The sequence below is a fragment of the Jaculus jaculus genome, chromosome 6 (genome assembly GCF_020740685.1).
Source record: "Jaculus jaculus isolate mJacJac1 chromosome 6, mJacJac1.mat.Y.cur, whole genome shotgun sequence".
NCBI lineage: Eukaryota > Metazoa > Chordata > Mammalia > Rodentia > Dipodidae > Jaculus > Jaculus jaculus.
This window is the reverse complement of record NC_059107.1, coordinates 97,592,488-97,703,899: the sequence shown is the minus strand read 5'-3', so window position 1 is coordinate 97,703,899 and position 111,412 is coordinate 97,592,488. Positions and strand designations below refer to the sequence as shown.

General features: G+C 43.9%; 2 protein-coding genes and 1 non-coding gene across 3 annotated transcripts; 1 reads left to right on the top strand and 2 right to left on the bottom strand.

Moving 5' to 3' along the window:
- Window positions 1-4,772: 4,772 nt before the first annotated feature.
- Window positions 4,773-78,038, bottom strand: Nckap1l (NCK associated protein 1 like). Its single transcript, XM_004649931.2, has 31 exons — window positions 77,900-78,038; window positions 76,752-76,862; window positions 74,772-74,864; window positions 61,032-61,088; window positions 58,534-58,676; window positions 57,656-57,746; window positions 57,429-57,566; window positions 54,913-54,961; window positions 54,666-54,822; window positions 45,782-45,838; window positions 45,432-45,528; window positions 44,593-44,702; window positions 44,301-44,433; window positions 43,894-43,975; window positions 43,654-43,712; window positions 43,124-43,269; window positions 40,485-40,617; window positions 40,121-40,240; window positions 37,222-37,367; window positions 36,821-36,952; window positions 30,199-30,417; window positions 26,333-26,463; window positions 22,252-22,349; window positions 22,050-22,143; window positions 21,863-21,945; window positions 20,677-20,757; window positions 16,692-16,785; window positions 13,580-13,696; window positions 13,158-13,267; window positions 10,764-10,853; window positions 4,773-6,182 (listed from the first exon to the last, which is right to left on the bottom strand). Exons 1-31 carry the CDS (start codon window positions 77,999-78,001, stop codon window positions 6,051-6,053), a joined length of 3,405 nt encoding a protein of 1,134 aa, XP_004649988.2. The 5' UTR covers window positions 78,002-78,038; the 3' UTR covers window positions 4,773-6,050.
- On the bottom strand, window positions 28,168-28,304 carry LOC123461995. Its single transcript, XR_006638033.1, has one exon. It is a non-coding gene; the product is annotated as a small nucleolar RNA U109 (small nucleolar RNA).
- Window positions 78,039-89,803: 11,765 nt separating the features above from the next.
- LOC101596955 (gametocyte-specific factor 1-like) lies at window positions 89,804-92,909 on the top strand. Its single transcript, XM_012948314.2, has 5 exons — window positions 89,804-89,896; window positions 90,296-90,416; window positions 90,552-90,653; window positions 92,057-92,123; window positions 92,807-92,909. Exons 1-5 carry the CDS (start codon window positions 89,804-89,806, stop codon window positions 92,907-92,909), a joined length of 486 nt encoding a protein of 161 aa, XP_012803768.2.
- Window positions 92,910-111,412: the final 18,503 nt, after the last annotated feature.

Sequence of the window (111,412 nt, the reverse complement as noted above, 5' to 3'; positions counted from 1 at the left end):
GTGTCCGCGCAGAGGTTTCTTGTGGGCACGTGTGCGTGTCAGGGGGCACACCGGGGGCGAGAGGCGGGTGTAGGGGGGCGCCCATTTCTCTTCCCTGGGGCATCGGGACCTAGCGTCAGAACCTAGCCAGACCGGACCTCGCCGGCGCTTCTGTCTTTGAAGGAAAAGTTCTGGCCGCTCTGAGCTGTGCTGGCGTCCCCCAGATCCGCTCAGTTCCCCGGGTCGGTCCTCACCCGCCCTGCGGGTCCACCTGTGAAGATCTTTCCCGAGTGTAAAGCTCTGCAGAGCAAGCAGCCCCGCATTTCCCTGGGTGCCCAGTAACTGCACACAGCCAGGACATCATGCCTGATAGCTCGCCTCAGCCGGTCCTGCAGCAGTTCCAGCTCATTTCATCTCATTCTGCCTTCAGAGAAAGAAATGGAAGGGCTGAAGGCCCAGTGCAAAACGGGCTCTCGCTCGCTGGCACGCGCTCGCGCTCTCTCTCTCTCTGTCCCCTTCATAGTCATTTGAGAAATGAGGGAATGGAATTTGAACTCAAGACCATGTTATGGGGCAAAACATCTTCCAGTCCAACAGTGTCCTGGACTCTTGCAGGAGCCAAGTCTAATTCTTTGTTCACCCTAAATGAACACCTGATTTGGCACTGGGGGAACTCCCTTGCAATTAGAAAATGAAGATATGTTCTCTACCTGCCTGATCTGATTTAAAACAGGTCACTAATCCAGGACCCCAGAATGTAATTTTTAATTTTGGAGACTGGAAGGAGGGGTGATTAGGAGAAGGTATATATTCTAATTATCAGATAAAGGCTCCTCTGTTCCCAGGCTAGGAGAAAAGAACAGAAAGGAAGTGGCAGTCTAAAGAAAAGGATGGACTGTCACAGCTGAGACCCTTAGTGCCAAAGAACTGCCAGGTCGTGTCAAGGCTTCTGACAGGCAGAGGTTGCAGCAGAAGCAGCAAGCAGGGAAGAATGCAAAAACAGATAGGAAGGGTAGAGTCTGGGATAGAGCAAAGAGTGACACGAATGGACGTTCACCTCTGTTTGCCCTGTTCACCAGAGGAACAGTCCCAGCCAAGGAATAGCATCAGAGAATTTACTCCTACACAACGCAGTTCTCGGATTTTAGGAGCAGTCCTGTTCTTCAAATGAAGAAGAAATGGGCTGGAGAGATGGCTTAGCAGTTAAGGAACTTGTCTGCGAAGCCTAAGGACCCAGGTTCAAGTTCCAGTACCCATGAAGCCAGATGCACAAGGTAACACATATGTCTGGAGTTCGTTTGCACTGGCTAGAGGCCCTGGCATGCTCGCTTGCACGCTGTCTCTCCCCCCCCCTTTCTTTTTCTCAAATTAATGAATAAGTTTAAAAAAGAAAAGAAAGAAAGAAAAAGAAAAAATGTAAAAGAATTGTAAATAGGGATTTGAGCTAAGGAGCTCTAATTTAAAAATTAAGATTAAAGCTAACACGTTTCCCAAAATACACAAGTATTTAAACTTGAAGAGATGAAGAAGAGGAGATACACTTTCAGAGGGACATCTCAACATTTCTTGTCACCTCCAGTGGCACTTTCAGCTTCCTCTGGCCTTTAACTTCTTTTTTTAAAAATTTACTTTTATTTATTTATTTATTTGAGAGAGAGAGAGAGAATGGATACACCAGGGCCTCCAGCCACTGAAAATAAACTCCAGATGCCTGTGCCCCTTGTGCATCTGGCCTATGTGGGTCCTGGGGAGTCAAGCCTGGGTCCTTTGGCTTTTCAGGCAAGCACCTTAATGGCTAAGCCATCTCTCCAGCCCATGTCCTTTAACTTCTAACTCATCTTAAGAGAAAGATCATTTGTCAAATCCATCTAGCCTTACCCTCCCCCCATGCAATAAGTGAGAAAAATATACCCAGAAAAAATATGTATATAGTCCTGGGCTGGAGAGATGGCTTAGCAGTTAAACGCTTGCCTGTGAAGCCTAAGGACCCCGGTTCAAAGCTTGATTCCCCAGGTCCCACGTTAGCCATATGCACAATGTGGCACATGCATCTAGAGTTCACCCTGGCGCACCCATTCTCTCTCTCTCCCTCTCTCTGCCTCTCTCTCTCTGTCTGTTGCTCTCAAATAAATAAAAAATAAACAAAAAAATTAAATACACACACATACACACACACACACACACACATATATACACACACACACATATAATAGTCCCACAGGGAGTTAGTCTCAAAGTTAGAGCCAAATCTCCCAACCATCTAGTGCCCTCCACTCTGGAGCTCTCACTTTCTTTAGAGTCCTAGTGTTCAGCCACAGCCTCCCTCCTGCACCCTCCTGTTGCAATGCAATCACATTTCTGCTTTGAGGAACTTCTAAAGAGATAAGAATAGTATAGTATACTTCTCCCATTCAGTCAAAAGGCAGCTATTCTTCCCTGTCACCCTGTTTTCTCCCCCACCCTCACCTTTCCCTGGCTTTTTCTGCCCAACCTCATTACCCTCAAGTTCAGCTTCTGAAAGTCCCCTGCCCCTTGCAAAGCCTGCCTCCTTGCTAGCCCCACAAACCCTTCCAAAAAACTCAGAGTTTGATCGAGACCAAAAATGATGCTTTGGCAGCAGGTGACGGATGGATGTGATCTGCCTCCTACAGGAATGCTATTTTAAGGGGCTGCCCCACAATCCTCTCCTTCCAAAGTGACAAGGGAAAAGCCTGCTCCTCAGTCTCTCCCATGCTGCAAACTCAGCTCAAGTTAACTTCTCATCTGCCCAACCTGCAACCTGGCCTGCTGCTCCCGCTTCCTATTCAGGTGGGAGGGAGAGTACTTGACAACTCACCGAGGTGTGGGGGCTGTGGGGGGGGGGCTCATCTTAATCTCCCTGGATGACAGGTACTCCGGAGAAACAGGAGGCCCTGTGGGGAGGAGGACTGAAAGAACATTCTTCCCCCAACAACGTGAGCACACTGCAGCCGCGTGCCTGCTTCGTCTCAAACTTTGTTGGAGAATTGATCCAGGCACAAAGATCCAAAGCTAAGAAAGCCTGTCCCTAGCTGGGGTGACCCTTCTGTCCCCCAGATCCTAGTGCTCCCACCATACACATTCCCTTCTTATAAGGCAAAGGCCCAGAGAGCAAGCCCCCCCCCCCCCCGCTGCCCCGTTGGCTAGGCCTCAGACAGCTGTATCTCAGGCTGCCCTCCCACCTGCCCCCAGATGGAGCACCATACCGGAGAGGTGGCCTCTCGACTGCCCAAAGAAAAGCATCTCCTCCAAACCCCACCCCTAGGCCCGGTGGGAGAGATAATTCCATCTCTCTTCTGTAAGCGAGTTAATGGAGACTTTAATGAAAACACTGCACTAATGAAAATGCTGAGGCTAGAACTGACTCTGCCTGCAAGGCAAGTGAGGTCAGACCTCCTTCTGGTAGTCATGCCTCAGTTCTTTGGAGGCCTTCATAAAGCAAGCTGGGGGTCTAAGAGCAAAAGCAGCCGAAGGTTGTGTCCCAGGGTGTAGGAAACCAGAGACCCTCCAGGTCAAGGGAACAAATCATCTGAAATGCTGAGAGGTCTTTATCTGTCCCTTCCATTCTGCGTTTCACCTTTGTTTCCTGATAAAGGCTGCTGTGCTATCGCCTTTGTCCCTTCAAGGGTCTCTGGACATGTTAAGTCTTCCCTTAAGAGAAGAGGCAGTCTGGTCAGGAGAAAATGTAGGACTGAATATCAGGCTTGGCTCCCAGTGCTAGTTCTACACGTGACCTTCATTAAGTCATTTAATGCTGCTTAATGCGTTTCCTGACCTGAAATAGGAAGTCTTCCCTGGATTCTTGCAGAATTGCTATGAGGAAAGAAAGTGCTTTGAGAAGGTATAGTTCAGTAGGTAAATGTGTGGGTATAATTATAAGTTTATGAAAAGATGTGGTCAGGTCACAGAATTTTTAGAAGAGGCAAACAAAGCTGTGTTGCCAGGGATTGGGGTGGTGGAAGGGGTTGCAGGAGGAAGGTGGGTATGGTTATAAAAAGTTACATGAAGGGTCCCTGTGGTGATGGAACTGCTCCGGGCTTTGACTGCGGTGACAGGTACATGAGCCTACACGTGATCAGGCTGAACATGTGAATGAGATCAGCGGAGCATGTCAATGCCAATATCCTGGTTGTGACAGCGCACTAGAGGCTTGTGAGGTGTTGCCATTGAGGCCTCTCTCTGTGTTGTTTCTCCCAAGTGCTGGTAGGTCAGTTATCTCAGTCAGTTTGCCAATGAACAAAGAATATCATGTCTACCCTCCATCCACCTGCAGCAACCTCCCTTGCTGTCCTGTGAAAGGGTCCTCAAAAAAGGTTCTCCATGCAGATGGAGAAAGAGTCTCTACCTCCTCAAGCAATAAAACCAACCATAGATAGGTCCATGGGTATGGGGTAAGCAGGGTGTGGTGGCATGCATCTGTAATCCCAGTACTTGGGAGGAGGCTGAGGCAAGGGGATGGTAAATTCGAGGCCAGCCTGGACTACATAACAAAACTGTGTCTCAAGGTAAACAAAAAGGAGTGGAATGTGGTCATTGATCAGACTCTCTCAGCCTTTTCTTCCTGATTAACTGAGCTCTCAGCAGGCAAAACCATGTCCTTCTCATAGCAAGGAAGGGTGATTGGCTGAGGCATGAAGCAGGCGTCTCTGTTGCTCCTATCCAAAGGACAGACAGTTGTTACCAAGAAAAACATGTGTTGATTATGGGTGCCAAGTTAAGAAAGTGTTGACTAAGCCCAGGTCTGGAAAAATAAAAAGCAAACACACACACATATAGTCCCAAAACAGCTTTCAAATTGGTTTAATGAGGCCGGATGGTTTTGCTAAAAGCTAGCAATTGCTTCCTTTTCATCGTAGAAGTATGGACATGACCCTAATTAATCAGCTGGCTAATTGTATTTGCTCATCCCAACCATCCCGGACTTGTGACAACATGATCTGTGGCTCCATCCTCCCTGGTAGTGGTCGCGTAGAGTGATGGATGGGGCCACTGCTTCCTGCCACAGAGTTAACTGAACCCAGTTTAGTGCTATCTTGAATGCCCCAGGCTCTGTGACACTTGAAATTCTAATTAGTGCAGAGAAGGGCTAAGTTGAAACAGCCTGTATTCCCCCAAGGATCCCCAGTCTCAGGGCCCTACAACCTAATGAGGTCTATGAAATTTAAGATGTACAAGAGAAATCCCTGCCTGGAGCAACAGCTGTACCCAGGCTGACAAGGGGATTTGGGGTTAAAATGGTCCCACCTAATAGAAGAAAGTACCCCCAAATGGCATGGGAAGGGAAAACCACATAAGTCTGGTCCACTTAACTATCATGTGACCTAAGATTGACCTAAACTGTCCCTCTGCTCTGGGTTGTGGAGATGCCCAAGAAAAAGCGGGTAGGTTAGAGCCGAGGAGACACACTCATTACCACAATGGATGGCAGAACAGACGGTGGGCAAATCTCTGAAGGGCAGTTCTTCTCTGTCCCAGTGGAGAAGACAGTGAGGCCGGGGGAGAAGAGCCCTGTTGGTGGGAGGGGGTCCCTGTACTGCTCTGCTGTAGGATCAGGCTGGATGTTTGCTGAACACATTTGGAAAAGGAAGAGAAGAGATAATCGTCCTAATGAATGTGCAGGAGACAATAGCAGCTCCAGCGGGAGGATTATAAGCTCATTATGGTTTAATACGATGATTGATCATCTCTGCCCGCCAGCATTATCCTGGAATAGTGATGAAGGTCGGAGGGACACGTGCCTGTCGGAGCTCAAGCTGGAGTCGTCAGAAGATATGAAATATGCTTGTAGGTCACTCGTTTGTTGGTTGTTTGTTTTTTTCCATGTTAAAAATTTACACATGTGGCCCAAGGCCTGTAGCTTTGTCCATAGACATTGTCCGTGGCCCCACTTTCTCTGCGATGTTTCAGCCCTGGACTGTTCCTCCTTTTTCTAGGTCATGAGCGCTGGGACCTGACCCTCTGTCTCCCTGGAGAGCCTCCCACCCCCTCCCCCTTTGAGAAAACAGCTGTAGCTTCCGCTCTGGCTCCGCCGTCCTTAGGTCCAAATGGCCCCTTCAGTAGGTAGCAGCCGGCAGCCGGTTCAAGTAGAAGGCCCGCGAAACCTCCCGATAGGCATTTCGAAGCAGAACATAAGGAAAACAGGACTCCAGCATGTCCAGGGTCAAGAAGGGCGATTCCTCCACCACCTGGAACACATCGGCCAAGAAATAAGAACCCCCCCAGTGGACAAACTTTGTAGCCCTCTTCCTCATCATGCAGGTCCTGGGTGCTGGGTAGCCCTGAGGGTGATAGATGACAAGTTCCAAATCACTCCTCCCTTGGCTCCCAGAAGGCAATGTGGCCTCCTGAGCTCTATTTCAATGGTCCCTGCCCCCTCCATCAGGACTAATGTGGGGGACACCAAAGCAGAAAGCAAAAAGAAAAGAAAACAGACACTTTCCTGGTGGCAGAACTATGCCATTCTCTCTTGTTCTGAGCGCTAAACCACAAGTGGGAGGGCAGCACAAGCCCAGAGAAAGACGGATGGAAGTACTCATCACAGAGCTTTCAGCAAGAGGAGCAGGAGGGGCCTGGAGCCATGCCGGTCCTCTTGTGATGGGCCCCGGATTCCTCACTCTCCCAGTACAGCGCTTGGGGAGCAGTAAGGATGCTACATAAAGGAGTAGGCATGATTAATTAGTTTAATTAGAAAGCTGCGAGCTGAGGCAGTCCCAGCAGTCCCCATAACCAAGTAGGAAGATAGATCAGGATGTCTGGATATGACAAAGGGGTGTAGGGAATGGGTGGAGGGGAGCCCGGCCCCCAAACTAGCACAACCCAAGGTTGGGCTAGAGAGTCTCCATTCCTATGGTAGAAGCAAGTATACTTCCTTAGTAATCATCTCGCCCAAGAGATCATGGGACTAAGCCTACGCTCTGGAGAAGAGCACCGTGTCCTCTGACACTCTCCACAGTGGGCCCTCCCCAGTATGTCTGGTATTGCAAGTTCTGAGAATTCTCTAAGGAAAGAGAATCTACCATAGCTGCTCTAACATGTTTCTGTCTCTGTCTGAAGTCCCTTCAAGTTGTACATCAGTCAGATTGTGCTATGCTCAAACACATGCACATCCAGTACACCCAACAGTCTCAAAAGAGCAGCACCAAAGCAAAAGGAAAGGCAATTTCATGGTGAAGCTGCAGCCCCAACCAGGCATGGTGGCTCACGCCTATAATCTCAGCACTCAGGAGCCTAGGACAGGAGGATTGCCATAAATTCAAGTCTAGCCAATGAAGCCAAAGCAAGACTCTGTGTCAAAAAAAAAAAAAAAAGGCCAGGTGTGGTGGCACACGCCTTTAATCCCAGCACTCAGAAGGCAGAGGTAGGAGGACCACCATGAGTTCAAGGCCACCCTGAGACTACATAGAGAAGGGGGGGGGAAGTCTGCAGCCCCAAGGCAAAGTCTGGTAATAGAATTCCTTGCTCAGTGAGACTTCAAATGTAAGCCAAGAAACAGGAAAGCTTTTGCTCACAGAGACATGGGAGGGGGCTTGTCTTTAAGAAGAAACCACTGGACCTTTCTTCACCAAGCACAAGAGAATAACAGGAGTCTATGGTATGGAAAACAGCCCCACAGTGGAGGCCAACAAACTTGGGTTCTAGTCTCAAACCAGCCCACATATTTTAGTTGGGGCAGGGTGGGGGGACCTTGAATCTTATTTTCTCTTCCTTGGTTTTCTCACCTACAAGATGTAAGTACTGGATAACTGCCAGGATCTAGTCTGGTTCTAACATCAGAGTCCATGATTCTCTGATAGAGCCGTCTCTTTTCCCAGGAAAGTCATGCCAGGAACAGGATGGCAAGCCACACTGGACAGTAAGAACAAGAAGACCTCAGAGAGAGAAGTGCTAGCCAGAAAACCAGGCATAGTGGCACATGCCTTTAACTCCAGCACCAAAGTAGGAAAATCACCATTAATTTGAGACCAGCCTAGGCTACATAGTAAGTTCCAGGTCATCCTGGACTAGAGTGAGACCCTGCTTCAAAAACAGAAAAAAGAAAGAAAGAAAGGGCTAGAGAGATGGCTTAGCAATTAAGGCACTTGCCTGCAAATCCAAAGGACTGAGGTTCGATTCCCCAGGACCCACATAAGCCAGATGCACAAGGTGATATATGCATCTGGAGTTTGTTTGCAATGGCTAGAGGCCCTGGTGTCCCCATTCTTAAAATCTCTCTCTCCCTCTCTCTCTCCCTCTCTCCCTCCCCCCCCTCCAATAAATAAATACAAATATTTAATAAACAAAAGAAGTGCCAGCCAGAATTTTGGGTGGCACGGCCAGCCTCTTAACTCAGAATACAGTGCCTTCCAGTCATTTCCAATTTCTCTGTGGAAACATTTGCATTTAAATTGCTTTGCACCGAGTAGTCCCTCCAATCAACAAAAAGTGCTTAATCCTAGCTCTGTCCCTACCCTTCTTGCTAGGAGGCTACCGGTGGCAGGGCCCTTCCCACCTCTAGAGAGCAGGAATTGGGATGGGGGTCACAGCAGAGGAGGTGGGACTGAATACAATTCACAATTTCCTCATACCTCACACAGGAAATAAAGAGGTGTGCTTCAGTCATCCAGAAACGAAAATGAACAGCAGGCATGGGAAACTGCATTTGTTAAGTGCCTACTGCCTACAGGGCATTTTCACATGTTATCTCATGAGTTCCAACCACTCTGCCATAAGGATTATTAACTACTTACAGAATCATGCTGCTGGTAGGCATGATGATGCACACCTGTAATCCCAGCACTTGAAGGTGGAGGCAGGAGCATTGTGAGTTTAAGGTCAGCTTGGGCTATATCCTGTCTCAAAAAGCTGGGTGGGGCTGTGGGTATAGAATGCCTGCCTAGCCTGAATAAAGCCTTGGGTTCATCCCTAGCAACCTCAGCACTCAAAATCAGGCGGTGGAAGCAGGAGGATCAGAAGTTCAAAGTCCTCAGCTACATAGCAAGTATGCACTACTTTCACAAGATACCTTTGTAATTCCACTTAAGTTAAGCATTTTGGGGGGTTGAGAAGATGACTTAGTGGGTAGGAGCACTTACTGTACAAGCATGAGGACCTGAGTTCAACCCCAAGCACCTACATAAAAAGCTGGGTGTAGGGGCTGGAGAGATGGCTTAATGGTTAAGGTGTTTGCCTACAAAGCCAAAGGATCCTGGTTTGATTCTCCAGGACCCACATAAGCTAGATGCACAGTGGGGCGCATGCATCTGGAGTTTGTTATCAGTGGCTGGAGGCCCTAGCGCACCCATTGTCTCTCTCTCTGCCTCTTTCTCTCTCAAATAAATAAATTAATTAAATATATATTTCTTAAAAAGCTGGGTGTAGGGCTGATGAGATGGAGTTAAGGCACTTGCCTGCGAAGCCTAAGGACCCATGTTCAACTCTCCAGATCCTATGTACACCAGATGTACAGGGTGAGGCAAGCACACAAGGTGGCAATGCATACAAGGTGAAACAAACATCTGGGGCTCAATGGTCAGGCAGTCTAACCAAACACTATGAGCTCCAGGTTCAGTGAGAGGCTCATCTCAAGGAAATAATCCAGAAGACCAACACAGGATGACAACTGACATCCTCCTCTGGCCTCTTCACGCATGCTCATCCAGTGTGTGCCTCTGCACACACATGTACCTGCACCATATACACCCCGGTTTGAGAGGGTCTGTTGTATATGCACATGGACTCTGATACATGAACATTTCAATTTCAGCCACACGTCCTTAGGCACTAAAAGTACATTCCTGGTCCTCCTCAGCAAAATGAGTTTGGGTTAGGCGTTCTAGAGCTACAGAGCTAGAGAACTCTTGGGTGCCATATATCTGTAGTGTTGACTTTGAGGTAGGGCACAGGAACAGGTGGACACATCCTCTTTCACTAGGCCACAGGAGGGAGAGAAGAGGACATCTAAATGGACCAGGGCAGCAGCCCCACCCATCCAACCTAGTGAATCACTTTTAGATGAGACGAGTGAGTAACCATTCTGAAAACTGAAGCAGGGTCATGACAGAAACTTTTTTTTTTTTTTTTAATTTTCCAAGGTGGGGTCTCACTCCAGCCCAAGATGACCTATAATTCACTATGTGACCTCAGGGTAGCCTCAAAGTCATAGTGATCCTCCTACCTCTGCCTGAGTGCTGGGATTAAAGGCATGTGCCACCATGCCCAGCTGGAAACATTTTTTAAAGTCAACTGAGTCAGAATTGCCAGAACTTTCTGCCTGAGTAGAAACAAGCACACAGCTTGAGAAGCAAAGAGAAGAGATGGCAGGAACAGGTGGATTTGTGGTCCACCAAGCTCCCTGCCTTACAACCTGAACAATTCCTTCCTGCGGGCCCTACTCCCAGCTCCCTTTAGTTCCCCTGCGCTATCCAGGACTCTCTTCATGGCACCCTTGAAAACAGCAAATACAGTGGCAGGAAACTTTGTCACATAAAACCAAACACATGCTTAGCAGGCTTACAATTACCAATACAAGACTTTCCTCCAGCAGGTAGACTCAGGAATATTGAAGGGAAGGAGACCTAGCAGCTAAGGGACAGGAAGACACCATCCTGCAGAGAAGTCTTTGAAAATGGTTCGCCAAAAATGTGAGGACAAACCCAGAGGATCAGGCTGACTTAAATTCTTAGTTAATGCTCTTGGTTGATGAAATGGCAGGGACCCAAACACCCTAAAAAGGAGTCTCCCGCTGGCCCTTCCTCTCCCTCCCTGACCAACTTAAACAACATACATACCAAGCGCATGAGCAGAGAAATGGATTCACGATTTCTGGTTTTGAGCTTGTCAGTCTCCTGGCCCAGCTGCAAGAGGCTGACAGAGGCCACCTGTAAGGGAAGCGATTGTTTATGGAGGTCAGAATAGGACTGCCTCAGGCTACAGGAAGTAAAGAAAAGATCAAGGAAGAGGGTTGAGAAGTGTTAGACTGTTCCTAAACAGGCTAGGTCCCAGTGGCCTGCCAGTGTAGACATGAGGAGCCTGCAGAGGTGCTGAGAGTGAGGTTATAAAGGGAAGAACCTAGAACAAAGGCTGGTGATGTTGGCATGCCTGGAGATTAGTCTCTCAGTTCCCAGCAGCCTCCAGACACCTCTGTCATCAGGCTGTTTAGAGCTAGCCAGAGCTCAGACCCAGCGCTCTTGGTATTCTTGTCCTGTCACCTCCCAAAGGGCTGTCATCTCCATTCATCTCCAGGCCCTCAACAGATCAAGGAGGGAGACAGAAATGTGAGTCACAGCCCAGGCTCAGGTCACCTGCACTTAGCAAACAAACAGAACAAGAGGAAAAATGGAGCGGGGGTGGGGGAACCCTCTTACATTCCATCTTAGAGGTCTTTCTAAGATGCATGGAGTCTGTTCTGCCTGTTGGTTTTCCCAGCTTAAATAGAAACCCTCCAGTCAACCTACAGTCCCTGGCATGTACTTCTCAGGACAAGAGTATAATCCCTGAGAGAACGATGTGGTCTACTGTTTCTTCCTCCTCCTCCTCCTCCTCCTACTTCTTCTTTTTATTATTATTGGTTTTTGAGATAGGGTCTCACTGTAGCCCAGGCTGACCTGGAATTCACTAGGTAGTTTCAGGGTAGCCTCAAACTCATGGTGATTCTCCTACCTCTGCCTCTGGAGTGCAGGGCTTAAAGGCGTGTCCCACCATGCCCAGCCCGTTTCCTTCTAGAAGGAGAAAAATGTGGTCCTAGCTCTTAGCTCAAGGTCATGCTTTGGAAAGGAAGGTGCTAACTATTACCCAGAATGCTCAAGCAGGCCTCTGGGTAATGGGCCAAGAGTTAGAAGTATATGGGTAGGATTCCTCCTAGGAAGTTTTAGGATGGAAGAACTCTACGGCCTTTCAACTATGGAAGGAGATTATTTATTCTGTGTTTTTCCCGCGGCAACAGTAAAATCAATGGTGACACTTACAGGGAGTCAAACTTTGGCTAAAAACATTTTAAACAATTTTTCAAACAAACTGAACAAAACCTACATCAAATCACCTGCCTGGTTGTTAACTCCAATCCCTAGAAACCAAGTCCAGTGGTTCTCAAAGTAAGATCCCAAGACAAAAAGCATCTGGGAACTTGTGGAAATGCAGATGTTCCAAGTGGCTCTGATTGACAATGAAATTTAAAAACTAGTCACTGGCTGCCAGTACAGAGTAGGAAAAAGCCTTAGAGATAATGAAACTCTCTTCACTCTTAATGTATAGCTGTTCTCCTAGATACCAAATTAGAAAATGCAGAGGTTTGACATCACCCTAGTATCCTCATTCAGTAGGTCTAGGGTGAATAGCAGAACTCTATTTTAACAAGCTCCCAGAGATATTCTGATGCACACCAAAGTGACAAATCAGATTCAGCTCACTCTTCCTCATTTATCAATGAGAAAACCAAGACTCCAAAAGTTTGGCCCTCCAGAGGTCACACAACTTCATAGTGACAAAACTCAGATTTTCTTATTGTCCAATGACCTTTCAAAATAATCATGCAGAGGCTAAAACACCAGCTGTTGGGGGGATTTAGAACAGCTTCTGCCTTTCACAAAGCAGCATCTCTCACTTTTCCTGAATAAATGAGATGGAAGGTTAGATTCCAAAGCCTGTTCAGTAATAGAGGGCTAGAGAGATGGCTCAATGGTTAAAGGCACTTGTTTGCAAAGTCTGATGGCTTGGGTTCAATTCCCTAATACCCACGTAAAACCAGATGCACAAACTTTCACATGTGTCTGGAGTTCATTTTAAGTGACAGGAGACCCCCCCCCTCTCATAAATAAATAGTTAATGGCTGGAGAGATGGCTGGAGATCAGTTAAGGCACTTGCCAGCAAAGCCAAAGATCCCAGGTTCAATTCCCCAGTACCCACATAAAGCCAGATGCACAAAGTGGCTCGTGTGTCTGAAGTTTGCAGTGACTAGAAACCCTGGCATGCCCATTCCTTCTCTATCTATCTATCTATCTATCTATCTATCTATCTATCTATCTCTGCCTCTTTCTCTCTCAAATAAGTAAATAAACAAAATATTTTAAAAATAAATAAATATTTTAAAACATTAAAAAATTCATTAAAAAGAAACTAGAGATTGAGGTTATACCACTTCCGACCCCTTGCACTCTTCCATTTCTTGGTGTCTAGACCCACTTACCAGCAGAAATTCCTTGAGGTGGGTTTCAATGTTCTTGTTGTATAGTGTGAAGAGGGCAGCAGACACCTGGATGATGGCTTTGGTCAAGCAATGGATGTTATTATTATAACCTAGTTTATCATGAAGGAGAAGGAGGAAAACAGAAGGAATGACAAAGTGAGCCACCAAATTGACAGTTTCTCTCTTTTTTTTTTTCAGGCCAGACACCTCTATGTGACATCAAAATAAACAGATGACATTTAAGGACTACAAGAAGTATGCTCCTGTGATATTTTATTGAAATAGAATAATATGAAAATATCATTTTCATGTGCTTCTTGAAACTAAAATCTCCATGTTTAAAGAAATTGGTATATCCCAAGTACACATGCTCATTTCATCTCTGAATAGCACTGGTCTCCCCAAGACTACATCTTACTTACCATCCTTCTCAATGCTATAGAAGGAGGAAGGGTCCATGGCAAGGAGTGGGAGAGAAACAGCAAGGAAGATCAAGAGCAGGCAGGCCACCTTGTACTCTTCCTCAGGAGATGAGCTATCTGGGAAGAGGAAAGACAGGAAGAGTAAGGGCAGCACACAAGAGTTCTCTTCCTCAGGGTCACACTTCACAAGAGTATAATCACATGAGAATATACCTATGAGGGGACTAGAAAGATGGCTCAGTGCTTAAAGATTTTTTAAAAATTGCTTGCGGGCTGGAGAAATGACTTCATGGTTAAGCACTTGCCTGTGAAGCCTAAGGACCCCGGTTCGAGGCTTGATTCCCAAGGGCCCACGTTAGCCAGATAAACAAGGGGGCATATCTGGAGCTTGTTTGCAGTGGCTGGAGGCCGTGGCATGCCCATTCTCTCTCCCTCTCTCTCTATCTGCCTCTTTCTCTGCTGTCTCTCTCAAATAAATAAATAAAAATAAACAACAAAAAAAATTTTAATTGCTTTCAGAGTAAGCAGAGCACCGTGCAAGCTATGCAATCAACCAAGTGGACAAGTACACACTTGTACAATAGTGCCACACAGCCTTTGCAGATAAGCAATTGTTCTCTGATTGGATATGAGGCCCACTCAGTGGGAGAGAATACATACCTGGTACTGGAACCAAGTCAGAACCCCATGGCTTGGAAACTCACAGACCCCCAGAGAAAAGCCCCCATTGCTCTCTGGATAAGTAGAGTGGGTATATCCATCAAAATGTCTCAAATGACCATGCATATTCCCCATAATCAAAGCTGCTCTTGGGCTGCTCTTGCTCTTTGGCTTAGTGGTTAAGGTGCTTGCCTGCAAAGCCAAAGGGTCCAGGTTCAATACCCCAGGACCCAGGTAAGGCAAATGCACAAGGTGGCACATGTGTCTGAAGTTCGTTTGCAACAGCTGGAGGCCCTGACACCATTACCTCTGTCTGTCTATCTATCTATCTGCCTCTTTCTCTTTCAAATAAATAAAAAATATACATATAATTTTTTTTAAAGCTACTTTCACTCTTGGTTAGAGAATCTGTTTTATTTTACAGATGGTCGAGAATACTGGAAAGATCCAAGACCCACCAATTCAATAAGAAAAGAGAGCTGACTGGCCACTGCAAGATGTGCCACCTGTACCACATTTACCAGAGCTCAGGAGAAATTGCAGAGGAAGCAGTGATACAAGTAGTACTCCCAATATTAGCCTGACAACCACACCTGCAGGGAAAGGGTGACAGACACTGTGGTGAATGAAAACACACTAAAGCAGAAATACAGAGACTACACTGGGCATGGTGGTGCACACCTTTAATCCCAGCAATTGGGAGGCAGAGGTAGGAGGATTGCCATGAGTTTGAGGCCACCCTGAAACTACATAGTGAATTCCAGGTCAGCCTGGACTACAGCAAAACCCTACCTTGGAGAGGGGAAGGGGGGAGAGAAAAAAAGACAGAGGCTACATAGAACTCAACACTAAAACAAACTGCTAACAGACCTGTGGAAGAGAGGACAGGAAGATTGTAAGAGCCACAGGGCAGGTAAAAATATCCTGATGGGCTGGAGAGATGGCTTAGCGGTTAAGCGCTTGCCTGTAAAGCCTAAGGACCCCGGTTCGAGGCTCGGTTCCCCAGGTCCCACGTTAGCCAGATGCACAAGGGGGCGCACGCATCTGGAGTTCGTTTGCAGAGGCTGGAAGCCCTGGCGCGCCCATTCTCTCTCCCTCTGTCTTTCTCTCTGTGTCTGTCGCTCTCAAATAAATAAATAAATAAAATTTAAAAAAATATATCCTGAGACACAGCCCTCACCCACCCACCCACCCACAGAGACTGACTGATGTCCTAATTACCACAGAGTGAACACCAATAATACCACTGAAGAGAGCCCCTAAAGAAATAGAGATTAAGGGAGAGGGTATATAAGACTATGTAAAAAGATAAAAAATTTTAAAACTTGCTTGTAAAGCCTACCAGTCTGGGTTCAATTCCCAAGTCTCCCAAGTCACCCATGTAGGGACTGGATGTAAAAGTGGAACAGGCATCTGGTGTTTGTTTGCAGTGGCAAGAGACCTTGGTGTGCCCCCACCCACTCCCACCCAAATGCAAATAAATAAATATTTTTGGCTGGAGAGATGGCTCAGTAGTTAAGGCACTTGCTTGCAAAGCCTGATGACCTGAGCTCGATTCCTCAGTACCCACATAAAGCCAGATGCACCAAGTGGTACATGCCTCTTGAGTTAATTTGTGGAAGCAAGAGGCCCAGGAGTGACCATTCTCTCTCTCTCCCTTGCAAAAAAAATATATTTCTAATAAATAAATATTTTTAAAAGAAATTACTCAATGGGGAAAAAAAAGAAATCCCCTCTGAATGTGCAAGTTAGTTTTACTGATAGAGTAAGGACTCGTATCTACTTAGAGTGAGGCGCAAGTCCTAGAGGCCTCCCTGGTGGCAGGGCAGAACTCTTAGCAGCCCAATCCTAGGACACCTGTCAGCTGCCTAAAGAAATGGAGGGGCATAAAGAAGAGAAAAGAATCTCACAGTCCAAGAGAGAAGCAAGGGGGTAAGTCTGACAAGTGGGCAGGGCTCAGCGCGGGCCTTGGCATCTCTCCACTCATGGAGGACATGTATGAGGGTGAACGCTCTCCTGGGGGAACTAGTTGGAGTGAGCCTGCGGAAGGAGTGGACATGACACCGTGAATGTGTGGGCGGGAAGACAAGAGCGCTGTGGGGAACGTGAATACTATACGCACAGCTTAGTGTGAAATCATATGCTATTTTGGGTTATTCTCTCACCTACTCATTTGCATTAATTTTATTTCCCCATCCAGAATGTAAGTCCCCCTAAACCACTTGCTGAGCGCCAGATTCTCACTTGGAACTACGTCCTCAGTACTTCACCAACGGGGTGGAACCTGAGGAAAACCTAAATCACCCCTGAGTATTTTCTGGAGGTTACAGGCTCTACTTTGTCTCATCTCCCAGCTTATATCCTCTGAGTCACAACCCCAAATATATGTTTCTTTGTCATTCATTGACTTTTCCCACCTAAAAGTGGGGCACAAGCCCTTTCCATATCTTACCAGTTTTCAGATTGGCAATGGCAGCCACCAAGGCTGGATCAATGTCACAGCTCACCCCTGCAGCAGATGCCAGCTCAAAGATACTCAGGGTGACCTGACAGAAAAGAAAATAACATTCTGGAGAGAAACCCCAAAACAGAAATGCTTGGTAGAAGCTACAAATGACCAGGATTGCTGGGTCACAGCTGTTAGTGCTATCATTCCTTCTAGATATTCCTTTCATAGCTCTCTCTGGCCTGTGAAGGGTAAAAACTGCTTTAGCTTGGCATTCAGGAAACCCTAGAGTATAAATTTATTTTTCAATTTTTTAAATGTAGGTTATTTACTTATTTATTAGAGGCAGAGGAGGGGAGGGAGAGAATGAGCACAAAAGGGCCTCTAGCCACTACAAACAAACTCCAGATGCATGTGCCACCTTGTGCATCTGGCTTTCACGGGTCCTGGAGAATCGAACCTGGATCGTTAAGCTTCACAGGCATGTGCCTTAACCGCTAAGCCATCTCTCCATCCCCCCCTTCTTTTGGTTTTTTGAGGTAGGGTTTCACTCTAGCCTAGGTTGACCTGGAATCTACTCTGCATTCTCAGGGTGGCCTTGAACTCACAGCAATCCTCCTACCACTGCCTCCCGAGTGCCAGGATTAAAGGCGTGTGCCACCACATCCAACTTATTTTCCAATTCTTTTAAAGGCAGAATCTCATGTATCCCAGGCTGGCCTCCAACTCACTATGCATCTGAGGAGGATCTTGAACTCCTAATCCTCCTATCTCTACCTCCCAAGAACTGGAATAGTAGGTATAAACCACCAAACCAGGTTTATGCAGTGCCAGGAACCAAACCCAGAACTTCCTGAATGCTAGGCAAATGCTCTACCAATTGAGACATATTCCCAACCTTTATTTTTCAATTGCATTTTCCTTCAATCAATGGAGCCTAGGTCACTTATTCACTGTTCCAAATCACAACTTCCCTTCTGTTATACTTTAGTTCAGAACCTTCCCTCTCTAGCTCCTTTCCTTCCCTCTGCTTTCATCTAAGTAATGTCCATCCCTCAACCTCAACTCTAGTTTCATCTTCTCTGTCAAGGCCTCTCAACCCAAACCCATCTCTCCTTCCTTCCTGGTCCCACAGACCTAGCACTGATCACACAGCACCCAGTGTTAGCTGTCTTTTCAGAGGAGAGGCAAGACATGTGACTTATCTCACCAAATAAGTTCTAACTTTTAAAATTCTCAAGGCATAGGGAAGGGAGAAAGCCACTTTGAAGTGAGACAGACCTGGCTCACATTTCAGTAACATTACTTAAGTCACCATGGCCTCATTCATCTCATCTGTATAACTGGAACAATAATAACTCACAGAGTTGCAGTGAAGACTAAATTATACCATATGTACACAGTACCAACCCCAGTGACTAACAGAGAATTAGAACTTTCCCTCCTCTTCCTTTATTATAAACCAGATACTTTATGTTTTTCATTGTTTTTTTTTAATGTTTACCTTTAATTTTATTTATTTATTTTTATTTGAGACAGAGAAAAAGGGATAGAGAGAGAGAATGGGCACACCAGGGCCTCCAGCCACTGCAAACAAACTCCAGACACATGTGCCACCTTGTGCATCTGGTTTATGTGGGACCTGGAGAATCAAACCTGGGTCCTTAGGCTTTGCAGGCAAGTGCCTTAACTGCTAAACTATGTCTTCAGTCCCTATCTTAGTTTTTGAAAGAAGGGTGTATTGTGAAATAGCTTGCTTCCTTGCTTTGGCGTGGTTTCTATTCTGCCATTTTAACTGGAAGCCCAAAGCCCTTTTTATGCTTTTTTTTTTTTTGATCCTCTTAGTGCTTCACACAGGGCCAACCATATAGAAGACATTCAAGAGGACTGACTACTTGACATCTGGTTAGGATCAGATCCCCAGGACATAGCTCAAACCCTAATTTCCACTCCAAGTAAGGTTTAGAAAAAGAAATAATAAAAAATTTTAGTGGTTGGGAAAATGGCTCAATGGGGAAGAGCATTTGCTACACAAGCATGAGAGGGCATGATTCACCCTGAGTTCAATTCCCTAGCACCACATAAACAGCTGGGTGTAGCCATAGATGCCTGTAACCCCAGTCCCATGGGGAACGAAGACAGAATCCCTGGGATTTGCTGGTCAGTCAATCTGACTTAAAAATAGCCATTCTGAGCTGGCCATGGTGACATGTGCCTTTAATCCCAGCACTCAGGAGGCAGAGGTAGGAGGACTGCTATGAGTTCGAAGCCACCCTGAGACTACATAGTGAATTCCAGGTCAGCCTGAGGTAGAGTGAGACCCTACCTCAAAACAAAACAAAACAAAATAGCCATTCTGGATTCAGTGAGAGACTGTCTCAAGGAAACACACAGATGAGCAAAAAGATGAGGACACCCCATGTTCTCTTCTGGTTTCTGTACATGAGCACATGGGGTGTGTGCATTTGCATCTACCACATCATGCATATACTGTATCACATACATTAAAAAAAAAAAAATCTTTAAGCCGGGCATGGTGGCACACACCTTTAATCCCAGCACTTGGGAGGCAGAGGTAGGAGGATCGCCCTGATACTACATAGTGAATTCCAGATCATCCTGAGCTAGAGACCCTACCTTGGAAAAACCAAAAAAGAAGAAAAAAAACTTTAAAATGTTCTGAGAGAACAGGGCTAATTGTTTCAGCGCTGGACAACTTAGGAGCACATCTCTATGAAAGGCTCCATAGACATTATATATTATTAGTATAGACACATGCTTTGCCGACACAGAAGCCACACCTTAGCCGCCTTCTGTTCTGCCCTTTACTTAAATCCCCTAAACCCAGATGGCCCTGTCTCTGGCCAACACAGCCCTGCAATCAGGGACTTGGTCCATGGTCTATGATGCTGGAGGAAGAGAGTCTCATTTTCTCTTTTCCTAATCTCCTTGTGCCTTTCAGACAGTTACAGAATCTCTTCTGGTGCTCCCTACTCCCCCCGCCCCAACCTACTTATTTTCACACAAAAAAAAAAAAGCCGAGCCTAAAGATGGAAGCTGCCCCAGCGATGTCAGCCAGACAAGCTCCTGACAGGCCAGAGCACTCAGCCTCAACATCAGCAGCTGCCAGCAAGCCAGGCTTGGCATCAAATCAAAGACATTAAGAGGGGCCAGCCCAGTGAAGCATGGCCCCTCACTGCCCAATGACCACCTGACTCGCAGGTGATTTCAGGCGGAAAAAGGATAAAACTTTATAACTGTTTTGATTCCAAAGCAAGGAAATTTTCTTAACATTCTACTTTCGCTCTTCCTGCTCATGCCAGACCTCTCTCCTTCAGTCCCAGAAGCAGCAGCCTGCCCATCACAATGAAAGCGCCTGGCCTGCAGACTCTGGCTGAGTTCCTGGATAAGGTGTTTGTTTGTAACAGAGGATTCAAAAGACAAACTAACTCCAAGGTGGAGTGTCGACAGCTAACTCCAGTTGCCTGCTTCAACCTCTCTCCCACTCTCCCCATTCTCTGTAGCCGTGAGTACCTGAAGACGGTGACAGTGTTCAAGACTGAGAGGGAGAAAAGGCCAGGAAAAGAAAGGAAACTCTGAGGGTAGGCAAGGTGGGTGGGATTGGAAGGAACAAATCTTACAGAAAGTACCCAGCTTCTGACTAAAGAGGGGACATGTTGGCACATAGCTTGGCATCTCATTTGCATGTTGCTCACTGCAGGTAAAAATCTACAGACACTATCCTAGGTCTCACCCCTCTCCCATCAGGAACGCCTCCATTGCCCTACAGCACAGCTCCTACTTTTGTGCCATACCAACCACAGTTGCACGGCTCTGCCCTCTCTCTCTCCAAGAATGTCTGCCTGAGCAGTAACTTAGGTCTTAGCTCTGGCTCCAGCAGACCTTAACAGCCCTCTCTCCTGACTAGATCCTAGCAGCATCCTTGTCCATAGCCCAAGTCTCCTAACAGGACTTCACCTTGCACTCCTACCTTGATGTCAGTGTCTGGAGTGACAAAGTCTTTCAGGCATTCAATGGGGCCCATGAGAAACGGGCAGTGCGAGGAGAAAACCTGGGAGAAGATAAGAGAAATGAGTCCAAAACCAGGTGGAAACAAACGGAGGGGGGCTTTGACTTAAAAAGAAGTCAACCATGGCTGGAGAGATGGCTCAATGGTTAAAGGCACTTGCTTGCAAAGTCTGCCAACCCAGGTTCAATTCCCCAGTACACACATAAAGCCAGATGCACAAAGTAGCACATGCTTGTTAATTTGCAGTGGCAAGAGGCTCTGGTATGTCCTTCCTCATGCCCCCATCTCTCTCTTAAATAAATTAATTTTTTTTAAATAATCTATCCAGGGCTGGAGGGATTACTTAGCAATTAAGGCACTAGCCTGCAAAGTTAAAGGACCCAAGTTTGATTCCCCAGGACCCACTTAAGCCAGATGCACAAGGTGGCACATGTTTCTGGAGTTCATTTGCAGTGGCTGGAGGCCTGGTGCACCCATTCTCTCTATCTGCATCTTTCTCTCTGTGCCCCTTTCTCTCTCAAACAGAAATAAAAATATTATTTAAAATTCTAAAAAAAGAAGCTCTCCAGGGCTGGAGAGATGGCTTAGCAGTTAAGGTGCTTGCATGCAAAGCCTAAGGACCCAGGTTTGATTCTCCAGTACCCATGTAAGACAGATTCACATGGTAGTGCATGCATCTGGAGTTAGTTTGCAGTGGCTAGAGCACCCATTCTCTCTATCTTCCTCGCCCTCCTCCTCCTCTCTCTCTCAAAGTAAATAAATAAAATTTTAAAATATATTTTTTTTAAAAAAAAAAAAAAGCTATCCAGCCAGACATGGTAGCTCACACCTTTAATCCCAGCCCTCAGGAGGCTAAGGTAGGAGGATCTCTGTGAGTCCAAGGCCAGCCTAGGAACAGAGTGAGTTTTAGGTCAACCTGGACTAGAGTGAGACCCTACCTCCAAAAAGAAAGAGGAAGAAGAGAAGGAGAAGGAGATGGAGGAGAAGCTAGCCAGCTTTCAGAATACCCTCACCTATGCCTACAGGTATAAGTTCATCTAGCTGCAGGACCTCTGCCCAGTTCAGCTCACCAACCCTTTCCATGGTTTTTCATGCCAACCCTACCCATGGATGAGCCTGAACTTCCCCAATAACTTCTCAAACTCACCTCCTGAAGTCCCTCTTGGGCCATGGCCCTAAAACTGAGAATCACCCCAATGATGGTCATGCGCTTCAGCACATTTTCTGCCCCTGAGAAGAGAGGGGTGTTAGAAAGAGAACTCACAGAAGAGTGGATCTACCTCTTCACAGTGCTTTCTCCATCGTTCTCTCTGTCTGCAGGGGAAGGAGTTTACCCGTCAGCTGGGGCAGCAGAGATGCCATCAAGTCCGGCTTGCTAAAGTTGGATCTGATCTGAACCAGGACATCCATGTTTTCCACCACCAGCTTCTACAGCTCAGGGACACAGAGACATGAAGGGGGGGGGGAAGCAGTGCCTATCCCCCACCTGGGTTCCTTCCCCTTTCACTCCCTCCATGGGGCCTTCTTCAGCAGTACCTTCAGCTCCACGATCTGAGAGGTCACGTGCCACATCAGGTTTTCACTCAGGAACTTCATGCCGTAGGGGCCCAGGATTTCAGCCAAGGCCCGCAACTCTGAAATATAATTACAGAGGTCCCAGGTGGGGTCAGGAACCCTGGAAGATGGGTCTTTGAACATTTAAAACCATAGCTATTTAATTCTTATAAGAACCTCTCTTTCCTTTTTTCATAATGAACACACATTCACCAGAATCAGTTCTCTTTTGCTCTAAATTCTTTATTCCTCTGAATCTAATGCCTTATCCCCCACCCCACCCCCAGTCTGCTCTTGCCCTTTGTGAGTTAGATCAAGTCTGCCTGGGAAAATCTCGGGCTGGAAACACTACATGATTCCTGGGCTTCTCTCCTGCTGTACTAGCTAAACTCGATTTATTAGATGTAAGGCCTCAAAGAGTCCCTGAACCTCTCTGGGCCTGTCTACTTCTCTGTAACATGAAATCAGTACTTCCATGAACTCCTCACAGAGTTGTTGTGAGAGTAAAACACAATTAATATGAAAACCTTAGAAACTGGAGACACATATCAATAAAGCCTGTATTTCATCGTTTCATCATGGTTTCCAGGCAAGGGGGCTAGGTGCCTGGACAAGATCATGTCACAGCAGGGCACATCCAGAAACCCAGTGCTATGCCTTTCTACCCTTACTTTATCCTCACAGAGATGACTCTTCCTTATCTAGGGTCTGGCTTTCCCAGTCCTCCATCTCCTCCCCTTATTTAATGCCTCACTGGCCCAGTTTTCCCCTTGAGCTGCCTTGCTTTTGTCATAATCAACACACATTCCCCAGAGCCTCTGTTCTTTTTCACTCTAAATTCTGTATTCCTCTAAATCTAATCTCCAATGCCTTACCGCACCCCCCTCCCCCAAACCTGCTCTTTGCCTTTGTGAGTTAAATCAAGCCTGCCTGGGGGAATCCCAGGTTAGAAACACTAGTGACCGACAGGCAGGAAGGAGCTCTGGCTGTGATCTTTAGTCATGGGCCACTCCAGCTGGGGAAACTAGGAAAGACCAAAAATTACAACAGGAGACCAGCAGAAGAAAGAAATTCAACAGCATTAATCAGAGTTCAAAAAGACAAGATAGTCAAGGTTCCAGGCTAAATGCAAGCCCATTTGATCTCCATCCACCTCCCACAAGGATAAAGACAGAGGGCCTGGCCACAGCGGCTGATGCAGAGAAGACACTAGACATCTGTACGGTTGGCTCTTTACAAGTGTGGGACTGAGCTAAGAATTATAACAGGATTTTCTAACTGGTGACCGTAGCTAATGCTAACAGAGCTACCAGAGGGGAAGAGAGGCAGAATCACCTTCTGGGGAGCTCATGGGGAGGGAGGGACAAGCTGATCTCCTGGTTCCATCAGCAAAGCCTCCTCACTCTAGTCATCTCTACCCCCAGTTAGTAACCCTAGGACATCCTTTTCTTTCTATCTATCTATTTTTGCTGTGGCATCTCCATGGCAACACAGGAAAATTGGGGTGGGGGTGGCAGAAAGGGGGAACATGCACTACCTCCCGCTGCTTGTCAGTTGTCAGCAAGACCTAAAGTGGATTTCAGAGGCTGCCTACAGCTTGTGGGGAGAGTTGATGAGAAGGGCACACCTAAAACTCCACTGAGTGACAGAGTCCAGGGGAGGCCGACCTGGAAAGCAGAAAAGTGTACTCCAGCTTTCCTGACCTTCCCAGAGAAGGAGGAGAATGGAGAGGCAGGAGCACTGGACACCCAGGTCCCAGGTACAATTCATCCTTTACAGGGAGGTGAGAGGAAGAACAAAGAAGTTGGTTCATTCATGAATTACGTGGTTGGTAAAATAATTGTCAAGAAGGATCTGTATGGCTTCAAGCTTTCTTTACACAAGCAATGGCTTCCCACTTCGGAATACCTCCCCTACCTGTATATACAAAGATGAGTTAAAGCACTGCCATACACTGGGAAGCAGTCCTGCACTGCTCTGGAGTTTGATTGGAGTTGAAATCTCAGCCCCACCATTTATGGACATGTGACTTTAACGCCTCCTAAGCACTTGCACCTCAGTGTCCTCATCTGAAAAATGAGGAGCTACCACATGGCTATTCCAAGAACCGAGTTCTATGTGTAAACACTTAGAACTTAGCCTAAAATAATATCATTCATCGGTTACTATTCAACATTAGCAGTCCAAACATTGGCCAAGGCGCTGAATGTTATCCCCAGGGAAGAAGATTCTATGACATTGAGATGGGTCAGGAGCAAGATCGCCTTTTTTTTTTTTTCCTGGTAGACTGTTAGCTAGGGACTGGCCCACAGAAACATGGACGTCACCTCGCCTGCCTTGGCAGGACTAGAACTTGTGTCTGATCCAGCCTCATCCAAGATGGCCACAGGCAACGACTCCTAAGCAGCAGCTTCCTGCTTCTTCCTCCACTTGGCTCACCTGTGGGCTGGTGTGTCCTGAGTCAGCCTCTGGAGCTCACCAACCAATCAGGTCTCACCCTTACACACCTGAGTCTAATGATCAAGCTCATTCTAAATTGGATGTTTGAGCCATACAAATGGATGAGCTCTCTTAGCCTTTCCCGGTCTCCTTTGGCCCTTGGCCCCTTTTGTAAGCTGTTGGCTTCTCTGACCCTCTGGCTTGACTCCCTATGTGAGAGGCTGGAAAGGGAAATTTCTTTTTGTTTGGACATTTTTCTTCTTTGTTGTGTATAATGTCTTTAAGCTCTGAACCCCTTACTTTCTCTCAGACTTCTCAGAGCCCCATATGTGAAGAGGATCTTTTGACTTGGGCTCTCCTGGTGTACTTTCCGTGTGCGAGCATGCATGCGTGCATGTATGTCCATTCCCCAGAGACTTCTTCCCACAGACATGAGGGAGATTTTCTCTGTCTCCCAGCCTGGCTGGGAAAAGGGACAATTTCTTTGGCTTGGGCTTCCCTGCTTGCCTTCCCTCTTGATCCCTCTTCTCCCTAAAATCTCATAATTCATCATTTACCCTCCCATGAGTCTGCATTTTCAATTCTTTGATGACTTTGACAAGGATGTAAGTTGGGGTTCACTAGCCTGGGGTCTCCTGAATCTTCTTTAAAGGTTTAGAAAGACTATTAGATTAAGAGGAGGGAAGAGGATAAAGTACAGAGAGCTCCATGAGAAGGCAGGAGGAGATAAAGTCCCCTCTCCTGCATCTTTATGGAGCTCTAATCCCCCCCACACCCAAGACTCCAACTCCCACATCAACATCAAAAATAGTTTCATCAGGGCTGGAGAAGTGGCTCAGCAGTTAAGGCATTTGCCTACAAAGCCCAAAGATCCTGGTTCAATGCCCCAGTACCCACATATAGCCAGATTCACAAACTGGTACATGCCTCTGGGATTCATTTGCAATGGTTAGAGACCCTGGCATGCCCATACTCTCCCTCCTTCTCCCTCTCTCTCTCTTTCTCTCTCTCTCTCTCTTTCTCTCTCTCTCTTTGTGTGTGTATGTTCCATGGTTTTATCATTCTTACACTTTAAGCCAGTCATCCATTCCAAGTGTGCTGCTTCTCCATTCTCTGTGGAAAAGGAGAATACCTATTTACTACCCTTGGAAAAATAAAACTAAGTCAGGCATGGTGGTGCATGCCTTTAATCCCAACACTCAGGAGGCAGAGGTAGGAGAATCAACATGAGTTTGAAGCTACCCTGAGACTACATAGTGAAATCCAGGTCAGCCTGGACTAGAGTGAGACCCTAACCTCAAAAAAATAAGATAAAATAAAATAAAAGCCCCTTCAATGAATGGCCCTACCTAGCTCCTAAAGCCCTTTCCTTTGTCCTCTCTACCTTCACCCTCAAGGCCACTCCTCAATTCTGGGCCTGGCTTAGTCTCCGTATGTGTTCCAGAAGTCTAGCAGACCCCCACAGAGATGCTGAGGGAAGTGCCACATGGGAAAGCAGGAGAATCTAGATGGGGTCTTCACGCTGAGCTGCCATTGGAGGAAATGTTCAGCTTCTTGGCAAAAAGACCAGAGCTCCTTGGCAAAAAAAAAAAAAAAAAAAAAAAAAAAAAAAACCTGGGCTCACCAGAGATGTCTGAAAATTCCTCAGCACTGAAGTTCTGTTCCCCATCTCGGGGGAGGCTGATGAAGGCCTGCATGGCTGGGGAGAGTACAATGGCCCCACCGCTCGCCTGTCTGAGAAGACTTTCTAGGTACCTACAAAGAGGGCAAGAAAGTACAGGTTAGCATCCAGTCCCCAGATCTCGGCCACTGCTCCCTGCTATCACCACTGCAGTCAGGAAACTCTGCTAGAGGCTGGGGAAGGGAGCAGAGACTGGAGGAAGAGAGAGCAGCAATCTAATTAACACCCAAAAGCTGTTGGATGGGAAGCAGCTGGCAGCAATGTAATTCCACTTGGCTTCCAACCCGCAGGTATTCTGCCACGCCAGCAAATGCGGTGATGTGCGCTCCCCTCACTGCATTCCCCTTGTCCTTACCCTCTGTCAGGTACGAGAGAGGCTCGACAAAAGCACTGATAGAGCTCCTTTGACATACGCTTAGCCACAGCCTTTCCAGTGAAAACACTGGGCTGAGGACCTAGGACCCTGGAAACCAGTCTCAAGCCAGTATCCACGTTGTCTCTCTGACCTCCAAATCAGAGGGGCTGGCTCTCATCAGTGTCAGTAGAGGAAGGCTGGACCAACCCCAGCCACTCACCAGCATCAGCACCAGGTCTGCCAAATCCGGATGCCAAATGTTTGTTGTTGTTGTCATTTGTTTGTTTGTTTTTCTAGGTAGGATCTTGCTCTAGCCCAGGCTGATTTAGAATTAGTCTCAGTCTGGCCTCAACTCAAAGCAATCCTCCTACCTCAGCTTCCAGAGTGCTGGGATTTTTAAAGGCGTGCACCACCATGCCAGTTGCTTTTTCTTTTAATTTCAATGAGTTGTCAATTTTTTTAAAACAGATTTTATATAAAAAATAATAATTTGAGTTGGGCATGGTGGCACACATGTTTAATCCCAGCACTAGGGAGACAGAGGTAGGAGGATCACTGTGAGTTCGAGACTACCCTTAGACTACATAGGTCAGCCTGGACTAGAGTGAAAACCTACCTGAAAAAAACACCACCAACAATAATAATAATAATAATTTGGCTGGGGAGATGGCTCAGCAGTTAAAGACACTGATTGTAGGTCAATTCCCCAGTACCTACATAAAGCCAGATGAACAAAGTGGCACATGCATCTGGAGTTCATTTGCTCCAGCAGCCAGAGGGCATGGTGTGCCCATAGTCAGCCCCTCCATCCCTCCCTCCCTCTCTCTCTCTCACATACAGAAAAAAAACATTTAAAGAAAATAAAAATAATGGGGAGGGCCGGGCGTGGTGGCACACGCCTTTAATCCCAGCACTCGGGAGGCAGAGGTAGGAGAATCACTGTGAGTTCGAAACCACCCTGAGACTACATAGTGAATTCCAGGTCAGCCTGAGCTAGAGTGAGACCCTACCTCGAAGAAAAAAAAAAAAAATGGGGAGGAGATATGATAGAGAATGGAGTTTCAAAAGGGAAAGTCAGGGGAGGGAGGGTATTACCATGGGATATTTTTGTTTTGGTTTTGGAATGCACTATGGAGTCTCAGGGTGGCCTCGAACTCACGGCAATCCTACCTCTGCCTCCCAAGTGCTAGGATTAAAGGCGTGTGACACCACGCCTGGCCCATGGGATATTTTTTTTTCAATTTATTATGTGGCTTATTAAAAACAACAGAAAAGAGAATCTAATAGTTTCTTTTACAGAATAATACTTCCTATCTCAATTGATGTAGGCAAAAATAAAGCTTTCTAAAAGAAATTCTCAAAGGGTCGAAAAAATTCAGTGTATTTTGAAGTGCAAAACTAAGCATGCTTTATTATTATGTTTTAATGTAAGAGAAATATACTACTGCTCAACCTCTTACTGTAAGGCTGGCAGCCCTGAGAACGCCTTCTTTAACGTGGCATGGTATGGACACATTCCTACCCCCCAAAGGAACGAGAGGCAGATCTTTCCACATGCAACCATGGGATATTTTTATAATCGTGGAAGTTGTTAATAAAAATTTGAAAAAAAAAATGAATAAAAATAATTTAACAGAACAGCATGCCACTGATACTGAAAGGAGGCTGGCCCTTTAGAGAGTCAGTCGCTACTAACCCTTCAAAGTCCTCATGCAGCCTGTGACATTCAGGTACCTTGCCCCCCTGGGCTGGACTGGGCTGGCACTTGTATTTGCAAGTTGTTTCACCTTAGCCAGGATTTTTTGTTTTGTTTTGCTTTGCTTTGCTTTGGTTTTTGAACAGATAAGCTGACAATAGATTTAGAGCGCCACCCAGTGGCTTGGGGAAGCTGGGATCTGACTCTTAAACATCGAAAAGGATTTCACTTTCTCTGGTTTGGGGGAGCTGCTTTCTCTACTAAGGACAATCTACTGGACTTGACATGGTCACATCTGAGGAAGGGACCGTGTTCTGGGAAGACAGTGGCAGGCAGTATCATTCTGAGTTAAAAGCTAGGGCAAAAAGAGAAATAACATTGCCAGAAAATAGAGCAAGATTATTGTCAGTCAGAACAGCAAGAATCCAGAAGAGGAAAGTTCAGGACTGGAAACTAGAGGAAAAGGTCAGCTATAGGCTAGTCCAGTGAGTGGTGTTGCAAAGGCTAGAAAGCAGTTTCTGGTGGGCAGAAGGAGTGTGGCTTCCCCTGTTCTTGCTCTGATCCTCAACCAGAAACAAGACTCTTTTTCAGGGTCCATGTGTCCCTGAAAGCTAAAATCCTTGGGGACTATGTAAAGGAAAAAATGCAAACAGGCTTTGGAGGTATCTCAGTTGGCAGAATGCTTACTTTATTATGCATAAAGCACTACATACACCAGGCATGTTGGCACACACCTGTAATCACAGTACTGGAGGTGGAGGTAAGAGGGTCGGGAGGCCAGAGTCATCCTTGGCAGCAGAGCGAGTTTCAGGCCAGCCTGGGCTACATGAAGCTCTGTATTAAAAAGAGGGAGAGGGTCTGAGAAGAGGGCTCGGTGAGTAAGAGCTCATGCCACAAGCATGAGGGCCTGAGAGCCTGAGTTTGAATCCCCAGGGTCCACATAAACAGCTGGGCATGGCCACAGAGAAAGAGAGGAAGGGAGAGGCTGTGTGTAACACAAGTCTTGTGGGAAGTGGAGACTGGGCTTGCAAAACCCACAGCTCTCTGTTCAGAGCGTCTCCAGCTCAAGGAAACACACAGGTGAGTGATAGGACACCCAGCATTCCCCTCAGGGCCCAGCACACCTGGAAGCACATCTCTGCATGCATGTGCAATATACCAGGCGCAAACACACCATCACCACCACAACACATACTAACCAAAAAACAAAGAAAAGTGGGGCTGGGTGTGGTGGTCCATGCATTGAAGCCCAACACTCAGGAGAGCACTCAGGAGCAGAGGCAGGATGATCACCATGAGTTTGAGGCCATCCTGAGACTACATAGTGAATTCCAGGTCACCCTGGGCTAGAACAAGGCCCTGCCTCCAAAAAAACAAAATGTGGGGCTCAGCTAAGGAGTTGGCTGAGTGGAAAAGGGATTTGCCACACAAGCATGAGGACCTGTGTTTGGATCCTCATAACCCGTGCAAAGCCAGAGGCAGCAGTGCATGTCCAGCCTTTGTCCAGTGAGGTGGGAGGCAGTGAACAGGGGTACCCCAGAAGCTCACAGGCCAGCTAGCCTGACACATGCAGTGGTGGACAACAAAGACGCCCTGTCTCAATCAAGGTGGAAGGTAGGACCAACACCCAAAGCTGTCCCCTGACCACCACACACAAGACTTTTGGCACATGCACATCCACATACACACAAACATACACACGCACACAAAATATTGTTAGCTAACAGAGGGAGGTGGTGGGGAGGAAGCAACACTCACCAGTTTGTATACAGAGTGGTGACAGTCTGTTCCCCACACAAGTCCAGTGGCTGCGTCTGCTGCAGGAGGGCATTGCGGACGACTCTGGAAGCATCTGCACCCAAAAACTGTGCCAGTGATTGAATAAAACTGATGTACGCCTTGATTCCTGCCAGTAGCTCAGAGGGCCTAAGGATCTCCTGGGTTGTGGCATTGTAGCCAGCCAGCCACACAATGGCTCTAAGTGACAAAAGCCATAATTACCATCCTGATGATAAACACAGTAGCAATTATTGACGCTGTACTGTCCATGCTGGTTTGATCTCACATGTTCCTTCATTCAAACCACACAACAGCCCACTAAGGGTGGGACTATCAACCCCACTTCATGGATAATAAAACCGAGACAGACATAACTAATCACTTGTTGAAGCCCACACAGCAGGCAGGTGGCAGAGCGGGGACTTGGACGCAATCACGTTTGATCGTTAATCATGTTTTCCTCTGGAGAAAAGAGGTCAGCTGGTAAAAGTCCTGAGCTCCCAAGTGCTCTGTGTCTCCCAGGGCCCAAACCACCTGTATTCCTAGCAGCAGCATTTGTCGTTTCTCCTCAGAAATAATTAGTTCCAACTGCTGTCAGGAATGAAAACCCGTGCTTAGAAATGTTTAGAAATGCAGTGCCACCATCAGCCACCAAGGATGCCAGGGCTGGATAGAGCATGTGTGGCTGGCACACAACCACAGAAAACGTTAGAGAAGGTGGGATAAATGTCCCCATGTGCAACTGCAGGAGCACACCAGGAAGTGCAGAACTCCGGAAGCTCCCAATCTCTTCCCCAGGGGCCAGAGATCTCACACTAGAGTCAGTTCTTCCACTTACAGCTTTCTACCTTGTGAAAAGGTAAAGGGGGTGGAGGGGAGAAGAGCACCATACTTCACAGTGGGTCAACACTTGCACCTCAGTATAAATAAGTTCTTCAGATTCTTCCCAAGCCACAACATGCTTGCAGTTTTTATTTGATTTTTTTTTAACAAAAAACGTTTATAGCTGAGAGGGACAAGATGGCCTGCTCCATAAATGAAAGGGAAGTATTGAGCTGGGAAAACAGCTCAGCAGTTAAAGGCATTTCCTTGCAAAACATGATGACTCAGGTTCAATTCCCCAGTACCCATAAAGGACCAGATGCATGGAGTGACACATGCACCTGGAGTTTGTTTGCAGTGGCAGGAGGCCCTGGTGCATATATTCTTTCTTTCCTTCTTCCTCCCTCTGCTTGCAAATCAATCAATCAATCAATCAATCAATAAGGAAAGGAAGGAAGGAAGGAAGGAAGGAAGGAAGGAAGGAAGGAAGGAAGGAAGGAAGGAAGGAAGGGAGGGCTGGAGAGATGGTTTAGCTGTTAAGGTGCTTGCCTGCAGAGTCTAAGGACCTATGTTCTATTTTCCAGATCCCATGATAGCCAGACACACAAAGGTGAGGCAAGCACAAGGTCGCACATGCCCACTAGGTGGTGGAAGCGTCTGGAGTTGGATTGCAGTGGCTGAGGTCCTGGCGCATCTCTCTTCTCTCTCTGTCTGTTTTTCTTGCTCTCTTGCTCTCTCTAAAAAGGAAAGGGATGGAGGGAGGGAGGGAAGCAGGGAAGGAGGGAAATGCTAAGAACCTCCAGTACTATTTGAGGGAGAATAATAGAGAAGGGACAGGCAGAGGGCAAGCCTAATCAATGGTAGGGTTTTCAGCCAAGTATAGTGGTACATGCCTGTCCTAAACAACACTCAGAAGGTTAAGGCAGAAGGATTGAGAGTTTGAGGACAGCCTAGGCTACATACTGAGGCCCTGCATCTATGTAAGTAGATATGAAGTAGAGGAATAGAATACTAGAGTTGGGATGATCTAAATGAGATCAGGGTACTGTGACAGAGGAGAGGAGAGGGTTGGGAGATTAACCAAAACTTAAGTCATTATTTTCTTAAAGCCAAACAGAAACATACTTCTTTGTTAGCTAATTAAAAAAAAAAAAAATATATATATATATATATATATATATATATATATATTTTGTTTGTTTGCTTGTTTGTTTGTTTAAAGTTTGGGAAGGCTGGGCATGGTGGCACATGCCTTTAATTACAGCACTCGGGAGGCAGAGGTAGGAGGATCACCATGAGTTCGAGGGCAGCCTGAGACTACATAGTGATTCCAGGTCAGCCTGGGCTAGAGTGAGACCCTACCTCAAAACAACAAAAAAAAGTTTGGGAAGAATTACCCTGTAGAGTAGATAATGCTGTACCCAGAAGCCATGGGTTGTTATATGAAAATCCTAGTGCCTGAAGTCTCCAGAACACTACAAACCATTGCCAAGGCTCTTGGTTGCCTACCAGAACTAGATGGTAAGACCCTTTTGCTGCAGTGAAGCTCTGCCACTGAGCTACACCCCAAATATGTAGCCCAGGCTGGCCTCAAACTCCTGATCCTCCTGCCTCTGCCTCTTTAGCAATTTCCTACTGGCATGCTCCACCACAACCACCCCTATGCTGAAGATACCACATGCTTTGGTTACAGGACACTGAGAAATCAAGCTGGTACCAAGCTAGAAGCCTCTTTCCCTACTAGCTGTCATAGTACTGGAAAGTGCTATGCAGCCTGCCTGGGGACAAAAGCCATCAGCAGTCTTAACCAACAATGGACCCTGTGAGCCACACAACTGGCCACATAGGCAAGATGTGCCCACTAGTACAATTCTGGAATGACTGTTATGGGGGAAGCCAACTGCTCTCTGATTAGATTTAAGGCCTGCTCCACAGGAGGGAATTCATGTCTTATACTAAGAATCTACTATTACATAGCTAAATGATGTACTCTATTAACTTGTCCTTTAAATATTTACATTTATGCCCATAGATTAGTGCTGCTCTCACTTTTGGCCAAAGAAGCTTCTTTTTGCAGATGGCAGTAACTACTGGAGAGACTCAAAACTCATCAAAGTGCTTAATAGAAGTGACAGTTAACTACTCAACATTAAATGAGATATCTCTATCACATCCTCCATGGCTCGGGGAACATTACAGAAGATTGTAGCAGAAAGCATGTGAGAGTCAAAAGATGAGGAGTGTTTTGAAACAATGTCTTCAGGACATGTCGTGGCCTTTGCATTCCTGACTTCACAGGGGCTACCATGGGCTCCACAAGACCTGAATAATACTGGGCCCATCAACGTGCCACCATGAATGGTAGAGGAGGGCAAAAAGAAACGAGCACAAAGGAAGATGGACAAGTTAGAAAGAAAATGGGGAAAAAAGAAGGTGGGGATTCTGATCAAAATGTGTTATGTACATGTATGAAAATTATTGATAAAAAAAAGTTTGGGCTGGGGAGAAGGCTCAGCAGTTAAAGGCACTTGCTTGCAAGGCCTGCCAGCCCTGGTTCCATTAGCCAAATCCCACATAAAGCCAGATTCACAAAGTGGCACATGCATCTGGAGTTTGTGTACAATGATAAGAGGACCTAGAATGACCATACACATTCTCTTTCTCTCCCTCCCTCCCTCCCTCTCTTTCTCTAATAAATAAAAAAGAAGAAGAAGAAACTAGGGCTAGAGAGATGGCTCAGCAGTTAAGGTACTTGCCTGCAAAGCCAAAGGACCCAGGTTCAATTCCCCAGGATCCACATAAGCTAGATGCACAAGATGGCACATGTGTCTGGAATTCATTTGCAGTGGCTAGAAGCCCTGGCACACCCATTCTCTATTTTCCTTCCTTCCTCTCTCTCTCTCTCCCTCTCTCTCTCTCTTTCTCAAAAAAATAAATAAATAAAAATAAGAAAAATTTAACAAATTAATTTTTTTCTAAGTTTAAGGGCTGGGAAGATGGCTCAACAGTTAAAGGTACTTGCTTGCAAAGCCTGCTGACCTGGGTTTGTTTTCCCAATGCCCATGTAAATCCAGATGCATAAAGTGGTGCATGCATCTGGAGTTTGTTTGCAATGGCAATGGCCTTAGCTTACTCAGTTTCTCTCTTTCTCTTTCTCTCTCTCTGTCATAAATAAAAATAGTTTTTAAAAAATAGTTTAAGCTGAGGAGATGGCTCAGTGCTTAAAGTCACTTGCTTGCAAAATCTGTTGGCCAGGGTTCAATTCCCCATTACCTATGTAAAGCCAGACACACAAAGTGGTGTACGCATGCCTCTGGAGTTTGCAACAACAAAAAGCCCTCTCTCTCTCTCTCTCTCTCTCTCTCTCTCTCTCTCTCTCTCTCACACACACACACACACACACACACACACAAATAAATAAAAATATTTTTAAAAAGAAATAAAGGGCTGGAGAGATGGCTTACCTATTAAGGCATTTGCCTGCAAAGCCAAAGGATCCTGGTTCAAATCTCTGGGACCCACGTAAGCCAGATGCACAAGGGGGTGCATGCATCTGGAATTCATTTGCAGTGGCTAGAGGCCCTTGCACGTCCATTCTCTCCCTCACACGTGCATTCTCTCCCTCTCTCTCACTCTGCCTCTTTCTCTCTCTCAAATAAATAAATAAATTATATATTTTTGTTTTGTTTTGTTTTGTTTTTTGGTAGGGTCTCACTGTAGCTCAGCCTGACCTGGAATTCACTATGTAGTCTCAGGATGGCCTTGAACTCATGGTGATCCTACCTCTGCCTCCCGAGTGCTGGGATTAAAGGTGTGTGCCACTACGCCCAGCTTAATAAAATATATTTTTGAAAAAAAAAAAAAGAAATAGAGAGGAGCAAGGGGAATGATAGAGGGTGGAGTTGCAATGGGAAAAGTGGGGGAAGCAGGAAATTACCATAGTTTATTGTCAATAATTATGGACTTGGTCAATATAAATAAATAAGTAAAAGAAGTAGCAAGCTAGGCATGGTGGTACACACCTTTAATCCCAGCACTTAGGAAACAGAGGTAGATCACTGTGATTACATAATGAATTCCAAGGTCAGCCTAGGCTAGAGCAAGACCCTATCTTGAAAAGAAAAAATTGAAAGAAACAGAAGGAAAAACAGTTTAAAACAAACAAAACAGGGCTTTCACTGAAGCCAAATCTCTAAGCAAACCTGGAACTTTGGAACTAATTATGTCAGAAACTAAGAATCACAGATTCAGGGGAAACTAAATGATCATACCCATACTGCTCCAGGGCCTGCAAACTCCACCAGCTGCTTGAGGTGTGCACATGGGTCATTATCACTGTCATCTCCTGAGGTTGTGCAAGCAGCTGAGACGCTTCCTGCCATATAGGCTAATGTGTACACAATGCAAACAAGCTCATTTTACTTTACCCAAGCAAAACCCTAATGGAAAAATACATTTACATCTCCCACAATCAAAACACAGACTCATAACAAGTCTTCTCCAGCTTCTGTTCTTGTTCCTGCTAATACAGCCCAAGTGAACTATGGAAGCAAAGCTTATCACAGCTCTGCTCCAAACCAGCCCCGTCTCCCCATCTCAAATAACAGCCCCAGGGCTCACAGTGCCTCACAAGCCTAAATGACCCGCCATCACTCTGCTGGTTAGCCTCATGTTGTAAGTACCTTGCCCATTCTACAACTACTCGGAACAGAGCTGCATGCCCCCACCTCAGAGCCTTGGCACACGCTGTTTCTTCTGCCTGCCAAGCTTGCTCCCCAGGGAGTCACACGCCACTCCTGGCTTCTTCGTTCTTCACAAGGTTCGGTCTACTGCAAGCATACATGCTTCCTAGCTCCCCGCCCAGCCTTATCTTTCTTCTCAGTAATCCATCGTGTGTTCCACTCTCCCATTTTGTTAGTCTACCTCCTCCACTAGAAGGTAAGCTTCATGGGACAGGGATCTCTATGTTTTGAATACTGCTTTCTCAACAACCTCTAGAACATTCCAGACACATAGTAGGTGTTTAATCAATTGCTGAATTGATTGCTACATATTTCAAAACAAAACACAAAAGAATAATGAATTCTTTATAATCTCTTTCCCATACCCCTAATTAACTATGGTGCCCAGTGCCCTCATAAGGGGCATTCCTCCTCCTTTAAGGAGCTGTGGAATGAGGGGCAAAGTCCAGCAAGGCAATTTATTTAACTAAGGCTTATTATGTTGGGAATTTTGTAATCACAGTAATCTTTGTTCACTGATCCTCAATTACAGGTAATTCACAATGAGCTGTAAGGTAAATATCATTATACTCAGAGTACAAGGAAGGAAACTCACTAACATATGTTAGATAATCTGCTTCACTGTTGTAGCCAGTTGCCAAGATGTCCATACTGCTCTGCTGGCTGCAGAGGCTCTGCTCATTCTCCCCAACCTCAATCCCACTTTTTGGGATAAAGTCTCATGTAGTCCATGCTGGCCTAAAACTCACTAGGTAGCCAAGGATGACCTTGAACTCTTGATCCCCCTGTCTCTGCCTCCCAAGTACTAGGCTGTGCTCATTCTACCACACTGGGGGGTTGAGGGTTGACTACCTGCTCAACAAAGCCCCCTGCACAGGTGTAGAGCTCTTCTCATTTATTTTTTCATAAATATGCCTGGGACCCAAGCCAGACGACTTCAAAATTTACAGCCGGTGGCACAAGCACCAGGGTGGATCTGATGGAGCCCACAATGAAGATCACCACAGCACAGAAAAGTAGACTAGGAAGGATGGTACCTGTTGAGCCTGGCCTCCAGGTGGCTGCTGAGATACTCAGATGGGAAGATAGTATGTTTAAACACAGAGAAGCTATGCACATGATTCATTGCCAGTGCCAATTCGGTCAAGTTTAGGTGGAGTTTATCCATGCTAGAAAGAAAAATGAGCTTTGATTATGGTCTTGTATTGGTGACTGAGAAGAGTCAAGCCATGTTCCTCAGACCCCTGTCCTCCTTAGGGATACTGTAGATACCCATGCCAGCTTCAAAAGCAAAGGAGAAAATTCACAGCTCTATGTTTTTCTATGTACGTCATTTCCCACAACCACTTCTACACTTTTTCCTGGTCATCTTCCCTCTTTCCCTTTCTCCCTTCTTTGCTTCAGCACCCACTTGGTCCTCTGGGGCCCAGCCTCTCACTTGGTGACAATGCTGCGGTTCTTCCGGTGACTCTCAGCTCCTGGCTTGTCCCTCTCAGGCTCTCCTTTCCTGGGATTCTGCCTCTGCTTCATGGTCTTCTTATTCTTGGCCTTGCTGATGGTGGTGGCACAGTGCTTAGGAAGAAGCTTAGAAAAATAATGTGAAGGGAGAAATGAGATTGTTGCTAGCAGATATGAGAAGGCCTCTGTAACCTTCTTCTCCCTACTCCTCATTTTTCTTTCTATAGTGCAAGCTTATTTGAAATGTGTTTACCCCTTTCGTTGTTCATAAATCTTTCTCCATAAAATGCCTGATGTCCCAAGATTGCATTATTTTTCAAAGATCAGAGCACTGCCTACCCCATCCTGAGGCCATTCAGTGGAAAAAGCCAAGCAAAGACAAGTGGATCCAAGAGCGCCACTCGACTTGTTTACAGGGGCTCCTGACATGGGAAAACAATAATTCTTTGGTAGATAGAAGAGTCACCTTGCGGACTACATTCCCTCATGTTCTGTCCCATGAAGCTCATTGCCCATGCTACCAGCCCTCCTGAAACTCTGACTTGACACAGTGTTGCTGCTTCTTTCTTCTTTAAAATTTATTTCGTGGGCTGGGGAGATGGCTCAGCAGCTAAGGCACTTGCTTGCAAAGCTTGAAAGCCTGGGCTCATCTCCCTAGTACTCATGTAAAGCCAGAGACACTAAAGTGGCACCTGCACCTGAAGTTTACTTGCAGTGACAAGAGGTCCTGGTGTGCCAATATTCTCCTCTCTCTCTTTCTCTCTCTCTCTCTCCAATAAATAAATATTTCTTAAAAATAAAAAAATAGGACTGGAGAGTTTGCTTAGTGGTGAAGATACTTGCCTACAAAGCCCTAGGACCTAGGTGGGTTCCCCAGTATCCATGTAAGCCAGATGCACAAGGTGGTAGATGTATCTGGAGTTTGTTTGCAGTATCTAGAGGACCTTGCATGCCCATTTTCTCACTTTTTCTCTCTCTGCCTCTTTCTTTCTCTCAAGTAAATAAATAAACACAATGTTTTGGGCTAGAGAAATGGCTTCGAGGTTAAATGCTTGCCTGTGAAGCCTAAGGACCCTGGTTCAAGGCTCACTTCCCCAGGACCCACATAAGCCAGATGCACAAGGTGGCGCATGCATCTGGAGTTCGTTTGCAGTGGCTGGAGGCCCTGGCGTGCCCATTCTCTCTCTATCTGCCTGTTTCTCTCTCTCTCTCTCTGTCACTCTCAAAGAAATAAATAAATAAACAAATAAATACAATGTTTTTTTTAAATAAAGAATATTTTTTTCTTTTTGCCCGTTAACTTAAACTTAAATCCCATACCTCTTCACTTCTCCAACTCTTGCTTTGTACAAAATAAATAAATAAATAAAATCCACCTTAACAGACAAATATTTAGCAACCCTGATATTATACAAAAGTATCTGTGGTAGATTCTAAAAGCACTAAAATGTAACTCTATTAGTAATGGCACCAGTAACTGTTGACTCAAAATGTTAATCATGGAGGGCCAGTATTCATGTGGCTACAAAAGTGCTCTGTGGAAACAATGACTTACACGGTGGTTTAGCCATTCCTGATGCAACACTGAGTAAATCTCTTCACTGTGTCCCATGCATATCATAGTGATTCACATTGAATGATGAGTATGGCTGTTAAGTCTACTCATTTGCATTTCTTCTTTTCATTAATTACTTAAATTTCTTTCAAACATGTACTTACTTCTACTCCTTTTTCCCTTAAAGTGGGGCATTCCCCAAGGACAAGGATCATGTGTCTTCTAGGGCCCCACTCCAAATAGCTGGCACAAGGAGTTAGTGTCCAATAATACCAACTAATACAACTGCCAACTAACATTTATTGAGTGTTGTATACCAAATATTTAATGTTCTCTATTTCATCTAATGCCTCTGTGAATAAAGTATTTTTTTTAACTTTTTGTTGTTTATTTATTTGAGAGTGACAGACAGAGAGAGAAAGAGGCAGAGAGAGAGAGAGAATGGGCGCACCAGGGCCTCCAGCCACTGCAAACGAACTCCAGACGCGTGCGCCCCCTTGTGCATCTGGCTAACGTGGGTCCTGGGGAATCGAGCCTCGAACCGGGGTCGTTAGGCTTCACAGGCAAGCACATAACCGCTAAGCCATCTCTCCAGCCCAAATAAAGTATTTTTATCCTTGCTTTATACATGCTAAAATGAACAGGCTGAGCAGTAATATAACTGTAGCTGTATACACACAGAGATACCATGCATATGTACACACACACACACACACACACACAGGCTCACCTCACCTCCTGACAAAGTTACTACAAAGTCTGACTCAAACCCAGGAAAGGTGGGTGGGTAGTCTGGGAAATGTGAGACTCCAGGGCAGCAGCAAAACTATTTCCTCATTATCATCAATTTTCTGAAATTAGATTGAGCTAATTATGACCAGGTGCTGCAAGTCAGTCCAGAGAGAGGAGAGAAGAACCCAGACGACAACCACAAGAAAGAAGCCCTGAGCTCGTCCAAAGAAGTGCCAGAAGATACCCAGACAGCCTCAGACAGAATGGTAAGTAGTCAGGTGACCTGGGCCTACTGTCCTGAGCACATATACACACAGAAGAGAAGAAAGTCTGCTGGTCTCCCAGAACTCTTCAAATGGAGCAGAGATTTGGCTGGGATGCTGCTGTTCCAGCAGAGTGCTTTTTTACAACCTAGTTGTAAGGGAGTGAGGAATGGAGGGAATACACGGAGAGCAAAATCCTGTCAAAAACTTTTGTTCACAAAAGCCCACTGGAGAAAGAGTGAGAGAATGTGGCCTATGGGAGGGAGAGAAAAGACGGCAATGGGAGGAAAGCAAGGAGGAAGGAGAAGAGAGCCAGAAGGCAGACCCACCTGCTCGCTCAGGTTCCTCTGCTCAGCACAGATCTCCAACACACAGTTGCTGGTCTGCTTGGCCAGCTCTTCCAGGAAGGAGTTGCAGTGGTGAAGGCTGTGATTCTTCAGGTGGGGGTACTGTGGGAAAGGACCAGAGGAGAAAACCGTCACCATGATGGCCACCTCTCTCACCTATCCCCTTGCCTGAACCACCCTCTCCTACAGAAGAAAGAGAGGACACACTCTACATCAAACTGATGATTAGGAACACATGCCACATACACCCTTTCTGGCTCCAAAACAAACCCTTGGAAGTGTGGTTCAGCGACTAAGGGTGAGATGTGACTAGAGAGATGCCAAGGCTTGGAGCTCAGGTGCCTACCTCCTCTGGGCACATCTCATGAGTACAGTGGACAAAATGAGCACAAATCAGAGGGAACGCAATGGCATAACGCAGCATAGTAGGTTCCTCCAGGGTCATAGCAAACATCTTCTCAAAGATACGGAGATGAAAGCTGCAGAGAAAGGGGAAGGACTGAATGCCAGCGCTCAGAAGCCAGTTCCTTTGAGGCAGAAAGAATATTCATTCTGTCAACAAACGTTTTTGGATCTTTCGCACTTCTAACTTCCTATCCTACACATATAAGGGAACCCAAGAAATTAAACCTCTTGGACTTTTCTAATGAGCTCCAGGGTTGTTTAGTGGTAATCACCCTCTCCTTGCACAAAATGTGTTATTCTTTCAGAACCACTGCGTGATTTGGGCCATGCCCCATAATTTATAAGTCCTAAATTCACATTCCTCCAAAAATGTGACACAGCCTCCAGAAAACCTTCCCAGATGAATTCTAGAAAACTGACGTTTCCTCAACCCTCTATCCTCTCCAACTTCAGTTCCTCTGTCTGCATTTTCTTACATGCCTTGATGTTCTTTGACTATGTGGGTATTATAACTCCCCATTTATATTACCTGCAAAAAAAGACACAAATATTGCCTCTGTCTTTGTTTGTTTGATCCTTCAAAAAGTGAAGCTATGCACAACAGTAGTCACCTAATAACTGCTGAGGAGGGTGACTGGTGGAGACAAACTAAACGCTCATCCCCTAACAGCCCTATTCTCCAGCCTGCTCATTCTGACTTTTCCACCACTAAAGTTCCAAACCTTTCATGGTTCTTTTCTTTTACTTTTATGAGACAAGGTCTCATTATGTAGCCCAGGTTGGACTCAAGCTTACAGAAATCCTCCTGACTCAACCTCCCAAGGGCTCATGTTGCTTTTAAATCATAAGGTTCCAAGAGTTTAAAAAAAAAAAAAACTAAAAGAGGGGCTGGAGAGCTATCTTAGCAGTTAAGGCATTTGTCTATAAAGCCAAAGGACCCAGGTTCAATTCCCCAGGACCCACATAAGCCAGATGCACAAGGTGGCACAAGTATCTGGAGTTTGTTTGCAGTGGCTGGAGGCCCGGGCATGCCCATTCTTACTCTATCTGCCTCCTTCTCTCCCCCCTCAAATAAATAAATAAATAAATAAAAACATTTCAAAAATCTGAAAACATTTCCTAAGACAACAAAGAAAATAAGAAAAGATTTGGCCAGTTGTGGTGGCACATGCCAGTATGAAATTGCTGAACAGGCAGAGGCAGAAGGATCAAGAAAAGAGTAGGAGAGCCAGGCGTGGAGGCACACACATTTAATCCCAGCACTTGGGAGGCAGAGGTAGGAGGATCACTGAGAGTTCAAAGCCACTCTGAGACTCCATAGTGAATTCCAGGTCAGCCTGGGCTAGAGTGAGACCCTAACTCAGAAAATGAAAGAAAGAGCCAGGCATGGTGGTGCTCACCTTTAATCCCAGCAAGGCAAAGGTAGGAGGGCCTCCATGAGTTCGAGGCCACCCTGAGACTACGTAGTTAATTCTGGTCAGTCTGGACCAGACAGAGAGAGACCCTACCTCCAAAAACAAAGACAAAAAAGAAAGAAAGAAAGAAAGAAAGAAAGAAAGAAAGAAAGAAAGAAAGAAAGAGAGGAAGAGAGGAAGGGAGGAAGGGAGGAAGGGAGGAAGGGAGGAAGGGAGGAAGGGAGGAAGGGAGGAAGGGAGGAAGGGGAAGGGGAAGGGAAGGGTAGGGAAGGGAAGGGAAGGGAAGGGAAGGGAAGGAGGGAGGGAAGGAGGGAAGGAGGGAGGGAGGGAAGGAAGGAAGGAAGGGGAAGGGAAGGGAAGGGAAGGGAAGGGAAGGGAAGGGAAGGGAAGGGAAGGGAAGGGAAGGGAAGGGAAGGGAAGGGAAGGGAAGGGAAGGGAAGGGAAGGGAAGGAAGGAAGGGAAGGAAGGAAGGAGGGAAGGGGAAGGGAAGGAAGGAAGGGAAGGAAGGAAGGAAGGAAGGAAAGAAGGAAGGAAGGAAGGAGAAAGAAAGAAAGAAAGAAAGAAAGAAAGAAAGAAAGAAAGAAAGAAAGAAAGAAAGAAAAAAGAGAGAGAGCAAGCAAGAAAGAAAAAGAAAAGACTGGAAGAAGACTTGCAGATGGATTATCTAGAGAAGGGTAGCTTGTAAAAGTCCATATGGCCTTCCTCACAGGGACAAATATAGAACAAAGTGATCACCTTAAACCCAGTACTTATGATTACTGGTAGAGGTTGATAGCAGTGAGTGTGGAACTGAGCATCTGCCCTTAAGATTGCAAGAAGGGCTGGAGAGATGGCTCAGTGGTTAAGGCACTTGTATCCATAGCCTAACAACCCAGGTTCAATTCCCCAGTACCCATGTAAGCCAGTTGCACAAAGTAGCACATGCATCTAGAGTTCATTTGCAGTGGCTACAGAGCCTGGCATATTCATTCTCTATCTATCTATCTACCTATCTATCTAAAATTGTCTATAGCTCTCTATCTCCCTCTGCTTGCAAATAAATAAAATATTTTTAAAAGATTGCAAAGAAAACAAGAGCTTCCCATCTGCCTGGGAGATTATGTACTTCACAAAACCCAGGCAAGAGGTCAGGTCCACTGATAAAGAAGTCAGAACCAGGACACACCAGAAGGTAGACAGGTCAGATGTCTCCACCAGCACTTTCTCTATAGAGTCCAGCATCTGGGAGTGGAAGGCAATGAGGCTCATCACCTTGGCTAAGTCAGGGTTCTCATGCAGGTGCAGAGGGGCCTTCGCCACACTGGTGTATGCCTGTGGTCAAAGGTAGGAAGAGTGGAGAAATCAAGAGAAATAGGATGGTCCCCCAGTCCTGGGGTTTGGCCTTGGGTGTATCTGTCTAGTCAGCAGGTCTCAAGGTTTACTTGTTCCATAAGCAGAGTTTAAAAAAAAAAATTTTAAGAGTGCTGAGGAAATGGCTCAGTGGTTAAAGACACTTGCTTACAAAGGCTGCCAGCTTGGATTCAACTCCCCAGCCACCCACACAAAGCTGGATGGGCTTTTTTTTTCTGCTGCTAATGCAGCAAGAGACACTGGTACATGCATATGTGCCAGTAAATAAATGATTTCTTTAAAATGTTTTTTTGGTTTTTTTTAAGTGGAGAGGGCCTGCTTATCTAAGGATGAGCAAACTGATACCTGTAGGCGGAACCAATCCAGCCTCAATCCAGCGAAGTCAAATTTCTCTCCATTATCAACTACAAGGGAAACAGAAGCAAATGTAAAAAGAAACAAAAACAGCCCCTAATGGCTGACTGCATAGAATGGTGTGTCCCCTTCTAAGTCATCTGTCCTTTTCTCTGACTCTCACACCAACGTTTCTAGAAAAACTATGTTAACCCTCATAAGCGCTCTCTGCCCTCCTCTCCCTCCAATTACCTTGTTTGAGACTCAGAGAGGACAGGGTACTGACGAAGGAAGACATGATGATGGACTCCTCTTCTGGACACACAGACAGGTTCTAAAAGAGGGGTGGGAGGTACTGTTGGTGTCCACCAGGGCAGAAGCGGGGTCCTCGGCTCAGTCAGGATAGGGATGTGAAAAGAACTACTAACTACCAAGAACAGAGAAAAGTCCAACAAGGGGATGGATAGACGGAACTTCCTAGGACCCTCGCTTTGTGACCTCCACTTTCCCCTTACTCTGTACTATGTTTTTAGTTTCACTTTGGGGAGGACAAATTGGGTTTTTTGACACCCAAACTAGAGATTTAGCCAGTATGGCTCCAAGAAGAAAATGACCATGGATCATCCTGAACTTTCTAACATGTAACTTCTGGGACACACCTGAATGATGTCACTGAGCACAAGAGCATCGAATCTGGCCAGGTACTGAAGGTGGTACTGCTGGATCACATTGCTATGTCGGCGAACCAGAGCCCTGATCTCCTCCAACAGGAAAAGCAGCTCCGCAATGCTCCTGGGAAGATAAGGAAAGAACAGAGGCAGGCAAGTGCCAGAACTATGAACGGCAACAAGCAGTGGAGACAGGGCAGAGACTTCTGAGGTCAGTTGATGCCTCCCTGCCCCCTTCGCGGGCCCTCTAAAGTCAAGGTGCTTAACCCCGTGGAGTACTAACAAGTCAGCATAGTCCTCGGGTGTCTTGGTCTTGGTGACATTTTCCATATGGCGAACCAGCCAGGTGACCTCATCACGAATGAAGGACAGGGCCATGAAAGCAAAAAGGGCCTACCGAGAGGACAGAGACTATTAGAATTTTCAACTTTAAAAATGAATTTGAGGGGAAGGGGCTCAGTTGTAGAGCACTGGCATAGCACCTATGAGGCCCTGGGTCCAAGTCCTAGCGCTGGCCGGCAGGCAGGCAGGCAGGCAGGAATGAAGGAAGGGGAGGGAGAGAGAGAAAAAGGAGGGAGGAAATGAAGGAGGGAAGAAGGGAGGGAGGGGAAGGGAAGGAAGAAAGGAGGGAGGGAGGAAAGGAGGAAGAGAAGATCTTAAAGCATAGAGAAAACTAGAGTGATAATCTACACGTGGATACAGTTGTGTGGCGCGCCAACAGTATCAGATGACAGATCATAGGAAAGCTCAGCTACGTGACACGGAAGCAGACATAAGCACGTGTTAACCCTTGCTCACGGTCAGTACTCCTCCCTCCCTATAAAATTAAGTTTTAGAAATATTTCCTGGGTATTTATATGGCTTAAGACAGGCAGCAAGCTCTGCATCAATGAGTTTACAGTCAAACAGAAGATAAGTGCACAAAGAGCATTTAAACAGCATGATAGCTTCAAAGGAAAGATGCAAAATGCTTTGAATATTCCAAGGGTCAGGGAATCAGCAGAGACCCATACAAATCGATCAAAAAAGAACTGGAAATGAAAAATCTCGTGAATGCAAGGTCACTACCGAGTAGTGCCTCTCAGCACTGGTCACCACCCCCTGCCAACACTTCCTTCTTGCCTTGGGACCCAGCAGGCCCGGCTCGTCCTTGAACACAGCCTCCAGCTCCTTCACGGCTATCCGCAGAAACTGCCGCCGCTGACTGTGAAACTGGCCACTGGGGAAAGAAAGTGGAAAGGAGGGAACATTGTCCTGCCCACTCTCACAGGTCCTCCGGAGGCAGCACAGAGTGAGCTGCACTTAGGAGCGGGTGTGAGGCGGGAGGAAGGCTCGGTGCCAAACTTAGACAAAGAGAGAAAATACTAGTCTGTGAGGCAGCAGAAATTTTTCAGGTTGAGGTCGCAGGTCTGCATAGAAACTCATCGTAGCTTAGGTGAAACGAAGTCAAAGAGCCCGTACCCCACCATTACCTGTTCGCAATTACATGTTCCTTGCTTTCCTTGATGTCTGCCACTCGCTTTCCATACCTAAGGGTTGACATAGTACAGCAGTGTTGGCCATACTACCATTGAGGGCCCGTGCCTGACCTTCCCTGTCCAGGGAGCACAGGCAGCCCTGACTGGCAGGAGCTTTGTGACCCCACTTCTCCCCAGGCCTATGAACACAACACTTAAGGAGCTTAGGAAATCAATCTGTCTACCTCTTCCTTTTACTTTTGTTGTTGTTTTGATTTTTTAGGCACGGTCTCACTCTAGTCCAGGCTGACCTGGAATTCACTATGTAGACTCAGGGTGACCTCAAACTCAGAATTATCCTCCTACCTCTACCTCCTAAGTGCTGGGATAAAAATGTGTACCACCACACCTATCTCTTACCTCTTCCTTTTGCAGCCAAGATAAAATTACTATGGGAGTGGAGCCCCGGGCGTGGTGGTACATGCCTATAATAGCACTCATTCAAGAAGCAGAGGCAGAAGTCCATGAGTTTAAGGCCAGGCAAATATTTTTGCAAAGATCTTGTCTCAAAATAATAGAAGAGAGAGAATAAGAAGGAACAGAAGAAGGAGGGCTGGAGAGATGGCTTGGCAGTTATGCCTGAGAAGCCTAAGGACTCATGTTTGACTCTTCAGATCCCACGTAAGCCAGACGCACAAGGTGATACAAGCATGCAAGGTTACACATGCACACAAGGTGGCACACGCATCTGAAGTTCAATTACAGTGGCTAGAGGCCCTGGCATGCCAATTCTCTCTTTCTGTCTCTCTCTCTCTTGCTCACTTTCACTCTTGCATTTAAAAAAGGCCAGCCTGGGAGCCCCCATGTTAGGTACATACATGATTAGGATTGTAAACTGGTTCTGGGAAAACTGGATATGTATCTGTAGAAGGATGAAAATAAATCCTATCTCTCTCCATGCACAAGAATCCAATCCAAATGGATCAAAGACCTTAATATCACACCTGAAACTCTCAAACTGCTAGAGGAAAAAGTAGGGGAAACCCTTCAACATGTTGGTATAGGCAAAGACTTTCTGAATATAACTCCAGCTGCTCAGGAAATAAAACCACAGATCATCCACTGGGACCTCATGAAATTATAAAACTTTTGTACTGCAAAGGACACTGTGGATAGAGCAAAGAGGCAACCTACAGAATGGGAGAAAATCTTTGCCAGCTATTCATCTGATAGAGGATTAATATCCAGGATATACAAAGAACTCAAAAAATTAAATAATAAGAAGTCAAACAACCCAATTTTAAAAATGGCCTACTTGGAAGCCAAGCATGGTGGCACACACTTTTAATACCAGCACTCAGGAGGCAGAGGTAGGGGGATCACCATGAGTTCAAGGCCACCCTGAGACTACATAGTGAATTCCAGGTCAGCCTGAGCTAGAGTGAGACCCTACCTTGGAAAACCAAAAAAAAAAAAAAAAAAAAGAAAGAAAAACAAAAAAGGGGGGACTATGGAGGGGCTGGAGGGATGGCTTCTTTGCCTGCAAAGCCAAAGGAACCAGGTTCAATTCCCCAGAACCCATGTAAACCAGATACACAAGGTGGTCCATGCATCTGGAATTCATCTGCAGTGTCTGGAGGCCCTGGCATGCCCATTCTCTTTCTCTCTCTCTCTCTCTCTCTCTCTCTATCAAATAAATAAAACTTTAAAAACATAAAATAAATGGGCTATGGGACTAAACAGAGATTACTCAAAAGAAGAAACACAGATGGCATATAAACATCTGAAAAATGTTCTACATCCCTAGCCATTAGGGAAATGCAAATTAAAACTACTTTGATATTCTATCTCACTCCTGTCAGAATGGCTACCACCATGAAAACAAATGACAATAAATGCTTTCAAGGATGTGGAAAAAGAGGAACTCTTCTACACTGTTGGTGGGAATGCAATCTGGCCCAGCCATTGTGTAAATCAGTGTGGAGGTTCCTAAGACAGCTAAAAACTTATCTACCATATGACCCAGCTATAGCACTCCTAGGCATATATCCTAAGGACTTGTCTCACTACCTTAGAGATACTTACTCAACCATGTTTATTACTGCTCTACTCACAATAGCTAGGAAATGGATCCAGTCTAGATGTCCCCCAACTGATGAATAGATAATGAAAATGTGGTGCATTTATATAATGGGGATCTATTCAGCAGTAAAGAAAAATAAAATTTGCAAGAAAGTGGATGGATCTGGAAAGGATTGTACTTAGCAAGTTAACCCAGGCCCAAAAAGCCAGACATTACATGTTCTGTCTCATATGTGGATCCTAGCTACAAATCATTGAACTTCTATGTGAGTATGAATAAAACGCAGAAGCAGAGGCCAGTAAGCTAGAAGGCAGATATAAAGGTAATAGAAAGAAAGGGTGGGGAACTTAATAGGATGGTATTGTACATATGTAAGTAGAAGAACAAAATAATGGGGGTGAAAGGCCTAAGTGAGGTCAGGGGAAGAAACTGAGTAAAAGAAAGATGGGGGAAGGCTAATCAAAATCTAAGAGGGTATGAATAAGTTATGTAGAAACCTACTCTTATGGACAATGGAAAAACCAGAAGCCAGAGATTGTTACTAGAAAATTTTCAGTGCCAAGATGGGATACCTTCCAGTGAGTTGTTGGCCAGGGAGGTCTCTGATGCCCCCAAAACATTACAGGCTATTGCCGAGGCTCTTGGTTTCCCACCAGGAAAAGATGGTAAGACCCTATTGCTAAAGACACCACATATTTGGGCTGCAAGGTCACTGAGAAATCCTGCTGGAGCTAAGCTGAAAACCTCCTCCATGTAGACCAGCTGACAGAAAACTAGAAAAAGCTACACTACATGCAGTTCAATGGAAGAGGGAGAAATCACCAATGAATATATTCACAGTGGACACTGCAAGCCTTAAATTTGGCCATCCAGGCCAAATAAGCCAACAAGTACAACAGTGGCATGTCTGTTATATAGGGAAACCAAGAGCTCAATAACTGGGACTTGAGGCCCACTCCACAGGAGGGAATACATGCCTGACACTGAAAACCTATGACGGGAGAAGACATGAGCCCCAGGAGTATAACATCTGCTGGTGTCTGCATAAATGTATATACTATGCTCACCAAACTGCCCAGTAAGCACTTCTATAAACATTCCATATATTAATGCTACTCTTCACTTTTGCTTAGAGAAGTTTCTGTTTTCAGATGGTGGTGACCTTGGGATGACTCAGAAGGCACCACAGTGCTGAGAAGTGACAGAGGAGTGCTCAGCACTAAAATATCTCTATCACCCCTTCCAAGGCTCAGGGACCACTGTGGAAGAGGTGGCAGAAAGAATTTAAGAGCCAAAGGAAGGGTAGAACTCCTTATATCATGCTCCCCCCAGACACAAAATGGCCTGGATATTCATGACCTCACAGTGCCTGACACTACCTACACAAGACCATCATAATAGGAAGACAAGATGATGACATCAAAATAAAAGAAAGACTGATTGGGAGGGGGAAATGTATGATGGAGAGTGGAGTTGCAAAGGGGAAAGTGTAGTGAGGGAGGGAATTACCATGGTTTATTTCTATAATTATAGAAGTTGTCAATAAAAATAAAAAGATACGGGCTGGAGAGATGGCTTAGCGGTTAAGCGCTTGCCTGTGAAGCCTAAGGACCCAGGTTCGAGGCTCGGTTCCCCAGGTCCCACGTTGGCCAGATGCACAAGGGGGCGCACGTGTCTGGAGTTCATTTGCAGAGGCTGGAAGCCCTGGCGTGCCCATTCTCTCTCTCTCTCCCTCTATCTGTCTTTCTCTCTGTGTCTGTCGCTCTCAAATAAATAAATAAAAATTTTAAAAAAAAAAAAGATACTACAATTGAGAAAAAAGGGGGAGGCCAGTCTGTTAGGCTTGCCTCAATTTTTTTTTTAATTTATTTTTATTTGAGATAGAGAGAGAGGGAGAGAGAAAAAGAAAGAATGGGTGTACCAGGGCCTCTAGCCCTGCAAACGAACTCCAGACATATGCATCTGGCTTATGTGGGACCTGGAGAATTAAACCTGCGTCCTTAGGCTTCACAGGCAAGCACCTTAACCACTAAGCCATCTCTCTAGCCCCTCAAAAAAAATGTTTTTGAGGAGGGAAAGGAAAGAAATAAGAAAGCATTTGAGAAAAAGGAGATAGGAAAGAGGAGAAAGGAGAGGAGAGAAGAGAGGAAAATAGAAAAGGAAGAGGAGGGGAGGAGAAGGGGGGAGGAGAGAAGAGGGGAAGAGAACAGAGTGGAGGGAAGGGGTGGGGAGAAGAAGGGGAAGGGAAGGGAGAGGAAAAGTTGAGCTCGCTACTGTGGGAAGAAGGCAGCTTTCCAGGGTCAATAGGACCTTAATGACAAAGGGGGGGCTGTGTTCCTGCCTTGAAACCTTAGAGTCAAGGCATTCTTCCAGGTTTGAGAGGAATAAGGAAAAAAAAAGAAAGCGATGCCCAAATATCTCACGGGCCTGTTCTCAAGTAAACACTTTCTTCCAGCTGCACCATGGGTCCCCTCCCCACCCACTTTCTCTGGAATGGAGCTCATCAGTTACCTCTTTGTTACTTTCATCTCTCCCTCTCTGTTGGCTTATGCTCTTCTCCCCTTGAATAAACTCAAAGCCTCCTCTGTTCGTAAAAGACCTGCACTTGGCCCTGACAGTGCACTAAACTTCACCCATTCTCCCACACCACCAAATTCCTCCAAAGAGATACTTCCTACTTCCTCACCTCTCATTGACCCTTGACTCACCCGCTGTCCCTGAGGACAAGATGAGATTTAGAATCACCAGATTAAATGATCTTTTCAATGCTTATGGTTTGTCTGTAATTTTTGACCAAATCTTTTTTTTTCTACTAGTGACCCGGGCTCAGGCTCCCTGCTCTCTGTGATCCTCACAGCTATCTTCTTTTATCCTTTGTCACCTGCTGCCACATTCGTAGGATTTCATAATTTATCAGGTCCCTTCTCCAAGCCACTCCTATACTGAATTAAGTACAAAAAAAAAAAAAGAAATCAAAGAAATTTGGGATTGAAAACTATCTTAATTAAATCAGGATTCCAACTCCACAGCATTTCTGCTGGATAATTATTTCAACCTCCATACAGAACAGGGGGAAGAAATAGGATTAAGAGTCAAAAATCTAGATTTGTTGCATAATCTCACCTCTTATTAGCTGAGGGACACTGAGACAAAGCCCATCTTCTCACTTACAAAAACCTATGTGAATACTTACAGCTAAATTACCATGAAGATCACATCAGATCCGTCATGTCAAAGAACTCCCTAAGCTATAAATCACACACATTTGCTGCTGCTTGCAGTGACTGGAGGTTGAATAAACTTCCATTCCTCAGAATGGTAATCATTAGAGAGTTTCTTCAAAGGTATATATGCAAATCTACCTCCTGTACCTTTTAATTATTTATGGCAGACTTATTCTCTTCTCTTCTCTTAACTTTGGTGCCTCAGTTCCTAGACCACATCTAGCCTCACAATATCCTACAGACACTTCAAGTTCCACCTGCTCAAAACTGCACAGGGCTGGAGAGATGGCTCAGTGGTCAAGGTGCTTGCTTACAAAGCCTGACAGCCCAGGTTGATGTCCCAGTGCCCATGTAAAGCCAGATGCACAAAGTGGAGCATGCATCTGGAGTTCATTTGCAATGGCAGGAGGCCCTTAAGTACCCATCCTCTCTCAGGGTCTCTCTCCTTCCCCCTCTCCCCCGCCAACCTTTCTAAAAAAAAAAAAAAAATTAAACCAGGCATGGTGGCGCAGGTCTTCAATCCCAGCACTTGGGAGGCAGAGGTAGGAGGATCACCATGAGTTCAAGGCCACCCTGAGACTACATAGTAAATTCCAGGTCAGCCTGGGCTACTGTGAGACCCTACCTCTTAAAAAAAAAAAAAGACAAAAAATACTGAATGGATGGTCTTTACCCACAAATTTACTCTGGCTCATGTGTTCTCAACCTTAAGGAATGTTGTCCATGCCAGAAATCTTAACATCCTCAATTCCTTCTAATTTTCTTAGTTACTCTCTGCTCTAACTTTGCCCATCTAATTTTTTTGAGGGGGGAGTATGCATAATTTGTTATATATATACATTCAAGGTGTGTGTACAAATCTGTATACCCTCTGTGTACACAGAGACCAGAGAACGCCAGGAGTCCTCCTCTATCATTCATCCACTTGTTTTCTTGAGACAAGTCTCTCTGAATTCAGAGCTGCTGGTTGGTTTTTTTCCCACATCTTTTTTTTTTTTTTAAATTTTATTTATTTATTTGAGAGCGACAGACACAGAGAGAAAGACAGATAGAGGGAGAGAGAATGGGTGCACCAGGGCTTCCAGCCTCTGCAAACGAACTCCAGACGCGTGCGCCTCCTTGTGCATCTGGCTAACGTGGGACCTGGGGAACCGAGCCTCGAACTGGGGTCCTTAGGCTTCACAGGCAAGCGCTTAACCGCTAAGCCATCTCTCCAGCCCTACTTGTTTTTTTTAAAGCTTCAAACTGGGCTGGAGAGATGGCTTAGCGGTTAAGGTGCTTGCCTGCAAAGCCTAAGGACCCAGGTTCAATTCCCTAGGACCCAAATAAGCCAGATGCATAAGGTGGCACCTGCTTCTGGAGTTTGTTTGCAGTGGCTGAAGGCCCTGGAGCCATTCTCTGTCTCTGTCTGTCTGTCTGTCTCTCTCTCTCTCTCTCTCTCTCTCTCAATTAAATAAAATAAAGAAATAAGTATTTTTTTTCTTTTTTCTTTTCTTTTTTTTTTTTGGAGGTAGGGTCTCCCTCTAGCCCAGACTGACCTGGAATTCACTATGTAGTCTCAGGGTCACCTCAAGCTCATGGCAATCCTCTTACCTCAGCCTCCCCAGTGCTGAGATTAAAGGTATGCGCCACCACCTGGCTATAAATAAATATTAAAAAAAAAAAAAAAAAACAGGTACTGGGCTGAAGAGATGGCTCATCAGTTAATGGTGCTGACTAACAAAGCCTACTAACCTGGGTTTAATTCATCAGGACCCATGTAATGCAGAAAAATACGCACAAAGTAGGACAAGTATCTAGAGTTTGTTTGCAGTGGCAAAAGGCCCTGGCACGCCCATACTCACACATTCTCATATATTCTAAATAAATAAATAAATAAAATATTTTTAAAGTACATAATACGACATAGCAGAACCTTTTCTCTGTGCTTTACAGTGACTCTTCCAGTCTCCATAACCCATAGCGCTATGAGGTCAGTCATAGGATGACACTACTTTGCTTTGCTTTGCTTTGCTGATTTGGTTTGGTTTAATCTGGTATTTGAGATAGGACTTCATGTAACCCAGGCCATCCTCAAACTCACTATGTATTCAAGGCTAACCTTGAACTCCTGATCTTCCTGCCTCCTCCTCCTCGGTGCTGAGATTACAGACATGTGCCACCACATCCAGCTGGGGAGTAGTAATTTATCCACATTGTATAAATAAGGAAATTGAGGGCTGGAGAGATGGCTTAGTGGTTAAGTGCTTGCCTGTGTAGCCTAAGGACCCCGGTTCAAGGCTCGACTCCCCAGGACCCACGTAAACCAGATGCACAGGGGCCGCATGTGTCTGGAGTTCGTTTGCAGTGGCTGGAGGCCCTGGTGCATCCATTCCCCCCCCCTCTCTCTTCCCTCTCCCTCTTTCTCTCTCTGTCACTCTCAACTAAATAATGAACAAAAAAATTAAATGTATAAAAAATAAGAAGAAGGAAATTAAGCACTGGAGTGATGGCTCAAATTTGCCTGCAAAACCTAACAACCTGGACTAAATTCCCCAGTACCCAGGTAAAGCCAGATTTACAAATGGCACATGCCTCTAGAGTTCACTTGCAGCAGCTAGAGGCCCTGGTGTGCCCATTCTCTCCTCTCCTTCCCCCACCCCGTCTCTGTGTCTCTCTGCTTGCAAATAAATAAATAAATTTTTAAAGCCAGGCGTGGTGGTACACACCTTTAATCCTAGCACTCAGGAGGGGGCTGGGGATTTAGCTCAGTGGATGAGCACTTGCCTAGCAAGCACAAACCCCTGGGTTCAGTCCTCAGCACTGGGAGAAGAAAAAAGTCACAAGAAGACCAAAAAAAAACAAGGGAACCAGCACTCAGGAGGCAGAGGTAGATCACAGGATCACTGTGAGTTCAAGGCCAGCCTGAGACTACATAGTGAATTTCAGGTCAGTGTGAACTAAAGTGAGACACTACAGAGAAAGAAGAGAGAGAGAGAGAGAGAAAGGAAGGAGGGAAGGAGGGAAAGAAAGAGAGAGAAAGAAAAACAAAGAAAGTAGGAAAAAGGAAAGAAAGAGAGAGAGGGAGAGAAAGAAAGAAATTGAGCCAGTGCATGGTGAACTTACTTACCCAAGGTCACACAGCTAGTAAATGGTAGGTCATGAAATCAAACCCAGACAATCTGGTCTCACAATTTATGCTTTTATCTCTACATTATCTTATTAGTCACTGTGTCCCTAAAATTCAGGGAGGCACCCATCAAATACTTCCTGATGATAAATATTTCTTCAATTGTTAGAATTAACCCTTACTGCCCCCTTTTTTTTTTTGGCTTTTTGTTTGTTTTGTTTTTGTTTTTGTTTTTGTTTTTGTTTTTGTTTTTGTTTTTCAAAAGGTAGAGTCTTACTCTAGCTTAGGCTAACCTGGAAATCACTATGTAGTCTCAGGGTTGCCTTGAACTCATGATGATCCTTCTACCTCTGCCTCCCAATGCTGGGATTAAAGGCGAGCGCCACCACGCCCAGCTACTGCCCATCCTTTGGGAACACTTTATGGAGATGTTGGGAAGAGTTAAAAGTCAAAAAAATCGGTTTGGCTCGTAAAATCTCTCACCCTTTCAAACTACTAAACAGGTCCTCGGTGACCTTGTGTACTTGCAGCACGTCCTCCCGGATGAGGGTGATGTACAGGGAGCCCTGCAGACACTGCTTCCACAGCTTCTGGCATTGACTGTTGGAGTTGAGGCACCCATGACAAAGAAGAAAGCCCACTGCAGGCAGGAGTACAGAGGAAGACTCTGAGAGCTCGCTCCCCGTGGAAGAGGCTGCCATGCCCTTTCCCACCCCTTCCCACAACTTACCTATGATCCAGCGCTCCATCACTTCCACTGACAGATACTCACAGGCCATCTATGAGAAGGCAGGCATACAGGCTTAAGGGGTTGCTTAGGAGTCCTAAAGAAGTATCAGTCTAGAGTCTGAGTATCAAAGCCAATCTCTAGGGCTGGGAATTACAGCTCAGGGGTAGAACGCATGCCACCATGCAGGAGGTGCTGGGTGTTATCCCTGGCACTAAAAACAAACTTTAATGAGCCTGCTAGGAAAGCTGCCAATGAGGGAAGGGAGGCACTGGGAAGGGACAGAGAGGAAAGGAGAGAACTGAGGAAAGGAGCGAACTGAGGAAAGGAGCAGAGGGTTGGACCCAAAGTCAGGACAAATGAAATGCTTAACATAACTTCTCACCAACACTGAGATACCTTTAACATCAGGATGCAGTCTCAAAAGGTTCTCCTGAGTTCTTCACTTTGGTTAGTTTTATAACACTTAAAATGTAAATCACTCATCTGAAACATCACTAATCTTTTATAAACAACTATATTTTTGTTTTCTTTTGGTTTTGGTTTTACAAGGTAGGGTCTCACTCTAGCTCAGGCTGACCTAGAATTCATTGCATAGTCTCAGGGTGGCTTCGAACTCAGAAATCCTCCTACTTCTGCCTCCTGAGTGCTGGAATTAAAGGCATGCACTACCACGCCTGGCTTTGTTTTGTTTTGGTTTTTTCTTTTTGTTTTTTGAGGTAGGGTTTTGCTCTAACCCAAGCTGACCTGGTATTCACTATGGAGTCTCGGGCTGACCTCATACAGCAATCCTCCTACCTCTGCCTTACCAATGCCGAGATTAAAGGTGTGCGCCACCATGCCTGGCTGTAATTGTTTTTGTTGTTGTTGTTGTTTGTTTGTTTTTGATTTTTCAGACAGGGTCTTGGCTATGTAGCCCTGGCTGGCTTCAACCCTGTGCCAGTTCTCCAGCCTCTGCCTCCTGAGTATAGGATATAGGCATTCACCATCACACCCAGCCATCAGTTACATTTTTATGGCATAGCTTTCCTACTCATCTATAGGTGATTTGTGGGAAAGACTTTGGGTCCATAGTAGTAGAATAAAAACATTTATTAATTACTTGACTTCTCAGTTCAAATTCCTACTCATGCCTAATGATTTGGTTTCTTTCATTTGATGGATGATTGGGTTTGTTACATGTAATGTATGCAGTATGTGTATGCATGTTCATATGTGTGTGGGAAAATATGAATGTGAGGTGCACTCACATGTGGAGGCTAGAGGTCAACTTTGGGTGTTTACCTCAATCACTATCTAGTTTTTACTCTTTGAAACAGGGTCTCCTACTAAACAAGCTCGCTGGCAAGCCCTGAGGACTCTTCTGTCTTCGTATACCCAACACCAGGATTGCAGGTGCACACACAACGCCCATCATCTCATATGGGTGCTGGAGATCCTAACTCAGGTCTCGTGCTTGCATGACAGCAAGCACTTTACCTATGAGCAAACTCTCCAGCCCTGTTGCTTGGCTGTGTGTGTGTGTGTGTGTGTGTGTGTGTGTGTGTGTGTGTGTGTGTTTTGAGATAGTCTTTTTAAATAGCCCTGGCTGGCCTACTCCTTGCTATGTTGCCCAGGTTGGCCTCAAACTTGCAGCAACCCTCCTGTTTCAGTTTCATGGGTGCTGGGTAAAAGATTAGCTGACTCTGTTTTGTCCATTCATTAGTTGAATAAATATGTATTAAACTCTTGACATGTGCAAGCACACGTTAGTCTTGGCCCACCCCAACTATGACTTCTTTTTATTTGAGATACAGAAGTAGATATATATATAGAGAGAGTGGGTATGCCAGTGTCTCCAGCCACTGCAAAGGAACTCCAGATACATGTGCCACTTTGTACATCTGGCTTTTATATGGATACTGGGAAATCAAATCCAGGCCATCAAGCTTTGCACGCAAGCACCTTTAACTGCTGAGCCATCTCTCCAGCCCCCAAGTATAACTATGCTTTGTTTTGTTTTGTTTTTTTAGTTTTTCAAGGTAGGGTCTTGCTCTAATCCAGGCTGACCTGGATCTCTCTATGTAGTCTCAAGCTGGCCTCAAACTCAGGGCAATCCCCCTACCTCTGCCTCCCAAGTGCTGGGGTTAAAGGTGTGTACCACCACACACCTGGCTAACTATGACTTTTTTTTTTTTAAGTTTTGCAGGTTTTTAAATAAATTTATTTTAGTTATTTTTTGTGTGTGTGTGAGAGAGAGGGAGAAGGAATAAGCATACCAGCACCTCTAGCCACTGCAAACAAACTCCAGATGCATGCATCCCCCTCTCCCTTGTACATCTGGCTTGTGTGGGTCCTGGGGAATCAAACCTGAAATTTATTTGCTAAGCCATCCCTCCAGCCCCAAGCTGACATTTTAACCACAAGAAGTAATGAACCTGGAGGCACTGTCTAGAAGAGGTTCCTGATGCTTCCTGAAAGAGCATCTTCTGCCGAGATGCCTTGGCAGAGACTGGCTCTCCTAACAGAAGGGAACTCACGGTGTCTGACTGAGCGGGGTTAATCATGGCTGGGGGGCTGCTGATGAGACTCAGAAGCTGGACACTGCGCCACTGCTCGGCCCCCTGGGTCCTCCGAATAAACAGGGAGTGCAAAGAGAGAAGGGCTCCACTCACAGCCTGGTGGAAAAGGCAAGGAAATCCTTAATGTCAAAGATAGGGGCAAACACTTCTAGCTGAGGCGTTCTCTGCTCTTTCAAGGAGCTTGCCTTTGTGTGGGGCCCAAACTCTTCTGTCAGCTTTTTCAGAGGATGGTCATACTCCAAGACCATCTGGGCCAAGCGAGGAAAACTGGGGTCACTGGAGGAAAGCAGAGAAAAGAGGAGTTACTGGTCTTTACCACGTATATGTTTGCATAGAGGATAAAAGACACGCACTTAATCTGGCACTCCTCACCACAGACACACAAAATGTGAAAGACGTGCACTGATGTCCCACGACAAGCATGGCTGTGCTAAGTTGTAATTCCTTCCTTTTTTGGTCTGTGTGTAGTACGATGTGGGAATGTTGTGCATATATGTATGTGCACATATGTGTACAATGTGTGTGCCCCTGCACACAGATGTGGAGGTCAGAGGAAGACACAGGCCTTCTCTATCACTCTCCCGCCTTATTTCCTTGAGACAGGGTCTCTGAAGCTGGAGCTCTCTGGGTTCTGGCTGCACTAGTTGAACAGGAGCCACAGCAATCCTCCTGCCTCTGGTCCCTCTGTGTTTAGGCATGTTCAGCCATGACAAGCCTTTTACATGTGTGCTAGGAATCATTTGTATTTGGCTTCCAGTGCATTATAGTGTATTACTTACCTCTAATGGCTTAACCTTACAGGCATTAGTCCTACCCATAGTAAAAAAAAAAAAAAAAAAATCGTCATTGCCTTGTGTTATAATCTGAAAAGCAAAGTGGAAGCCAGTCCAAGATTAAAAATAGAGCAGAGATCATGTGAACTGGATAATACATTAGCCATATGTAAAAAGGTTCCTCATCTTGCCTGTGACATCACACGCACGCTAAGTTCCCATATGAGGAACTGTGAGACGGAGCTCCCTCTTCTCACCATGCATGTGTCTCCTCACCTCACCCAACTCACCTGTGTCCGTACCGCATCTCATGGGCACTACTGTATAAGCCAATGAGTGCCCGGCGGTCCTCTATCCGTGACAGGAGCAGAATGACTGAGGTATAGGTCACAATCAAGTCCAGGTAATTCCGAGTGAAGTCAAAATTGAGAGTCTGCAAGGAAAACACACAGGAATCCCAAGAGCAACATAGCCAATTAACCTAGACCTTACTATTTTGCATCAGTAACTAGGTGTTTTAGAAGTAGGAACTAACAATATAAAAATTTTTTAAAAGGACTGGAGAGATGACTTAGCTGTTAAGGCGCTTGCCTGTGAAGCCAAAGGACCTCAGTTCAATTCCCCAGGACTGACGTAAGCCAGATGCACAAGGTGGCACATGCATCTGGAGTTCTTTTGCAGTGGCTAAAAGCCCTGGTGTGCCCATTCTCATTCTCTCTCTCTCTCTCTGTCTCTCTCTCTCTCTCTGTCTCTCTCTCTCTCTCCCCCTTCTCGAGTAAATAAATAAAAATTAAATTAAATAATTTAAAATTTTTTGAAGGCCAGGTGTGGTGGCTCATGCCTTTAATCCCAGCATTCAGAAGGCAGAAGTACGAGGATTGCCATGAGTTCAAGGCCATCCTGAGACTACATAGTGAATTCCAGGTCAGCCTGGGCTAGAGTGAGACCCTACAACAATTAACCAAAATAAATAAATAATTAAAAATTTTAAAAACTTGAAACAAAAGTCAGGGGATAAACATGAGCTCAAGATACTAGGAGAGGCTGGCATGGTGGCACAGGCCTATAAGCTCAGCTACTCAGGAGGCTGAGGTAGGAGGATCAATGTTCCAGGGCTTATCTAGGCTACAAAGTGAGTTCAAGGCCAGCCAGGGCAACTTAGTGAGAATGTATCTCAAAATAAAAAAGTAAGCCAGGCATAGTGGTACACTCCTTTAATCCCAGCACTCAGGAGGCAGAGGTAGGAGGATTACTGTGAGTTCAAGGCCAGCCTGGTTCTACAGAATGAGTGTCAGGTCAGCCTGGTCTAGAGTGAGACCTTTCTTCGAAAAATAAAAATAAAAATAAAGTAGAATAAAATAATTTAAAAGTTGGGGCTAGAGGGATGGCTTAGTTGTTGGAGCATTTGCTTGCAAGGCCTAAGGACCCAGATTCAACTCTCCAGTATCCATGTAATCCATATGTAGGTGTAGAAGGTGGCACATGTGTCTGGAGTTGGTTTATAGTGACTACAGGCCCTGTGTGCCCATTCTCCCCCTCCCTCTCTCTACCTTTTTCTCTTTTCCTTTTTCTTTTTCTTTTTCGTTTTCTTTTTTCTTTTCTTTTTTTTTTTTTGTGGTTTTTTAAGGCATGGACTTGCTCTAGCCCAGACTGATCTGGAATTCACTATATAGTCTCAGGATGGCCTTGAACTCATGGCAATCCTCCTACTTCTGCCTCACTAGTGCTGGGATTACAGGCATGTGCCACTGCCTGTCCTCTGTCTTTCCCTCCCTTCCTCCCCCCCCCCACAAATAAATCAAATATTTTAAGCCAGGCATGGTAGCACACATCTTTAATCCCAGCATTCAAGAGACAGAGGTAGGAGGATCACTGTGAGTTCAAGGCCACCCTGAGACTAACTACATAGTGAATTCCAGGTCAGCCATGGCTAGAGCAAAACCCTACCTCAAAAAACCAAAAATAAATAAATAAGTAAAAATAAAGAAAAATAAAAAGAGGGTCTGGAGAGATAGCTCAGAGGCTAAGGTGCTTGCCTGCAAAGCCAAATGACCCTAGTTTGATTCCCTAGTTCCCACGTAAAGCCAGATGCACAGTAGTGCATGCACCTGGAGTTTGTTCATAGCTGGAGGCCCTGGTGTGCCCATCCTCTCTCTTTATCTCTTCTATCTTTCTCTGCTTGCAGATCAATAAATAAATATTTACATTTTTTAAAAGTAAAAGAGAGAGAGAGAATAGAAGAGAATGGCTGGAGATGTAGGTCAGTGATAGAGCAATTCCCTAGCATTCATATGAACAAGGCTCTAGGTTCAATCCTGTCCTGAAAAAAAAGATACAAGGAAAGCAGGAAATAAGGTAGCATTTGGGGATTAAAAGAGCAGTGAAATAAAAAGTGTGTGATTTTGTGTTATTTAAATCACATTACTAATCTGCTTAGTATTTAAGTATACTTTATTTTTCTTGTTGTTGTTTGTTTTGATATAGGGTCTCACTCTAGCCCAGGCTGACCTGGAATTCACTATGTAGTCTCAGGGTGGCCTCGAACTCACAGCGATCCACCTACCTGTGCCTCCAGAGTGCTGGGATTAAAGGCGTGCGTCACCACGCCCAACCTTTAAGTACACTTTAACCTTGGCAGTTATTACAAAGAATTATGGGCCGGGGAAGAAGAAATAAATGAAATAGCTATTCTTCAATCCCATCCCACCCTACTTTTTCCAAACCCAGATCTGGCATTTTCTTTAATTCTATTCTACAACAGAGAAAAAACAATTGCAAAGGCTCTTACGATGTCAAAATGACACTGGCAGGCATCGATGGTGTTGAGAAGTTCGTAGACGTGATCCTGGGGGTGGAAGTGGAGATAAGAAGGAATAAAGAATGAAAAGGGGCTGGAAAGCGGTTAAAGGTGACTGTTTGCAAAGCCCGGCAGCCAGGTTTAATTCCTCTGTCACCCACAAAATGTCTGGCGGGCATTCACCTGTGATGGCAAAAGGCCCTGGTGTGCCCACACACATACACACACATATGCAAATTTAAAAAATAAATAAATAATTTTAACCAAAGAAAATGGCACATGCTACCAAGACATGAGGGGAAGGAACTGCTCAAGAGGGAAGAAGTTACTGTCTACAAGCCCTCAGAGGCCGTCAGGTGCCCACCCCGCCAAACCATGCACACATTCCCCGGGCTCATCATTCCTGAGCCATGCTCCTCCACAGGAGCAAACAGAAAAAAGCTAGGCTTTTTCTTATAAAATACTCACGTAAAGAAACAGGAAAGAGGAATTTGAAGATCCCAAATACAAAGAAATGATAATAAATATTTAAGAAGATGGAATGCTAATTATCCTAAATTGATTAAAACATATTGTATACATATATCAAACGATCACACTATACCCCAGGCATGTGCATAATTATTATATCAATTAAAAACTCAAAAACATTAAACATGCTCTTACCATATGATTCAGTACCTCTATTTACCCTAGTTAAATGAAAAGTGTATCTCTAATTTGTACTTAAATGTTAGTAACAATTTATATATAATGGCCCAAATACAAAAACAATGCAAATGTCCATCAAGAAGTACAAGAAGGGCTGGAAAGATGGTTCAGTGGTTAAGGTGCTTACCTGCAAATCCTAACAATCTGGGTTTGATTCCCCAGAATTCACATAAAACCAGATGCCCAAAGTGGTGCATGCATCTGTAGTTAATTTGCAGTGGCTAGAGGCCCTGGTGCTCTCTCGCTCACTCACGCTCACTCACTCTCTCTCTCTCTTGCTCCTCTCTATCTCTCTCTTTCTGCAAATAAATTAATTAATTAAATATTTTTAAAAAGAAGTACAAGACAAAAATGTGTCTATACAATGAAATAGTTCTCAGCAAAACAAGTAATGAATCAATAATATATAAAACAACATAAATAAATCTCAAAGATGTTTTGTGACATGAAAGAATTCAGACATAAACCAGGTGTGGTGGTGCACACTTTTAATCCCAGCACTTGGGAGGCAGAGGTAGGAGGATTGCTGTGAGTTTGAGGCCACCCTGAGACTACAGAGTGAATTCCAGGTCAGCATGGGCTACAGTGAGACCCCACCTCAGAAAAAAAAAAAAAAAAAAAAGAATTCAGACATAAACAATACAGGCTAAGCCAGGCATAGTGGCATACACCTTTAATCCCAGCATTTGGGAGGCAGAGGTAGGAGGCTCTCCACAAGTTCAAGGCCACCCTGAGACTACATAGTGAACTCCAGGTCAGCCTGAGCGACAGTGAGACCCTACCTCAGAAAACAAACAAAAAAAAAAAATAAAGGCTGATTAAATTCCATATATTTAAACCTCTAACACTCTACTCTAGAAAGCAGATTAGTGGTTGCATAGGACCAAGAGTGAAGCCCAGGGATTGTCGAGGAGGAAAAGTCACAGGGATAAGTCACCTTTAGAGTGATGAAACGCTCTATTCTTTGGTTGTGATGGCCATCCACAAGCAGATACACTTGCTGTGGTGGTTTGATGCAGGTGTCCCCCATAAACTTAGGTGTTCTGAATGCTAGGTTCCCAGCTGATGAAGATTTGGAAGTTAACGCCTTCAGGAGGCAATGTATTGTTGGAGGCAGGCTTATGGGTGTTATGGCCAGCTTCCCCATGCCAGTGTTTGGCACAGTTTCCTGTTCCTGTTGTCCATCTGATGTTGGCCGGAGGATGATGTCCACCCCCTGCTCATGCCATCGTCTTCCTCTGCCATCATGGAGGTTCCCCTCAAGTCTATAACCAAAATAAACTTTTTTTCCCACAAGCTGCTCTTGGTCAAGTGATTTCTGCCAGCAATGCGAACCTGACTGCAGAGCTTCTTAAAATGTGCAGGATGACAGGTGTGGTTGCACATGCCTTTAATCCCAGCACTTGGGAAGCTGAGGTAGGAGGATCTCTGTAAGTTCAAGGTCAGCCTGAGACTATATAGTGAATTCAGGTCAGCCCAAGCTAAAGTAAGACCTTACCTCAAGAAAACAATGTGCGGGGAGTTGGGCATGGCAGACAGCGCATGCTGCAATTCCAGCACTCCAGAGGGAAATTCAAAAGGATAATGATTTTACCTTCTTTTCACAGCTCCCCCAATGCCTATCCTCTCTGTTTCAAGATCTATGTCCTCTTGCTTAACCTTCCTTCAGGCCTTACAGCCCTCCATCTTCCTATTTCTCACTTGACTCTTCAATCTAATGAATGTTCTAGTAATCCCCTAGGGTTGCACAGGACTTCCACAGTAGGGCCCATACACCTGCATCCTCTGAATAAGTATAATACAATAATGTAGATTGCTCCAAGGACTAAAATATGCAGTATTTCTTCTTTCTTTTCTTTTCTTTTTTTTTAAGGTAGGGTCTCACTCTAGGCCTGGCTGACCTAGAACCCACTCTAGTCCAAGCTGACCTGGAACTCACTATGCAGTCTCAGGGTGGCCTTGAACTCAGCAATCCACCTACCTCTGCCTCCCGAGTGCTGGGATTAAAGGCGTGCGTCACCACGCCCAGATTCTAGGTTTTACTTTTGAAAACAGGGTTTCATGACTTTTAACTCCCTATGTAGCTTGAAACTTTGATCCTCCTGCCTCCACCTCCCAGTAGCTGGAGCTACAGACACCACCATGCCCAGCTGTTAATTAGTTGGTTAATTGATTTGTTTAGGTTTGGGTTTTATGAAACAGTGTCTCACCACATATCCCTGGCTGAAAGTTGTAATAATCCTCCTGCCTCTGCCTCCTAAATGCTGGGATTACAGACATGAGCCACTATGCATTAGTTAGTTTTGTTGGTTGTTTTTTGCATCTGTGTATGTAGTGGGTGTGATGTGGTGTGTGTGATAAATGCACAAGTGTGTGCAGATAGGGCACCCTCTGCACATGCTGAGGCCAAAAGAGAATGTCAGGTGTCCCCTCTATTTCTTATCTGCTTATTTTTCTTGAAATGGAATCTTTTCACTGATTCTGGAGGTTTGCCCATTATGGGAACCCCAGCAATTCTGCATTCTCTGTTTCCCACAGGACTAGGGTTACAGACATATGTGATCATACCCAGCTGTTCACAATGGATTCTGGGAACTCAAACTCAGTGATCTTAGGCTCCCTCTAGCACAGAAAGTGCTCATTGCTAAGCCACCTCTCTAGTCCCATTAATTAGTTTTTAAAACCACTCATGGGCTGAAGAGATTGCTTAGTGGTTAAGGTGCTGGAAAAGTCAAAGGACCCAGGTTGGATTCCCCAGTAACCATATATAGCCTGATGCCCAAGGTGGTGCATGTGTCTGGAGTTTGTATGCAGTGGCTAGAAGCCCTGGCATGCCCATTCTCTCTCTCACTCTCTATCTGTTTCTTTGTCTCTCTCTCTCTCTCTCAAAATAAATAAATAATTTTTAAAAAGCACTCATAGCCAAGTGCAGTGGCACACAACTTTAATCTCAGCACTCCTGAGGTAGAAGGATTGCCATAAATTCAGGCCAATCTGAGAATACATATGAATTCTAAGTCAGTCTGGGCTAGAGAGATACCCTACCTCAAAAAGAACAAAAAAAAAAAATTATAAAACCAGGCTAGAGGATTGCTTAACAGTTAGTGCATTTGCCTGCAAAGCCAAAGGACCAAGGTTCAATTCCCCAGAACCCATGTTAGCCAGATGCACAAGGTGGCGCATGTGTCTGGAGTTCATCTGCAGGGGCTAGAGGCCCTGGAACACCCATTCTCTCTCTCTCTCTCTCTCTCCCCTCTCTCCCTCTTTCTCTCTGTCAAATAAATAAATATATTTTTAAGTTATAAAACCACTCATAATCCCACAAATCAGAAATTCTAATCTTCTACATATTCATATTTTCTTATGCAAGTATTTTTATTTGCAAACAGAGAGAAGGGAAGTAGCACCAGGACCTCAAGCCCCTGCAAACAAATACCATGCACCACTTTATGCATCTAACTTTACATGGGCATTAGGGAATTGAACCCCAGGCCAGCAGGCTTTTCAAGCAAGCACTTTAATTGCTAAACCAATTCTCCAGCACCATCTATGTGAACATCTTAAATTGCATTGTAATTTGTTCTGAGAGTAAACAGTATATGAAGAACAATCTCACATGCCAACTAATGTAAACATCTGTTATCATCTTTAACAATTGTATAATACTGGTTTATAGGCATAGACCCTGATCTTATAACCAAATCTCTATTATCATTGGCTGGTTTAATTATTAAGTTGTCATGATCATTAATAATGCAATAGCACAGTCTTGCACATATTTACATCTTTCACTTCTGTTTCCTTAAGACAAATTTCAAGATGTAATTACTTCATTAATTTTTCAGACTTTTTTAAACATATCATCAATTTGCATTTCAAAACACTATATTAAATATTTTTAAAATTTTTTTAGTTTACAAAAACAGTAGATACTTATTCTTTAAATATCCATATAAAAAGGCTGTGGATATGGCTCAGGAGGTAAAAGCACTTGCTATACAAGCATGAGGAATGGGTTTGGCTCCTATCACTCATATAAAAAACTAGACATGGCTGAACATGTCTGTAACCACAATGCTGAGGAAAGAAGAGATAAAAGAATGACTGGGGCTCACTAGTCAGCCAGTCTAACTGGAAAAACAGTGAACTCCAGGTTCATTGAGAGCCTATGTCTCAGGGAAATAAAGCAGAAGATACATAAAGATAAAGCAGAAGAGCAAAGAGAAGGACACCCAATGTCCACATGCCTGCACATGAATGTGTGCAGGGTTTGTGCATCTGCACACAAATGTGCACACACCAAGCACACACACACACATACACCACATACTACACATGCACACCAAAAACTCCAAAATAAATTTTACTTGTGTATTATTTCTACCAAAAACTTTTGGGCTAGAGAGATGGCTTAGCTGTTAAGGCACATGCCTGCAAAGCCAAAGGATCCACGTAAGCCAGATGCACAAGAGGGCACATGCGTCTGGAGTTCATCTACAGTGGCTGGAGGCCCTGGTGTGCTCATTCTCTCTTTCTCTCTCAAATAAATAAATAAGATATATTTTAAAAAGAAATTTTTCTGAGAAATCCTGCTGGAACTGAGCTGATAACCTCCTCCATGTAGACCAGCTGACAAAAAGCTGGAAGAAGCCATTCTACATATAGTTCAATGGGAGAAAGAGATACCACCAGTGAAGGTACTCAACAGTGGACACTGCAAGCCTTATAATTGGCCAGCCAGGCCAAATGAGCCAATGGGTGCAATAGTGGCACCTCTGTCATGGTGGAAACCAACTCCCCTCCAATTGGACTGGAGGCCCACTCCATGGGAGAGAATACATCCCTGATACTGAAAACTTAAAATAGGGGTAGTCATGAGCCCTAGGGGTGTAACATCTGCTGATGTCTGGGAAAATGTACATACTATGCTTATCAAACTGCCCAATAAGCACTTCTCTTAATATTTATACCCTTATATTAATGCTACTCTCACTTTTGGTAGAGAATCTCTTCTTTTCAGATGGCAGTGACCTTGGGACAACTCAGAAGGTTATCATAGTCCTGGAAAGAAGTGACTGGAGTACTGAGTAACATCTCGATCACACCTTCCAAGGCTCAGGGTCTAATGAGGAAGAGGTGGCGGAAAGAATGTAAGACCCAAAGGAAGGGTAGGGCTGCTTACAACGTGCTCCCTCCAGACATAAAATGGCCTGGATATCCATGACCTCATAGTGCCCGACACTACCTACACAAGACCATCATAATAGGAGGAAAAGATCATGACATCAAAATAAAAGAGAGATTGATTGTGATGGGGAGGGTATATGATGGAGAATGGAATTTCAAAGGGGAAAGTGGGGTAAGGGAGGGTATTACCATGGGATATTTTTTATAATCATGGAAAATGTTAATAAAAATTGAGAAAAAAGAAGCACTTTAAGGTGGTGCGTGGTGGCACATGCCTTAAAACCCAGCACTTCGGAGGCAGTGGTAGGAGGATTGCTGTGAGTTCAAGGCCACCCTGAGACCACATAGTGAATTTCAGGTCAGCCTGAGCTAGCGTGAGACCCTACCTCAAAAACAAAAACAAAATGAAAAAAAAAAACTTTTAAAAAGTATTTTATTAGCTGGGTGTGGTGGCACACGCCCTTAATCCCAGAACTCAAAAGGCAGAGGTAGTAGGATCACCATGAGTTCAAGGCCAGCCTGAGACCACATAGTGAAATCCAGGTCAGACTGGGCTAGAGTGAGACCCTACCTCGAACCTCCCCCCCAAAAAACTACATATATATATATTTGAGAGACAGAGGCATAGAGAAAGAGAATGGGCATGCCAGGGTCTCTAGCCACTGTTAAATGCACTCCAGTCCTGACTCATTTGCCACTTTGCACATCTGGCTTACATGGGTTCTAGGGAATTGAATCTGGGTCCTTAGGCTTTGCAGGTAAATCCCCTGACCACTAAGCCATCTCTCCAGCCGCCCCCACAAAAAAAAAAAAAAAAAACTTTCAGCAATAAGACAAATACACATTGGACGTACTATGAAAAATAACTTACCTGGACTCTTCAAAAAGGTCAATGTCACAAAAGACAAAGGCTGTGAATATTATAGACTAAGGACAAATGCAATATAACTAAATGCACTACATGAGCCTTGAGACACATGAGAAATGTGAATATGGGCTATGTATTAACCAAAAATATTGTAGCAACATTCCATTTCCTCCACATAATAATTGTATTAGGATTATGAAAGAAAATATTCTTGGGCTGGAGAGACGGGTCAGTGGTTAAAGGGATTTACTTGTTCAAAAACTACTCTTGTCCTTAGCAGATATATGCTGAAATATTTTGGGAAGGAAATGTCATAATGTCTTCAACTAAGTAGAATGGTTTGAGAAAAAGTGAGCAGCAAGCAATGTGGCAAAACATTAACAAGTAAGAGATCCAAGGAGGAACCAAACAATATTTATTATACAGGTTGAGTATCCTGTATCCAAAATGCTTATGGTCAAAAGCGTCTCATATTTCAGATATTTTCAGATTTAGAACTATTTGTGAGTTCATATAAGATATCTTGGAAATGGGGCCAGAATCTGTACAAAAGTTCATCAAGGCTCCACATACACTTTACAGGGATAGCCTCAAGATAATTTCAAGCCATATTCTTAGTGCACTTGCTTTTTGGCTACTATCAGTCACACAAGGTCACATGGGGAATTTTCCACTTTTTTTTTAAATTTTTTTATTTATTTATTTGAGAGACAGACACAGAGAGAAAGACAGGTAGAGGGAGAGAGAGAGAATGGGTGTGCCAGGGCCTTCCAGACTCTGCAAGCGAACTCCAGACGCGTGCACCTCCTTGTGCATCTGGCTAACGTGGGACCTGGGGAACCGAGCCTCGAACCAGGGTCCTTAAGCTTCACAGGCAAGCGCTTAACCGCTAAGCCATCGCTCCAGCCCGAATTTTCCACTTATAACAGTCATGTTGGTGCTCAAAAGTTTTCAGATTTTAGATCATGTCAGATATTAAATTTTCAAATTAGAGATGAGCAACCTGTACTACATCTGGAATATTTTAGTAGGTTTGTAATGCAATACTGGGGAACATACTTTAATTTATTAAAATTAAACTAATGTAAGCATGTGGAGCCCATTTGGAAAACTCCTAACACCCAATGACAAAAACTAAATGAAACTAATTTAAAAATGGGCAGAGACTGAAAGGACAGTCCCATTCGCTAGTCTTCCCTGCTTTAGGAGCCACCATGTTTTCTGCAGAGTTAATAATGACGATAATGTGGCCATTTTCTTTCACTTACACAATTGTAGTTCTGGATTTGTGGTTAAATGTTTTGTCTATGTAAAAATATTGCTTCTAACATGTTTTGAATCTGAGAGCAAAAGAAAAATCTTTTTGTACATTTTTCTTCATTTAATTGGAATAATTTACAAGTTTCTATAAATAGGCTAAGTGTAAATTTAAGCTCTTAAACATCTATTAGTGAATAGTGTATGTATCCCATTCCAAGAAATATAATGAATGAGTAAAGGTGAAATAAATTCTTAAAATTAAAGCAAAAAGAGCACCAGGTATGATGGCACACGCCTTTAATCCCAGCACTCAGGAGGCAGAGGTAGGAGGATTGCCATGAGTTTGAGGCTACCCTGAGACTACATAGTGAATTCCAGGTCAGCCTGAGCTACAGAGAGACCCTACCTTAAAAAATAAAATAAAATGGACAAAGAAGTTTAAGTAGACATTTCTCCAAAAAAAATATACAAATGGCCAATAAACCATGAAAAGCCTAAAGTAGTGTCCTTTCTAAGCTACATCAGCTGACTCTATTTTTCTACTCTGAGAAATCTTGACCTGTTTGAGAGTGTGTATGTGTGTGTGTGTGTGTGTTTGTGTGGTGTAGAGAGAGAGCCTTAATGGATTTGTTATTATAAGTTAATATTTTTGTATTTGCTCTTATAAAATTGTTTTAATGAAAATATTACAGAATAGAGGATGGAATTCTTAGAAACAATGTCATTCTTAATAAAAATCACCACATGCTTGGACCATGCAAAAAAAAAAAAAAATGAAAAGATGCTCAACAACACTAATTCTTAGTAAAATGCAAATTACAACAAGATGGTAATACAGTGGGGAGAATGTAGCTTAATCATAGAGTTCTTGGCTAGCATTTGTGAGACCTTATGTTTGATATCTAGTAGGCAAAATTTAAAAACAAAGAGCTGGGCGTGATGGCTCACGCCTTTAATCCCAGCACTCGGGAGGCAGAGGTAGGAGGATTGACATGAGTTCGAGGCCACCCTGAGACTACATAGTGAATTCCAGGTCCGCCTGGGCTAGAGTAAGACCCTACCTCAAAAAACCAAAAAAAAAAAATTAAAAAGAAGAGAGAGAGAAAGAAGCTGGCGTGGTGGCGCATGCCTTTAATCCCAGCACTTGGGAGGCAGAGGTAGGAGTATCACTGTGAGTTCAAGGCCACCCTGAGACTACATAGTGAATTACAGGTCAGCCTGGGCTAGAGTGAGACCCTACCTCAAAAAAAAAAAAAAAAAAAAAAAAAGAGGGAGGGATTGGGAGAGAAAGAAACTACAACACAGGAACATCTTACACACTAATTAGAATGCTCACCATCAAAAAAAAATCAGGAGCCAGTCATGGTGGTACACGCCTTTAATCCCAGCATTTAGGCAACAGAGGTAGGAGGATAGTGATGAGTTTGAGGCCAGCCTGAGACTACATAGTGAATTCCAGAATATGGATAAATTATAACCCTTGTGCACTGTAAAATGGTACAGCTACCATGATAAAAACAGGATGGTAATGCCTTGGGAAGCTTAGAAAGTTAAAAATAGAGGGGTGAGGAGATGGTTCACTGGCTAAAGGTACTTGTTTGCAAAGTCTGCCTTCCCAGGTTCAATTCCCACTACCCACAAAAAAAGTAGTGCAAGAATCTGGTATTCATTTGCAGCAGCAAGAGGCCCTGGTGTGTACACACACACAGAGAGAGAGAAAAATATTTTTAGCCGGATGTGGTGGCAGGTGCCTTTAATCCTAGCACTTAGAAGGCAGAGGTAGGAGGATTGCCATGAATTCGAGGCCACCCTGAGACTCCATAGTGAATTCCAGGTCAGCCTGGGCTAGCCTGAGATCCTACCTTGAAAACCCAAATATATATATATAACATTTTACTTACTTATTTGCAAGGAGATAGAAAGAAAGAAAATGGGCATGCCAGGGCCTTCTGTCACTGCAAATGAACTCCAGATGCATGTACCACTTTGTGCATCTGGCTTTACTTGGGTACTTTGAGTACTGAGAAATCAAACCCAGGCCATCATGCTTGGCAATCAAGCACCTTTAATCACTGAGCCATGTCCCCAGCTCAAAACTGTTTGTTTGTTTTTTTTTTTATGGACTGGGGAGATGGCTCAGTGGTTAAAAGCACTTGCTTTCAAAGCCTGCCAACCAGGGTTCAATCCCCCAGATGTAAAATCAGATGCCCACGGACAAAGTGGTACATGTATCTGGAGTTTTTTGCAATGGCAAGATGCCCTAGAATGCCCATTCATATTTTCTCCCTCCCTCTCCTTCTCCCCCCCTCTCTCTATGCTCATATATGAATAAATAAAAACATTTTTAAAATAGGATTAGGGCTGAAGAGATTGCTTAGGGGTTAAGGTGTTTGGCTCCAAAGCCAAAGGACCTCAGTTCAATTCCCTGGACCCACATAAGCCAGATGTACAAGGTGACACATGCGTCTGGAGTTCATTTGCAGCGGCTGGAGGCTCTGGCATGCCCATTTGCTCTGTCTCTTCCTCTCTTGCTCTCTCAAATAAATAAATATAGAATTAGTGGGTTGGAGAGATGACTCAGCAGTTAAGATGATTGCCTGCAATGACCCAGGTTTGATTTCCCAGGACCCACATAAAGCCAGCTACACAAGGTGGCACAAGCCCCTGGAGTTCATTCACAGTGGCTAGAGACCCTGACATGCCCATTCTCTCTCTCTCCCTCCCCCCTCTCTTTCTCCCTCCCTCCTTCTTTCTCTCTTTCATGAAAGAATAAATTTAGGGCTAGGGGGATGGCTTACTGGTTAAGCATTTTCCTGCAAAGCCAAAGGACCCAGATTCCAGTCCCCAGGACCCATGTTAGCCAGATGCACAAGAGGGCACATGTGTCTGGAGTTCATTTGCAGTGGCTGGAAGCCCTGGTGCACCCATTCTCTCTCTCCCCCTCTTTCTCTGTCAAATAAGTAAATAAATAAATATAAGGGCTGGAGAGATGACTTAGTGATTAAGCCACTTGCCTGCAAGGCCAAAAGACCCAGGTTCGACTCCCCAGGATCCATGCAAGCCAGATGCCCAAGGGGGCACACGCATCTAGAGTTCATTTGCAGTGGCTAGAAGCCCTGGCATGCCAATTCTCTCTCTCTACCTGCCTATTTCTGTATCTCTCCCTCTCTCTTAAATAAATAAATTAAAACATATACATAAAAATTATTTTTAAAAAATAAAATAAATAAATTTCATTTAATTTAAAAAATAGAATTAAGGGGAAAGTGGGGGGGGGATAACCATGGGATTTTTTTTTTTTTTTTTTTTTTTTGGTTTTTTGAGGTAGGGTCTCACTCTGGCTCAGGCTGACCTGGAATTCACTATGTAGTCTTAGGGTGGCCTCGAACTCTCGGCGATCCTCCTACCTCTGCCTCCCGAGTGCTGGGATTAAAGGCATGCGCCACCACGTCCAGCTATCCATGGGATATTCTTTTATAATCATGGAAAATGCTAATAAAAATAAAAAATAAATTAAAAATTTTTTTAAATTAAAAATAGAATTAGCCCATAATCCAAAATTCCACTTTTTAGTATATACCCAAAAGAATTAAAAGCAAAGCCTCAAAAACAGCAACAGTATTCACAAGAGCTAAAATGTGGAAGCCACCCAAGGGTTCATAGGTGGATGAATGGGTAAGCAAAATAATGTAGTATAATATAGAATATATAATGTGTACTATATATGTGGTACAATGTAATATATATAAAGTGGAAGCTACCCAAAGTGTTCATTAATGGATGAGTGGGTAAGCAAAATGTAATATATACAATGTGATATAATGTAGTATATACAATGTGGTATAATGTAGTATATATAATTTGGAAGCTACCTAAGTGTTCATTGATGAATGAACAGGTAAGCAAAATGGAGTGTATATAATGGGATATTGCTTGACCTCAGTAATCTTTTATATCTTTATTTATTTGCAAGGAGAAAGAGAGAATGGGTGCCCCAGGGCCTCTTGCCACCCCAAATGAACCCCAGACACATGCACCACTTTATGCATCTGGCTTTACTGAGTACCACAGAAACAAACCCAGGTTAGGCTTTGCAAGTAAGCACCTTAACTGCTGAGCCATCTCTGCCACCCCTGATCAGCCTTAAAAAGAAAGAAAATTCTTCAATATTGTACAACATGGATGAAGCTTAAGGACATTCTGCTAAGTTAAGCAAGCCAGACAGAGACAAAAGACAGTACTTAGATAAAACACGTAGAATACTCAAAATATAGAAACCAAGTAGAATGGTAGTCACCAGGGGCAGAAGGACAGGGAAAATTAGAAATTATTATTTAATTGTGAAGAGTTTCAATTTTACAATATGAAAAACTAGCTGTACAACATTATGAATGTACTTAATAATCACTGAATTGTATACTTAAAGTGGTTAGGATGGTAAATTTTATATTATCTGTGTTATAACAATAAAAATTTTTTAAAGTACAGCTTCATAAATTGAAGGTAATCACGGGGCACGGTGGATCATGCCATTAATCCCATCCTTCAGGTGGCTGAGGTAGGATGATCACCATGAGTTCTAGCCTATACTATATGGTAAGTTCCAGATAAACCTGGGATAGAGTTTATCTGCCAATAAATAAATAAATAAATGTATTGAAGACAATCAGAACCCATCACTGTGTACAGACTGGCCTCAAACTCACTATTGTAGCCAAGGATGACTCTAAGTTTTGATCTACCTGCCTCAACCACCCAAGTGCTGGGACTACAGACAAGTACCCACATACTCAGTTTATGTACCTTTTGAAAGAAAAAGGTGGTAGTGGCACACAATAGCTCAAGCCTTTAATCCCAGCACTCAGGAGGCTGAGATAGGAGAATCACCATCAGTACGAGGCCAGATTGTGACCACAGAGTGAGTTCCAGGTCAGCCCGGGCTACAAAATCTTACCTCAAAAAAAAAAAATAAACACAAAGAAAAGAAGGCCGGGCGTGGTGGTGCATGTCTTTAATCCCAGCACTCAGGAGGCAGAGGTAGGAGGATCACCATGAGTTCAAGGCTACCCTGAGACTTCATAGTGAGTTCCAGGTCAGCCTGGGCTACAGCAAGACCCTACCTCGGAAAAAAAAGAAGAAGAAGAAGAAGAAGCCAGGGCATGGTGGCACATACCTTTAATCTCAGCACTCAGGAGGCTGAGGTAGGAGGATCACTGTGAATTCAAGACCACCCTGAGCCTGCTGAGTCAGGTCAGCCTGGGCTAGAATGAGACCCTACCTCAACAGAACAACAAAAAAAAGGGGCTGGAGAGATGGCTTAGCAGTTATAAGGCGTTTGCCTGTGAAGCTAAGGACCCAGGTCCAATTCTCCAGGTCCCATGTAAGCCAGATGCACATAGTGGTACATGCGTCTGCAGTTTGTTTGCAGTGGCTAGAGACCCTGGTATGTCCATTCTCACTCACTCTCTATCTCTCTCTCCTTCTCTTTGTCTCAAATAAATAAATAAAAATATATTTTTAAAAAGAACAAAAGAGAGAAAAAAAAAAGAAAAGATAAAGGCAGTGGTTCATATATTATTTGTATAACAACGCAACACTTATCTTTCTGTATCAATACATCCCCCTATTTTATTTCATGAACATAAGTAACATAACAGCCTCTGCAAGACCACACCTCAATTAGGGACTTGGGCTAGAGAGCTCACCCGAAATTCCATGACATCCACAAATGACTGGTAGTAGTTATTGAGGAGGGACGTTATTTCATCTTTTTCACGATGAACTGGTCCTAAATGTTGCTGGAAGACATATTAAACAAAAACATAAAATGGAGCTGGAGAGATGGTTCAGCAGTTAAGGCATTTGCCTGCAAAGCCAAAGGATCCCGGTTCGATTCTCCAGGACCCATGTAAGCCAGATGCACAGGGGGCGCATGCATCTGGAGTTCATTTACAGTGGCTGGAGGCCCTGACACGCCCATTCATTCTCTCTCTCTCTCTCTCTCTCTCTCTCTCTTTCTCTCTCTCTCTCTCTCTCTTTCTGCCTCTTTCTCACTCTCAAATAAATAAAATATTTATTTAAAAAACATAAAATAAAAAGGCAATCAGGGGCTAGGGGGATGGCTCAAAGGCATGCAAGGCCTGCCAGCTGGGGTTCAATTCCCCAGTACCCATATAAAGCCAGATGCACAGAGTGGCACATACATCTTGCATTCATTTGCAACGGCAAGAGAGCCTGACATGCACATACTCATGTGAGTATGCACTCACATACATTAATTATTTTTTAAAAAGTAATTGATCAAAGTAACTCAAGAATCACTCAAACTTTCTCTCTTATTAATTTATTTATTTGTTTATTTACAAGGAGAGAAAGAGCACACCAGAGCCTCCAACTGCTGCAAAGGATGCATGTGCCACTCTGTGCATCTGGCTTTATGTGGGACATTGGGAACCAAACCCAGGTTGTCGAGCTTTGCAGGCAAGTGCCTTAACTGCTGAGCAATCTCTCCATCCCTTGTTAGTTTTTTTGTTTTGTTTTGTTTGTTTGTTTTGTAAGCAGAGAGAGAATGGGCATGCTAGGGCTTCTTGCCACTGAAAATGAACTCCAGGCACATGGGCTACTTTGTACATCCAGCTTTTTGTAGGCACTAAGGAATCGAACTAGGGATGTCAAGCTTTGCAAGCAAGAGCCTTTAATCACTGAGCCAGCCCACCATCCATCCAAACTTTCTTAGAGGGATGAAATACACTGGAAAGGTGCTAGAAATTCTCGAGTGTTCTCCCTTCTGTTCCAGGCATGTCCAACCTGCAGCTGAGGATAGCCATGAATGTGGCCCAACTCAAAATAGTAAGCTTACTTAAAATATTATGAGATTTTTTTATTTTTATTTATTAGCGAGAGAGAGAGAGAAAGGACGGGTACACCAGGGTCTCTAGACACTGAAAACAAACTCCAAATACATGTGCCAGCACCCGTTGTGCATCTGGTGTAAGTGGAAGTGGAGAATCCAACCTAGGTCCTTAGGCTTCTCAGGCAAGTGTGTTAACCGCTAAGCCATCTCTCCAGCCCTTATGAGATTTTTTTATGATTGTTTTGTAATTCAGTTGGTTAGTTCTGAGTATGTAACTCTGTAGATGACAATATTGTGTCTAATTTTAAAAGGTTGGACACGCCTGCCAAAGAGAGCCTCTAGGTAGCACCTTTGGATGTGATTCTGACTAGATTCAGAGGGCTAAATGACAGGACATTTCACGGTTCCTTTGGCTGAAGAGGTATAGTATCTAAATCAACGTAGAAGATGATTCTGTGGATGCGAAGAGTGAGAAATGAGCGCTAACAATGCGTAAAGGAGTAAAAGCTGTCTACTAGGTGCACAATTCTCGAGGCAAGAAGCCAGGAAACCAGCTTGGGAGGCAAGAGCCACAGCAGAGCCTACACGCTCGCTGGGCTGAGCTGTCTGCCCAGGGCCACCGCTGTTCTCGGGAGTCTTGCCATGGATAAAGGGGCCGCCCCTGGGAGACTCGCCCCTGACTTCAGAATTCTCAATACTGAGAAGGCTGAGAAACCCAAGAGAAGGTTTTCCATCCCCTGCCACACTGGGACAGAAGCAGCCGAAGACAGAGAAGAGGAGCCATCCTAGTGCAGTTATTTCAGACAAAGGAGAGAAGAGGAAAGTTTCTCACCGTGCTGTTTCGGACATCTATGTTGGGAAATTTCTTGTTGATGTACTTGAGGCATGATTCCATAGACTTTTCCAGTAAGAAAGGCGGCTTTGATTTGGCGTCGGAACAAGTCTGGACATTAAAAAACAACAACAACAAAAAAAAAAAAAAACTGTATTTCAACAACTTTTACTCCTCAGAAATACACCTCCACCCATCATTCGCATGGTCTCCCTTAGGGGAAGGCAGTCTGGGAATTGATCACTGAAGCATGAGAGGAGGTCAGAAACCCCCGACAGTGAGCCAGTCTTAAGAGTGAGGTGACAACCTGGGTATGTTGTCTTGCTGGGTAGAGCTGGGCTCCAACACAAAGAGGAAACCGGTTCCCCTCCCTCAACTAAAGCCGGAAGTAATGAGAAAAACCTCTGCTGAGCAGTTAGACAGTGTGTGGACATTGTCACAGTTACATCTCTTAAGTATCTTACCCCAGAGGGGCATTAACAGGAGACTTGAGTCAAAGAAACCATGTTCCTAGTGATTTCTTTTATTACAGAATGCACAAATGTTCCCTCGTACGTGCCCCTTACTTTCTTTTCCAGGAACTTCCCACAATTGCCCATCTGCACGAACTTACTGCCTGTGGCTGGGCCAGCCTGTGGCCCACTTGTTTCCAAGGGTGTCTCCTAAGTTTCACTGTTCTTATCCTAAGCAGATGCCCACACCGCGCAAGCGGCCCCTAAGTACCTTAGAAGACAACTACCTTTTTAAAAATCTTTTTTTTTTTCTTCCTTTTAAGGAAATGCTTCTACAAAAATGTTTTTGCCAGAGGCCCAACTTCAGATCTCAGAGTGTAGGGTATCAGCAATAAATGAGACCCAGAATCCTAGATCCCAGCCCTTCCGCAGTCACCCAGAAGACAGCTGTATTCCTGCCACCCCCACCCACACCCTCAGGCCCAGGCGAAAGCAGGTCTTACCCTCCGTAGGGAGGAAGGGAAGCCTTGGAAATAGGCCTCCCTCTGCCCCCTCGAAAGATGTGGCTTTAGCATCTGAAAGCCAGTTAAAGCAGTGGTGAAGGGGAGGGAGTCTTGACCACCGAGCCTGCAGACCTCCGGTTCCCGCCCTGCTCTTGCTGGGAAGACCAGCACCATCTCCACGGTCCAGGCTTACCTTCTTGATGTTGTACATTCGGATGAGAACCCCTTGGCCACGGTCATTTAGGATGGTGAGCTTCTCGGCCAATTTATGCTGGTAAGCAGAAGTCAAAGACATGATGGCCACCGAGAGAGCGGCAGGAGCACCCGGAGGGCAAGACTCAAGGGCCCCAAACACTCTCAGCTTGGGTGGAGACACCCTGTGGGCCGAGGAACCCAGCCTGGTTGGTGCACTGGGCTTCCTGTTGCCTCTGCCATTGGCTCCTGGGGAGCAGCAGTCACTATGGCCCACGGGGCCTCGGAGACTTCTGATGCTTCCTCTTGCTCGCTCAGCAGAGAGGACTTCCTCTTTCTGGCCAGGCAGCCCAGTGCTGAGGCCTGTGAAGTAGGTGAAGGCCGAGGAAAGGGGCCGACTTGGAAGGCTCCTCACAACCTTTTTGGCCTTACCCCTCCACAGGTGTCCTAGACAGCTAGACAGCACTACATACAAAAATACCCATCACCCCAGCCCCAGCACCTCTTTACTTTCCCCTTTATTTCTCCATCAAGAATTCTCTACTAAGGGCTGGAGAGATGGCTTAGCGGTTAAGCACTTGCCTGTGAAGCCTAAGGAGCCCAGTTCGAGGCTCGATTCCCCATGACCTTCGTAAAGCAGAGGCACAAGGTGGTGCATGCATCTGGAGTTCATTTGCAGTGGCTGGAGGCCCTGGCGTGCCCATATTCTCTCTCTGTCTCTCTCTGTCTCTCTCTCTGCCTGTCACTCTCAAGTAAATAAATAAATAATAAACAAAAAAATTTTTAAAGAATTCTCTACTAAACCTTAGGCCCCATTATCCTTTAGGGCCTGATCAGATTCTGTCTGCCCCTGACTACCCTCCCTACCCAGTGTCAAATATTATGCTGTATTGTATGATATTATATATTATCAAGCATATATATTATATTCCTTATTATACACATAAATGCACATATGGATTTATTTTTATTTATTTATTTGACAGAGGGAGAAAAAACAAAAAAGAAAGAACGAAGGAAACAAACAAACTAGGGCTGGAGAGATGGCTTAGTGGTTAAGGTACTTGCCTGTGAAGCCAAAGGACCCAGGTTTGATTCTCAAGGACCCACATAAACGAGATGCACAAGGTGGTGCATGTGTCAAGTTCGTTTGCAGTGGCTGAAGGGCCTGGCATGCCTATTCTCTATCTCCCTCTCTCTCTAACAAATAATATAAAATAAAAAGTTTTAAGAAGCCAGGCATGGTGGCGCACGCCTTTAATCCCAGCACTTGGGAGGCAGAGGTAGGAGGATTGTCGTGAGTTCAAGGCCACCCTGAGACTACATAGTAAGTACCAGGTCAGCCTGGGCTAGAGTAAGACCTTACCTTGAAAAAAAAAAAAAGTCTTAAGGCATGGAGGCACACTGGGAGTGGGGGGAGACAGAAGTAGTAGGATCATTGTGAGTTTGAGACTAGCCTGGGACTGGCTACAGAGTAAGTTCTAGGTCAGCCTCAGCTAGAGTGAGATCCTACCTTGGAAAAAAAGAAAGGAAAGAAAAGAAAAGAAAGAAACTTGTTATACATGCAAATGCTCTGATCCACCCATACCTGCTGGACCTACACTTTAGAGCAGGTCTAGTGTAGGTCCAGCACACTTGGATTTAACAAGCTGTCCAGGTGATTCCAATGTGCCCTCGAGTTTGAGAACTCCTACTCTGGCCCAATGGTACTTAAAGACGCTAAATTAAACAGATCAGTCTCTAACTGATGATTTGGATTGGTAGGTCTGTGGGAGAAATCCACGAAGGTTTTAGAGCAAATGTTCCAGGGGACACATGTTGAAAAGCATTCATCTACACAAGGCCTCTTGGACAAGAACTACTCCATAAATATGTGAGTTGCAATAATTTATTGAGGACTGGGGATGTAACTCAATTGGTAGAATGCTTGTCTAGCATGCGTGTGGCCATGGGTTCCATCCCCAGCACTGCCTAAACCATGTGTGATAGCACACACCTGAAATCCCAGCACTGAGAAGGTAGAAGCAGGAAGATCAAAACATTGAGGTCATTCTCAACTGCATAGTATATTCAAGGCCAGCCTGGGCTACATGAGACCTAGCCTCAAAAATCAATAATACAGGGTTTAAGGTATGGCTTAGTGGTTAAGGCACTTGCCTGCAAAGCCAAAGGACCCAGGCTTGATTCCCCAGGGCCCTCTTAAGCCTGATGTACAAGATGGCTCATGTGTCTGGTGTTCGTTTGCAGTGCTTAGAGGCCCTAGCACACCAATTCTCTCTTACTCACTCCCTCTCAAATAAATTTTTAAAAAATTGAGGGGGGCTGGAGAGATGGCTTAGCAGTTATGGAATTTGCCTGCCAAAGCCAAAGGATTCAGGTTTGATTCTCCAGGTCCCACATAAGCCAAATGCACAAGGGGGCTCTTGCATCTGGAGTTCATTTGCAGTGGCTGGCCCATTCTCTCTCCCCCCCCCCATTCTCTCTGTCAAATAAATAAATAAAATATATGTTTTGGGCTGGAGAGATGGCTTAGCAGTTAAGTGCTTGCCTGTGAATCCTAAGGACCCCGGTTCGAGGCCCGGTTCCCCAGGTCCCATGTTAGCCAGATGCACAAGGGGGCGCACACGTCTGGAGTTCGTTTGCAGAGGCTGGAAGCCCTGGCACGCCCATTCTCTCTCTCTCCCTCTTATCTGTCTTTCTCTCTGTGTCTGTCGCTCTCAAATAAATAAATAAATAAAATTAAAAATATATATATATATATATATTTTTTAAATCTTAAGTCAAAGGAGAAAGTGGGGGGAGGGAATTAACATGGGATTTTTTTTTATAATCATGGAAAATGCTAATAAAAATTTGAAAAAATTTTAAGTCAATAATACTCCAAGACTACATAGTGTCTTCCAGGTCAGCCTAGGCCAGAGCAAGACTCTACCTCGAAAAAAAAGAAAGACAAAAAAATCAATAATAGGACTGGGGAGATGGTTTAGCAGTTAAGGCATTTGTCTGCAAAGCCAAAGGACCCAGATTTGATTCCCCAGGACTCACATAAGCCAGATGCACAAGGTGGTGCATGCATCTGGAGTTCATTTGCAGTAGCTGGAGGCCCTGGCACATCCATTCCCTCCCTCCCTCTCTCTCTCTCTCTCTCTCTCTCTCTCTCTCTCTCCCTCCCTCAAATAAATAATTTTTTAATACTTTTAAAAAATAAAAAAAATCAGCCAGGCGTGGTGGCACATGCCTTTAATCCCAGCACTTGGGAGGCAGAGGTAGGAGGATCACCGTAAGTTTGAGGCCACCCTGAGACTACAAAGTGAATTCCAGGTCAGCCTGGGCTAGAGTGAGACCCTACCTCGAAAAAAAAAAAAATTATAGTAGTAATAATTTATTGAACCATTAAGACTAAATTGACAAATAAGCCCCATGAAGAAGAGCCAAATTAATTGAGATTAACAAGAAGAAATTAATAATGGCCTTAAATCTTAGAGGGGAGTCAAATCCAGCACTAGGGTCTTCTTATTATTCCAACCCAGCCTCAACTTCCTAACTCAAGAAAACTTTCAACTCATTTCAAGTGTCTTTAAAGGCACAAAGCAAAATATCCTAGTAAAAATTCTAAACCAACTAGACGTGGTGGCACCTGCCTTTAATCCCAGCGCTCAGGAGGCAGAGGCAGGAGGATCCATATGAGCTTGAGGTCAGCCTGAGCCTGAGACTACATAGTCAATTCCAGGTCAGTCTGGGCTACAGCAAGATCTAACTTCAAGAAAACAAAAACAAAAATTCTAAGCAGGGCGTGGTGGTGCATGCCTTTAATCCCAGAACTCAAAGGCAGAGGTAGGAGGAGCGCCCTGAGTTTGAGGCCACCCTAAGACTACATCGTGAATTCCAGGTCAGTCTGGACTAGAGTGAAAACCTAACTTGAAAAAAAAAAACTAAACTAAACAGAGTTGCTCTTTTATCTGCTTCTTTCATAAGACCTTTTCTTTGCTGCCTAATGATTCCTATCTTCCATATTCAGAGCATTTACAGACGCCCAGTAAATCCTGGGTGGGTGGTAGAAGAGCTGATAGCAGTATTGTTTAAGGAACTCGACATGTTTGCTTCTGAGAAAATATATTTTGTCTTGCCTTGTTTTAAAGAAACAGCCCCAGGCTGGAGAGATGGCTTAGCAGTTAAGGCACTTGTCTGCAAAGCCAAAAGACCCAGGTTCAATTCCCTAGGGCCCACATAAGCCAGATGCACAAGGTGGTCATGCATCTGGAGTTCATTTGCAGTGGCTAGAGGCCCTGATGCGTCCATTCTTCCTCCCTCTCTCTCTCTCTCAGATAAATTTAAAAAAAATTAAAAAGAAACAGCCAAATGCTTAAAGTATGAGATATGAAACATCTCTAAGAGACAAATTGGATATTTTGGAAGTCTTCTAGTTTATTTACTGAGTTATGTCTCTAAAAAGCTGTGGGCCTGACATAATGGGATACTGACTCTGATGATTTAACTCACCTGCTGCTATCTAGGAAACCCAGGTTCTACTAAAGAGGTCTGTGGGGTTGTGATTGGTCTTTAGCCTTGGAGGAGGATAAGTAGCAGGCTGTTAGAGCAGCTCACAGCATCCCAGCACTAGCCTTCTCCAGGTCAGTACCATTCTGTTGGCTCTTTCTCATGTATATTTTTTTTATTCCTAGCCAGAGAATTTGGTTAAAAACTCTTCATACCAAACCAGTCGCCTTTAATGCCAGCTCTTGGGAGGCGGAGGTAGGAGGATCTGTGAGTTTGAGGACAGCCGGAGACTACATAGTGAATTCCAGGTGAGCCTAGGCTAGAGCAAGACCCTTCCTTGGGGTAGGGGGAGAGGAATTACCAAACCAATCTTGTTCTCTGTTGTTCCTTAGCATGTACTGCCAACCTAACAGGATCCATGTTTCTAGTCTACTGGGATCATATTAATTTCTACTTTCACTTATGCATTGCCTCTGGCTGATCCAAATCCTATTCAGTCAGGACCTAGTTCATCAGTCCTGAGCCCAACCTTTGCTGAACCCCTCCAGCACTTGGTCTGTAATAGCGTGCTTTACATCTAAATCAGATTCTGCCTTTTAGTGTCCATTTCATAGTATACTCCCTCCCTCCCTGCAGTGAAAAATTGCTGGAGCCAGGAAACATTTAGTCTCCCATGGTGGATGTATGGGAAAAACCCACACTGTGGTATCATTCAGAATCAGGCTCTAATGTGTGTTGTGTACTGAGCTGAGTCTTCTGACTTAATGGCTAAGAGCCCACTTTCTGGACCCATGTAGTTTGAGTTTACATTCCAACTCCTATCCCTTAGCAGCTGACACAGTTCTCCTTACTATAAAATGGAAATGCTAATGATAATTTTTATTCTGTGGGGCTATTGTGTGTGCTAAATTAATTAGTATATGCAAACTGATAACCTAATTTATTCTAGACACTTTCAATGTTCCACATATATTACCCCAAACAATATTAATAATGCTATTCAACCACATGCTAGCATTGTAACTTTAGGCTATCATCACTGAGTTGGTTTCCTAATCTAGAAAATTGTGATAATCCCTTAAACAATGTTGGAAGTTATTAAGTACTTTGTTTTTTGTGAACACTTGTCTTAAAGCCTATACAGTGGATTAGGAATATCAACAATAAACTAAACTTTTGATTTCATAAGGAGAGGGAAACAGAGAGAAAGACACACAGAGGGAATTGGCATGCCAGGGCATCTGAACATTGCAAACAAATTTCAAATGTATGTGCCACATTCTGCATTGGGCTTTACGTGGGTAGTGAAGAACAGAACCAGGGTCCTTAGGCTTTGCCGGCAAGCATCTTAACCACTAAGCTATCTCTCCAGCCCTAAACTTTTGATTTTTTGAGTGTGTAGTGAGCTTGTCCTATCCTTGGCTGAGGAATTCTATTTGGTCCCCCATAAAGAAAAAGGCCAGAGGGCTGGAGAGATGGCTCAGTGGTGAAAGGCACTTGTTTGTAAAACCTGACAGCCTCAGTTTGACTCTCCAGGACCCATGTAAAGCCAGACACAAAGTGCCACATGTGTCTAGAGTTCATTTGTTGCTCTCATCCTCTCCCTTTCTTTCTCTTTCTTTCCTTCTCCCTCTCTCTCTCTCTCTCTCTCTCTCTCTCTCTCTCTCTCTTTCTCTCTCTTTCTTTCTCTCTCTCTCTCTTTCCCTCTCTCTCTCTCTCTCTCTCTCTCTCTCTTTCTCTCTTTCTCTCTCTCTCTCTTTCCCTCTCTCTCTCTCTCTCTCTCTCTTTATCTCTCTCTCCAAATATATATAAAGGAAAAAGGACAGGTTGAAAGCTAGGAATACATAGTCTTTAGAGACTTTATTGGGAATATTCTACAACCTTTCCTTATGTGAACTAAAGGCATTTTCTTACCTCAGAGCAAGGCTTAATAACCATGTCTATGAACCAGAATCCCCTGAAAAACTCTTAAAGCCACACTCAGCTAGATTCCCTCTTAAGATTCTGGTCCAATAGTTCTGGAATAGCATCAAGGGATCTGTCACTTTAAAACTACCCAATGATCCTCATGAGCAACCAGACTAGGAATCACTTCCCCGAGACTTTACTATGATATCAAAACCTTCATGGGCTGGAGAAATAGCTTAGCGGTTAAGGCACTTGTCTGCAAAGCCTAAGGGTCTAGGTTTGATTCCCTAGTATCCACATAAGCCCAGATGCACAAAGTGGCACATATATCTGGAGTTCATTTGCAATGGCTAGAGGCCCTGGAACCCATTTTCTCTACTCCCCTTGCAAATAAATTATTTAAATTTTTTATAAAGCTTTCTGTGCCAGGCTGGGGTGATAGCTTAGCAGTTAAAGCATTTTCCTACAAAGACAAAGGACCCAGGTTTCATTCCCCAGGACCCATGTTAGCCAGCTGCACAAGGGGACACATGCATCTGGAGTTTGTTTGCAGTGGCTGGAAGCCCTGGCATGCCCATTCATTTCTCCCCTCTCTCTCCCTTCATCCCTCCCTCTTTACCTGTCAAATAAAACTAATTAAAAAAAAAAAAAAAAAAAAAAACCTCTGTGCCACTGAGAAACCATAGAACTTCTTGTGGGAGGGGAGGAAGTAAATAGAAAGCTTATACAACAAGTTGATTCCCATCACTGATAGAAAGGTGCTATGCCTGTTCTGTCCTCAGACTTGAACTGTTTGCTTGTGGCACTTACAGAAGGATCATCTTCCTCTTCCAGTGACATTTTCCTTGGGATTCTTGAGGGATACTACTTCAAAAATAAGGTAGGTCTCAGGGTCCTTTAGGTTAGGTTTAAGTGTAAAGGTGACTTCAAAGCCAAAACACTCTTGCCAAATCTGACATGTGAAATCAAATGGTCTCCATCATTGTCTTGGCCTACCAACATAGGAAAAGCAGCTTTCAATTAGTAAGCAAATCCAACATCACCTATTGTCACTGCCTATCCAAAAGCAATTTTTGCTTATTATGGTCAGACTTGGCAGTCTAGTCAAAACTCCTACTTTCTGGACTGGAGAGATTGCTTAGTGGTTAAAGTGCTTGCTCTGAAGCCTAAGGACCCAGGTTTAATTCCCCAACACCCAATTAAGCCAGATGCACAAGGTGGAACATGTGTCTAGAGTTCATTTGCAATGGCTAGAGACCCTGGCACACCCATTCTCTGTCCTCTTTATCTGTCCATCTCTATCTGCCTCTTTCTCTTTCACAAATAGATAAATAAAAAATATTTAACAATTTTTTAACTCATACTTTCCTAGGATGTGGCTAAAATATGGATGTGGGATTATCTGAAGACAAATATCAAAATATCAAATATATGACTATCAAAGCAACTTTTCCATTATCTTTAAAAACTCTAAAACTGACAAGACCATATTGTATTATACTCCTGCTTTTATTTTTCAGAAAGCTAACTCACTTTATAATAAGTATTTGTGGCTTTCACATGACCATTAATATGCAGCGAAAGCTTTAAAGAATCACCCTGGCCTGTGTTCCTGAAAGCTACCTAAGTCTAAATCCCTGAATTTAATCACCAAAATGCCCTCAGGAAAACCTGACATTTAACAGTCTAGCTCTATGCCCTTTGTGCTCTAGGCATGATGCAAAGCAGAATTGAAATGGGCTATTCTTGGGCATTTTTCTATCCCTATTGCTTATGCCAGTCTACCTTGATCTTTTCCATCCTTTCTGCCCCCTCCCCCACCATCAACACTATATATCCCTGCTTTGCAGAAATCTCACTGTAGCTGTTGCCTGGAAACTTGGAAGTCCTTGAAATGAAAGTCTGCTTGGGTAGCTAAAGACAGCTAGCCATAGGAGAAAGTTGGCCTCCTATTGGCAGTAAAATGGGCAGATTTGAAGTGGTATGTTTTTATCTGACATCTAAGACTCTTCATATGTTAATGTCTACAACTTTAGAGATTTCAGACTAGCATTATGAAATAGGCTGAATTTAAATGTTATCAATATTCTTATTCCTTCTCCCCAGAGTAGCTACACTGACTTTTCTGACATTAGTAGCTTAATTTTAGGAAAGATGAAGAAAGAAGAGGATACAAAAAGGTAAAGGAACCAACTGCCCCACTTTGCTTTCTCCAGCAAGCAAGGTTAGGGTCCTACGCTCCATATTACTCCAGGCCTGTGGGTTTTCCAAGGAGTCTTCTCTGTTTCATACTTCATTTGAGAGCCAAGCACCCTAATTAAACCAACCTATAAGATTATGTATACATTTTGGAAGCAGGAAGTTTTCTCTATGACCTAACCAGCTAGGCTCTTACCTTCACAATTCAAAACCTTGGGGCTGAGGAGATGGCTGAACAGTCAAACATGCTTGCTTACAGCCGGGCATGGTGGTGCATGCCTTTAATCCCAGCACTTGGGAGGCAGAGGTAGGTGGATTGCTGTGAGTTCGAGGCCACCCTGAGATTACATAATGAATTCCAGGTCAGCCTGGGCTACAGTGAGACCCTACCTTGAAAAACCAAAAAAAAAAAAAAAAAAAAGGTGCTTGCTTGCAAAGCTTGTAAAGCTTGTAAAGCTTGCCAGCTTGGGTTCAATTCCTCAGGACCCACATAAAGCCAGATGCACAAAGTAGCACACGTGTCTGGAGCTTGTTTGCAATGGCAAAAGGCCCTGACTCAACCAGTCTCGTTCTTTCTCTCTTTCTCTCTCCCAGCAAATAAATAAGTTATTTTATTTTGCAAGCAGAGAGAGATAGAGAGGAGAGAGACAGAATGGGCACACCAGGGTCTCCAACCCCTGTAAACAAACTCCAGATGTGTGTACCACCTTTTGCACATCTAGCTTTATGTGGGCACTGAGGAGCCAAACTCCAGTCATTAGGCTTCACAGGCAAGTAACTTAACCATTAAGCTGTCTCTTCATCCCAAGTTATTTAAAGAAAAAAAATCATTTTGAGAGCTGGGAATATGACTCAGGGGTTAAATATCCTTGTTTGCAAAGCAAGCTTGCCCTCAGTTCAATTCCCAAGCCACCTACATAAACCGGCCATAAGGTGTTGCAAATGTCTGGTATTCGTTTGCAGTAACAATTTATTCGCAGTAACCCATACATACACACACATGTGCAAATTAATAAAAATCATAAATATAATTCAATACTTTTGAGGTAAGACAAACTATATCTTTCATTTTTAAGAATAGAAAATAGGGTTAGAGCCAGGCGTGGTGGTGCACGCCTTTAATCCCAGCATTAGAGAGGCAGAGGTAGGAGGATCGCTGTGAGTTCAAGGCCATCCTGAGACTCCATAATGAATTCCAGGCCAGCCTGGGCTAGAGTGAGACTCTACCTCGAAAAACCAAAAAAAAAGAAAAAGAAAAAAAAAAGGGCTAGAGAGATGGCTTAGTGGTTAAGGCATTTGCCTGCAAAGCCAAAGGATATCAGTTCAATTCCCCAGGAGTCACATAAGCTGGATGCACAAAGTGGCACATGCGTCTGGAATTTGTTTGCAGTGGCTGGAAGCCCTGGTGTGCCCATTCTCTCCCTCTTTCTCTCTCTCTATTGCTCGCTCACACACTCGCTCTGCCTCTTTCTCTCTCTCAAATAAATAAATAAAAATATTTAAAAAGCAAAGAAAATAGGGCTGGAAAGATGGCTTAGCCATTAAAGTGCTTGCTAGTAAAGCCACAGATGCAGGTTCAATTTCCCCACTGACCACATAAAGCCAGATGCCCAAGATAGAGTTCATTTGCAATGGCTAAAGGACCTGGTGTGCCCATTCTCTCTCACATACACTCTCTTGCATGCTCTCTTTCTCTCTCTTTCTCTCTCCCCCCCCCTCACATATATGTATGTAAAATCTGCCTCTTTCTCTTTAATAAATAAAATACTTAAAATGTCTGTGGGCTGGGAAGCCAGGCATGGTGGCGTATGCCTTTCTTTAATCCCAGTACTGGGGAGGCAGAGGTAGGAGGATTGCCGTGAGTTCTAGGCCATCCTGAGACTACATAATGAATTCCAGGTCAACCTGAGCTAAAGTGAGACCCTACCTTGAAAAAAAAAAAGAAAAAAAGTCTGTGGGTTGGGGAGATGGCTCAACAGTTAAAAAGAAAAAAAGAATAGATAATAGAGGGGCTGGAGATATTGCTCAGTGGTTAAGGCACTTGCCTGCAACACCTAAGGACCCAGGTTTGATTCCCCAGTGCCCACATAAAGCCAGATACCCACTAGAGTTTGCATTTGGAGTTTGTTTTCAGCAGCTGTAGGCCCTGGCACACCCATTCTCTCCCCTCCCTGTGTCGGCTTGCAAATAAATAAATAAAGATACTTTTGTAACTTTATTTTTAGAGAGAGAAAGAGAATTGGCACATCGGGGTCTCATCTGCTGCAATCAAACTCCAGATGCTTGCACCACCCAGTGGGCATGTGTGACCTTGCACTTGCCTCACCTTTGTGCATCTAAGGTAGGATCTGGAGAGTCAAACATGGGTCCTTAGGCTTTGCAGTCAAGCACCTTAACCACTGAACCATCTCTCCTGCCCCAAATAAATAAAAATATTTTGGGAGAGATGGCTCAGAGGCTAAGGTGCTTGCCTGAAAAGCCAAAAGACCCAGGTATGATTCCCTAGTACCCACATAAGCCAGATACACAAGGTGATGCATGGGTCAGGAGTTCATTTGCAATAGCTGGAGGTAGCATGCCCATTCTCTCCTCTCTTTCTTTCTCTTTCTTTCTCTCCCTCTCTCCCACTCCCAAATAAAAATAAATTTTAAAAAAAGAAAAGAGAATAGGGGGCTGGACAGATGCTCAGTGGTTAAAGGCACTTTCTTGCAAAGCCTGCCACCCAAGTTCGATTGTTTAGCTACCACATAAGCTGCACAGGCATTTGCTTGCAATGTCAAGAGACTGTGGTGCATACACACACAACTAAATTAAAACAAACTTTTAGGGGCTGGACAGATGGCTTAGCGATTAAGGTGCTTGGCTGTAAAGCCTAAAGGACCCAGGTTCAATTCCCCAGTACCCATGTAAGGCAGATGCACAAGGTGGCACATGCATCTGGAATTTATTTGCAGTGGCTAGAGGCCCTGGCATGCGCACGCACACATTCCCCCCCCCCCAATAAACAAATAAATAAAATATTTTAAAATGAAAAAAATTAAGGAATAAGATATAAGGAAACTTGGCATAGTGGTTCATGCCTATAATCCCAGCAGGCTGAGGAAGGAAAGGAAGATTTTCATGAGTTTGAGGCCAGCCTGAGCTACAGAGTAAGTTCCAGGTCAGTCTAGGCTAGAGTAAGACTCTCCTTCAAACAACAATAACAAAAAAAAAAAAAACATAGAAAATATGCCTATCTCAAGAAAACCTGAACTTAAACGTTAATCTTCTGTCAACCTGTGGTTTCTGCTATTTAGGATTAATGGAGCACGAAGCTTTGGAGATATGTCCGTATGACCCAAACCACAGGATACCAGCCAGCAGGATACAATACCACTTGGCATCATGTAAAAAGGTAAATTTTCTCAATAAGAGCTGAAAATTACTAAAGGGGAAAACTTCTCAGAATATAAGGGTTTTGTTTTGTTTATTTATTTTTTAAACAAAACAGCTTCTGATACTAAGTATTACCTAGAAGTTCTTAGTGTTGGGACATAGTATCTCTTCAGCATTTCCAGAAATGAATGGAGGATCAAATATAAGTATAACTAAACTGGGCGTGGTGGCACACGCCTTCAATCCCAGGACTTGGGAGGCACAGGTATGAGGATCACTATAAGTTCTAGTAGGCCATCCTGAGACTACATAGTGAATTCCAGGTCAGCCTGGGCTAGAGTGAGACCCTACCTCAAAAAAACAAATCATATTTTTTTTCTTTTTTATTTATTGCCTAACAAGAACTTCTTCCTTCTAGAAAAATCCAAAGATAGCTAAGAAGATGGCTAACTGCAAGTATAATGCTTGTCACGTGGTCCCAATCAAAAGTCTCAAGGAACATGAAGCTAGCTGTATCAACAGGACCGCTATAGATGATGGTAAGCTTTTCACTTAGGGACAGGTAAATGACATGGAGTTCCCATAGCTGTGGAAGCCTTAACCAAATATGAGGAACAAGAGGCAAAAGGATGTTTCCATTCTATCTCTACAACTCCTGGTCTACTTTGTTTCAGAGCCACTTAATCTTTCAAAGGTTACCTGTCCAAGTTTGGAAGCAAATGAAAAACTTTCTAATGCTGGAAATCACACCTCTGACTCTGATGTCTGGAACGTAGGTGAGCAAGGGTTAGACGGGTATGTACTAACGGATACAAGCCTGGACCCTACTACTATTGTAACAGATAGTAAGCACCGACCTGAGTAATAAGTCTTGATATTCTTCCCACAAAAATCCTTCTCTATGGGGCTGGAGAGCTGGCTTAGCAGTTAAGGGCACTTCATGTGTAAGCATTTGAGGGCCTGAGGACCCCTGAGAGAATTTGATCCCCGGGGGCCCACATAAACAGCTGGCATGGCTATGCACTTCTGTAACCCCAGTCCCATAGGGGAGTAGAGGCCCAAGAATTACTGGAGCTTGCACAAAAATGGTAAGCTCCAGGATCGGTAGGAGACTTTGGCTCAAATAAGAATTGTGAAAGGAGGGCTGGAGAGATGGCTTAGCGGTTAAGCGCTTGCCTGTGAAGCCTAAGGACGCCGGTTCGAGGCTCGGTTCCCCAGGTCCCGTTCGTTTGCAGAGGCTGGAAGCCCTGGCGCGCCCATTCTCTCTCTCTCCCTCTGTCTTTCTCTCTGTGTCTGTCGCTCTCAAATAAATAAATGGAAAATGAATAAAAATAAATAAATAAAAATAAAAAAAACTTTCTTAAAAAAAAAAAAAAGAATTGTGAAAGGAGTCGGCCATGGTGGCGCACACCTTTAATCCCAGTACTCGGGAAGCAGAGGTAGGAGGATCGCAGTGAGTTCAAGGCCACCCTGAGACTCCATAGTGAATTCCAGGTCAGCCTGGGCTAGACTGAAACCCTACCTTGAAAAAAAAAAAAATTGTGAAAGAGCTATGGAACAGGTCCCCAACATTCAACTGCATGGGGTACCACAGGAGCAGAGATAGGAGGCTCACCATGAGTTTGAGGCCAGCTGGGCTAGAGCAAGACTCTACCTCGGGGGCAGGGGAGATTACCCAGGAATGGTGGCATATGCTGTTAGTCCCAGCACTCAGGAGGCAGAGGTAGGAAGAGGACTGTGTGAGTTAGAGGCCAGTTTGGGATTACTGAGTGAGTTCCAGGTCAGCCTGGGCTGGAATAGGTCCTTACCTTAAGGGGGAAAAAATAGAGATGTTAGGACAATGAGCTACTGTAACATATAAAGTCAAAGTTGTATTATTATCACAGATTAACTTTTCATCTTGTGGCTATTACCTTCCCCATTTGGCCCCCAAAGCTGACACAAAAGGGGAATGGGGCAAATGCACCTTTTCACCACCTCTTCCCAAAAGAAAGTACTCGGGACTTACATGGCACCGGCAAAACAAATCGCACAAAAGTAAAGAGGATGGTAGGTGTGTAGCCCTAGCAGAGCAGCCACTTCTCAGCCACAGCATGAAGGGAACTACGGTGCTACCAGCTAGCCTCCTCTCCCTTGATATAAACATGCTAAGTGCTGGTGTTTTCTTCCTCTTTTCTAGATCATACGCGTAACTTTCCTCCATTTGTTCTTAAGGCTTTTGCTCCAAAAATGCTGGTTTGTGAAAGGTAAGATAAACTATATTTGATCACCATACTAGAGAATAGGATGCTTTCAAAGTTTGTTTCAACTACCACCTTGAAAGACCTGTGTGGTTAGGTTCTGAGTATTTCCTTCTCAATGGCTCTACTTGGGAATGTATTCCATCAAGGACTTGCCTATGCAACCTACTTAATACTGGTAAAGAGTTTAAAAAAATAAATTAATTCCTCAAACTGAAGGGGTGCCTCCTGTCTATGAACTAAATCAGGATTCTTGGCTAAACAGACTTGAAGGGCAGACACATCTAAGTTACAGGAGCCATCAACAGTCACCTGCCACATAGAAGGGGAAGCACAAAGAGCCATACAAACAGAGGTCAGCAGAAAGACCAGATGAGGGACTGGAGAGATGGCTTAGTGGCTAAGGTGCTTATCTGCAAAGCCAAGAGACCCAAGTTCAATTTCTCCAGGACCCACATAAGCCAGATGCACAAGGTGACACGTATGTCTGGAGTTTGCAGCACACCAATCTCTCTGTCTCTTTCTCTCTTTCACTCTCTGAAAAAACAAATTATTTATTTTGTTTATTTGAAAGATGAGATGAGTCCTACTCTGGTACTTCAGTGTGTAAAAGCTTCAACTGGATATCTAGACTAATTCTCCATTCCTGGTTTCCCACTAACTTTCTTCTTATTGTCTCCACCTAACAGTGACTCAAGAGACCTACAAGAGGGAATGGCTGACAAACATCCTAACAATAATAAGACCTGGAGAAATGGTAAAGTCATCTTTTTTGTTTTGAACAGGGTCTGACTATAGTCCAGGCTGACCTGGAACTCTCAGTAGTAGTTAAAGGCACTTGCTTGCAAAGTCTACAGGCTCAGGTTCAATTCCCCAGTACCCATGTAAAGCCAGATACACCAAGTGGCACGTGTGGCTGGAGCTTGTTTGCAGCAGCCAGAGGCCTTGACATGCCCATAGTGTCAACCTCCTCCTCATTCTCCGCCTCCTCCTCCTCTGTTTCTCTCCCTCTCCCCCCCACCCCTTTCTCTCTCTCTGTCTCAAATAAATAATATTTTTTAGATCTCAATCTTTTTTCAATCTTTTTTTTTTTCTTTCTCTCTTCCCACAGGTCAGAAAAACTGATGGAAACATTGTGACTTAAAAGCCGAGACAGAAATTTAAGTCATTTTTAAACTTAGGAAAATCTTCACTTCAGTGGCAACTCTTGTCATTGGGATCTTAACATATTTTTGTTAATTTAAATAAAGGATATTTTCATGTGACTAATCTGCTTCTTTTGTTTGGTTGTTTTGTTTTTGAGGCAGGATCTCAGCCTAGCCTAGGCTGACCGGGAACTCACTTTGTAGCTCAGGTTGGCCTCAACCTCACAGCCTCCCTACTGCTGGGATTACAGGTGTGAACCACCATGTTCTGGCAAATCTGCTTCTTATTCTTCCTCGTTGGCATATTCTCATGTGTTAACCAGAAGCCTAGAGAGCTGATCTGCCTGTTTCCATTATTAGCAGGGGAATTCCCATCAGGTTGGGGGCTAAGATGTAGTTTCATAATCAGGTCCTTTGTTTTTAAATATTTTTAAATATTTAATTATTCATGAGACAGTATGTGTGTGTGAGTGAGTATGGGCACACCAGGGCCTCTTGCTCCTGTTACTGAACTCTAGATGCATGTGTCTTTTCTTTTTTTAAATTTTATTTATTTGGCTAGGCGTGGTGGCGCATGTCTTTAATCCCAGCACTCAGGAGGCAGAGGTAGGAGGATCACTGTGAGTTCGAGGCCAGCCTGAGAGACTACGTAGTTAATTCCAGGTCAGCCTGGACTAGAGTGAGATGCTACTTCAAAAATTCAAAAACAATAAATAAATAAATAAAATAAAACTAAATGGTGTTACACCTGGGTGAGCATAGAGGAGACTGCTGGTTCACTTTTCTAATTTCTTTGGGAGAAGAAGATACCTTAAAGGGTTTTTTTGTTTGTTTGTTTGTTTGTTTTGTTTTGTTTTTTTCCGAGGTAGGGTCTCACTCTGGTCCAAGCTGACCTGGAATTAACTCTGTCATCTCAGGGTGGCCTTGAACTCATGGCAATCCTACTACCTCTGCCTCCCGAGTGCTGGAATTAAAGGCGTGACCTTAAAGTTTTTACAGCTGTAAGTTTCACTGACAGTTGTACATGTATTTTCTTAGTAGTGACTTTGTGAAAGTTGCAAGGGAACTCAAGATTTGATGACAGTGCAACGACTCTCTCTCCCCTTGCAATTTATGAAAAACCTGGGGTATAGGACAGTGAAAGCCCTTACACAGCACACCTGTATGAGTCCACGATGAACATTTTGTGACTGCTTCTTTATGATGTTCAGGCCATTATGTTGAAGACTAAAGAAAATTTCCTGCAGGATCTCTAGATTAAGCTTCAGCTATGAAGTAAGTATGGATGGATGAAAAACAGGAAAAGTCTTGTGTGACTTGTTGCTGTGGAAGAACACCTGACATAAACAAGGGAGGGAAGGTTGTTTCAGCCCATGGTTTCCTAAGTCTAATTCTTTTTGTTGTTGTTGTTTGATTTTTTTTGTTTGTTTATTTGTTTTGTTTTTTGTTTTGTGAGGTAGGATCTCACTCTAGTCCAAGCTGACCTGAAATTCACTTTGTAGTCTCAGGATGGCCTTGAATTTATGGTAATCCTCCTACCTCTGCCTCCCAACTGCTGGGATTAAAAGCGTGCACAACCATGCCCAGTTTCCTAAGTCTAATTCTTATTCCTCACTAAAATCTTTCCCATCTTCTTTGGTGACTTCAAACATTGTAGTTAAATATAGACAATGTGCTCTTTGTGGTGGCACATGCCTTTAATCCTGAAATTCGGGAGGCAGAGATAAGAGGATTGACATGAGTTTGAAGCCAGCCTGGGACTACAGAGTGAAACCCTACCTCAAAAAAATTAAATAAGGGCTGGGCGTGGTGGCGCACTCCTTTAATCCCAGCACTCGGGAGGCAGAGGTAGGAGGATCGCCATGAGTTCGAGGCCACCCTGAGACTACAGAGTTAATTCCAGGTCAGCCTGGGCTAGAATAAAACCCTACCTCAAAAAAGAAAATAGGGCTGGAGAGATGGCTTAGCGGTTAAGCGCTTGCCTATGAAGCCTAAGGACCCCGGTTCGAGGCTCGGTTCCCCAAGTCTCACGTTAGCCAGATGCACAAGGGGGCACACGCATCTGGAGTTCGTTTGCAGAGGCTGGAAGCCCTGGCGTGCCCATTCTCTCTCTCTCCCTCTGTCTTTCTCTCTGTGTCTGTTGCTCTCAAATAAATAAATAAATAAATTTAAAAATAAATAAATAAATAAGGGCTACGGAGATGGCTTAATGGTTAAGGCACTTGCCTACAAAGCCAAAAGACCACCCAGGTTTGATTCCCCAGGACCCACATAAGCCAGATACACAAGGGGCACATGTGTCTGGAGTTCATTTGCAATAGCTGGAGGCCCTGGCGTTCCCATTCTCTCTCCCTCTTTCTATCTGACCCTTCCTCTCTCTCTTTCTATCTCTCTCTCTCAAATAAATAAAAATAATTTTTAAATTACATAAATTAAAAGCATCAAAATATAGATATTTTTCTCCAGTATCAATCACACCACAGATATTAAAGAAGGTCAGAATTACATGTTTTTTATTTCCCACCAACTGGCCTGGTGCTGTGCATCTTATATATAACCAAATTGTATACTTTTTATTATTATTTTTATTTTTTCAAGGTAGTTTCTCACTCTAGCCCAGGCTGGCCTGGAATTCACTATGTAGTCTCAGGCTGGCTATATACAATTTCTTCAGACCCAAATACTTGCAGGTGTTTGGGGATTTTTTGTTTGTTTGGATTTTTGTTTTTGTTTTTAGTTCTGTTTTGTTTTGTTTTATTGAAACACCAACTCACTATATAGACTCACTATGTAATCCTGTAACTCAGTACGTAACCCAGACTGACCTTGAACTCACAATCCTCCTGCTTACACTTCTGGAGAACTATAACTACAGGTGTGCACGACCAAGCCCAGTTTACGTGGTGCCTAAGCCAAACTAAGACCCAATTTATGACAAAACAACATCAATTTTTTTAACTATAATTCTTAATTGCAGCCACCAATCTTTTTAAAGTAATAACACAGGGGTTTTTTCCTAGTTACTGATTACTTCAGGCCTATTTAGCCTTACAGTTAAAAAATGTTATCACATGCATATGACTATCTTCTGCCCTTTCAAGGGACATCCTTGCACAAGTTTATCCCCAAGCCTTTTCAAATTATTGTTTTGTTTTAATCCAACTAAAGTAGAAGGGGGAGCTGGGGAGATGACTCAGTGGTTAAACTTACTGCTTACTGCAGAAGCCTAAGGTCAGCATTCAGATCCCCAGAACCCATGGAAAGCTAGACACAAGTCTACAACCCCAAGCAAGGTCATGAGAATTTGGAAGCTCTTGGGCCAGCTAGTCTTGTACTCATAGCAGCAAACAATAAGAGAGGCCCTGTCTCAAACACAGTGGAAGGCAAGGACTGACATCCGGAGGTTGTCTTCTGACTTCTACACATGAACCATGGTCCACATGTGCCCATACATACACACATATCACACGTGCACATACACACACAAACACAGACACACAGACATACAAACAAAACAAGTTGAGAAGGAAAAATAAACTGTGCTCTTCACTCCAACAGGAGGACATTACAATCCTAAACATATATGCACCTAACATGGGGGCTCCTAAATTCATCAAACAAACACTATTAGAATTAAGGTCACAGATAACACCAGACACAGTGGTGGTGGATGACTTTAACACCCCACTCTCATCAATTGACAGGTCATCCCAGGAAAAAATAAACAGAGAGGCATCTGGACTAAATGAGGTCATAGAAGGAATGGTCCTAACAGATATATATAGGACATTTCATCCAAAGGCTGCAGAATATACATTCTTTTCAGCAGCACATGGAACATTCTCTAAAATAGACCCTATATTAGGACACAAAGCAAATTTTAACAAATTCAGGAAAATTGAAATAATTCCTTGCATTCTATCTGACCACAATGGAAGTAAACTACAAATCAATAGCAAGAAAGGCTATAGAGCATACACAAAATCATTGAAACTAAACAATACACTACTAAATGATGAATGGGTCAATGAAGAAATCAAGAAGGAAATCCAAAAATTTATAGAGTCAAACGATAATGAGAACACAACATATCAAAATCTGGGACACAATGAAGGCAGTTCTAAGAGGTAAATTTATAGCTTTAAGTACCTATATTAAGAAACTAGAAAGGTCACAAGTAAATGACCTAATGCTTCACCTTAAAGCCTTGGAAAAAGAAGAACAAGGCAAACCAAAAATCAGTAGATGGGAAGAAATAATAAAGATTAGGGCAGAAATTAATGAGATAGAAACAAAAAAAATAATCCAAAGAATTAATAAAACAAAGAGTTGGTTCTTTGAAAGGATAAACAAGATTGATAAGCCCTTAGCAAATCTGACCAAAAGAAAGAAGAGACACAAATTAATAAAATCAGAGATGAAAAAGGTAACATCACAACAGATTCCAGAGAAATTCAAAAAATCATAGGGACATACTATAAAAGCATATACTCCACAAAGTACGAAAATCTGAAAGAAATGGATGATTTCCTTGATTTATATGAACTACCTAAATTAAATCAAAATGAGATTAATCACCTAAATAGACCTATAACAAACATGAAGATCTGAACAGTTATCAAGAATCTCCCAACTAAAAAAAGCCCAGGCCCAGATGGATTCACTGCTGAATTTTACCAGACCTTTAAGGAAGTGCCTTAACCCTGAAGCCATCTCTCCAGCCCTTTATTTTTTGAGATGGCCTTGTTGTGTTGCCCAAGCTAATCTTGGACTCCTAGGCTCAAGTGAGCTTCCTGCTTTAGCCTCTGAGTAGCTGGAACTCCAGACTAATGCCACCATACCCAGCTTACTTTCTTCTCTCTCTCTCTCTCTAGTAGGGTCTTATTCTAGCCCAGGCTGACCTAGAACTCACTCTGTGGTCCCAGGCTGGCCTACAACACGGTGTTCCTTCTACCTCTGCCTTCTGAGTGCAGGGATTAAGAGCATGTGCCACCACATCTGGGTTAGCTTCATCTCTTTACTAAGATTTTACACATTTTTTAGGGTGTGGGAGATTTTGTTCATTTATTTATTTTGTGTGTATGTGTGAGCACAAACATATTTGAGCATACTTGTGCCATAGCATATGTGTGGAAGTCAGAGGACAACAGTTGGGTCAGTCCCTACCTGCAACCTTGTTTTGAAGCAGCATCTCTCATTGTTCATCAATCCATATGGTGGCTTCTGGGAAATTCTCTCTCCCTTGTAATAGGTGCAGTGAGATTCCAGAAGCCTGCCATAGCTTCTGGATTTTTATGTGGAGTCTTGGGATGGAACTCAATTACTCAGAGTTGTGTGGCAAGCGCTTTTAACCCACTGAATCATCTCCCCAGCCCTGGCTTCTGTTAAAGAGAGGGTCTTAGGACTGGGGAGATGGCTGAGTGGATAAAGGTATTTCTTTGCAAAACCTGATGATCCAAGGTCCGATTCTCTAGTATCCACATAAAGACAGATGCATAAAAGGCACATGTATCTGGAGTTCATTTATTCCATATATGAAGAGGCCATATTTTTCTCTTTGTCTCTCTCTCACACACAAATATTAAAAAAAAAAAAAAGAGTCTGCCAGACATGGTGACACATGCCTTTAATCCCAGCACTCGGGAGGCAGAGGTAGGAGGATCACTTTGAGTTTGAGGCCACCCTGAGACTACATAGTAAATTCCAGGTCAGCCTGGGATAGAGTAAGACCCTACCTCGAAAAAATAAATTATATATATATATATGCATATATATATATGTGTGTGTGTGTGTGTGTGTGTGTGTATACACACATACACACATACATACACATACATATATATATAAAATATATAAAAAATATATATATACATATATACATATATATATGTATATGTGTGTGTGTATATATATATATACACATATATACTATATATATATGTATATGTGTGTGTGTATATATATATACACATATATACATATATACTATATATATGTATATATATATATATACACACACACACACATACATACAGAGAGAGAGAGAGAGAGAGTCTAATAAAGTCCAGGCTGGCCTCATGTTGTGTAGTGGAGAATGACCTTGAACTCCTGATCATCTTGCCTCCATCTCCCAATCACTAGGACTACAGACATTTTCCATCATGCCTGGCTCCACGTTTTAATTCTTTTAAAAAAAAATTATTTGCAAACAGAAAGAAGAGAAACAGAGACGATGAGTGCACCAGGACCTCCAGCTATTGCAAATGAACTCCAGACATATGTTCCACTTTGTGCATCTGGCTGTATGTGGGGACTAGGGGATTAAACCCAGGTTGTTAGGCTTTGCAGACAAGCACCTTAACCACTGCTCCATCTCTCCAGCCCTTAATTCTTTTTAATGTACTTTGATGTTTGGGTGTCTTTTTTAACATTTTTTATATTTTATTTATTTTTTTGATAAAGAGTAAGAGAGAGAATGGGTGCATCAGGACTTCCAGCCACTGTAAACAAACTCCATATGCATGTGCCCACTTTGTGCATCTGGCTTACAAGGGACCTAGGGAATTGAATCTGGGTCCTTACACTTCACAGGCAAGTGCCTTAACAACTAAGCCATCTCTCCAGTCCTGGGGTTTGTTTTTGTTTTTGTTTTTGTTTTTGTTTTGAGGTAGGGTCTCATTCTAGCTCAGGCTGACCTGAAACTCACTCTGTAATCCCAGGCTGACCTTGAATTCATGGTGACCCTACCTCTGGCAGTGCTGAGATTAAAGGCATACACCATCATACCCCAGCTCACTTCAATTTTTAAAATATTTTATTTACTTAAAAAGAAGCAGAGAGAAAGAAAAAAACTAGACACACCAGTACCCCCATAAGCCTGATGCTTGCATCTGGGATCCACTTGCAGTTGTTAGAGGCCCTGGCATGCCCATTCTCTCTCTCTGTTAAATAAATACAATATTGAAAAAATGTAACAAAATGAAGTTCCCATTTACTTACCTATGTAACACAATGGTTCATTTTATTATTATTATTATTATTATTATTATTCATTTATTTGAGGGGAGAAAGAGGCAGATAGAATGATCATTCAAGGGCCTCTAGCCACTGCAAATGAACTCCAGACGCATGTGCATCTGGCTTACGTGGGTAATGGGGAATTGAACCTGGGTCCTTAGGCTTCACAGGCAAGCACCTTAACAACTAAGCCATCTCTCCAGCTCTGATTTTTTTTTTTTTTTTTGAGGCAGGGTTTCACTCTAACTCAGACTGACCTGGAAGTCATTCTATAGCCCAGACTGGTCTTGAACTCACAACAATCTTCCTACCTCAGCTTCTCAAGTGCTGGGATGAAGGCAGGAGCCACCATGCCCAGCTAGTGAATTTTAGCTTATAATTTGCACACTAGATGCTAGCAACAGTAAGGGTGTGAGTAGCTATTTACTACTGCTAAATCCTCGGGGGTTGGGGGGGAACAAATGACCTATGCAGCTGTGGAGGCAGCTCAGTTGTAGAGTACTTGCCTAGTATGGATAAAAGGCCTGGGTTTGACCATCAGCAAAATATAGAAGGCAAATCTGAGCTACATGCAACCTGTCTCAAAAAAAAAAAAAAAAGCTGGAGAGATGTCTTAGCAATTAAGGCACCTGCCTGTGAAGCCTAAGGACTCATGTTCAACTCTCAAGTTCCCACATAAGTGAGACACACAAGGTGACACAAGCATGCAAGGTCACACACGCACACAGGTGGCACACACGTCTAGAGTTTGATTGCAGTGGCTAGAGGCCCTAGCATGCCAATTCTCTCCCTCCCTCTCTCTCTCATAATTTTTTTTTTAATTTTAAAAAAGCAAAACTAACCTAAACAAAAAATCAAGGGCCCCACTCAAAAAAATGGGGCAGGAAATTGAACAGAGTGTTCTCAAAGAAAGAAATACAAATGGCCATTAAACACCTAAAGAGGTGCTCAATATCTCTACTCATCAGGAAAATACAAATTAAATGATATGAGATTCCATCTTGCCACATTCAGAATAGGCATCAAAAAAAAAAATCAGGGCTGGAGAAATGGCTTAGCAGTTAAGGCACTTGCCTGTGAAGCCTAAGGACCTAGGTTCAAGTCCCCAGAACCCACATAAGCCAGATGAACATGGCACATACATCTGGAATTTGTTTGCAATGGCTAGAGGGCCTGGCCTACCCATCTCCAATAAATAAAAAGAAAAATATTAAAAAAATAATAAGGGCTGGAGAGATGGCTTAGCAGTTAAGCGCTTGCCTGGGAAGCCTAAGGACCCCGGTTTGAGGCTCGGTTCCCCAGGTCCCACATTAGCCAGATACACAAGAGGGCGCATGTATCTGGAGTTCATTTGCAGTGGCTGAAAGCCCTGGCACGCCCATTCTCTCTCTCTCCCTCTATCTGTCTTTCTCCCTATGTCTGTCGCTCTCAAATAAATAAATAAAAAATGAACAAAAAATATTTTAAAAATAATAATAATAATAAAATAGGGCTTGAGGGATGGCTTAGTGGTTAAGGCATTTTCCTGCAAAGCCAAAGGACCCAGGTTTGATTCCCCAAGACCCATGTAAGCCAGATGCACAAGAGAGCACATGCATCTGAAGTTCATTTGCAGCGGCTGGAGGCCCTGGAGCACCCATTTTTCTCTCTTTCCCTCTTTCTCTGTCAAATAAATAATAAATTAATCAGGGCTGGAGGGATTGCTTAGTGGTTAAGTTGCTTGCCTGTGAAGCCTAAAGACCCAGGTTCTATTCTCCAGAATCCATGTAAGCCAGATGTACATGGTGGCATATGTATCTGGAGTTCATTTGCAGTAGCTGGCTAGAAGCCCTGGTGCACCCATTCTCCCTCCCTCTCTCAAATAATAAATTTTAGGGCTCAAGAGATGGCTTAGCAGTTAACGCACTTGCCTGAGAAACCTAGGGACTCATGTTCAACTCCCCAGATCCCATGTAAGCCAGACACACAAAGGCAAGGCAAGCATAAGCATCTAGAGTTCGATTGCACTGACTGAGGCCCTGGAACACCAATTCTCTCTCTTTCTCTCTGTTGCTAGGAAAAAAAAAAAAAAAAAAAAAAAAACTTTTTTTTTTTTTTTTTGGTTCTTTCAAGGCAGAGTCTCACTCTAGCCCAGGCTGATCTGGAGTTCACCCAGTTGTCTCAAGGTGGCCTTGAACTCATGCAATCCTCCTACCTCTGCCTCCCAAGTGCTGGGATTAAAAGCATGTTATTTAAAAAATTTTTTCTTTTTTGCTGGGCATGGTGGCACATGCCTTTAATAACGTGCCTTTAATCCCAGCACTTAGGAGGCAGAGGTAGGAGGTTTGCTGTGAGTTCGAGGCCACCCTGAGACTACATAGTGAATTCCGGAACAGCCTGGGCTAGAGCAAGATCTTACCTCCAAAATAAATAAATAAATAAAACACATGTTGGTTGGGGTGTGGGGGAAAGAGCAACCCTCTTCCACTGCTGGTGGGAGTGCAAACTTGTACAGCCACTATAGAAACTGGTATGGAGACCCCTCAAAAGGCTGAAAATAGAGCTACGTTAGATTCGGCTATATCTCTCTGGTGCATACGCCCTAAAGACTATTATGGTGTACACTTTTGTTAAAAATATTTTACTTTTATTTGACAGAGAAAGAGAGGGGGAGAGAGAGAGAATGGGCATGCCAGGGCCTCCAGCCAATGAAAACAAACTCCAGATGCATGTGACCCCTGTGCATATGGCTATGTGGGTCCTGGGGAATCAAACCTGGGTCCTTTTGCTTTGTAGTCAAGCAACTTAACCACTAAGCCATCCCTCCAGCCCAAGACTCTAGTATGTACCAGAGAGACACTTGCCCAACCATTTTTATTGCTGCTCAATTCACCATAGCCAGGAATTAGAAGCAGTTCAGATGCCCATCAACAAATGAATGGTTAATGAAGATGTGGTACATATACACAATGAAATTCTACTCACTAAGGAAAACTGAAATCATCAAATTTTGAGGAAAATGGAGGGACTTGGGAAAAAAGGATGCTAAGTGAGGTCACACAGGCTCAGAAAGACAAACACTACCTGTATTCTATTATATGTGGTTTCAAACTGAGATCAACTTGAGTTCAATGTAACTGGTAGTAAGCACCAGGAATGTGGGCATAAAACGAAAATGAGACCAGGAAAGAGAAGAAATAGAGAAGAGTTACCTGACAAGTTAGGGAAGAGACAGAATATCAGGGATAGGAGGAGCTTGGAGGCATAGGGGGTAGGAAGGTTGGGAAGGGAATTATATAAAAGTTAAGAAAACAGGCACCAGTTCCATAAAAATCCTCTTTCTGACTAGCATTCTACAACATATAACCACCAGCAAAAAGGGAAGGGGGACAGTCCTGACAGATGGAAAAAAGCTCACCCTTAAAACCATGGACTCTGGCTGGTAAATCCCAGGCCCAGAATTGGGTTACTCTCTACATAATGAGCTGTTGGCCAGACAGAACCATAAGGTCCCCAAACAATGTAGCCCAATGCCAAAACACTTGATTACTTGCCAGAGCTAGGATTAGTCACTCCTGGTTTTATGTGATGTTGGTAATCAAACACAGCACTTCCTCATGTTAAATAAGCACTCTACCAACTAAGCTACATTCCCAGCCCAAATTGATTCTTTTCTTTTAATCCCCCCCACCACCACCACCTTTGGTGGTACTGAACCAGGGTCTTGCAATTTGAAGGCAAGAACTCTACCACTGAGCTACATCCTTGGCCTAGAAACTCCTTTTGAACATAAATTTTCATTGGTTTCCACCACCTTTATCTGCTACTTTGAATAACTGTAACCAACTGCAATTTTCACACTCCTCTGAAGCAACACTTCCCAATCTATCCTGTCCAATAAGAACAACTATGGGGGGGGGGCTGCAGAGATGGCTTAATAGTTAAGGCAATGGCCTGCAAAGCCTAAGGACCTAGGTTTGATTCCCCAGAACCCATGTAAGACATATGCACTTGGTGGCGAAGCCTCAGGACCAAGGTTCAATTCCCCAGTAGCCATGTAAGCCAAAGGCACAAGGTGGCACATGCAGCTGGAATTCATTTGGAATGTCTATAGGCCCTGGCACACCCATTCTCTTTCCCTCTCTTTCTCTCCCTCTTTCTCTGCTTTTCTCTCTCACAAGTAAATAAATAAATGAAACATAAAAATATGTTTTTTCAACTATCTTAACATAAATTAAGCAGACTTAATTTCAATACTATAATAAGACAGACCAATTCAAATTCTCACCATTTGTTTCACACCCACAAAAACCACTTCAAGAGCATTAATGATTTTTTGTTGTTTTGTTTTTGCTTTGGTTTTTTGAGGTAGGGTCTTGATCTAGGTCTAGCTGACCTGGAATTCACTATGTAATCTCAGAGTAGTCTTGAATTCACATCAATTCTCCTACCTCTGCCTCCCAAGTGTTGGAATTAAAGGCATGTACCACCACACCTGGCTAACCATGTTTCTCTTAAAAAGACATGTGCACTTGCCCAGGCTCAAGCATATTAAAATCTCTCTCTGTAATAAATAAAAATAAAATTTAAAAATCTGGGCTGGAGAGATGCCTCAGTGGTTAAGGCACTTGCCTGCAAAGCCTAAGGACCCACATAAGCCAGATGCACAAGGTGGCAAAGGCATCTGGAGTTTGTTTGCAGTGGCTGGAGGCCCAGGCACACCCATTCTCTCTCTCTTCTCTCAATAAGTAAATAAATAAATGGAACATATAAAAATATTTGTTTTAATACAGTCTAACAAGATGACAGAGGAACTGACAGAGGATCCTCCAGAGCAAGGGGGACCAAATATTCCACCTGGGTGATGGAAGCCAGAGCAAGACCCAGCCACAGCAGCCCTTGGCTGCACCTCTGTTCCAGAAATGCCTGTGGACAAAGGGTCATCTGGGGAGGGGGAGAGGAACCTACCTAGTCTTTTCCCCATCTACTTATTAGCAGGCAAAGAGTGTTAGAAGAGAGACAGACAGAGAGAATGGGCCCATGAGGGCCTCCAGCCACAGGAAATGAACTCCAGGTGCATGGGCCACTTTGTGCATCTGGCTCTCTGTGGGTACTGGGGAACTGAAGGTGCATTGTTAGGCTTTGAATAGCACCTTAACCATTGAGCCATCTCTCCAGCGCACCCGACCCACTCTTGTATATAGAAAGAGGAAGCGTAAATGCAGCATCCTGTGACATGGCCGTGGGCTACCATACAGTCCCAGGTCTCATTCAGGCAGAGCCACCAGTGACCTTCTGGACTGAGCCCTTCAGGTAACCAGAGTGGCCTATGAAGCCTTGTCCTTCCTTGTCATACCTGAACTGAGCCCCAGGGAATGCCACTCTTAGGCTTCTGAGGAATAGCATGCCTCCAGAAAGCTGACAAAGTTGTCACACCCCACCTGCCATTCCCTTCCATCCCAGTCACAAACTCCCCCATAACCACCACCCTGCTTTCTTTCCTCCTTTGGATAAACCAGGGAGAAGCCAGAGCAAACACCTGGTGTGACAAGAACGATCTTTTGCCAGTATGTGGACTTGTAGAGTGCTTTAGTTTACAAAGACTTTTCCCACACGTTATCACATTTTTGTCTGACAGCCACTAAGTGAGCAAGTTATAATTATTAGATCCACGCTATGAATGTAGAAACTTAAACTTGAAAGAGCTGAAGCAACAGTTCAAGGTCACCCAGTTACTCAGTGGCAAAGCTGGTATGTAAACCTTGTCATTTAATCTCAAGTAAAGTGCTTTCCCCAATAAAATACTAGCTGCCACTTCTTGAGTACTTAACATGTGCCCTATATGCCCAGACCTCTCCTGCTTAGATCTAGTTAACCTTCATGAAAACCCTATAAGATGGGCTGTAGAGATGGCTTAGTGGTTAAGGCACTTGCCTGCAAAGCGTAATGATTCAGGTTTGATTCCCCAGGACCTACATAAGCCCAAAGTGGTGCATGCGTCTAGAGTTCATTGGCAGCAGCTAGAGAACCCGGCATGCCCATTCTCATTCTCTCTCTCTCTCTCTCTCAAATAAATAAATAAAAATCATGACAGCAAAATAAAAGACTGATTTAGATAAGGAGAGGATATGATGGAAAATAGAGTTTCAAAGGGGAAAGTAGGGGGAGGGAGGTATTACCATGAGATATTTTTTATAATCATGGAAGTTGTTAATAAAAATTTGAAAAAAAAAGTAAAAAAAAAAAAAATACAGTTTAAGCTGGGGTTGGTGGCTCATGCCTTTAATCCCAGCACTCAGGAGGCAGAGATAGAAGGATCACCGTGAGTTCAAGGCCACCCTGAGACTCCATAGTGAATTCCAGGTCAGCCTGGGCTACAGTGAGACCCTACCTTGAAAATCCACAAAAAAAAAAAAAAAAATACAGTCTAAGGGAAATGGATTGGCAGTTAAAGATGCCTGCTGGCCAGAATTTGGTTCCCCAGCATCCATGGAAAGCAAGATGCAAAGTGGCACATGCATCTGGAGTTCATTTGCAATGGCAAGAGACCCTGGAGTGCCCATCTGCACACACTCAAGTAAAAATTTTTTAAAAAAAAGTCTAGAGATGGGGAGTGGTGGGAACAGTGTTTGAACCACCTACCAGCTGGTGCAATCTTTTTTTTGTTTTGTTTTGTTTTGTTTTCTAAGGTAGGGTTTCACTCTAGTCCAGGCTGACCTGGAATTCACTATGTACTACGTAGTCTCAGAGTGGCCTTGAACTTACAGTGATCCTTCTACCTCTGCCTCCCGAGTACTAGGATTAAAGAATTGTGCCACCAAGCCCAGCTTTTGGGAGATATTTTGTAGTCACTTTCTGCTCTGTCTATAAGGTTTGTCAAGGTAGTATAATTTATAGACTAATAAATAGTGCTGAATTAATATCTACAAGCCATTTTGATCCAAGAAATTACTTCCATGTCAGAATCACATGCAGCACAAACTTTTCCATAAACCAGTATAAACATTAGAGTTGCTTATTTCAGAGTAAAAGCACATTCTATATATGTGAATGAATTTAAAATAATCTAAGCAAACAGTTAGAGCTTGTATTTTTTATTTTTTCAAGGTAAGGTTTCACTCTGGCTCAGGCTGACCTGGAATTCACTATGTAGTCTCAGGGTGGCCTCGAACTCTCAGCAATCCTCCTACCTCTGCCTCCCGAGTGCTAGGATTAAAGGCATGCACCACCACACCCAGCTAGAGCTTGTATTTTTAGAACAGCAAGTTAATTGTAAATTTTTGTTTTGTTTTGGTATTTGTTTCTCAAGGTAGGGTCTCACCCTAGCTCAGGCTGACATGGAATTTACTATGTAGTCTCAAGGTGGTCTCGAACTCATGGCAATCCTCCTACCTCTGCCTCCTGAATGCTGGGACTAAAGGCATGCACCACCATGCCCGGCTAACTGTAAATATTTTAATGTTAGAGTTTATTCATCTATGATTTGAGATCACATTGAGATGAGAAAACTATCCCCAAACTACAATTTAGTGCATTGGGGGGAAACCTAAAACGAGTAGCGCCAGCTCCAGTGGTTAGATCACCTTTGAAATGTGTATGGGCCCATTTTTCTTGGAATAGCTTAAGCTGAAGCAGTTTTCCCTGTTGTGGAGATTTTGTAGTTAATTTTAATTTTGGCTATTGTTTGGAAAAAAATGGGCTGTCTATATAGATATGAAGTATAGTTTTTCCATAAAACAAATGTTTATTTTGTATTAAAAATATCACTGTACTTGTTTTCCACCATTTGCATACATGTGGTGATATTAATGCGAAATTGCAAAACTCAGGAATTAAAATGTGACCTTGTTTAAAAAAAAACAGAACTTTAATGCTTCTCCATAAGCCCTCATTTTGAAAGATTTTTTAACTGCATTTGTGGAACAATGTTTCTTTTGTAACTATACATTTAACTGTCAATCAGAAATTATAATTAGATGAGAGAACTCAGTAAATAAAATTCAAGTCAGAAACAAATGCAAGGGCTGGAGAGATGGTTTAGCAGTTAAGGTGCTTGCCTGTGAAGACAGAGGATCCAAGTTCACTTCCCCAGGACCCATGTAAGCCAGATGCTCAAGGTGGCACATGCATCTGGAGTTTGTTTGCAGTGGCGGGAAGCCCTGGTGTACCCATTCTCCCTCTCTCTCTCTCGCTCGCTCTCTCTCTCTCTCTCTCATAAAATTTAAAAAAAGAAAACCACTTTTTAAAAAAAGAGCAGCATTTTAATCTTGTATGGAACAGCTTTTTGAAACACTGATGGTTTCTGAAGAATGTGAAGGACTACTGGAACTCTTTTTAACTCTGCCTATAGGCTACATTTCTAGCTACTATTAATTCTAAAAATATCTATAATTTATGGATAAATGCTAGTATATGCACAGAAAGAACTAGCAAGGACCATATTCAATTTGGGATAGCAATCTCAGCAAGCTCCTAGAATGACCCCTGTGTAAATTACTGGCACTCATTTTTCCCTTTTCAAATATTATCAACCTGGCTGGCAAAAGTCTGAAAGAAAGAAAGCTCAGCGGGGATCTCAGATAAAGCAGAAACTTTGTAGGCTGAAAAGGAATGAACAAAGCATTTAAGAATAGAAAGAGCACATGTGTGGTACATTTTTCTTTCCCAGTCGCCACTGAAGGACAGCTTTGGCTTTTGTTGGCAAGTTAGTGGGCTTGTCCACTGGTACTAAATGGCACAGCTCTCTTCGCTGAGAATCCTGTCACCCTGACAAGGTTTTATCAAATGCAGTGAAGCCTGCTTCTGCGTTCTGCCTTAGGTCCAGCTCCCTGCTTCCACCTTCTCAATCCCTTATTAGCTCTTTCTTCTTCAGAAATTCCAATCTGCGGGTACCTGAATGAAAGAACATACTCAGGGGTCATACTAACAATGGAAAAAATTGCATCAGATTACTGCAGTTTAAAGCCTGAAAAAAATCATATTTTGATTCAAATTGCTCTGGTCCCAGTAATTCTGCATGAATTATAGTATAATAAATTCAGAATTTAGGATTTCATAAAAATTGTTTTAGACGGGCTGGAGAAATGGTTTAGCGGTTAAGCGCTTGCCTGTGAAGCCTAAAGACCCCGGTTCGAGGCTCGATTCCCCAGGACCCACATTAGCCAGATGCACAAGGGGGCGCACACATCTGGAGTTCGTTTGCAGTGGCTGGAAGCCCTGGCGTGCCCATTCTCTCTCTCTCTCCCTCTATCTGTCTTTCTCCCTGTGTCTGTCACTCTCAAATAGATAAATAAAAAATGAACAAAAAATATTTTTTAAAAAATTGTTTTAGAGCTGAAAAGATGGCTTAACAGTTAAGGCACTTGCCTGTGAAGCCTAAGGACCCAGTTTCAATTCTCCAGATTCTACATAAGCCAGATGCACAAGGTGGCGCATGTGTCTGGAGTTCGTTTTCAGTGGCTATAGGCCCTGGTGCAACCATTCTTTCTCTCTCTCTCTCTCTCTTTTTGTCTCAACTATAAATAAATAAATATAAATTTTAAGAAATCATCTCAAATATTTCTTAACGATCTGAAATGGATTTGCCAAAAACATCAGCTGTTTCTAAAATACTTTGTTGAGCTGGAGAGACAGCTTAATGGTTAAGCGCTTGCCTGTGAAACCTAAGGACTCCAGTTCGAGGCTCGATTCCCCAGGACCCACGTTAGCCAGATGCACAAGGGGGCACATGCTTCTGGAGTTCGCTTGCAGTGGCTGGATACCCTGGCGCACCAATTCTCTCTCTCTCTCTCTGTCTCCCTCTCCCTCTCTCCCTCTCTCTTCCTCTTTCTCTGTCTGTTGCTCTCAAATAAATAGATAAAAATAAAAAATAAAATAAAATACTTTGTCCTAAGCTTTCAATGAAGCTTTGGTTCTTAGCAATTTATTTCTGGAAAAGCATGAGTCATCCAGGCCATCCAGGTGAAAGAACAGCATAGGTAAATTCAAACAGTGCCTAGGTCACTGGTTCTCAGCCTGGCTGCACTTTAGAATCATCTGGATAGGTTTAAAAAATAACCATGGCTCTTTCTGATTAATTGATTTAGGAAGGAAATATAGCATTGTATATCTTAAGCATTCCCTAGATGATTCCAATGGGCAGACATGATTAAAACCCATTATACTACAACAAGAATAGCTTCAGCCAGGTGTGAGGGTACAAGCCTTTAATCCCATCACTTGAGAGGCCAAGGTAGGAGGATCACTGTGGGCTGAAGGCCAGCCTGAGACTACAGAGTGAATTCCAGGTCAGCCTGGGCTAGAGCAAGACCCTGCCTTGAAAAAAGAAAAAGAAAATAGCTTCAGCTCATTTTCTATCAGCACCTATTAAAATAATTTATTAATCTATTTATTTGCAAGCAGAGAGATAGGAGACAGAGAGGATGAGCCTGCCAGGGCCTCCAACTGCTATAAATAGACTCCAGATACATATGTCACACTGTGCATCTGGCTTTACATGGCAACCAGGGAATAGAACTTGGGTTATTAGGCTCTGCAGGCAAGCACCTTAACTGCTAAGCCATCTCCTCCAACATCCATATCTTTATTGAGTTTTTATTTATTTAGTTAGAACTCTTTTTTTCGGGCGGAGGGAATTCACTATATAGTCTCAGGGTGGCCTCAAATTCTCTGTCTCCCAAGTGCTGGGATTAAAGATGTGTACCACCACGCCCAACTATTTATTTATTTAGCAAGAATAAATGCACCAGGACCTCTAGCCATCAAACACATGCACCACTTTGTGCATCTGCCTTATGTGGGTCCTGGGAAATTGAACCTGGGTCCTTAGGCTTCACAGGCAAGCACCTTAACCACCAAGCCATCTCTCCAGCCCTCTTTATTGAGTATTTAGTTGGTGTGTTTGGTTGATTAGTTTAGATTACATTAAGAAGGATTTTGTTATGTGTTTTTTTGGTTTTTTGAAAGAGTGAGTATGAGTGCAGCAGAGTCTCTTGTCTTTGCAAAGGAACTACAGATACATGCTCCCCTTTGTGTGTCTGGCTTCACCGTGAGATACTGGGGAATTGAAGCCAGGCCTTCAGGCTTAGTCATCTCTCCAGCCCTGTTGTGTTTTTTATTTGATTTTTTTTTTAGATGGATTTCACTCTGTACCTC

Coding starts and splice junctions, on each gene's coding strand:
- LOC101596955 (XM_012948314.2), top strand. CDS start 89,804: ATGGAGCACGAAGCTTTGGAGATATGTCCGTATGACCCAAACCACAGG. Junction 90,417..90,551: donor CAGGACCGCTATAGATGATG/GTAAGCTTTTCA, acceptor ACTTTGTTTCAG/AGCCACTTAATCTTTCAAAG. Junction 90,654..92,056: donor CTCTGATGTCTGGAACGTAG/GTGAGCAAGGGT, acceptor CCTCTTTTCTAG/ATCATACGCGTAACTTTCCT.
- Nckap1l (XM_004649931.2), bottom strand. CDS start 78,001: ATGTCTTTGACTTCTGCTTACCAGCATAAATTGGCCGAGAAGCTCACC. Junction 45,529..45,781: donor GAACATGTAATTGCGAACAG/GTAATGGTGGGG, acceptor TTCTTTCCCCAG/TGGCCAGTTTCACAGTCAGC. Junction 10,854..13,157: donor ACCTCAAGGAATTTCTGCTG/GTAAGTGGGTCT, acceptor CTTCCCTTACAG/GTGGCCTCTGTCAGCCTCTT.